The sequence below is a fragment of the Lytechinus pictus genome, chromosome 5 (genome assembly GCF_037042905.1).
Source record: "Lytechinus pictus isolate F3 Inbred chromosome 5, Lp3.0, whole genome shotgun sequence".
Lineage (NCBI taxonomy): Eukaryota > Metazoa > Echinodermata > Echinoidea > Temnopleuroida > Toxopneustidae > Lytechinus > Lytechinus pictus.
In genome coordinates, this window is record NC_087249.1 from 3,918,665 (window position 1) to 4,036,534 (window position 117,870).

General features: G+C 36.1%; 4 protein-coding genes across 7 annotated transcripts; 3 read left to right on the forward strand and 1 right to left on the reverse strand.

Moving 5' to 3' along the window:
- Window positions 1-7,169: 7,169 nt before the first annotated feature.
- LOC129262559 (tubulin beta chain-like) lies at window positions 7,170-12,591 on the forward strand. Its single transcript, XM_054900688.2, has 3 exons — window positions 7,170-7,555; window positions 10,031-10,366; window positions 11,070-12,591. The coding sequence occupies exons 1-3, from the start codon at window positions 7,499-7,501 to the stop codon at window positions 12,015-12,017; spliced, it is 1,341 nt and encodes a 446-aa protein (XP_054756663.1). The 5' UTR covers window positions 7,170-7,498; the 3' UTR covers window positions 12,018-12,591.
- A 6,388-nt stretch (window positions 12,592-18,979) lies between these two features.
- On the forward strand, window positions 18,980-27,194 carry LOC129262558 (metaxin-1-like). Of its 3 annotated transcripts, XM_064099645.1 has the most exons (9): window positions 18,980-19,047; window positions 19,244-19,458; window positions 20,625-20,694; window positions 22,203-22,372; window positions 22,964-23,143; window positions 23,534-23,610; window positions 24,115-24,272; window positions 25,309-25,571; window positions 26,282-27,194. In XM_064099645.1, exons 2-8 carry the CDS (start codon window positions 19,378-19,380, stop codon window positions 25,530-25,532), a joined length of 960 nt encoding a protein of 319 aa, XP_063955715.1. In that variant the 5' UTR covers window positions 18,980-19,047; window positions 19,244-19,377; the 3' UTR covers window positions 25,533-25,571; window positions 26,282-27,194. The 3 variants fall into 3 exon arrangements, with proteins under 3 accessions (XP_063955715.1, XP_054756662.2, XP_063955714.1); XM_054900687.2 differs by having other exon boundaries at window positions 25,309-27,194; XM_064099644.1 differs by having other exon boundaries at window positions 19,250-19,458; window positions 25,309-27,194.
- A 4,965-nt stretch (window positions 27,195-32,159) lies between these two features.
- LOC129262557 (dmX-like protein 1) lies at window positions 32,160-109,301 on the reverse strand. The gene is made up of 38 exons (XM_054900683.2): window positions 109,296-109,301; window positions 107,361-107,486; window positions 101,629-101,700; window positions 89,048-89,129; window positions 86,014-86,164; window positions 79,973-80,039; window positions 79,330-79,508; window positions 76,964-77,152; window positions 75,872-75,913; window positions 71,858-72,012; window positions 68,344-68,574; window positions 66,230-66,274; window positions 64,648-65,960; window positions 64,084-64,257; window positions 63,179-63,416; window positions 60,409-62,607; window positions 60,115-60,180; window positions 59,610-59,698; window positions 58,690-58,878; window positions 58,425-58,522; window positions 57,132-57,402; window positions 54,108-55,797; window positions 53,410-53,553; window positions 52,576-52,809; window positions 51,582-51,763; window positions 50,543-50,822; window positions 49,696-49,900; window positions 48,605-48,725; window positions 47,985-48,101; window positions 43,375-43,413; window positions 39,910-40,037; window positions 39,142-39,313; window positions 37,960-38,020; window positions 36,971-37,101; window positions 36,390-36,470; window positions 35,112-35,256; window positions 34,286-34,503; window positions 32,160-33,618 (listed from the first exon to the last, which is right to left on the reverse strand). The coding sequence occupies exons 1-38, from the start codon at window positions 109,299-109,301 to the stop codon at window positions 33,400-33,402; spliced, it is 10,149 nt and encodes a 3,382-aa protein (XP_054756658.2). The 3' UTR covers window positions 32,160-33,399.
- LOC129260593 (dermokine-like) lies at window positions 92,676-101,610 on the forward strand. 2 transcript variants are annotated; one of them, XM_054898556.2, is made up of 2 exons: window positions 92,676-96,612; window positions 98,921-101,601. In XM_054898556.2, the coding sequence occupies exons 1-2, from the start codon at window positions 96,561-96,563 to the stop codon at window positions 99,505-99,507; spliced, it is 639 nt and encodes a 212-aa protein (XP_054754531.2). In that variant the 5' UTR covers window positions 92,676-96,560; the 3' UTR covers window positions 99,508-101,601. The 2 variants fall into 2 exon arrangements, with proteins under 2 accessions (XP_054754531.2, XP_054754533.2); XM_054898558.2 differs by having other exon boundaries at window positions 94,006-94,256; window positions 98,921-101,610.
- Window positions 109,302-117,870: the final 8,569 nt, after the last annotated feature.

The following is a 117,870-nucleotide window of genomic DNA, read 5'->3' on the forward strand; positions in this document are numbered from 1 at the left end:
CTTTTGTGGAGATTTAAACAAAACTCAAGCTCAAAAGGTGAAATATTTATATCAGATTGATGGCAAAATGCTATAGAATCGGTTAGTACCACATTTAACTCACATTTTTGATGATTTCTGCTTGCAAAATGGTGATATCGTGATGCTTGTGATTTCTTCAAAACGGGCGCTAGCGGTGACAAATTTGCCGATCTTTTGCCAATATTTTCATGAATACTGAACGCATCCTAAAGAAATTTTCATTATACGGTAATTTTAGGTCGCTTTTCACGTTGATGATGTCAGAATTTAAGGATATTGGCTAGTTTTTGAGATAAGGACCGTCCGCGAAGTATGGACACGCGCGAAGTTTGGACACACTGCCATACTATTATTATTCACATCTGCCGTGCGCCTTGGAATTCCTTCGGTATATTTTACCCGCCCTGCTCTCACGCAATTTGTGTTAACACATACATTTTATGACGAGTGGCCTTAATACATTTCATTCTGCGCCTGAACTAGCAACTATTGTTCAGAGAACTGCCGGATCCTTGCCATCAAATTCTTCGCTGTCTAATTCTGAATCTTTTCAGAACCTTCAGTCAACTGAAGCATATCCTAACCCCCAAACTACTGAACTTAGTCTCGATTTCGAATCAACAACCGTAGAGGGTAACAACCCTTACTCTGACTACTTTTCTGAGCAAATGTTTTTCTCCAATTTAAATACACACAATGATAAAAATATAATACTTTTACAATATAACATTCGGAGTCTCAATAGAAACTTCGACCAATTAGAAGCATTTGCTAAACAACTAAAATATCAGTGGTCAGTGATCGGCATTGCAGAAACATGGCTCAAACACACTCCCTCCTCGCTTTATAATATAGAAGGATTTACCTTTGTCTCTAATAATAGAACTGAGAAACGAGGTGGCGGTGTGGGAATGTATATTCCCGACGGGTTTGATTTTACAATAAACGACGAACTAACCATTATATCAAATACTATAGAAACTATCTTTGTCGAATTACACTCTCCTCATAAAAAGAATATAATCATAGGTGAAATCTATAGACCCCCAAATACAAATCCTAAAGATTTTATTGAAACATTACAGACATTATTATCAGCACAAATACTGAATAATCAAACATGCATTATTATGGAAGACTTTAACTTTGACTTACTCCGATGTGACCAAAACACTGATAGTCATGACTTTCTTAACTTAATGCTATCTAAACATTTCTTTCCAGCGATTACCAAATCAACCAGGATAACCGATACATCAGCTACATTGATTGACAATATTTTTGTTGGAGGAACTTCAATTTTCAAGTCAGGAATTATAGTTAGTGATATCTCAGACCACTTCCCCATCTTTACATTGATACCTAATACTATTCTTAATCCAAAGCCTAAAACAAAAAACAATATAGGATCACGTGATCTGTCACTATACAACATCAACCGCTTAAAAAATGAACTCGATACAGTTGATTGGACTGCAATCTATCACTGCACTGATACTAACATCGCATTCGAACAATTCATAGAAATAATTATGCATCACTTTAACTCTTGTATCCCAATTCGAAAAAAACATTCAAATTATAAAAAACGCCCAAGGCGTCCATGGATATCCAAGGCTTTATTAAAGTGCATCAATAAAAAAAACAATCTATTTTATAAATATAAAAACAACCCTACTTCTTTGAATAAATCCAAGTATTCTTCTTACCGTAATATATTAACATCTTCGTTAAGGCTTGCTAAGAAGAACTTTTATTCGAAAGAATTCATTAAACACAAGGACGACATTAAAAGTACCTGGAATACAATAAACGATATTCTGAAAAGGAAAAAGATATCCAACCAAATACCAAAAATCTGCATAAATAACAATGACATTCTAAATCCCCTCGAAATTGTTGAGGAATTTAATAACTATTTCGTTAACATTGGCCCTAATCTTGCCCATAACATTCCCTCAACTGACATAGACTTTAAATACTTTTTAAAATCCCCGAATCCAAATTCTTTATTCTTTACCCCAATCTTAGAACATGAAGTTATCGACATTGTTAATAATCTAAAACAAAATAAAAGCCCAGGATATGATGGTATAACAAATCGTGTATTAAAAGAGATCATACCATACATTATTGCACCCCTGACACATATCTTGAATCTATCCATTACGAATGGTATCGTTCCACAGAAAATGAAAATCGCCAAAGTCATACCAATACTAAAGAAAGGTGCCTCTGATCATCTTGGTAATTATCGTCCTATTTCTCTTTTGACCTCCCTCTCTAAAATTCTCGAAAAACTAGTATATTCACGTACAATGAAATTTTTAATATATCATAATATCTTATCTAATAATCAATTTGGCTTCAGACAGAAACACTCCACAACTCATGCATTACTTGTTTTCTTAGATAAGATAGCCCATGCCATAGATAACATGTCTCACACTGTTGGAATTTTCCTTGACTTCTCCAAGGCCTTTGATACTATCAATCATAATATTTTACTGCATAAATTATCCCATTATGGGATTCGAGGAAAGGCCTTGGAGTGGTTTGGAAATTATCTTTCCGACAGAAAACAATTCGTTAGTATTAATGGACAGGACTCTTACCCGAGATTAGTATCATGTGGTGTTCCACAAGGTTCCTTATTAGGCCCCCTATTGTTTATTTTGTATATTAATGATTTTCAACATTCATCTGATAATTTGTCGTTTATTCTTTTTGCAGACGATTCTAATATTTTTTTCTCCCACCGTAACCCCACCAGCCTCCTTGAAATCCTGAACGAGGAATTGAAAATGGTCCAAGCCTGGATTAATGCAAATAAGCTATCTTTAAATGCTAACAAAACTCATTATATGTTGTTCAGTAATACTATCAAATCTTTACCCGGTGATATATTGATTGCTAACACAAATTTAACTAAAGTCGATTCCACAAAATTTCTTGGAATTTATATCGATAGCAAACTATCGTGGGAATCACATATTAATTATCTTTGTACATTAACGGCTAGAAACACAGGCATTTTAAACAAACTTAAACATGATCTACCCCAAAAAATTTTATTATCTCTTTACAATACTTTGATTTTGCCCTATCTCAATTACGGTATTCTTGCTTGGGGTAATAGCAATAAAACTCAACTACATAGGTTGTTTGTCATTCAAAAACGTGCGGTTAGAAACATAAACAATGCTGGTTTTCTTTCCCATACAAGTCGTTACTTTCATGGAAATCAACTTCTCAAAATCTCAGACTTATATAGATATAATTTAGGAATTTTTATGTTCCAGCTATCCACAAATGAATTACCAGCCATTGTCACCTTATTATTTGTTAAACGAAATGTAATTCATTCATACGCAACTCGACAAAGTACATTTTATCATTTACCACTGACTCGAACAACCTTTGCTCAGAAAACAATTACTTTCTCAGGACCGAAGTACTGGAACGGACTATCCAAAGACATTTCAGACTCCAATTCATTGTTTATATTCAAACGTAAACTTAAACATACTTTTTTGAATGATTATGCAGTTCAGGCAGCAGTAGATATCTAAACCTTTCAGCAGCTCCATTTTACCTTCATACCTCCCTTCAAAACATTACTTTCTTTCCAGGGCGTGCCACAGATGTGATTAAACCAATTGGTACATAAACTTTTGCTTTTCTTTTACCTTGTTATTTTTAATAGCTATATAGCCTTATGTCTTATCACCTCCTTCCATTGGGGCCTATAACTCACAAGCTCTGCTTTCAACTTAGGCCCCTCCATTTTTCACTGATTTAAATTCTTATTGCGTATAACTTCTGTCTCAATAACGATTTATTTCAACTCAATATAATTATGTTATACTCATGTCAAGCATGTTAATGTCTGTATATGAATAATGGAAATAAAAACTAAACTAAACTAAACAAAAATCTTAATGTGGCGTCATTTATATATCATTTGAACACCATGAATAGGCCCTACTTATGTTACATCTTTGGATATTTTTCATTCTTACTGTTCATATTTCAACCCTCTTTTTGCATTCTTTCCTTTCTTCAACACTTTAATAATCAGTCTGTTCAAAGTAGTATATTAACCAAATATAATCATGATCATTCCAAATGAACAAAAACCGTTTCCCATGTGAGAATGTGCATGGTGACATATTCCTCCTATAGAACATCAGACGGACTAACAGAAAAAATACGTTTACACTCATAAAACCAACACAATAAATTAGTTTGTTTTTAGCTGCACTGTACCGCCTGAATTATAGAAATTAGATTTTAAAAAATGTTTATAATTATCTATGTATCAAGATGTACAGAACTAATTGTAAACGTTGGAAATGGATAAGCGAGAGGAAATGGAAGAAATAATTAAAAAAATATATAATTTGATGATTATTTCCAGTTTTTGTACATGGTTACTGAAAGAGTGGGGAGGGTGGGGTGAAACCTTCGGCTCCCTAGCTCCACGGACCCTGAGATATTGGTTGAATAAAAAATGAACGTCAAAAATAATAAAGTTTCACTTATTAATATAGGCATACTATTGGAAGACGAACCTGGAATTAATACTCACAAAACCTGCAGAGTTATTTTCTTTTTTCGAAGTATACTTCTTCATTTGCATTCCTGCCAGTAAATTATAAAATAGATGAAAGTTGAATAAGAGAGAATAAACATTTCCTAGATTGATTGATTTAAATACTTTGGTTTATATTTAAAAGAGGGGTCTGAAATTTTATAATACACTTGAATACATAACCCTTATACTCAGATTTGTTTCGATGTAAGGGTTTTGATTGCACTGTTTTGTATTAGCTTCATGACTTTGTCTACAGACTCAGACTATTCAACATAAAAGTATTATTGTCTTGTTCTGTTAAAAAATGAGAGAGAAACCGAACGTGTGGTTGCTTGGATAGTATCCACCTGCATGCCTTCTATCACCTGGCTTGTTCATACTAGTCATGGGATGGTGATATAAGGGGGTAGAGGGTGGTTGCCCATAACCCCTTTGATTTTAGTAAGTGATCAAAAATTAAGTTCAAGAGAACGAAGAAACTGAAGAGGAAGAAAACAACGAATTTAACGATAGGAGATGATTTTGGTAACACCAGGGTATTCAAATACAATGTACCCATGTTTCATTTTTAAAGACGCAAATAAACTCATCTCTTTTTTTAAATTCTTTACCCCCTCCAGATATACCTGGCAGCGCCGAGCCCCTAACCCTTTACAAACAGTAATCTAATACGTCTCAGCGGTATGATGATGTTTATATTACATTTCATTCCGCTCTTTGAAATTCAAATAATCACTCTGTACACATTGTACAAAGGTGACGGCCAAGTTCTTTCCCATTGTGACGTTGTTTACCAAGGAAGAGAATAAACAACCCTCAACCGGGTCAATCTTTAGTCTACATTATACCGTATTAAAAAAAAACCCAACTAATTGAATACAGAAATCACATTGATATTCACATTAATTATTATACATTATACGTTAATTATTATACATTATACATTATTATACATTAATTATTAATTATTATACATTCATAGATACAAGAAACAAGTTAGTCTTATTGTTGCATGCGAGCATGCTGCATAAAATGTATACCCTCGATGGCTTTTAAAAAGAGAAAATGCCAACATACATCTTTTTACATGTGAAACAGAAAAAGTTGAGATACATTAATTTTTCTACAATCCAAAAATGTAGTGGTTGCTCTATTATGTTTAACTATAGTGTTTTGTTTGGATCATAAGTGTGTGTCTCATGATGTAACTCAATTTGTATTCTTAGAAATTGCCATGCTAGCCGCCCCCCCCCCCCGTCTCCCCATTTCGAACCAAACAAAATATCGAGGCGGGCATCGATGATTTCAGGGCAGAGGAGGATGAGGAATTGTAAGTGGATATTATATCTCGCCGTTCGTCCATGATGTTGGTATAATGATGTAGATTACTTTTATCTGACTCAAGATATAAAGGGTGTGCAATTTTTTTTCCTTCCACGTCTCCCAAACCACACATTAACCAATGACTGAGTGAGTCAGACATTGACATGAGTCACTGGAACTTATTTAAAGTCGCAATAGACTTTCGTTTGATGATTCCAGAAAGCGAGCTATGCGCAAGAGGGTTGAAACAGAAGAGTCGTATGAAGAATAGACTAGTTTTCTGCAGCTATAAGTATAACCATGATAACCCATTGTCATCATACATGCTTACATATTTTGAACAAAACTACTGATGATATCAATGATGATGATGACGATTGACGATGGTATGATGATGATGATGATTATAATGACGATGATGAGATCGATGATGATGATGGTGATGATTATGATGTTGATGATGGTGATGATGATGATGATGCTCGGTGATGATGATGATAATAATGATGGTGATGATGACGATAATGGCGATGGTGGTGTTCATATATCTAGGATCTTACGTAAAAGAAAATCACCACCCTCGTACACTATAGTTAAAAAACAAAATATTCGAATGTTCCTTTAAAGTTGACTGGTGAGTCAGTCCTGCATTAATGACTATACTACCCCATGTCTGCCTTACTGCCTTATCTTGACAATGGTCTGCCAATGAATTTCATTTCAACATTTATGACAATGATCTACGCATCTGGAGTGCTAATTAGACCTACTGATTGTATTCTCACTGCAATGTTTGATTGAAGTTTAATTCCTCTAACAATGATGAGGTGAGGTAGGGAGATTGAATTTTCCCTCTCACCTCTCTATTCCATCCGGATCCCACCCCTATCTTTCCGCCGCTTCTTATCTCTCCCAACTTCTCCATGATCTTAACCTACTGTTTGAATATCTCGAAGCACCTTCCATCTCTTTAAAAAGAATCAAGGAATTGGTGCTCAGTAACCAAGCAACCTTGCAACATCAGTCTTAATTTCCTCTCCTATATGGCGTCAAATCTTACCGACATCCAATGTAATATATCCATGGGTGGGGTACTGGACTAATCCAATCAAACACCTCCTACTATCAGTCACTCGCCGATGAGAGAGTCGAGGGTTTCCATTGGTGAATTTCTCCTGACTGGTGAAGGGATGTTCTAAGAACGTTGATCTTTTTTTTTTTTTAAACCAGAACAGAATTGATTTTGTGTCACGTACAAGACACCCCAAGAATCATAATACTTTCAGATGAATGTTAAATATAATCAAAAAGAAAAGTTTATTAGCAAATGGAAGCGACATCCGAAATCTGATAGCGCATGTGTAGTAAGTGATTCTGAGTTGATCCCTAATTATATGCAGCATACATTATTTCGTCTGGCGAGAACATTTCACTCTCCATCTGTCGACCGTCGTCTTCAGTGATCAGTACACCAGTGATCGCCTGCAAGCCGTACACGTGAAACCGGCCTGACTCCACTGCACATTTCTTGTCATTTTTAGACAAATATCTGTCAAAATGCGCGAAATTGTTCACCTTCAAGCCGGACAGTGCGGTAACCAGATCGGTGCAAAGGTAAGGAATTTATTTCATTTTCCTTTATGTAAACTAACTTTTTAGGCCTCTATAAATCAACGTGTACATATTTCTCATCATCCATATCCAATTTTCTTATCATGACTCACCTATGTGAATAATATATTGTACCCAAAGTAATCGACGTTTATTTTTTCCAGCACCGAATTATACAGTCAAATTTATCATGCAAGAAATATGTGAATCATCTTATCAATTAATGTATAAATGTTAAAACGCCAGATAAAATTATATTAGAAAAAAAAAACAGATACGGCGCGGCATTATCATGATTATTGCTATTTTTGTGAGATAACTCTTCCGGGCCACACTTTCAATGAACGTGTCTTCATTTTAATATATTTATCTTCGTTTTATATGATTTTGTTTCCCTGTGTATGTCGGCCTATATGTTAATTTGGTGATCCGAATGCTAGTGACTGTCCCCCTCACGTGACATAATATCTAGTATGATGACAACTTGCAATTTGTACCATTCAATATATTGATCGCGAAAGAAGCAGCTTTAAAATACTCCGAATGAAATCGAACAAGCAACCATGCCTGGCATGGCAACATGGCATGGCATCCCTCTAGCTGTCCTTTGTATTTTCTTTCTTTGCGGCTGATGATTTGAATTACGCCAAGACATGCATTACGATCTGATTTTGAAATTCGAACCAAACAATAACTGGAGCAATCCAATCCGAGGTCAAAAGGCCAATTGACCGTTAGAGGAGTGAGGGCTTGTATGGTCGTTGTAAGCATGCGCAGGCGGCTTTCTGAAAATGAGCGGGATGATATGAAATAATTTTACTGGTACAGACGAATGCATGTGGTGTCGTGTGGCGAAAATTATACTGGGCGTGAAATTCATGAAACTCTAGAACAACAGCGGTGAAGCAATTAGTGAAGAATATACTCGAAGGCCTGTGTAATTGAAATCAGAAACAAACTTGCATCATATATAATTATCTAGATATTTGTCGTAAATGTTTTATAAGAACAGATTCTTCCCTTATGGATCTTAACATTAAAGGCTCATGTACAAAAGATAATTTTCTATCATGCCATTGTTAAAAAATTTTTAGTACATTGAACTAAAGTAAAAAGCTGTGCCTGTGAACAACTGAACATAAGAGCCTAAAAGTTCTTGAGTTTGGGGAAACATGTGCAGTGCAGCTGCATTTCTATAATGTCACATGCACGATTAGATCTTTCTTTCTTGCTCCCCCTGATGGCTCGTGGGCTTAAAGAATCATTATGGCAGTGACCTCTTACCATTCTAATTTACCAAAACGACCTTTGATCTGAAAGCTGTGTGATCGAATGAATTTGCACATGGCCACATGACCGAGCTTCGTTTGCTCAATAACGTTTGTCCCTGGTAAAGTGAAGAGAGGAGAGACAGGGGGAGTGAGGGTGGGGGGGGGGGGGGAGAAATGAGGGATCTTGCACTCGTATGGGTACGCTGGTCGTATTCGACGCCACGAAATAAAAGATAATGAAGATTCTAATAACTGTTTAAATCTTAAATGAAATTTCCTCAGACCACCAACAATAAACTTTTAGTCAGGCTGATATTCCATTTTAATGGGAGAGTCATAAATGCCTATTTTACAAAGGCATTGTGAACTGTACCATTTTTGGCAATTATTGCGATATCCGGATTCCGGGGTATTTTTCGTTCATATCTGGCTAATACTGATACTAATACTGCCCCAGAGGCACACGCACTATTAGTTCTACCCTTTCCCACCATGAGTCATGGTATATTTTACCAAAATCGTTATTATATAGAATAAATTAGAAATATGTTGATCTTATTTTCCCGTACCAGAGGAGTCTTCTGATGTTCATTGATCATTCTTTTCGTCGGAACACGCCGCGTAAAACAAGTTCCAAAGCAAGAAAGCACAAGCATTAGCTGATCCGGTGCTTATCTATTAAATGCTTAATAATCGTATTTCCTCATCGCTTTGGCCATCTAACATTGCATCTCCATTACCTCGCATTGCATCACAAAGACCATTATCCATTTAAGTTTCGAAAATTCTATTCAGACTTTATGGCAAACTTTTAATTTAATGATGAAAGAATCCTGGTTGAATTGAGACGAAATACCTATTTTGCTCCATGGCATGTTTAGACGGTGATAATAATTATGTCAAGCTGAAGCCTCCCAAATCGATTTTCAATTTTAAGAAAGTGATTGGCACACTGTCATATTTGACGGACAACTCTTTGAACCTCCTCCATAATTATATTAACAGGGGACCATATGGATACCGTATTTGGCAGCGTCATAGATCATTCGATGTATTTCTACGTTTATTATACCACCCCATGTTATGACGAGTACATAGACTCACACCATTCGATATTTATATTTACAAAATCTGAACTTTAGAATACGGAATCTGTGCAACTGAAATAATGTGATCCTTTTGATATTGTTGCTGTCTTTTTTAATAGTTCTGGGAGGTAATTTCAGACGAGCACGGAATTGACCCTACCGGCACCTACCACGGCGATTCCGATCTCCAGCTCGAGCGCATCAACGTTTATTACAATGAGGCTACCGGTGGCAAGTACGTTCCACGAGCCGTGCTCGTCGACCTCGAGCCAGGCACCATGGACTCTGTCAGGTCGGGGCCATTCGGACAAATCTTCAGACCAGACAACTTTGTCTTCGGCCAGAGTGGAGCAGGGAACAACTGGGCCAAGGGACACTATACAGAGGGCGCTGAACTGGTAGATTCTGTACTCGATGTTGTCCGCAAGGAAGCCGAGAGCTGTGATTGCCTACAGGTAATTCATTTAGTCATAAACATGATGCATAATCATTATTGTAGGTACATGGAGTATACTATTGAAAGATTGTGTTTCCAGTACAATACGATGCAGTTTTGAGCAATAAGCCCTATATCAAGAGATAATATTTAAACAAACCATATGTTATTTTCATGATATCGACCTGTTGCATATTTGAATTATTTCACACTAAATATCAAGCATGCTCAGAGTGTGAGACGATGGTCGACAATGATGTCTACAATTTGGAAGTTATTATTTTTTTGCTATTTCCCCCTAAATCATATTCATACATACCCACTTTAAATTGATTCCGGCAATTAATTAAAATATGGAATATGTCTGAACTATGAACCTGCTTTCGTTTGCATATAAAAGCGCATATCGATCACTTCTGACAGGACAGCATTTCAGCGACTTGCCGAATCTTTGACGGGCTTCATAAAAGTAACGAGAACAAAGCCGAGTGTATGAATAAAATTGCGCAAACTGTTAAATCCTGTTTACGTCAAACTGATCGAAGCAATAAAGTAATCGATATCCCTTTTTTAATTGACGAGGATCTAGGCTAGCTCCTTCTTGAACATCTTTTTGGAAGAGAAGATTGTCGAAAAAAAATCCATAGGACAATATGTCATGTATATTTTGCTGACGGTAGACGTACATGGATTTACAAACGTTTCTTACTTCCAATTTCCAGGGCTTTCAACTGACACACTCCCTTGGTGGTGGTACTGGTTCCGGTATGGGAACCCTCCTCATCAGCAAGATCCGTGAAGAGTACCCAGACCGCATCATGAACACATTCAGCGTTGTGCCATCACCCAAAGTATCAGATACCGTTGTCGAGCCATACAACGCCACACTCTCAGTCCATCAGTTGGTTGAGAACACAGATGAGACATATTGCATTGACAATGAAGCTCTCTATGATATCTGTTTCCGCACCTTGAAGCTCACGACACCAACCTACGGTGACCTGAACCATCTGGTATCTGCTACTATGAGTGGTGTTACCACATGTCTGCGTTTCCCCGGACAGCTCAATGCCGATCTCCGAAAACTTGCCGTCAACATGGTTCCATTCCCCCGTCTCCATTTCTTCATGCCTGGCTTTGCTCCTCTCACTAGCCGCGGCAGTCAGCAATACCGGGCATTGACTGTTCCAGAGCTTACCCAGCAGATGTTTGATGCCAAGAACATGATGGCTGCCTGTGATCCTCGTCATGGTCGTTACCTCACCGTCGCGGCGGTCTTCCGTGGTCGCATGTCCATGAAGGAGGTCGACGAACAGATGCTCAATGTCCAGAACAAGAACAGCAGCTACTTCGTAGAATGGATCCCCAACAACGTCAAGACCGCCGTCTGTGACATCCCACCGCGTGGACTCAAGATGGCCGCCACCTTTATCGGCAACAGCACCGCCATCCAGGAGCTCTTCAAGCGTATCTCTGAGCAGTTCACCGCTATGTTCAGACGAAAGGCTTTCCTTCATTGGTACACTGGTGAGGGTATGGACGAGATGGAGTTCACTGAGGCTGAGAGCAACATGAATGACTTGGTGTCTGAGTACCAACAGTACCAGGATGCCACCGCTGAGGAAGAGGGAGAGTTTGACGAGGAGGAAGAGGAAGCTGATGAGGCCTAAGCATCTAAATCATTCCAACAAGCATGGCAGCGGCATTCTTTTACTCATCGAATCAATTAAAAATCAAACAATAAAATTTCTTATTATTCAGTCTAAAATAATCTCGAATAGTATATGATGAACATATTCATCCACATAGGTTTATGGAGCATACTCGGTTCCATTACCAAATACAAAGATTGTAACGACTCCTAATTTGTGTCTAAAAAACACAATTCATTATCAGCTGATGCTGAAAGAAAGACGAAAAAAACTTAAAAAAAAAACGTAACACGAACCAATAGCTATTCAAGTTTGTTCATTCAAATGTAATTTAAAACATTTTCGGGACCGGACAAACCAATATTTCATTTGCCAAAAGAACAACTCGACTTGTAAAGTTACTCAAACATAATTCAGACTCAAATAATGTACATGTATTTATATAATTTTCTATATTTTTTTTAAGTATCTTACTATTTGCTATATTCTGATCTATGATTCTAATTTCCGATGTGCATAAGTCATGTCAGTACTGATTCTTTTATTTTCTCACAAGAAGAAATAATACGAATTTACACAATGCAAACTTAAATCGCCTATTTTTTGTGCTCTTGGTTTCCTTGAAACAAAATGTGTCTAATTTGGTGTTCTCTTGTGAATCATTGATTTGCTTGCCTTTTGGAAAAGGGGTTAAGAATTGATAATCAATATGATTGTTGATGAGTAGTTGTGATGATTGAATTTGAAATGATGTCGATATTCGCGATTATTTTCGCCAGGCGCGGATCTAGGGGGAGGGGCAACCCATCTCCTCTTTTAACATGTTTAAGGACTTTTATTAAGCTTTTTTTCGACGGAAGGGACCTCCGATGGTGGTAACCTTTTATCCCCTCTTTTCTTACTCGTCAGATATTGTTTACCCTCTCCCATGTTGGTAAATTCTGGATCCGCCCCTGGGTTTCAGCGGAGTTGGTGTGGCGGCGACACTAGTGATATGAGACAGTTGATGTTGATAACGCTTATGATTATGATGATGGATGATTGGTAATGAATAGGATGGTTACGCTGATTGTTAGGTTGAATGATAATTGTAATGATCATGATGGTAGTGGTTATGAACATGGTGATAATGATAATGTTGCGATGAGAATTGCAATGACTGCATGATAACGACGATGATGATTTCAAGTAACAAAACGATGAGGACAGTGAATAATGGTGAAAGTATGAAGGACTAATGAAGTTCATGGTTGTGATGAATATAAAAATGGTAACCGCATGCGGGTGACGATGAATTTATTTATCACTATCGGACATAACACGACGCATCGCGACGTCGCCCTTTTGGCGAATAAACGAAAGAGAATGAAAAACAACGAAAAGGGAAGGAGAATGTAAGAGGACAATACAAAAAGAAGAAAGGGAAAGCAAACGGTGAACTTGCCGGACACAAATTAAGATAAAAAACATGTTAGCAGGAAAAGTAGCACTCATGCGCGGATCCATGGGAGGTCGAGGTGGCCTTGCCCCCCCCCCTCCACCCCCTCACCCCAACCAAAGAGATAGAGAGAAAGGGAAGGGTGAAAAGAAGAGAAAGAAAAAGAAAAAAAGAGAGAAAATGAATAAGAAAGGTAAGTGGGCATAAGGGAAAAAAGGTACGGAAAGTGAAAAGAAAGGGAAGGGAGGAAAAAGAGAAGGAAAATATGGTGTAGTGGAAAGAGAAAAAAGAAAGGAAGGAAATATGGAGAGAGAGGGGGAGAAAGGGAGAAGGTGGAACCGGAGAAGAAAAGAGGAGTAAAGAAATAAAGATAGTGGAAGACAGAGAAAGGGAAGCAAGAGAATTAAAGGTGAAGTTAAGTCTGACAAAAAGTTTGTTGTAAAAATAGCAAAAAAAATTACAGAAAATATTGGTGAAGCTTTGAGGAAACTCCATCAAAGATTAAGAAAATTATTAAAATTCTAATGTTTTGATTTGTAACTTTATAAGCGAGCAGTTTCCCCCATATCGTGTAGTAAAAAATTAATGAAATCTAATTTTCTCTCAAAATTAAAAAAGTAACTTCATGATATAAACAAACAAATTATTTCACACCCGCTCCTAAAAGAAAAAGAAAATTTAGTCATCACGAACCATTAAAGATTTGCTCGTATATGACGTCACAAATAAAGGACAACCTTTAAATTTCTCAATCTATGATTGATTTTCCTTAAACCTTCACCAATATTTTGTTGTTTTTTTTCTGTTATATTTTTACAACAAATGTTTCTTAAGGGTGAAATAAATAAATTAATGGAAACTGCAAAGTTAGAGAAGGGAACGGAAAGGGGGAAGAAAAGAAAATGGAAAAGGGAAAGTTAAGAAGGGATAGTCTCTGCACATTAGCTTAGGTTGATAGGGCATAGAAAATGTGGAAGGAAAATGGACAATTAAATCTCTATTTTATTATTCACTTCACCGACTATTATAATATCGTTACTCGGACCTAATTATGAAAACTTTCATGGCAACGGTGTAAATATTGAGATGCCATTCAATCACCTGATGTTTATCAAACGTTAGCGACCACCATGCAATCCCCAATCGTCTAAAATTTGCTCACTCGCGTCGATTGCTTACATAGGGCTTTCAGTTTCAGTTTAGTTTATTTCATTTCCATTTTCTGATAATAAACATAACAAACATATATATACATATGTATAAATGTACATAACAAAATAAGTGTTATAAGTATACTTCAATAATCAATTAACAAATTCGTAGGAAATAGATGAAATGTATACAATTTTTGTTCAAGATACATTTTGATGATTAGACAAATTATAGATTACAGTTAGCATGTGAAAATGAAAATGAGGGACTTATTAAAAAGCGAAGCTTGTAATTGTAAGCCCCTTAGGATAAATTTGTAGTAATCTTAATCGTATGTAATTAAAAGTAAAGTAAGACAATCTAGACCATATATGAAGAACGGCAAAATAGGTTTGAATAACAAGGAAAGAAAGGGGGGGGGGGGGGTAGTAACTACATATGTTAGAGGGATAAGGGAATATTAAATAACTGGGGGAAAAAAACAAAACAAAAAGAAACGATTATGTGCCCAGCAGAAAAGGAAAGGGGAGGAGAAAGAGAAATAGGGTCGAAGGCAAGTATCGTGGAAAAGATAAAGCAGTTCATGTGTTTCATACATTGTACTCATTAAGGAATGAGAGTTTTAGGTGTTTTTTGAAGGTGTTTATATTTCTATATTGTTTAAGGCTTTGGTGAATACCATTCCAGTATTTGGGACCTGTATAAATGATGGTTTTTTGTGCGAGTGTGGTTCTAGTCAGAGGGGGCTTTAACCCGGGGGGGGGGGGGGGGGGCTTTCCATTGACGAGTAGTGGATAAGTCACGCATGACCAAAGAAACACGCAAAAAGTAACGTTATAAGGGTGTCATAACGCTAAAATAATGAAAAAGGGTATATATCTCGCTAGGGAAAGCTACGTGTTTACAGCCCAATTTGCGAGGGTATAAAAAGACTAATTACTTTGCACCAACACTACGTGTTTAGGGTCCTGTGGGAGATAGGGAGGTCCTGGGAAACCTACTCATAAGTTGTTTGTTTAATTGCTTCTCTGATGTAATTGTAACTCGAATATGCATACTAGAAAAGTGATTTGCTGCTAATGCTGGGGCTAATAAACTATCGTTGTACTTGTTTATGGGGATCAAAGTAAGGGAATACTTGCCAATTAATTAAGGGTACCGATTTGTTTCCAATACTTGTAAAGGGTAGGGTTTCACACGCCAATACTTGTTCATGGGTGCATTTTCAGAACATGGAAAATACTTGTTTAGGGTGCTTTTCGAAACCCCATGGTGGCACGCGTGGTATCCACTCGTCAATTGAAGTGACCCTGCATGGCCATCAAGCCCAAGTGTAAGTTTGATCCCGATGCATTATGCAACATCAAAAGATGAATAATGAAACACAATTAACAGACTTAAAGGAGAATGAAACCCTTGATACCAGCTGAATCCATATCAAAGAAAAAAAAAAAAAAACATATTGTTGAAAGTTTGAGGAGATTGAATGAATAATAAGAAAGTTATGAGCATTTGAATGTCGAGATCACTAATGCCATATTGTAGATCCTCCCATTGGCAATGCAACCAAGATCTGTGATGTCACGCACGTACAACTCCCTCATTACTTAAGTACTTATTTCACCTATATTCTGACTTTTATTGAGTCTATCACAAGGTGAGGTGTTCTCTTTATGAGAGGACAAGTACAGAGGTTTCACAACATGATATCATTGATGAATCGTTTGTCATATGATTAGAATGAGCAAAAAGAGACGTTTTGGGGTATCTCAGTGTCCAAAAGGGGAGAGTTGTTCATCTGTGACATCATAGATCTTGGTCGCATTGCCAATGGGAAGATCTCCATAGCATTAGTGATCTCGACATTCAAATGCTCATAACTCTTCTATTGCTAGTCCTATTCTACTCAAACTTTTGTTGATCTTATTCTTTGATTTTTCTGCTTTCACAAAAGCTAACTTGCTCCAAGAGTTTCATTCTCCTTTAAAAACTCAGTAAATTTTCACCATAGAGAAGTTAAAAATAGAATATATCTCTCTGAATGTCACGACCAGTTTTACAGTAGGACTGTACCTGTACCCCAATTTGAGTAAGGTATTAAAATGTAGCGCTTAATACATAAATCAGCTACCATTAGCTATACAGTGCGTCCCAAAAAAACCTATACACTTTTGAAATGGCTGCTAAATAAAAAAAATATAGCATTTTGGGGTAAAAGACTTACATATATGGAAAGCCAATAAAGTCAACTTTCAAATGGCACCAGAAAGTTGGAAAACTGTTCATGCTTGAGCGAGCACTGCCCATTGAAACAAAGGGTATGAAAATTAGGGTGGGCTGGAATTAGCCTTCCAATTTATGTCAGTTTTTAAGAGGCAAATCCTTTCAAACTTGCAAAGTTAAGGGCGTTGTGATAAATTAATGATCAACCGTGACCAGTTTTGGTTGCTTATGCAAATTTTATAAATTATTAAATTGAACTTTATTGCACGAGTGAACACAAATCACACTTTTTGGGCAGCATTTCAACTTTGTCATTTGGATCTCTTTTTGGGCAGCATTTCAACTTTATCATGTGGATCTCAGCAATGTGTTCATGGGAGTCGGGAGAATAGGGGGTGAGATAGGACTTAAGTGGGAGAAGTAGGTTGATGGAATAAGGGTCAACAGAACATTCAGCCCCCGCCCCCTCCCTCCCCTCCTGTTGAGAGACTGATGGCTATTGACATGTACACGTGAAGTCCAGAGCGGAATGTTGATTTAATGATTAATTCTGAATCGGGGCATCAACTTTTCCCTATCAATCATTTCATCAACAATTTATCAGTGAATCAGCTCATTCAATGTGCAATGTGATCAATCACACATTCATTTTTTTTCAATAAATTATTTCATTGATCATCATAATCATTAAATTTCTTGGTAATCATTCAATAAAAAAGTGACCATCAGCCACCGGTCACTTGGCAGCTAAGTTTTGAATAGGCTACAATCCAGGAAGTGAGACAGAGAGGGGGGGGGGCTGGGAAATGGAGGTGGAGAGGGGAGGGTACATATGACTTTATAAGGAAAAGGACAAAAAGAAGAGGAATGCCCTTTTCACCAAGTCTTAGCATATCTCGCCCTCTTGCTTGTAACAGGTACCATCACATTACTCTGACTCTCACGAACACACTTGTGAGGTCCACAAGATGAATATGCTACACTAAAATTACCATTCCTGTTCACTCATGCATTAAATTTCAATTTAGTAACTCATGAAATTTGCCTAAGAAACCAAAACTTATCTCACTCATTAATTTAGCTTAGCAAGTTCCAAAGGACTAACCACTAAAAAAAAACTGTAAGGCTCATTCCTGCCCAGCCTAGCCGAGCTTAGTGTCTCAGGAGGAGAGAAGCGGGGGGGGGGGGGTTGAGATGGAGGGGTTGCTAAATGTTTTGTTGACCTTTATCCCATCAACGTACTTCACCTACCTAAGTCATATAACCCCCCTTCTCCTGACTTTCATTAACACATTGTTGAGATCCACATGATAAAGACAAAATGCTGCACTAAAAATTGCTATTCACGATCACTCATGCATTAAATTTCAATTCAATAAATTCAATTTAATAACGCATTAAATTTTCACAAACAGCAAACTGATCACAGCTGATCTTTAATTCACCAAATAACCCTCAACTTTGCAAGTACCAAACAAAAAACCCGGAAGAAATTGGAAGGCTAATTCCAGCCCACCCTAATTTTCATACCCTTTGTTTCAGTGGGCAGTGTTTGCTCAAGCATGAATAGTATTCCAATTTTTTGGTGTCACTTGAAAGTTGTCTTTATTGGCTTTCCATATCTATAAGTCTTTTACCCCAAAGTGCTATATTTTTTATTTGGCAGCCATTTCAAAAGTGTATAGTTATTTTTGGGACGCACTGTAGTGCCGACTCCTCCTTCGCATACCCCATGACCCGGGGTGACTGATCGTGATTCAGTATGTTTGATTATTTGTGTTTCTTTTTTAAAGACGTGTATCAAGATTATTTACGTCTGGGATCGACCTTTGACGTCACCATCAAATAGAAGTGACCAACTTGAAGGCTATAGAACCTCGATATCGAACCTCTGCATCAAATTGTAACTGGTTTTGGGACAGCCAATAAAGGGGAGGTGTGCATATATACCGGTATTCATATTCGGCAGTAATGTGTTGCCAGAGTATTTTTATTCACTAAGTCTAACGATCTATCTATCTATCTATGTATATATCTATCTATCTATCTATGTATCTATCTATCTATCTATACACATCCATCCATCTGTCCCCACTGATCTCTCCTCGAGCTTCCAATCCCTTTTCCGCTCTTTGCGCTTGCGTTGCACACTTGTTCGTGAATATTCATATTATTATGCAAATTAACTCGATTGAATCCCTGGCCAACACATGTATGTTCTGCTAGCTGCTTCTGGTAAGAATTACATTTTTGAAGGTTATTTAGATCTAAATCTATTTTCAGCGATTGTTAATCTGGAATTCCGCAATGAAGCCAAATTAAATATAATATCACTAACAATCTATTAAATAAAATTAGGCCTAATATGATCAAGATTTTTGCCCGCTGTTCTTTACATTGTCCCATATATCGGAATTTGTGTTGTAAAAAGTTACAGGTTGCTTGAAACTGATTACATCACCCTGCGCACAACGGACGGCGACAGAGAGCAGACTGAGCCAGATCAAGTGAGCGGCAGAGCTGAGCTAGTAACGTGAATACTCGGAGCTGATATTTAAAAAGAAAATGGCGGAATTAATGGAAATGGATTGTTGGAAAGGTGATTGGGGATTGCCCTCAATTGACAGGGATTGTCTTAAAGTTATGGTAAGAACTTAAAGTTATTTTTAATTTTAGTTTGATTTACTTCCACCTGTTAATGTAATCATTCATGCCATGGTTATTTTGTTTTCACAGAAAAAAAAGTTAATATCTGCATGCACAGAAATTACTTACAAATATAATTTTTGCATGACCATTGCATCAATTTTGTACTTCATATGCAAATTCTTTGTTCATGAAATTGAACTATAATCACTATCTCCCCCTCCCCTTTCTCCCTCTCATATCTTTCTCTCGAACTCCCTTTTTCTATCTGATTTCTCTTCCTTCGCACTTTTTTGACCTCCTTAACTCTTTCCATCTTCAAGTTCTTGATAATAATGATTATATAGTACTTAGTTATAAATACATGCACCTTACGTAATTTCCCTTGAAAACTGAAAAGTTAATTTTCTTTTTGCTATCTTTTTTATATATATTTGCACTTTTATTTTAACTTATAATTTTGTGTATGTACTTTCTCTCATCTTCTCGGCTGATATGCTTCCTTTTTATTTGACTAACTTTGAATTCTTCCTTTCCATCTCTTTTACTCTCCTCCAGTGTATCTATTCTACTAATCCTCTCTTCTTTCCCTTCTACTTCTCTCTATCCTTCGAACTTCCGCGACTCAATCCTCACATCCCTTCTCTATCCTCAAAGCCTTGCTTTTGTACAAAGCCCGAAGCTGGGGGGGGGGGGGGTCAATTGAACCCCCTAAATTTTCCAAAGCAAGAATAATAGGGGAGGCAAACAGTTTTCTCTTCCCCAACAATATTGACTGATTGCCTTTTTTTTGCTTGCCAAATTCTTTTTGGAGAAGAAAGGCCCATTAGTTTTGACCACTAAATCGAGGGAAGGAATCAACACTCCAATTGAAAACCCTGACTACGGGGCTGTTGTGTCATCATAATCTCTTTGCAAATTTGTTCTAAACGTATAATAAGTTAAAATTTTGAAATGTCTTTATAGTGTTTATTAACTACTTTTTACTTTTATTGTAATTAACTAGAATTGTCTTCCATAGAAAAACTCTTAGGGAGATTTGAGATGATAGGCTGCTGATATTGTATTCAAAGTGATCAAGCTATATATGCATTTGCAAGATGAATTCATGTGATGTAAATTGATTTACTTATTTCTGCATTTATTTATTATCCATCCATTTTTAGGCCTATGCCCAGTTTGCTGGAGCCCCAATCAAAGTTCACCGTGATAGAAGACTTTGGAGGAATATATCAGGTATAAATATTCTTTTATCATTGTTTTGTATCTTTTTGTAACAGAACAAGTGCAATAGAGTATGTTTCTTTATATAAAGGTTTGAATCTACTTTGTTTTCTAGCAGATGGTCTAATTCTCAGATTGTCTTTCACCATCATGGCTAAACCCATTTGGTCTATTCATCACTTTTCTCATTTTCACTTTGTCTGCTTATTATTTTGCACTCAAGTAAAGATTTGGTTTATTAACGGTTCATCATGTTATAGAGAAATAAATATTTGATGAAGTGGTTTTTCTAAAGCCTATTTGGAAATTAAACATTCATTTCCTTGCAGTTGGTGAAGTGTTTTGTTTCTTTGTCATTCATTGCTTTGACATAAGTTTTTATACAGTGTTTTTACATTGATAAATTTCCTAAATTAGATTTAATTGCCTCTGGTTATTTATAAGGTGATTATTGCATAATATGTTTGTTCTAAAAAAATATATAATAAATAGATGAATGAATGAATAAATAAATGAATGAATAGATAGATTATTAAGTAAATAAATAAATATTTAATTATTTATATATATATATATAAATAATATAAAAGATAAATGAATAAAATTTTAATTAGTTAATTAATAAGAATGAAATAATAGCAATATTTTTTTGTGGAATCACATAGTAGTGTGTATATCACATGATTGTTTTTTAAAGAATTTGTTATACTTAGGGTGTGTTTAATGTCGATTTTCTAATTTAAACAGCAACATGAATCATGATTGAAAACTCAATTCCAAAACACCGAACGCAAACACGATCAGCGGTGCACCATTCAGTTTCGAAATGTAAAGTTGTTTATATGTTGATCGTCTTTAAATTTCTCACTTTCGTTAGCGTAGCTTTAGTGCGCAGTTTGACCCATCACAAGAAAAGTTAGTTCTGGCACCTGTTTGTGTAGGCTTCCACTGCAAAAGCAAATTTAAAGACGTTTCAAAACTCAATTGTGTTCTATGTTGCATTCACGATGCTCAAGGTAATAAAATTTGAGGTGATCGCGTTTGCAAATGCATCTTTTTTTACGTTTAAATTTTCCTCGGAATCATGATTTGAAAGACGTTTACTTTTACAGCCGGGAATGGAGGTCATTGCACACTGACACATCCTTTGTTTCTCATTATATCTGTGTTTGGAATCATATTTTCAATCACGTTTCATGTTGCCGTTTGAATTTTGAAACCGACATTGAACACACACTTAGCATACTAAATGAGCAATTATTTTTTTGTACATTGCTAAGTTCAATTATATTTTTCATTAATGGTATGAGTATATGATAATAAATGCAATTTATTAGGTGCCAAATCCATCTCGTTATGGATGCTCAATGAACACAAGTGAAGGGGGAGGGGAGGAGCAAACAAAAATAACAAAGGAACACAGAAATCCTTGATAACAGGAGTTATAAATGTATAGGTAAGTTTTGACATTGATTTTTGTGTGATAAGTTTTCTATATGACATTTAAATACATTCTTTAGCACATTATCCAGTCTTCTATTCAAATGGGATGACACTGAAGACAGCAGACAGTATTATAGAGCATCTAAAACAGAATGAGTTCAATGCAGATTCAGAATTGAATGACCAGCAAAGGGCAGATATCCTTGCCTACTCTTCACTACTAGAAGAAAAGTTATTACCTGCATTGGTATGTATGACAACGATGATTATGTTATGCTTTTAAATTAGCACTTGCGAGCATTCCAGCAAGAGCTTGCAAGATCAAATTGGCTTTTGCTTTTTGCTGGGTACCCATTGAAAACTGTGTAGATTGATGTGTAATGTAGTATCAGCTTTTTCCCCTTAATAAAGTTTGATTGCTCCCTTTGAATCAGTGCACAGTCATCAATTTTCCTTCATTTAAATTTGTTGCAGAGAGATTTCAATAGTATGGTGCTTTAGTTGTATCTCTAGAATAACTTACAGAGAATCAGTCAAATCAAACTCAAAAGAACAAATGTGAGATTCCACCTCAAATTTTTGGCATCCTGAAATAGTCTTGATGGGGAAAGGAAATAAAGGGTTAATTACAGTCTGAAACATGTAGAATGATAATAATAATAGGGATAATAGAGATTTACAAGGTAGCACAGCCTGGTGATCAGTGTCAGCTACTGTTAAAAGTTACTGAAATTGTCTCATTTCATTGGTCATTAGGTAATTAGTCGACATTTAGCATTACTACTGTCTCATTTTGTGTTTCTAATGAGAACTCATTTTTCACTCTTATTCTTCTCAGCAATACACATGGTGGGTGGATGCTAAAAACTACACAGAGTTTTCCCGTCCTTGGTTTGCAAAGACTATCCATTTTCCTTTCAATTACTTCATACCGGGTCAGTTGCAAAGGATAGCAGAAAGCAGTTTAGAAGCCAAGAGAGGAGGTCTTCATTTATTAGATGGAGAACTTACTCAGAATGTAAGTAGGTAGTCTTTGACATAGATTCCAGGTGTGGTTGATTTGAACTAAAACCCAACATAATAACCATGCAAATGTTATGTCAAAAGGAAAGTTACATTGTAAATCATTTTTGTATGAAATGAGTAATTGTTCGGTATTATTCAGATTTGACTGAAATAAAGGTAAATTGCTTAGGAAAGTGAACAAATATGGTTGTCACAATACTGTATCCAATGGGATAGTATTCCATTCCATGTGACATGGTATGGTTGCTTTTATAGATTATCTGTTTAAACCAAAAACGGTACCCCCCTTCAATATGGGATACCTTGTATTTGAAACTCCATCAGCAATTGTTCATTTTTTTCTCAATTTAATGAATCTGCTTTTCTTTATTCCCTCTAAAAGGTGATGAAAGATGCCAAGTACTGCCTCAACATGTTGTCTGAAAGACTAGGACAGAAAGAATTCTTCTTTGGAGAAACGTAAGAAAGAACTTTCTTTTCTTTATGTATGTTTAATTTATTTATCATGTTTTATATTCTTTTCTCTTTAAGTCTCTCCTTTACTACCTGTATATTCATTATTATCATTTGTTGACATTTATTGATTGCTCTTCTACACTCAATTTTTATTGGCCAAATTAAGGTATTTTTTTATAGTGCCTTGCATGTGACAAAACTTGACATACAGTGATAAAATAAAGATATGTTTGGTAATTGGAGACAGGCCAAATAGTTATCATTCAATGATACAATGTTTTGATTTATGGGTGTTAGGAAATCGCAAGGATTGGTGGTTGGCAATATAGAATTTTGTAAATTAGCTTGAGATATATGTGCATTGTGCTATGTGGAGAGACAAACCATGAAGACAATAATTACGTTAGAAACATGCCTTTTGTTGTTGGTATTTATGATGTAAGTGAGCAAGAATACTAATCAGTAATATAATTTTGAATTGTCAATCCTCTTTTTTTCCCTTGGCAGTCCTACATCTTTAGATGCCCTTGTATTTAGCTACCTAGCTCCTCTTATACGAGTTCCATTTCCCAGCAACACTCTTCAAATCCACTGTAAGGCTTGTGATAATCTGGTTATGTTTTGCAGTCGTATCTTGCAACGCTATTTTCCTCAGGTCCCACAAGGTATGTACAAGACCATGGATTGAAATATATTGTTGTTTTCCCAAGGAACTGAATGATTTTTTGTATGCATTGTGTTATATCATTACCCAGGTTGTAGCTACCATTAAGCATGTAAGGTGTGAAAATATTCTGTAGAAATTAATTTTATCCTGGGGGCTGTTTCATAAAGCTGTTCGTAAGTAAAGGAGCGACTTTAAGAACGACTGGTGATCCTTTATTGTGGTAAATGATATATTTATTGGCGATGGTTACGCTCGTAACAAAGGTTCACCTGTCGTTCTTAAAGTCGCTCTTAACTTACGAACAGCTTTATGAAACACCCACCAGGGACCATTTCAAAAATCTGTTCGTAAATTACACGTGGCTTTACAAACGACTGGTGACCTGTTTTTGTTTTAATGATATGTACCTATGTATTTGAATTAGCACCTAAGAATATACTCCAGTCGTGCATAACAGTTTTATGAAACACCACCCAGGTAGCCATCTGCCCTTCTTTTTAAGCAGGTAAAGAGTCAGAGACAGAGTTGCCAATAAGTAGGTTTTTATCCTATTTAGTAGGATTTTTAAGGGGAAAGTGACACTAAATATGATTATTTCCCTTGATAAATAGGGTTTTTGAAACTTATATGTTTTTCAAAATTTTAAAGAAAAATATATTAGGCTTCAAAATAGGATAAAACAAAATAAAGAATAAGATTTTTTCACAAACACGGTCGGTAGAATTATGATATGAATAATTATCAACACATTTGAAATAACACAACTACAACAATAATCTAAATATATTTTGAAACGTCAGATGGTAACAGATATAATTTGAGGCCCAAATTTACTGATAAACTATAAACAGTTCAAGCCAACCATGTATAGAAATGAATATAAATTATCAATTTGTCATCAATTTACAATTTTGATGAAATCTTTGTGAATACTACATGTACACATCTCATCAAATGTACTGAATAAATGTACTTTAATGATAAGAGACATATTATTATCTGGTGTATCTGTCATTCAACATTTTTTCTATCAGGTTCAGAGAATACATCTAGAGAGTCTCGAGCCACAACTGAGGAGTCGTTTGATGATCCTCATAAGAGACGTAACCAGATCCTATCCGTGCTCTTTGCTGCTACTGCCATGGTTGGGTATGCCCTCTTCAGCGGGTTGGTACAGTTTGAGATCGTGGACGATGAGGAGATGGATGATCATGGGATGATGGACGATGAGGAAGATGATTATCAGAGCCAAGAATAGATGAGGGATCACAGTTTCTAGATCCAGATGTCAAGGCTGGTCTGTAACCACTTGGTCTAATTAATAATATTGATTCCATTAATAGTCCAACACCATTGTCTCTGATTTCATCTTAGTCAAATAACAACATTTGCTAATACTCAGTTTGGCTATCCCCATTACATCCAACATTAAAAAACAATTTTTGCTATGACGAAATGGAACTAGACCAAATGTATGGAGCAAGAGGATTTGGGCTGAATGAAGATAGCCCATATTGAAATTAGACAAAGAGGTTATAAACCAAACATGCTCAGACTGTTTCCGAGTCTTCCAAAGGTTCGTACTGCTGTGTTGTCTCAAAGGATAGTGTAAATCTGTCCAACCTTTCATCTACTTTTTAGAGAATATGGATTGCGTTATCAACTTTACCGGTGTTGCAGTATACTGTCATCATAGACAATTGAATATACTGGAAATAAACTGCAGGAAAATTTGGGCATTACATAGGAATTTGCGATGAATGGCTTAAAATATTTGTTATGATTCTATTAACTATCAATTCTTATAGAATGGATTTGTGTCAAGCAACAAGTCCTATTCAGTCTTTACCCATAATTTGTTTGTGTTATTTTCAATGAAATCGCAGTGTTACTCTTTTTATTTATTTATTTCTTTAAAAATAATAATTTTATTGATAATAATCACATGTCGAAATAATTACAAATGATATAAACATAACTCTGCAGAGATATATAATTGTTTTGCAGGCTCAATCTTATAACTTGTGGAATGTTTAGCCATTTTGAAGAGGACCAGCTGAAGATACCTACCGGTAAACTACTTATGTTCCCTGGGCCCAACAACACAAAGTTTAACGAGTATCGCTAAATGACATGGCCTATCAAGAGTAAGACCATCATTGCATGCTCATTTTGCTGCTATAGACTGTCTAGGAACCAATCAGAATTGTTCTTTTAAATGAACATTCAATGGCAAAACCTTTGTGTATCAGGGACTTGGATCCTTTCCTAGGATATCATGTAGTCTTATACATGTATGACCACTAAAATGATAATTATTTTCTACTTGTATTCTGTTACAACATTCACATCACAATATTTGCCAAGGAATGAATTGTTTACATTATCGTCCCAAGCAATACCCATTTTTTTTTAGTCGATACCAAAATACTAGAATGTATATTTCCAAAATAAAAATTCACAATATTTAAATATTGAAAATGGTTTATGTATCAAGACTATCCTAAAGCACATGGGCCTATTGCAGGAGATTCATCATGATTGTATGTTTGAGCTCAATGGAGTTAGTCTCCGTTTAAATGATGTTTATATGGATGGATACATGTTGTCATCCATACAAGGGTAATTTTTTAATAAAAACTTTCTATTGTGTCAACTTGGCCACTGTGTAACTTCCATTGATTCTTTCGATTTTTATTGTGTGCAGAGTCCTCCTACCATGTTAGAACCATAAAGACAATGTTACTCTTCATAACAGGAAGATCTAAGTCAATGGGACTTGGGTAGCCATATTACCAAAAATTGTGGCTATTCATTTTACACTGAATCAGCCTGGAGTATTTTTAGAATTAAAAGTACTGTGCATCCATTATCTTGGACATTTTGGATAATGGATGAAATTAAATTGATACTACATGTATATGCATAAATGTTTGTTCTTATACTGTTGTTTATGGAGATTATATTATATTATGGAGCTTAACTTCAAAATTGATGTACCAAATTATTTAGATGTTTATATGTTGTGATTTTAAAAAATGTGAGGTAAGACCTCAAACCTTGAAGATCAACATCTCACGTAGACCTGTTTATTTTCTTTCTCATTTTGTAATAACTGGCAATTTATGCATGTTCTGTTTCAGAGAAATGAGAAGAGGTGAATGTTACAGAAATCTAGTGAAGAGTTTGTTTCAATGCTTTGGGAGAGTGAAATGGAGGGGGGGGGATAGATGTCATCTTTTATTGCACATGTCTGATTTGTTATATACAAGGGTGACACATTTGCTTATGCTATTGCTTGAGGTATTGCTATGCTATAAATATGCAGCTTCAAGGATTGCAAGGCATAGCTATGTCATGGTAGCAGTTACACTATTGTGCATCCAGTTCGAAAGTAGTTTTCATACAAAGCAAATAGTTATCTAGATTGAAAAATTAATCCACTCAGAATTTGATATGTGGGGTTTTGCAGATAAAGTTGATTTATCCTTTGGAATAGATTATCAAGTTTTTACTAAAATATAGAAAGAGATATACACATAGATATCGAGAGATGGATGCATAGACAATGTGTCAGATGCATTTGCTTCAAGCTCGAGCAATTGCTAGCCAAGCGAAAGATCATTCCTTAGCAATTGCTTTATTTTGTATGCATAATCCTTTGCTTGCGTGAAGTCACTCTGATGCAAACACGACTCACAGAACAAAACCAGGACTCGAATGCAAAAGTGCGGCAGTGCAAAATACCGCTTCTCTCTTTGCACATCTTTTCCTTGGATGTGGTGCCGAACTGTTCCTTTAACTTGTTTCTAATTTATATTGTTGGCATTCAGTTTGCACTTACTAGGAAGAAAACATGTACATGTAGGCTACTATACACCTGGGGGTTCTCTCCCAGGTACATAGACATGATTAAAAAACGTGAACGCCCTGATCAAGCAAATGCTCAAGCTGCTCTGAGAGCTTGAAAAAACCCAAGCAAATGCTTAAACGCACAAGAAAAATGTTCGCTTTATGCATACGTTTTTAACAAAAGCTTTATCGTTTCGCAAACGCTAGCAGGCAGATAGCAAATGCTTTACCTTACTAGCAAAAGCTTTTGCTCGCTTATTTTTATAAAAGCCTACGGAATCAAGCAAAAGCCAAGCAAAGGCCTAGCAAAAGCAATTGCTTCTTTTTATGCATCTGACCCAACATAGAGAGAGATACAATGAGAAATTAGAGAATTAGATAAGAGAGAAAGTTAAGATGAATGTAAATGAAATAGATACTATACCTAGGGTAATAAATGAAGACACAAGATATTCGAGAGAGAGGGGGGGGGGGGGTGGAGGAGAAGGGAATGAGGGTAATTGTATGATTTTGGGGAGAGAAAAATTAATTTCATGTGGAAAAATCTTACTCTGAGTCTGATATGCAAACTGCAATAATTCACCAATTCTCCCCAAGGAATTTCAAATTCTTGTGAGACCTGATGATTAAGCCCTCTGGGAGGGGGGGGGGGGGTCAAAACAAACCACAATAAAAAGCAAATAAACAAAGCATCTTTGACATTGTGCAATATCATTTAATAATATTTTTGTACTGACACAGTAAAAGGGTACTGCAATGCTGCTTGCCATATAACTATCATTTTGGCATGAACATGTATATAACATATTGGTACAAAAGAAAAATGAATGTGGTAAGAGATGAATTCACTAAGAAAAATCATATTAACTTCTTTGAATGTACATATACACACATATTCATATACTTGTTTTTAGTATTCTATAAACGTCTCCAATGACAAACATATCAATTCTTTGTTGACCATATAACTCTCATACAAATACAACTTTCAATATCATAATAGAGATATCAATGGATAAAAATATTTGAAAAATGGCTTGGATGGGGTGCGATTGTCACAATTATATGCATGTGACTAAAAGCCATTATTTGAGTGATGAAATAACTTGTATGCTTAATGAGTGTTGTTTGACAGGTTAGTCTATGTATAGAACTCATGAAGGAAAGAAACAATTGCCCAAACTAAAGTAATAAATTGCCTTTTTGCAAAATGTGTCTTAAGCAAATCAATCCCAAATAATACATATTATTAACTTTACTTTAAAAGAAAATAAAAGCTAACTTCTGATTGAAGCAAGCTTTTATTGTAAAACAAGAGCCAACATCATCCATTAACCCCCCTGGTAAAGAATATATATACATGTATGGATGAATGAAGTATGCTTTACACTGTTGGATGAAGTATGTCAAAATGTTGTCTGAGCCACTATTTAAATGCAACTGTTTTTGACCTTACATGGTTAAATTCACCCTGACAAGGATGAATACTCCATTTTCATTGAAAAAAAAATACTGATTACTCCTGTAATTTTAGACAGTTTTGACATATCAGCTGAACTGAGTTATTGAACCAAATTTTCATTAATATGAACCAGTAATCAAATGATCTATTGAGATTGGCTGGGAATACTGTCCCATCACTCAAGGTTATGTTACTTCTAGAGATCCTGATCAAAATCCTGTCAACATATCTAAGGTTTGTAATTAAAGCAAAGGAGAGACATAACTACATATTATACATTCTGATAAATCATACATGTAAATAAAAACAAACAAACTTGTGTACACCGCGGTATACATGCATGTCATGTAATGACCACTATTTTAATTTCTTCATTTTTATTTGACTTATTAAATCAATTTTTTTTTAATGTGACAACATTTGTTTGTAAAATAAATAATAAACAACATATCTAAAACAGGGGGATGAAAGAAATATACTATCATTATGATATTGCTTATTATATGGATACCTTAAACTAGAGCAAAACCTGAAGCCAATTGTTGAAATTAAGTTTATATTTCAACTTTAGTCCATCAGAAAACCTTCAAGCTTTAACATGTCACTAATGTTGTATAACTAAAACATTTAATGAACATTACATATCTGACAATAAAAATACAGCAGTTAAAATAGCTTTGTACATTCTGGAGAGGAAGCAAATTTCTTGCTTTTGTTTCAAAACATCCAAGAGGACTCTATGCAGCAGGGCTATATAACTGAAAACCGAGTTGATAGGCCTAATGTCTAAGTAATACTTCAAATGGTTACAGAATATTAATAGAACATTGGCTTATAAAAACACGCATAGATTTCACTCATAAGATGAACACAAACAATGTCCTGAACCTTTCTGGAATCACAAATAAAAATTGCACAGAAAATAACCAAATAATCTCTCAATAATAGATATACAACATATTGAATATATTCCTCACATAGCTTTAATCATAGGAAATAATATATAATGAAAATGCACTTTACTCATGATCAGCTATGCATTACATAAAAGTAAGTTCAACAGGAATTGTATGACTTCAAACAAAATATAAGGTATATTCGGTCAATGAAACAAGCTCATGGCAAATAATCAGTCTAATCAGGTCTTGAGCTGACTTTATAATGGATACAAAATGACAATAAATCATCTGATATAGTACACCAACAGTAACATGGAAATGCTTTAATGAATGCATAATGAATTTCTATGGGAATGGCATGACAATTATCTTCCACTGACAAAACGGTACATTTTATAACAAAGAAGAATGATACACCATCAGAACAAATTGATCTAAAATGGCAGTAAATAAACACACACACAATAGATGAAGAACAATGAGCCTACATTGTAACGTACAAAAAGGAATGAGACAAATACATACTTGTAAATAACATGAATGTCTATTTGAATGTTTAGTTGATGAAAGACTGGACAATTTGACATTTAACTTCATTACATCAATTTCAGATATGGATCTTGGGGGGGGGGGGGGTCATTAGCTCAATATCATCAATATGCCTTTAGGAATGAGATACAAAGGTATAGATCAAATAAGGGTATATTCAGTATTCACCAAGAAGAAATCTCTTTTTAGGAATGAGATACAAAGGTATAGATCAAATAAGGGTATATTCAGTATTCACCAAGAAGAAATCTCTTTAAAAATAGCCTAAAATAGAGTGATTTATGATCATCCGTCATTTTTCGTCAAAAATAAAGAAACTTCTTTTAATGTAATTTGTATAATTGAATTTGTACATGTAGTACAAGAAAATCTATAACAAATTAGCAAATTTATCTTAGCTTTCTTACAATTGTGAATGGGTTACTAACATCCAGTTTAAAACACTGCTCTCTACATGGAATATACATGTATGTGAGTTATTACAAAAGACGAACTACTAGTATTGTCAGTACTTGACTATACTCTTACTTCCATTGCTATTATATGACATTCAGGATTACTGAACAATAGGGATAGTGTAGGGGGTCAACGGGGTTTAATACAAATATCACTCTAAATTTCAAATTTGTTCTTTGTACGCAGGAGGCCAAGACTTAAGACCCCATAACACAAAGGTTTTGGGTTAAAAGAAACATTGAAACAACCATTCTGATTGGTTACTGACAAGTCTCTGGAACAATGTTGCATGCAACAATGATTTTGATTGGCCAGTGCATGTTTTGCACTTGATCACTTTAATGTTACAGAGCTCTGACAATGTAAGTGATGCTTCATGGAAAATGCTATCCTACAGATACAAGTACATAATTTAGAAATAAAAAATATCACAAGTACACATGATCATTACTGTTTGTCTTCATAACTAAAAGAACAGATAGGTATTGCCAGGCAAATGCATAATAGTATATTACTTTGACCATATATTTCACATGTTAATATAGCTTTTGTCCAATTTCATTCACTTTCTCACAAATGCAGCAAATAATCCACAAACATGACAAAATGGAGATACAATGGTATATGGTACATTGACTTTGTATGATCCCTTTGGCATCATAAGCTATTTTTCATTACATTCTGACTGGCGATACAGTCAATCACAAAAATACTGATTACGTTTTTTATATAGAATTTAGGATATATTATCAGATATAGGCTATAAATATACACACCCCATTGTTTCATGGTGATATGTACATAAAATACACACAAACACATTTTAATATTATTATTTTGTAACATAAACAATCATTTTGCTTTGCATAGATTAGTACTATATCTTTTTGAACAGAACAATATTCCTCCACATATACATGTATATATAATACATATATATAACAATTTTATGTTTTCTATTTATGCAAACCTCTGACCCCTTGACAACAAACATTAATCGCTTAAAATTTATCTCCGTTTTGAATGCAATAAAATCTATGCATCCAAATGAGGATTTGTAATGTATATTTTATATCAAAGTAGTTCAATTTCACATTTTTCTTTTTTTCAAATTAGCAAAAAAATATAGCTAAAAAAAGCCCAAAGACTTTGAAGGGAGCCAGGGCCTCCTTCATTTCTGACAAATTATATTGTTGGAATACAAAACAAAGTTATTACAGGAAGTAAAATGAACAACATGCTTAATAAAGAAGTTTCAATTCTACTGGCCTTTTTTTTTCTTTATTTATTTATTTTTTATCATTTTAATTTGATTTAAGAGAAAACAGGAAATATCTTAAAAAGTTACAAATATCTAGTTGGAAGGTATTTTAATAATTTTATTCATTTTCATTACAGGTACACTAATGCCTCAGTATAAAGTGATCTCTACTAACATAGACTTTGGCTTGCATTTCTCATGGTACAATCGTTCAATAAAAGCACAGGCACAAGCATGATAAGCCTGTAATCTTCTGGGCAGGTATTACAGACATGATCATGATTACAGTTTCAGATAAAACAAATTGAAGTATGGGATGACAAACCTGCATATCTCCTTCAGTTGTTACCTATGCATTCTTCCCTCTTTGTGCAATGAAGAAAGCCAATATCAATGTCAGGAGCAGAATCTTGTAGGACTGGTTCTCACATAAAACTGTCATTATTCACTATTAATGCTACATATCGGCACCACTCCTGATTGAAACTGACCTTTTTGAAGTTTGAACTAGGATTGTACTTAACACCCCACAACATCATTGACACCTTCTAAGTATGGCAGAACATTCTTTTGTCCAGGACACCATACCCCCATCATGACCCTGGTCACATGTTGTTATCGTCAGAGAAGCAAAAAAAAAAATTACTCAAGCATGGAAGGATGAGGTACTTCTAGTTGATGTTGGATTATTTGATATGTTCAGGCTGCGCCATTTCATGGTGCCATCAGCACCGCAGGAGTACAGGTTGTTGGGTGGCAGGAGGGCCAGTTGAACCACGCCATTACCAGACTGGCGGAAGAAGTTACCCCTGGTGTGCTGGCCTGGGAAGTAGTGAAGGAGGCTATGAACTGACAGTGACCATACCTGAATAAAGAGATGAGCGTGAAAGAGAGTAGTATAAATTGTAAGTATAGAGGAGGAGGATTTAAGGAAATGCGAGGATGGATAAGAAAGAGGTACATATACACATATTCATGTAGTACAGTGAGGAAAAGGATGCAAGAGGGAGATGAAGAATACAATTTTTTTTTAATTCGGCAAGATGTCCTACTATAACTAAACTCTTCAACAAGGACCTTTGCAGTGCCATAGTGACAACCTGATGAGCAGCTAACAATTTTCTTTATATTCAACAGTTACCATGTTGTACTTGATTGATGAGAAGGTTTCAAAATAACCCAGAATGAAGTACATTCTGTAAGATATATAACCTGCACTACATGAAAGGTCTAAAATCATTAAACCCTAAAGTCTGAACCCTCTATCACAAATCAATTGTATGTAATAATGTTGATGACAAACTATAAAAACCAGATTGCTCTTTTTTGGGGTTAGTTTTTGTTTATATCTCTATTGTACAGAGCCCTTGACCTGCATAAGGTTTTTGCCTGAATGTTAGAATGTAATATCAGATTTGACCCAATCAACAATATCCTTCCATTCTCATAACCATCTGGCATATTAAAGGGCATGATCATTGCAAAGATTCTTTTTTTCATAAGAAAATAAGTCAACATTCCAAAACTCTAACCTTGATGTTGCCTTCTGCTGATCCCGTCACAAAGAACTCCTCCATAGGATCAACACAGAGTGTCTTGATGCTAGACTCATGAGCTTGGAAGGAGTGTCTTAGCTTCCTTTGCCTTATGTCAAAGATACTCACTTCTCCTTTCTTACTACCAGCGATGATGGTCTGCTGACGAGGGCAATACAACACTGATGGTACACCTCCTTCATGACATGAGAATCCTGAAATTGGGTGAGAATATAAACAGACTTGATTTGTTAGCCATACTTTAACTCTTTTTTTTTACAACATTTTTTTCCTCTTTTTTCTGTAATGCTTTTTGTATTAATCTTTTTTAATAATAATAATAATAAATTGGTACTTATAGAGCGCATTATCAATTAAAATTGCTCTATGCACTTTATAACAGTATTTTGCTTTGTACATGTAAAGTATTTTTATAAAATATGGGAACTGTAACCGGAAAAATACAATTGATTTTGCTATTAATAGTAATATCACGACTATGTTAAATCTTTACCAATAGTATTGATATATTTCTTCATATTACATGGTACTTAATAAGTTTTTTTTTCATACAGCAAAATGGTTAATATTTCGTTTTTTAATAAAGCTGATCGGAAGAATTTATGAATGATTGGAACATGTATCTTCAGTGCTCAGTCAGCTACACAGTGATCGACAGATCATAAGGAAGGGTCGCCAGTCGTATCGTTCATAAAGTCATTCGTAACTTACAAAACAGCTTCATGAAATGACCCCCAGGGTTCTTAACAATACACCGTAAAGGATGCTGTTGACTGTATTAGACCATGCTTGTGAAACTTACCATGTACCATACACTTTCTGAAAGGTAGCAGTGTATCCCAGAGACAAACATTCTTGCTGTCTGTAGAGACCCCTGATGTCACCAACAAACTTGATGATCCAAGGAAGGCAAAGTCATACGCTGTCTTGTTGTGACAGGCCATGCTCTGAATGGATGGAATAAAAAGATTCATAGAGATAGATGGAGGATAGTGGTTGGACAAGGGTTTTAGTACAATTCCCTGCCAAAAGACAAGCAGTCCTTGAAGGATTTGTCTTTTCGGTCAGGTGACACAGAAACACTTTGTTACAGGAAATCTCAACTTTCTAATTCTTTCCAGTCCACTCCGTTGAATATTTGGTAAAGCGATTTTTCCTTCCAATTAATTACAAAGTGCTTCCCAAATTGCCTCACTGGATATACATGCTGACCATTCAACAGAGGTAACATTTGACCAGTTGAACAATAAGAACAGTCAGAGAGTCATATTGAGTTAAAGAATATAAAAGTAAAAAGGTCCATTGTAAAGGATTGATCTCCGATGCCCTAAAAAAAAAAAATACCCCTAACATAACTTGGGTCGAAAAATTATGTATAGTCCCATACACACATTTCTGTCTGTAGCGCTTGTGACTCTCAGCAAAATATGCTTTATTCTGTTTATTTTGATCTCACAATCTTACGGCATCCATCAATTGTTGTGTACATTCCAATCATTACTCCCCGATTGTTTTTAGGACTTTTCTTCTCTAATCAAACCTCAGGACAAGAGCTTATCTTTCAGATGAAAATCACCAAATTAGAAAGACATGCTAACCTTCACTTTTCCCAACAGGGCCGTCTGCACCATCCCGAGTTTTCAAATTAGCGCGCTATTTCTGATACGGCAAATTATCCCGATCTGAACAATCTCGAGATCATTTGTAATGGAGACGCAATTATCGCGCTAGTTCGTAGGATTAATCTCGAGATTGCAATCCCAAGTCAGCTTGGGATTATTTCCAAATTAGCGCGCTAATTCACGAATTATCCCGCTAATTCGCAGGTGCAGACGCACTCAGGATTATGTATTCACGGCATCAGACCATAATGCATCGATGCCTCGCTCGAGCAGGAATCGCTCTCCTTGCGATGGTGGAGACGGGGTTTCTTGAATCTCGAGATTAATCGCGAAGAGGGCTGATTGGGCTAAAATCTCGAGATCGAGCAAACTCAGGCTGGTGCAGCACTGCCTAATTTCCCCCTTTACAGTAATCTCTCTACTTGTACAGTATAATAGTAGATGAGTTGTAATCTTACCCAGAATGGTTTGGTTGCTGCTGGTGAGTTCATTCCTACTTGCCAGAGAGCAAGCTGACCTCCATCATCACATACTCCAAACTGAATGAAAAAAAAAAACAGTTCATACAGTCTATTTACAATGGGCACAAGACTTACAAACAATTCAAACAGTCTAATTACAATGACATCAGAAATCAACAGAATTAAAAAATTCATATCTATTTTTACAAAGTTTATTAGCAAATATTAAATGAAATTAGGCAATCATTTTAATCAATTTAAGAAATAGATATGTTTACACTTCTACAATCATTTATTTTCTTAATTCAAGAGCTGCACAATTTTCTGATGAAAGAGAAGCTTGTACACTGAATAGTAGTATGTTCTTGAGTAAAATTTGAATACAAAATTCTGTTTCTTACAAATACAAATGTATGCTGAATATAATTATTTCAAAAAGCAGAATAAGGATTTACATAAGCATAACTAACACAACCATTCAACATCTAATACATCATTTTCATGCTGTGTTTTCAGAGTGTCTTCATGAAAATGAAAGAGGTTGTATAGTTTGTCCGATTCTTCTTAGAATGACTTACCTTGTTACCCTGGTCATTGAAATTAATCTGAGTGACCTTTGGGAACTGACCAGGAGTCCTGTGGGTGTAGAGCTTCTGAGAATGACCCCATTCCCACATGTGAACGCTACCATCATTAGACCCACTGAGATCTGGTAAAATAAAAAATATCATATGATTAAAATGGTACACATCACGGTAATCTTTTTTAAATTTTATTTTAGAATGGTTCTGAGAACCAATTTCATCAAAGTTAATAACACCTGACATTACGTTGACAATGCTAAATAATGATGAAAATAAAGGTTTCTATGGAAGTAGCCACCAAATAGCAAAGTTACCAAATGGGTGCAATAACTTCTATGCAACAAGGAAGCATTTCATGAAAGGACTCGTCAGACAAGTCCCTTTTTATCTGACAGTTACCATAGTGACAGTGCCTCTCAGCCAATCAAAAATCAAGGAAAGTTGTCAGATCTTTGCCGATCAAAAAAAGGCTGATGAAATGCAACCCCACCCCCTCCCTCCCCCACTCCCCCCGGTCCCAATCGTCGGACCAATGTTCCAGCAGAGTATTTCATGGAGCATCTTATCAATGATTTTCACTAACAAATATGCTTCCAGGAAATCAAATGAAATAGTTTCATTAGCAGTTGTGAGTGAAAGGATGGCTGACTAATTGCTTCATGAAATGTTCCGTGGAAATTTTGAATACCGCTAAACCACAAAACCTTGACACCAGAGAATATGAGAAATGAGTACCTTGATTTCAAGATAAAATACTTTTTTTTGTTACTTCAAAGAGAGAATGTTTCTGTTTAACATTTATAGAACAAACACTCTTTGAAAAGAAGATCAAACAGAAATCTTTTTCTCTCAAAACTGAAATAAACATTTCCTTTTTAAAGAAAGCTACAGTGCCTCATGAATAAAAGTCTGATAATATCAATATCTTATTCTTTAATGGATGTGGTACGGTTTTGAAATGAGCTCTTCAAAGATGTACTTACAGTATGGTAGATTGGGATGAGCTGAAAGCTTTCTGATGTGGTACAATGGACGATGTGTAATCTGTTATAGAGACAGAGATAATAGAACCATAACAGAATAACATTCAACATGCCACTCAATGCTTATAACAACAATCAATACATGTTTGCCTTGTACATCTTATGCGTCCACATTCATCACTATTAGATACTGCACAAAGAAGTATTACTAGCTATTGGGAACGCACAATAAATAAACTGCAATCACTGATAAAATTTAGTTTCTAACTTAATTACATTCCTATACTGCTAATAGGTGTGATTTGGAGATCAACCCACAGATATAAATATTGAACAAGAACCTTCTTTTCACAAAAAGAAGAATGTTGAAATATCATTGCTGCAGTGATAACTCAAATTTTGGGTGAAATATCATGTTTTTTCTATATGAATTACTCCACAATCTTTCAAGTAATGTTCTATTCAATTCCAGGCTCGCTATAATAAAGCATTATGCCATGTCAAAACAAAGTCGAACTCATTGGATACAGTGTTAGGACCTCCAGGTTTTTTTTTTCACTCTCCTGAACAATAAATTGTTTAATATGATACCTAGAAAGATCCTTGTCATTTGATTGGTTGGTCGACATTGATCATTCAGCCCATTTTACAATGACGTCATCAACCGTGCAATTTTAGATCCATTCATCGTGCAATTTTTGATCCATACCATTGCAGCGCGCATGTTGTATGTACGCGATAATCAACAGACCGAGCTTGCACTGCATGAGCATATTTTGCATCGAAATTCACAAATTTAATATGAAAAAGAATATATTTTTAGGTGTCATATAAACCAAATAATGAATGTTCTTTTCATTCGTGCAATGGACAGAATACTTCATTCAGTGAAAGATGAAATGAATGACCCATTCAACTTGGCTATGCCTCGTTGAATGGATCATGTCATCTTTCACCTCATGAAGTATTCTGTCCATTGCATGAATGAAAAGAACATTCATCATTTGTATGTTAAGATACAAGGATGTGTTGCACCCAGCGGTAATGCATCTTCCTCATATACACACATACATGTATCACTCTCAGCTATCTAAAATTATTCTCAGTTGTGTGGTTGAGAAAACCTTTATAGCTATCATAAGCTTTTACTTTGACATTGAGGGCAGCATTCATTTAACTCACCACATGTGTGCTTCTACCCGTCTGTGCTGGAGTAGAGTCTGATGGGAAGGCTGGGTTGAAACCACCGGAAGGGAGCTGGATAAATGGAACGGATGATGACTTGCTCAAGCGTGGAGATGGGATGCTGGTTGGCTGTATCATCAAGAATTCATCCTCCATCTGGGAATTCTTTCTGTTTTCCATATTTACCAAAGAGAAACATATCAAGAACTTCAATACAGGAAAATTAGCTCATTATTAGAAAACACTTTTACTTTAATACTTACATGTATGAAGTAATCCTCAGTTTGAGAATATCGTTCTTACTGTATGCCACACGAGAAAGAAATAAATTTGGTATTTACCTATCAAGGACAGAAAATAATTGTTTGAAAAAAGAATTGACCAAATGAAGATGAAGTGGCCATGCTGTGCCTTTGACTACAAATATAACAATCTAAGGTTTGATTTCCAGCACGGCACTTTATACATGTATGCTAAATAGCGAGGCATTTTATCTACATGACCCTTTTCATCTTCATCAAATAGATGAAATGCTACAGGCATCACTGTTAACAATGTGTGATATGTTTTTTGAAATAAATTCTTGATGAAGAAAGTTAAGAATCACAATTACTGAAGTAAAAAAACAATGCACCCCACCATCTTTTTGATGAACATTAGTTCACCCTATTCTGCAAGTCTGCCCCCTGTAAGTGGTGTTAGGCAGTATCTTAAAGTAAAGTACAGAGGAGATTAAAAAGTAAAGATGCACAATCCTAAACTGACCCTTTCATCTGTTGGTCACCACCATCTTCATCGTCCAGCCAATAGGAATTGTCCGGAGTAAGTAGGAGAGCGATGTCCAACTCTAGGAGACCTCGGTGAGTAGACACGACTACACTGGATGGATTAGACTGAATTGAGACAACAGGAAAAAGTGCATTACTCCTTGCAATAATTTATAATATTCACCCTTACTGGTCACGGTATCATTGGAGTCTAGAAATCGCAGACTACACCTGTACATGTAGCATGACTACCACATAACATTGTATGCATCTACAGTTGCTTTGATTGTAATTAGTAAGAAATTCATGTTAATATTGGTTTACACTGTACAAGTGAATAGATTGATTTGGACAAGTGCTTCACAAAGATGTATGGCTTCTATCATAAAGTAACACAGATAATGTGGCCTAATAATCACAAGTATTTGATGGTGTATACATTCAAGTATCAGGATCTTTTTAGAAGCGAGTGACCCTGTACATGTATAGGTCAATATTGGGATACAAAGTACATAAGATATCTTGATTTAGATTATAACTTTTGAATATTAAGTAATATTTTCAGAAAATAATTGTTTATCGAAATTGTAGTATCTGAAACTTTTTTTATTATAGAATAATTGCATCTTGTTTAAATAATATAGCAAATATTGTTTATCTTTATAAATTTAAGAGAAGAGCATGTGCGCTGCTCACTCATGCAAGCAAAATTGATACACTTGTTATTAATAATGTTAATAAGCTTACTATGCTTACTGGTTAGCAATTGACATTTTTCAAATAGCTACTGAATGTACATGTGCATCATATAGAGTATGATTCATAAATGTACATGTGCATTATATAGAGTATGATTCATATAAGTTTTATTTCTGAAAGTATGTACAATGAAGTGTTGAGTTAGTTTATGAAAGCTTGGGCAAGTTTAATGAAAATAATAATAATAATAATAATAATAGTAATATAACAGTTTTTGTATAGCGCATTACACCTTACAAAGGTCTCAATGCGCATTAGGAAAAAGAAGAAAAGATAAGGGAAAGCTGCTGGTAATGCTATGATGATATTATTATCAGTTAAATAAATATGATTTCATGGCAGATTTAAATTGCTCAATCATATCAACTTGCCATTAATTGTGTGGGATACTATTCCAGAGTTCCGGCGCTGCGTGCGCAAACCCCCGTTCACCATAAAACTTTGTCTTGACAAGGTATATTATATAAATCCTTATGAAGTGATCTAAGATTTTGAACAGGTTCATATTTTAGAAGTAACTCAGACACATAAGATCGAGCCATTTGACTAAGACACTGAAATGAGAGTAGAAAGATCTTGAACTTAATATGTGAACTGACCGGCAACCAATGCAAGGATCTTAACACAGATGATACAGATTCATGTCTTTTTGTTCTGGTAAAATCCTAGCAGCCAATTTTCTAACATTGATTGCATTCTTTTTCAAGTGTTATGGATAAGTAACTACTCTACACTAAACAGATCTGGCTTGTGGCTACTGCATAAATTGATCTCACCGAGAGAGCAATGACCATACTGGTAATATCAATGCATATGTAACACATTTGTTTCGCTTAGCTAGTTTACATGAAACGCTACAATGACAACATTTTGCATGAAATGTGCCAAAATTCCCGAATAATCTACAAATTTTACTATAATACTGGAGTGTAGATATTTATGTTAAAGGTGTTGATTCTTTGCATCAATGTTCTAATTTGTAATATTACATAAACCTAATCTACATGTATATTATGCTTATTCTAACAAATAAAATGCACTAGTTGGGTAGAGTTGTCAAACGTTTTACTCTCCATGCCACAATTTTTTTTAAGGAAAAGGATAATATTCTATAAAACACTTATCTACATAGTTCCAACTATTTAAAGGTCAAGTCCACCCTGACAAAATGTTGATTTGAATAAATAGAGGAAAATCAAACTAGCATAACGCTGAAAATTTCATCAATATCGGATGTAAAATAAGAAAGTTATGACATTTTAAAGTTTCGCTTATATTACACAAAACAGAAGAAAGTTATGACATTTTAAAGTTTCGCTTATATTTCACAAAACAGAAGAAAGTTATGACATTTTAAAGTTTCGCTTATTTTTCACAAAACAGTGATATGCTTAATTCAGTGACATGCAAATGAGACAGTCGATGATGTCCTTCACTCACTCTTTATGTTTTTTATTGTTTGAATTATACAATATTTTATTTTTTACAGATATGACAATAATAAGGTCCAACTTGACTTAACCATATAGTTTTAAACAATGCCAATTCCACAGGTTCAGCGAGGAATTATTTGTTTCTTTCTCTTGACAATGTGGAGAAAATAAGAATATTTCGTATTTCATATAATAAAATACAAAAGAAATAGTGAGTGGATGATGTCATCAGTCTCCTTATTTGCATACCTACCGGGATGTGCATATAACTGTTTTGTGAAATTAAGCAAAACTCTAAAATGTCATAACTTTCTTATTTTACAACCGATTTGATGAAATTTTCAGTGTTATGCTTGTTGGATTTTTCTCTTTTCATTAGAATGAATGTTTTGTTGGAGTGGAATTGTCCTTTAATTTGCAAGAAAATGGCTTCAATATCCCAGAGAAATAAATCAAATGGTAGACAAATCTTTTGTTTTTATTAAGCCATATAGTTAAAATGTATATGGATTAATTAACAAAAAAGGAAAACACATCGCCATACTACATGTACATGTAGCTAGTGATGTATCATTGCTTTGGCATCATACATATATACGTTTGGTTAGAATTAGAGTTGCTCATTAAATATGAAGGATGAAGAACACTGTAGTCTCATCTTCTAGAGGATGTATAATGAATCAGTCTTCTGCATCATTACCTATTGGAATGGAATATAATTGTACACATGCTGTATGTACCTTCAAACAAAACAAAAAATTGGGGACCAGTGATTTTCCATGATAAATGCAACTGTAACAAACAAATTTCCAGAATTTGAAATAAAGATGCATTTTCAGAAATGACCAAAGTCCACTTTTGATCCAAACAATTCTTAAAGCAGAAAAACTGTGAATTCAACCCCTTTTCAACTTTTGAAATTCTTTTGGACCGAATGAAAGTCATTCATGAATACTACAGAAGATGTAAAACTGTGATTTGGCCAAAATTACCATAAATGTCTCGGGAAACTGAAAATAGAAATTTTAACTTTTTTATTAACTCTTGGAAAATGGAGAATCACTGCCACCATATGAAATCATAGGAACAAAAATGAATGCTAAATTGAACATAACCATGCACAAAATAGATGATACACAAAACAAAGTTATTAAATATCTCGCACAGCCCTCCCATCACCAAAGGGGTTAACACATAGAGCTGTTGGCAAGTGTTCAGAGGTCAGCTAGAGGTTGGAGGTCAGTCATGCAAAACAAAAACATGCTACATACTTGGAACTCTCCATTCATAGAAATGTTCTTCCAGTCAGCCTGGTCAAGAAAAAGAGGGAGGAGGCGAGACCAAATAGGGGTAAAAACACAGCAAGTCACAAGACAGTACAAACAGGTTACTGCTAGACATGACTTTTAACATACATTTAGCTCCGCCAAAAAATAGAAACAAAAAATGTTTGGAATATCATATTTCATTCATTAATTTTTTATTCATTGAGAAAATAATGCATAAGCTTTATTCAAATGCATATCAACAAGAATTCCATCTTGAAAGACCCTCCGCATGAACATTCTGTAAAAAAAAACTCATTGCAAAATGCAGATAATGGAAAAGTGGGCAAAAAATTCAAAATAAAATAATATTTAATTTTCAACACAGATTGACCATACATGGGTAGGATATACAACCTGTAAATCAATAGTTCCATTTTAGTCAAATTTCAATCAATTCAAAGTTGCAGAAGGTATATCATTTCATTTGACTTTTTTCACTGTGCATTCCAGACTCATATTTTTACCAAATTGAATCCTACGTTGTACATGTAGGCTACTGTCAAGCTGTCTTGTGTCAACTTGATCATCAAAGAAAGCAACTTGTTGGGGAAAGAAAGCGACTTAACAAGCACATGCACAGACATATTTAGTCATTTAAAATCAAAATCAACTTCATAATCATGTATGATACACTTTGTAGAAAGGCAAAAAATCAGCCAGTTTACGATTCCTAAATCATGCAGGTAACACAAAAAAAGATGTCCTAAATTTTGAGTAATGATACAATATTAAATGAACAGGGGTTGGTACCGTGAAATTGTCATAACTCTCTAGTTTATTACATGTTCCACATACTGTCCCTCGGGTATAACGTATGACTATTCTCCCCCCCCCAAAAAAAAAAAAAATGATCTTAATGTTTGATTTAGGGGACAGGATCTACAGTGTATGTAATGACTTCATGAATTAGCCGTTTCTCTAACTAAATAGTGAATAAATATTTTGTACTACCCTGCCCCCCAAAAAAACAAAAGAAAGAAAGAAAAACAGCAAGAAGCTAATACAACTGACTGAACACAATATACATGTAGGTAAATACTCAGGTCCAAAATGAAAAGGAAGTTTGGTATAAAAATGTTGTCAAGATATCCAGAAACAAAAACATTTCTGCTGCACGAAACTTATGAGTGGTGCTGTATTCATTCTATACATGTACATGTACAGTGCATAAAGCTTGTATTGCAAAAAGTTTCAGAAAAAAGGGAAATAAAATGAGAAAAAAATATTCAGCTGAAAATTTTAAAAGAATAAAATTGTAACTTCAGAATTTCCCAAATTCATATTACAAAAAAAAATCATAGCAATAATTGGTTTTCTGAAAAAAAAAATATATAATTGGGAAAATTAGTATAAATAATCATATATTGCTTATTTGTAAGCAGGTTTTATTCATAAATATATCACTCTCCAATGCAAATTAGCCAATTAGTCTGAGAGTAGAGAGTTTCTCTGATTTATAACAGGGATGAGACATAAAAACTAACCAATGAAATTATGAAACAAACCAATATGTGACATATATTATTCATGGCATCGTTCAAGTAGTATACAAGTAACTGTTCATTGATAGTGATAAGGAGATTCTTTGAATAGCGCATCATGAAGAGATAATCAGCCTCTGCTAACCTTTCATAATATTTGAAAACATACATATGTAATGATTCATTGTATAATTTGTGAGTAGAAACTAGTGCATCTTTGTTAAGTATATCATATTTTCTATTATTATAATTATTTTTCTATTATTATTATAGATGGGTCATGCCATGGGAAAATAACCATAACATACTTTTTAAATTGTGAATAGAAATTAAACAAAATGAAGAAGAGAATACCCCAATACGAATGAAATGTTATTTTGTGGTGGAAGCTCAAAATATACAAATGTGAGAAAGAGAAACTTGAATATCTTTCAACAAAACATTCACAAGACGAAGAAAGTGTTAAACAAAATTCGAGAAAATAGATACATAATAATGTGTATTTTGTAAACTCCGTAAAAAAATAATTCTTGCAAATATATTTCTTGCAGAAAGAATTGAATTAAGTATTGACAATAATCTAAATAAAATGCCCTAAATTGATGTGATGTTATAATCCTACAATGTTTCATAACTGAACTCCAAACATCTGATTCAAAACTCTCATAACTTTATTGTATAAACTGTCAAATTTATCTTGATTTCTAAAACATGCATTAATTAATCATTCAAATTCACTTTAATTATGCAAGACACAAACCTGCACTGCAAATAAATATAAAGGTAAAAATGAATGAAGGTGCTTAAGATAAAACCACTGCAATTGCAAGCTAAAGTGATGGACTAAAAGAGCAAATCATGAAAAATATAATTGCGACATAAAAAAATATATATATAATCTTTGTTCATAAGGAAATCAAAATCAAATAAACATGGAGGTTCTGAGCAAATAAAGTGTAATTCCTCACAAGCTTATTGGGATTGTAACCTCACACAATGTATGAATATGTTAATATTTAAATGGAAATTTGGTTTCAAGAATAATTGAGAGCATTACTGGCTCAATTACAGAGCAATCACTTTTCAAAACTCATTAGGCCTTAATAAAAACAAGTTTTGGACAAAGCATAACAAAAATTTAATTTTTTTTTTCTTTTTTTATAAGAATATATGTACATTCAGTAAGTGTCACTTTACCAGTATGCTACAGGAAGAATAAATACAGGTAATATTTTTTTTCTCCAAATTTGAAATTATTATTCCTATTCTCTATACCAGTAATTGTACAAACACAAGCCCACACTGAGCTACGGCTGACCTGTACTCATCTTTTTGCCTGATACATGTAGCTGAAATCTATATATATTTTCAGAGTACAGAAATCAGCATGTACAGTACATGTACATGTTCAGGTAGTCTAATATCAATTTCTATATAATAGATTTTGTTTCAAAGTCACACTGCTATGAAAGTGAATTCTTTCTATCAGCCTGTATTGGTTACAATCCCTCTGAAGCTCAGAGTAACTTACAGGACTGTGTCTTCGAGAAGAAAGCAGTTCCTGTTATTGATCAGCATGGCACAAGAATGGGAATAATACATATCACTTCAGTGGGTTCACATACGAACACTGCATTGGGTTTCTGGGGTCACAGTATTTCAAGGTTAGTAATAACGTCAAAAGCAGAAACTTATGAAATTTTCCAGGCCTACTTCTCAGATACCCAGAGATTCAATTTCCAATGTCTAAAATCTGAAGAAAATCCCAACATTGGTTTGTATGCATATCATCATCAGATTTTAGTATATTAAAAATGTACAACCACTACCACGCTGTAAAGCTACGCATCAACTCAAAAAGTAACATATTCTTCATGCTATAAAACAGGATTTCAGTACAAGTTGCATAAACAATAGAAATGGTTATTCTTAATACTTCTATCTGAAAAAAAAAATGATTTTTTTCATCAACTTGCGTATAGTAGATTTCAATGTTTTCTTTTGATGACACAATAGATGACATTACACAAGAACCCTGTTTTAAATACACAGTCCCCACCCATTAATCAAACTAGCAGCACCAATATTTGCATTCTTTTTCATGCTCTTTGCAACAAGCAGTAACCCAACATGCATCAAAGAAATAGCATTTTGCTCTGTTAAAAAAACCCCAGCAAACACACTGCATCCAAACCAAATTTTCATGCATCCTACAATGCAAACATTTGTCTTAATTGTATTGAACACAACTTCTCTTCCTCTAGATCTGATGATGAATAATTTATAGAGCCTTAATTGTAACATCACATCTCTTTCTTTTGCTTAGGATGTAGCCTGGATTCATAGCTTGATATTTATTCAACTGAGACCATGTTAGTAATTTTGTTTATTCTTAGCTTTCTAAATACATATATTTGTTTTTAAATCAACAATTGCTGATAGCAAGGTTAATGCATCTAGCATACAATAATTGTTACCAGACTCTTGTAGAGGTGTGCAATATTATAAACTCTTGGCTCAAAATCTTACTAAGAATCTACCAGCTTTACGGTCAAAGTAGACTTAAGTGTGCAAGGGCTCCACCAACTTGAAATACTGAAATACAATTTTTTTTCAGAGATAAAAGCATGATTGTATTGAGGACTGGTAAGGGGTGCAAGGATGCACCCATTGCCTACAGACTCAAACAACTAAAGAATAAAGCTTGCACAGCTTCACAACTTTTTTCAAAAGTGAACATGGTTTTAATGGGGTGCAAGGTTGTACCCCTTGGTTTGCTATCTCTACTATATTTTGGGGAAAAGCTTGCACAGATCAACAACATCTATAAGGGTCAAATATGCACCCCGTAGTCTACCAACTCTATCAACTTGGGAACAAAAGCTTGCACAGATCCAAACCAAAACTAGGTAGGGTAATGTTAAGAAGGGCAAGGATGCACTCCTTTTTTTCGCATCTCCACTAAGTAGGGGGAACAAAACTATTAATGATGTATCTTAAAGATCATGCTGACAAATTCTAAGGGGTGTCACAATGCACCCCTTGGCCCCTGATAAAGAGGTGTTTGGTTACCTGGTTGAAGCAGAAAGCTGATATCTTCTCCTGTTCTTTATGGATGAGCTTGGCTTGGGATGCTGCCTGAGGGAGAGAACTGGTGCTTCTGCTAGGGCTTCTCATGGAGGAGTCAGGCTGGTGTGAAGAGACGGAATGAATCACAAGATGATAATGATACCAGTAATAGACATTCATGTAGAAATATTACAATCTTAGGTGCACAATTATTACCAAGCCTTGAACCCAGCTGCTGATTCCAGTGCTCACTTCAATTAACCAACTGAATATCAGTTTATGCAATTCCGATAACGGACCATCCAGGTTACTGGCTACCCATTCACCTCATCAGGGTGAAGAGCGGCAATGTGGAATCATGTACATAATGTGACAAAACATATGGATGGCAGCATTCCATTCTGCTGTAACACAGATCAAAAATTGATAAAACATCTATAAGCAATTTCTAAAACATCTTTAAAATCACAGAATACCATCATAGGCAGCATTGAAGACCAGGAGACATCTTGAGTTCAAATTTACAATTACATTTAAAGTATATCTGACAACTTCATTTATAAATATGTAAAATAACCATCATATGGATATTATTGGAGATATCAAGATAGGCTGGTTAATACCATATCTTCCATGACATTGCCCTTCTTGAAGATAAACTGGATGAAGATATCCTGGATGATCTCCTGCCTCACCAGGAAGTTCCACAGCCTCTTCGCAGGAAGTGTTGCTTTGGAGTCACTCCTAAAGAAAAACATACATGACAATTACTGTATAGATTTTGTAATGGTTACAAAATGATTTCCTAAACTAGTTTGAAGAGTCTAACAAAAAGCGTGACCGAGTTTATGTATTTGGGTCATTACCCCCCCATCAACTTGTACATGTATGTATATCCGACCAGCATTTTCCCTCCATTTTCTTTACTTCAAGAACTACTACAACTGTGATAGTTTGAGCGCATTACACCACATACAATACACAAAGGGGAGACAAATAATTTCAGTTAAGTCCAGCATATACATGTAGGAGGTTGTCGGATGTGCACACTCTATAGAATTGTGCAGTGATAATGATGGGAAATTGTCAGATAGGTCTTTGTCTAGAATATAATTAACACACATGCCCACATAATAATTAATAATAATAATTGGCATTTATATAGCGCTTTATCAATCTACAACTGTTCAAAGCGCTTCACAATTATTATTACCCGGTCACTGGATTCATAGCATTTCAAGCAGCCTGTTAGGCGCACACTTGCTACACCAACCACAATGACGGTTGTTTCCTACCGGTACCCAATTAGCACCTGGGTGAGAGTGGCAATTTGTGGATTGACGCCTTGCCAAAGGGCGCTAGGCCATGGTGGGATTCGAACACACGACCCTCTGATTACAAGGCGAGAGTCAGAACCGCTACACCACGGCGCTTCCAACATGTGATTATCTGTGTCAGGGATTTTTAGCATAGTTATTCAGTGAGCTAATTTTTTATTATTTCACGTTTGACTTGCTGAGATTATCGCAGGAGTCACTTTCAGGTAATCCACCTGAATTGGTGTATTTACAGAATCTAACGGTGAGCTACATGTAAGAACTTGAATACTACTCTCAACACTTCTCCCCATTTTATTCTCAACCCCAAATCCCTACATTATCAAAAAAATGAAGACATGAATTATTGTTGCAGGAGCACAAGATGGGTAACCCACCTGAAAGGAGTGTTTGCAGGATCTAGCAGCCCTTTGTATCTGAGTATGGCCGGTCCACTCAGGCCAGTCATGCTGCTACCGCTGGTCTCTGAGATAAAATCAGGAGGCGGTCTGGCAAACAAGTCTAGCTTGCGCACACTGGCCTGCTGCCATTGCTCCATGAGCTTGAGAACAGAATGCAAGATGGCCGATGCCACAGGAAGCTCTGAATAAGGAGGATAAAGATAAAAAACAAAATGCCATACAATTAAAATATGTCTATCAGGCCATCTGAGAGGCATTTCATTATCATTTGTTGTCTGACAAGTTGAGAGATCACGGCCCCATGGCATAAAAGTAACTTTTGCCATCCGATACTATTCAGCAAATCAGAATCAAATATTTCAAGGAAGTTACCATTGGATGGCAAAGTTGCTATAATAGTAACTTTTATGCAACGGGGGACTGAGAAGATTCCTTGGTTTGAATTGGCTGAGAAAGCTATGTGTCCAACTGTTACTATTGTAATGGTCATATAATGACAACCTATCAGTGCTGATTGACTTTCAGGAAACAATCCCTTTTTTCAACTTTCAGAAAAAGGGATTGTTTCCTGAAAGTCATCGGCAATCCAAGGATTCAGCTATATTTATCAGAGTCAACTATTAAATCTGTGCATGCATTTACATGAAATAATGCATTATTTGAAAATACCTTTACTTCACAGCTCTGATCTTGTTGGATGTCTTTTCATTTCCATTTCACAAAAAAAACTTGATTGAAAATCTGATGATTAGCATCAATGTGATAATTGTAAAATAAATAACTGACTTTGGCAAACTAAGATTAGATTTGAATATATATATACCTGCTAATTCAATACCAGCAATTGGAAGGAATGATTGAATTTTACTGATGACTAGCTTAATCACAGCATAACGCATCAGGCACCAGCTGTAAGAATTTGCATCAGAATGTTCTGTTTCTCCTGGCAAAGGAACGTTTCTTTTCCTTCGGGATGCACGAGATGAGAATGGACCGGTGTCATCATAATCATCATCCATGTAGGCATCAAGGTCTTCATCATCCGAACTGTCGCTGGCGTTGGAGTCGTAATCAGTTCCTGCCTGGCTGGGTGGAATGTAAGGCTGAACAAAATGGGTAGATGAGAAAAAGAAAGTCATTTACTAACATAGTAGACTACAATTTCATTGTTTATTAACATGAAGGCAATTGGCGTTGAACTCAGAAAACTCTCATGATACAGTCACATCGGTGAAAATGACAACAAAAAGCTATGATGTTATTAGCAATGACATGAATCGATCAGTTTGATATTACTGTAGCATTGATACCAAGATGTGGGCCCTGTTACTTAAAGCTTAGTGATTGATTATGAGGCTGATTTCTACGACTGATTGCATTGATTATTGTATATGATCAATCGTAGAAATCAACCTCATGATCAATAGTTCTGCTTTGTGTTACAGTACTCTGTACTTTTTTCAAACTAAAATAGACAAAGAAGAGCAAGAAATACAAAGGGGAATAGAAGAGAAAGGGAAAGTGTGGGGATGAAGAAATAATGAAAAACAATAATTCATAGAAGTATAATTCCATAAAATAATAATATATTTGGCACATCTGACCCGCAGTTCCCCATTCTTACTTTACCTAATGACCGGCTCAAGTTAGAATCATTTGAGTGCATTATAATATACCAAAACAGCTAGAAATCAAATACACATAAAGGGTGGTCAGAAATTCATATTTTGTGGAATTGTCCTGAAGAAAGAAGAGAAGATTAAGATGAATGAGAAAAAGTAAGAGGAAGATATAGATGAGGAAAAAGAGAAACAAGAGGGAGAGAAGATGGAAGAATCAGAAGAAAACTGAAAAAGGCCAACCTTCACTAGAAAATAGTCCCTCAGACTTGTTTCAGGAGGTACGAAGAGTTCCCTTAGGACTGGTTTGTCATCAGTAGCTGCAGCTGATTTACCTCCTCTGCTGGCTTTTCCCATCAGTCTTAGGGCTAGTCTATCCCTTTGCTTGGCCAGGGCCTCGTCACCACTTGATGAGCTGTGTGATGCTACAGGATAGCAAGACCAGAACAAATCGTGAATTTCTACAATATGTGCATGAATGGAGACATTCAAACTGAACTCAATGAACTGTTTATATTTGTGGATGTGACCTTCTTTAACAAAATAACCCAAAACTAAAATATTGTTTGTCATATTCCTCAACACAGCTTTGAATAACTAGCAAATTGGGTTGATTATTAGGCTTTCAAACTTCACAGAATGAAAGGTTTTTACATGTTCAAAAGATTTTGGTAAATTTCATCTTCATCCAATAATCACTTCAGCAGAACAGTTGATAGGATGTTGATCTGTTTTTAATTGTGCTGCAGACATCCAAAACTGGTCTAAATGCTTGAGTTAGTCAACTGAGACATGTTTTCTCCCATATACTTGAAACCTATCTGTCTGACTTCCATACATTTCTAGTTCCATATTAAAGAGATTTCTTCATCAAGATATAGAGAGACATCTACTGTTATTCAGATACAAGAAAAGTCAAATTTTGTATTCATTGGTCATTTCACAGTGAAAGTCACAACATAGGTTTGCATGATGAATTAAATAAAAATGACTGTCTTCTTGAAAGGATAAACGACAGTATACCTCAAAATATCAACAAATATTAGAGAGTAGAAATTTCTTCATTCAAAACAACAAAGATTACAAGTTAACATTACAGGGAGCAATAAGGATCAAGATCATGTGATATTGACTATTGATAATAAGAGATAATAAACATATGATATCAAAGTATAAACTTAATTTGAAAAAAATGCATGAGCTTATAACCAAGATGAAAAAAAAGAAGGATGCCTACCTAGGAGTTTAGCTTGGGCGACCACCTTAGCCCCGCCCCCAAAAACGGAAGCCCATGTCTTTCCGTTGAGATCATGAGCAACCAGCCTGAAGAGCTCATTTGCATTGTTGTTGGAGAGTGCATGGAGAAGAAGGCTCATGTAGACAGCAATAAGACCCTCACAGAGTTGGATGTTCGGGCTAGGTATGTCATCATCTCTCTCACTGGCAAGAAGTGCTTGGTAAGTTGCTACGCCTAATGAGGGAAGTGAAACAAAATTTTTAAAACATAACAGGATATGATTTTTTTCTGCTGTAGAGGGTAACATCTCTGACACAAACCTATAGTGTATGGTGTAATTGCCCTTCTGGCATAAGACCGATGATGCACATAATTTACATGATATGACAAGCATGAAATTGCTATTTTTAACAGTTCTTCTGTAAAAAAAAAAGAACGATACTGCATGGAAAAACAAAATCAAGACAATTTTGTTTTCTTTGTATACTAAACCCAACATCAATTTTGCTGGAAATACAGTTCACATCTAATAATACTTTATTCCAGACAGAACAAAATATAGTCTGCGGATCAGAACCCACATAATGCATAGAAAATACCAATCAACAAAATATGGGTGCATTTTTTTTTCAAATGACAAAAAAAATGGTTTTAAGCTTTTAAGTACATTCTGATCAATGCCCAACAATAATCAAAATCGAACTACATGTATATGATTAATTCAGTTCAAAAGTCAGATGGTTTTTGTATCCAACTATCAGACTTTCTAATAACTTTGTTTATAGCTACTTTGAGGAAAGGGGTGGGAACTTTCACTCATTGTCAGTCTTATACCTGGCCATTTTCCTGGAGGTGAAGTGATACTTAGATTATTTTGCTCCTGACTCTGATGTCGACTACGTTTCCTACCAACGCTGACCAGGTGACCAACTCTGAACATCACATGACTCCTACTACCAGGGGTGTATGCATCCATTCCTGTTTTTAAGCAATGAGGGGTATTAAGAGCTGTATGTAGTTTTGATGTTGATTAGCATAACATATCTGAAGTATACTTTTCCTCAAAATTAGTACATCTACTCCATATTAAATACATGAAGCTTGATACACTTAACTGAAATTTGATGTAAAAAAACATTCAAATGTAGCTCCAAAGAATGTAAAAATGAGATTAGACTCATTAGGAAAAAATATCTACTTATTATGATAATAATAAGAATTTATATAGAATTTGGTAATACAATTTCTTATATAAAAAAAAATCAAATAATGATCTATGGTACAACAATAGATTCATTAGGCAGATCCATTCTATAAAAACTAAAAGATATAAATGTAAAGCAAAAATTGAGCATAAAACATTTTTTCCATTGTATACAAGCCGACATGCATATTGATGGTAAGTGTACTTATTTGCTTGTTTAATTTAAGTCTTTAAGGTTCAAATTGACTTGTACATGTATTTTGAGTTGGACTTGGCCTATGATAATGTTCACTGTGGAAGATCTATAAAGTAATATAGTTTTTCTCACCTGTGACCTTTGATTTTCCAATGGATGCACTAAATGAATCACTGTCACACAGACTCTGATAGATGCAGGCAGAGAGAGCTGCACTGAGTGCATGTACTACCGATATGATAGGGGAGTGATGGTTGGGCGAGGGTGGAGCTGTAAAGTCCAAGATAGTTCGAAGGACACTATGGATATGAAGTCTAAGGTAAAGAATGGGATCGGTCACAACCGTTTTGCAGTTTGCGATGCTAGCAGACATCAGAGGGAGTGTTGTTGGAATAGGCAAGGGAGATGACAGCTGCTGGACAATGCGCTCCTGCTGGAGCTCCTGGACGAGGAGAACTAATTCCATGGCAACGGATGCCAGCCCACCTCCATTGGCACCATACAACATGGTGTAACTGACAAGTGTCCGCAAGAGGTGATGATTGTCACGCAGCCATCGTTTCCGCCGGACGGCCCTCTGCCTCTTTTCTTCCAGATCTAACCGCTTTGCCTGCAGCTGTTCATAGAGGGTTCCTTGACCACCATCTGTCTCACCACCGTCCTGCTCATCCATATCATCATCTTCAACAATGTTCTTGGTTGTGACAGGACTGCCATAATTACACAGTTGCTGTAGCGTCTCTACCTGCTGCTCTAACCAGATGTAGAGCTGGTAGCGAAGCTGACCACCATCTACCTCAAAGCCAGTGGCAAGTGTCCTTAGCTCCTCCATCATGATCTTCAGACAGCAGATGAACTTGAGCTGCTGAGCTATGATGTCAATTCCACTTTCATTATCATCACTGACCACTGAACTCTCATTCTTACTACTTGTACTATCATCGGTACCATTCATTAGAGTGCCATTGTTAGTATCATCAGAGGAACTTGATTTCTTCTGCTCCAGTTTTTTGTCCTTCTCATCTCCTTCATCATCATCGTCATCTCCACCCCAATCGAGAGTGAGATCTTCCTCTTCTAACCTACCCCCTACTGGTGCACCCCAGTCCATTTCTAACCCTGAATCACTCTTATGTCCATTGGTCAATTGACTACTGACCGGTGCACCCCAGTCCATACCCATCCCACTGTCCTTTGAGGAGGAACCGGTATAGCTGGCACTTGAGAACCCTGTATCGATGGTTCCTGTTGATATCATGTTGCTACTTGGAAGGCTATCTACACTCTTGCTCTCAACCATCTTATTATCGTCTTCTTTTGTTTTAGTCCTGACTTTAGGGATCTTTGCTAAGACATCTAATGCTAACAGAGGACACCCTGCGGAAAGGTGAGCATGAGCTGTGGTGAAGAACAATGTCCTCTCCTCTGGAGTGATCTCATCCTTGACCAGTTGGTCACCTCCTGCAGTCTTTCCAAACCCACCAACGCTTGCACCAGAAATCAACAACCCTGCTCCTTGGCTTCCTTTGCTAGCATCTGCTAGCTGCCGGCGCAACAGGAGAGGATGTGTCCTCAGATAGTTGTAGAAATTGAAGACATCTGGATTGGCCCTCTCTCCTTTATGATCTTCATGATCCTCTGTAGCTTGACCATTGGGTAGGTTGTTCTTAGGACCATTCTTCTCCTGAGTGGAAGACTGCAACAAGGTCTTCAAAGAGGCAGGATAGTCCTTGAGCATCCAGAAGGCTATGCTCCTCAAGAAAGGATCAGGATGAGGTTGATTTTGGACCAGCTTTTCACCCTTCTCATCTTGAGCAAGTATCTATTAGGAAAAAAAATACAAGTGAGTGTATTTACGGAACCTTCTCAAAAACTACAATTAGGTCATACAAAGACAGGCTTACATTGAAAATTGATCATACAAAGAAAATTACATGTGAGATTAATAACAGGAAATTAAATTGCTGAATAAATGTACATACAAAAATAAATGGAAATCCGAAACATACATCATTGAATCAGATACATTAGTATGAATTTGAATAGGCATATTACATTATGAGTAGCAACTCTATAGTCCGGCAGCCCAGGAGGTTTATTCAACCGAAAGCCGGACAAGCAAATGACCCCATAGCTGGATGGCATGGACCCTGAAGTTTACAAAAATGCATTGCTGCCGGGTTCTATCCGTGGTCTTCCCTCCGAAATGACGTAATATATGACGTCACTACAAAATGGCCCTATTTCACCATTTTTTTGACATTCTACACATAGCATGAAGTCAAGGGGAAATATCTCAGCCAAACCATGCTTGTTTTGTATGAAACTTTCAAAATATATTGTTCAAATAGTGCACAAGAAATATGCAAAATTTCACGAACAGAAACTATTGTTTACATATGCAAATTACGTAATAAAATTTGCATATCATTAGTTTGGGAGATTTCTTGCTTCAAAAATTGTCGAAAATCGATTCAGAAATTTATTTTCTTTATTAGTGTACTTTATTTGATATATTTCCTCTCAAGCATAATATCATTCTCTTCATCTATATCTCTACTTTTAGAAAATATATGCCAGTAATTGGAAATGACATTATAGACTGTGATTTCAGCCCCCTTTTCAATATGATGCGCACATAGAAATCGTGCGTTTTGGGCCTATTTTCACCATATAGCTGAGGTGTGCGAACAATATGCCTACTGTATTGATGTTTCCTGCATTTTGCATGATATTAAATCTTCCAAACAACATATTTTCATCTTCATTATGTCTCTGCTGATAAATAAATTATTTCAGCAAAGATTGATTGCCCACTGGGCAGTCTATAGGCTTCGTTTTCAGCCTAGTTTTCAACAATGAACCTATACCATGTATGACTGCGTTATATAGACGAGTCGGCAATGGGAGTTCCTTTGCACCATCATACTATGCATTTTTGTAAACTTCAGGGTCCATGCCATCCAGCTATGGGGTCATTTGCTTGTCCGGCTTTCGGTTGAATAAACCTCCTGGGCTGCCGGACTACTAGGTAGTGCTAAGGAATATTTGGACATCACTGATCAAGTATAATATGAAAGTACAAGAAATAAAACGGAAAAAGACTGGACCAGGTCCCCCAAAAGGAAAACAAATTTTTGTCATAAACAACTTTACTTTGTATCTGAGTATCTCCTTCTGCTTGGCTGGCATCTCTTCATCCTCATATAGCCTGGTAACCACCATGGCCAACTGCACATCCTCAAGGTTGTTCATACAGACCTCTACAGCATCCTTGAGGGACCCGGCAAGGAGGAAGAAGGCCGCTGCATGCTCAAAACGCTGTCGACCAAGCAGGGCAAAGGCATTCTTCAGGGCTGCCTTGCGCCAGCGATCAGTGTTGAAGTCATTTCGGAAGAACGTTGTCATACGTTGATCTTTGATGGACCTAAAGAATGGGAAAACAATAATTTAAAGTTTAAACTACTAGTATTACAGACAGCGATCATTGGCACACCTGTAAAAGGAGAAAATGTCATAAATATATTTCATATTAAAAGTTAAAGATGTTTCTTATAAAAAAATCTTTAGAAATTAAAAGAATTTAGAAACGATAAAACATCACTCTGTACATCTATGTCCCAAAGTATTTTGCGATGGGTAATCATGGAACTGCATCAAATCCTATTTCATAATCCAAGTAAGTAGTTGTATAATGTCCTTAGCTGAGATACTGGTCATTCTGTATCTATTCCATTCACTAATCCCAAGCAAGTTGAATATGGCTGCAGTTAGACCAATTAACACCTCTCCTAATCCTATTCTCTTATCCCAAGAAAGTGAGTGAATATTGCCACAGTTAGACCAATTAACACCTCTCCTAATCCTATTCACTAATCCCAAGCAAGTGAGAGACTAAGGCCTCAGTTTGACCAATTAACAGCTCTCCTAATCCTATTCACTAATCCCAAGAAAGAGAGTGAATATGGCCACAGTTGAACCTATTAACACCTCTCTTTAACCTATTCATTAATCCCAAGCAAGTGAGTTAATATGGCCACAGTTGGACCATTCTATGCCTCTCCTAATCACATATACTAATCCCAGTGTGTGGATGAAAGAGATCAGGATCCGTCTGATTAAAAACGGTCATAATCTCATTCAATTATCCCATGCAAGTGTGTGAATGTGCCTGAGCTGGGTACATTAAGCAACCTCCTAATTCAAAAATCATAACACCAAGTAAAAAATAGTTGCTGATTGAAACACCTCTGCTTAGCAGACTTTTCAATCAAACACTAGTCAGATAATTTGTTGGTAAAATTCAGTCCAATACTTCACAATAAGCAAGTTAGACAAGAGATTGAATCACTCAATCTTCTGAATTTCCAATTGAAGAGCAGTGATAATATGGAGCACTTTTCCTTTGCTCAATGTATTTGAGTTACGAACAGGGACTTCATTGCTCACCTGAATAATCCCCAGAGAACATTCTTCTTCTTCATGGCTAAGTAGAAGAGCGCTGAATCCAATGGATTCTTCTCTGCCTGAAACTGTGACTTGGCAACCTGTATGATGATAATATGATGAGTTAAATTGCATTTCAAAAGCCTAACACTGTGTTTATAGCCATTTAATGTAGCAGTGACATGCCCATTAGGTTAAAAGGGAATCCAACCTTTGAAACAAACTGAATGGAAAAAGTTTGAAAGAAATTTGATATGGGCAGTCATACCTTTTCTATGCATCTTCTGAGCGTGGTGTTGTTTCTGACCCACCAGCCTACGCCCACTGATCGAAGCTCCGTCCATGTAGGTTTACCCTTCTGAATACCTGGGATGAGGGACAGGAGTTCTTCTTCTGCCTCTGAGTGAAATGCCCATGCAAAGTGACAGCTCCCAATACCCTGGTGTTTCAGTTGTACCTAGAAATTTAAGATATAAAATAATAATTTACATTGGTTATCAAGTTATCCTCATGTACACCAGCAAATAAAGGTCATGAGGATTAGTGGATAACAGGACTTTGAACCACTAGGTCCATGGTTCAAATATCACCGCAATACCCCTGTTATAAGTGTTTTTCTACCGTAGGTTCTCTTCACCCAGGTATAGAAGAAAAATGTATCTTATGAAGATTTCTATAAAGAAGAAGAGTGTAGTGGTTTGATGGTAAACCATGTATTCGTTTGTGCGCATATGGAAGAGCCGTGGTGTAGTGGTTCTGACTCTCGCCTTGTAAACAGAGGGTTGTGTGTTCGAATCCCACTGCGGTCTAGCATCCTTTGGCAAGGGATTAATCCACACTTTGCCATTCTCGACCCAGGCGCTAAATGGGTACCCGGTAGGGTGCGAAAGATTTTGTATGTTTGATTTAGCCAGCGCCATAATGAGGCTGCGATGAATGCAAGGAATGCCCCCCAGGGAGTGGAAATTGTGCACTTTTCGTGCGGGATTGAAATGAATCCATGACCGGGGTAATAATATGCTGTAACGCGCTTTGAGCCATTCTGGGTAAAGCGCTTTATAAAAATTGGCTATTATTATTATTATTATATGTACTAGATTACCAGATTAGTAACTGGCAAGAAGAAATTCAATGTAGGCTCAAGTGCCTAATCGGGGTAGACATGTGTGTCTGTATAAATCAACTCACCTGTTGATGTCTTGGGAGAGATTTGGTGAGACAGATGTGGAACCTCATTGCAAGCAAGAATCTAAGTCCACATTCATCTAGAGTTTCACCTACAGAGAGTCAGACAAAAACATTTTTGTTTGTATATTCATCTCGTCAAGTGCATTCATCCTTCTTTTCGCATTATCCATCACATTCACAAGCTGTTATCACAACAAATTTGGCTAAGCTTTCATGAAATGGCCATGAGAATCAATCTTGTCTTTGTAGAATCAGGATATTATTAAAATTCAAACCCTCACAAACATTTCAGTGTACTTACTTTTACGATGCATTTTTGCCAACTTATGTGACAGCCAGGGTTTTCAATTCTTTGTTACTTTGAATAAGATGACCTAAATACATGTACATTGCATTACGATCAAAACAATGGTGATGATGATATTCATCATTTCCCATCAGAATTGTTAATAGTTGCAATTCATTGCAAACTTTAAAGTTAAGGAGTCCAGATTAAACAACTAACCTGCATGAGATGAATCTGAATCATCAACTGTTGCATAACCCGCTCCTTCTCTGGCTATCACAGTACCTGGAACATGAAAGGAAATAGAACAATGGGTTTGCTGAAAAAAATTGTACATGTGTAGCATACTGATTTACAAATGATACTTCAATATCTACTTATTGAACCATAAATATCTGTATAAAAATATATTTATTGGTGAAAAACTTGTACTATGATCATATTACAAATATTTGCAGCATGTACGCATGGATACACTGAGGTATCTGATAATTGTAAAGCTATTTTTCTCACCTGCACTTCCTCCACTATGTGGTGTAATCTCTGTCTTGGTAGAAGCAATAGTATCAGCAAGAGCTAGAAGATGCATCTGATCCAGAGAGGATAAACCTGGTAGATGCATATGAGTCAGATAGTTGGTAAGTAGCTGGGCTTGTCCTACAGTGAAGTATGTAGGGTCTTTGAGTTTACTGGCCAATGATGCTGCACCATCTTGAGGTGATCTAAGTTCACCTTCTGCATCAAGAGAAGATGGAAATGCCTCTAAGCTGGTCGAAAAGAGCTGGGTGTAGTCCTGAGCATCTACTGTAGTGATTTCATCTGGTGGACTAAGAATGCTGGTTGTTCGAGTTGCCCTATTGACAGCAGGAGCGGTTGTGACGGTGACAGGTGTGTCTGCTGATGTGAGACGGTAGAGTGGAAGAGGTGGTACTGATACAAGTTCTATGTAGTCTAGCTTGGGACCACTGTCATCAAGGACAGAGGATTCAACTGGACTGTGTGCCACTGAAAGTGTTCGCAAGCTACGTCGAAACTTTGCTTCCTCATCATCCTGGTCTCTGTCTTGTGTGACACTAGCCAGGAGGGACTGCTTGACTGCATCCTCTCCAGCGATGCAGTTAACCAGATGAACCAGGATGGCCTTGACTCTTCGAATCTTCCCACTGCTCATCAAACCCATGAGTTGTTTAGGATGGTACTGTGGAAGAACAGGACATGTGGAGTACGATATTTCAAAGAGTCCAAAGTCTTGCTTGATATCATCTTTGTCATCCTCCTGCTCTTGGATAGAAGACATCATTGCTGACTCTCGGAGGAGCTCAGACATGTCATTGTAAGATTTCTCTCTGTCTGTTCTTGACATAGGGATTGTCTGGAGATTAACAGACAAACTGGAATTTGTGCTCTTCTGAGAGACAAGTGTGTCTGTTGTGCTTGGAACTGGTCTTCTATACTTTCGTCTCCTGGATCTCCAATTTTCCTCTCTCCACTGACTATACACATGCATCTCATTCTGCAAGCCGACGACAAGAATTCCTGCTCTCACCCAAGAGAGCATCTTGGAATGTGGTGCAATTCCATCAACTGAACTCAAGTTGACTGTTCTAAGTGGTAGCCACCTTAAGCTGGTGGTTTCCCCCATGGTTGCCACTCGTTGGAGACCTGTTTGCTGTGTTATGATATCATCAGGTATGCCATTAGCTCCTGCTTCTACAAATTCTGTTGAAACAGGAGCAAAGACAACAACTTTGGACCCCATGCCAACAGTGAGAATATGAGTGCCATCCTCTTTGGATACCCAAGAGAGCTGTACTGGGAGTCCAGCATCATCATACTGTGACTGTTTGGCTTTGAGGATGCTGCGCTTGCGTTGCGTCAGGACAGCTGGTAGGTTCTCAGGAGATGGGGGACTGCCACAACTTGAGTTTGGAGATGGTGAGATGTGGAGGAAGTCATTCACCTTTGAGCTTCGCTTCATTGTCTTGTAGTTGATCACCTCTGATTCTGGAACTTCATCATCTTCCTGTCGCATCCAAGCTTTGAGGTCGAGCATCCCAAGGTCAATCGCTTCTTCAATCATCCATTCTGATCCTCCAGTAGACTCACACTCATATATAGCCAACTTCAACGGAATCAGGTCCGTATTGTGGTGTTCATGGTGTGGATTTGTCCTGAAAATGCAAGCAATGCGTCCATTGTAGGCAGAGCTCAGTGCAACTGGTAAACCTGCAACACCAAGAGAACTATCGGTCTCAACCTGTACAAGCAGCTTCCACTCCTCCCAACTATAATCAGCTCTTGTGAAATCATCTTCTTTGGACGGATCAATTTCCCCTGGCAAATCCTCACCGTGATCAAAACTGCTTTGGGAACCATCACCTGATGACATATTGCACGTCCAGAAGCGCAGTTTGCCATCTGAACAAGCTGTTGCAAAGAGGTAGGGTGCAACACAAGCTGGGTAAATGCTGGAGGAACTAAGATGACCTGCTGCTGGAGTCGCACTGACAACTTCAACCCCAACAGGAAGATCTAGCTTCTGACTGCACACCTTCCGGGAGAATGTTTTTATCTTGCTGGAAACTTGATTGGTACTCTTCTCAGAGTCATACTGATTGGATGCTTCTCCATCTGAGAAATCACTGGAAGAATCATCTGGAATATCATCATCTAGCTGGGATTCCTCATCAGACTCTAGGCCATCACATGGAACTGGAGGAAACAGAAATAATACACCAATGATTACGTGTACTTGCAAAATTTAAAAACATTTCGAGGACATATTCATCTCTTCATCGAAAGACAAAATGAACAGGGAACCACTGACAATGATCAGTTGTGATAGATCCAGAGTCCATTCATGTATTTCAAGGTGGGACATGGTATGTCGTATTATAAGATTTCTGGCAATCAACTGCAGTTGCCTTATAATTTCTTTTTATGTATCATGTATCAATACTGTATATAATTTACTTGAAATTAAACATATTGTCAACTAAACCTTGGACATGACCACTTATTCATGACATTTCATGAAAGCAAGGAGACAGCTACATGTATGTATAACAAATATTTTATTCATATGAACTGGATAAGGGTACAGAACAAATCTGTAGAAGGCAAATTCAAAATAAAGTCCCCTCTTGGATCTGCTGTGTCTTCAGAAGAATGGGGGAAATAATGAAGGTGAAAGGAGGGGGGGGGGGGGGGGGGGAGGAATCCCAATATGTAACTTGCCTCTGACTTTTCTAAGGTTAACACACTCCTCAGAGAGCAGACTCACCTCCACCCTTGGACACGTCCCTCTCCAGCCGAACGTACCACATATGTACCATGGACTCCCCTGTCAGTTTCCTCTCCACAACCACCAGGAAGAAGCGCTCCTCAAAGAGACTGGTGTGTAGAGGTGAGGAGCTGGTACTGCCTAGTCGGTGACTGGACCGTGACTGATGGATCTTGCTGTCTGGACCTGAGATGAACTGCTGCTGGTAAACATGCATCAACTGTACATTCTGCCAATTCTGTGGAGGGGGGAAGAACCAAGGTATAATAAACAGGAAACTGTGCAATACGAAAATGAAAGTATTGCATGAAATGATGCATGACTTAAAAGTACAGTGCCCAGTACCTTAGAAAAAAATCAATGCTACATGCGCATTTGGTTCAAAATACTGACCAGGAACCAATAAGAAGTGTTCTTTCATACTTGCTATTCATTGCTAAGCTTTGTGTTACAGAACTCTGAACTGATAAGGGGGGAGCATCTAGTTGAATCCATGTCTAGAGATCATATGTAGCAAATATTCAGTCAGTGATTTTTAAAGACAACTCTTATAAGCCACTGAAATCCTTACATCATACTGGCATAGAGTAAATTAATCAGTAAACCACTGAAACAAGTGGAGCGGCTCTGGCAGTCTCGACCGCATTACGCAATTCAATATAGCAGCAGTGCTTACTCTGAAAACTACTATTAAACTAGGGCAGGATGTAATACTTGTTTAGCCTTATGTCGAAGTTTCATGAACTAGGTCTGTATACTTTCTAAGTTTATGCTGTCATTTCAAAAACTTAACCTTCGGTTAAGATATGATGTTGACGCCGCCTATAGTCTCGCTCTGCTATGCAGGCGATACAAAAACTATTTGTAAAATGAATGCTCTGCACATTATTGGTTTAGAATCCTACCTGTTTGGCATCATTGAGTGTGTCCAGCTCAATGATACATCCTGGTCTAGATGTAGACTGAAGACTGATGACCTGAGGACACTTCTGACCTTTCTTCTCGTCATCGTCTTCACTGTTTTCATCTGTGTTCTGGAGCAGGAATGCTGTGACTGGAGAGCTACTACTCAGATATCCCTGGAAAGGAAATGCAATAAATGTGAAAGAAAACCTTGTGAATTGCAAAAATTTATTCATAAACTTTGTTACAATTTTGTGCAAATCTTACATATCAAGTTATCCCTTGTTTAATGTGCTGCAAATGAATTGAAAATAAAAACATGATTGCAAAATCTTCACTTATCATTAATTTTTCTACAATAAGAAAATTATTGGTTTAGAAAATGTACAAAGTCAAAAGAAATTTTGAAATGAAATGATGGTGTAATCATTGGCTCTGTCCAAGTTGCAAAGATACCTGTAGGTTCTAATGCTACATGTATAATCACACCAACCATTCTGTATGTTATTGGAAATTAAGTTGGTCTGGACTCAGTTTTGCAGATGTGAGTGTGGCATGACACTAACCTCAAGTTGATTGCTGCTAGGAGTTATTTCATTAAGCAGTGAGCGAGCATCGATGACTGCCTGGAACAACCGAAGACTGTAACCATCGGATGCTATGAAGCATGCACTGGGAGAGTTGGAGATGGGTCCCAAGCAAGAGCTTGGTAGAAGGCTGGGCATCCAAGCAACGTGGGAGAAGGCAGACACAAAGGGAGAGTTGATCCGTGCCAGCTCCATCACACCACCACCTTTCCCAAGAGGGCCAACATTGAAGACCCTCCAAAGGATAAGCTCGCTGCAGAGTCCTGTTGGAGCGCTCATGTCAGGCCAGTTGAGTTCTGCATTGACCTGCTCCATGAGTTCGTCTGGGAGAATAATATCATCCTTTTCATTGAAATCCTGAGTTGATCCTTCGACGGTTGAGTTGTACAGTGTCATCAGCCGGTTGTGCTCACTCTCAGAGAGAATGTTTTTGCCAAAGAGGTTTATTGCACCAGGTGTGACAGGGTTCTGCCCAGTGGCTTCTATTACCATACTGGCGCGTTTCACAATAGAGGCTCTTCGTGATATCATGGAAGTCCTTCGGCTGCGGCTAGTGGCCACATCAAAGTCCACTTCAACCTTTGGGATGTTATGGTGGGAAGTGGTAAGGAGAAGAGGCAAGATTGGATGGCATGCGAGATGATTGAGGCTGAAGCGATGACCACATGAGCGCGCAACATGGCTGACATTCAGGACAGTCTGGAACTTAGACCCCTCCTGAAAACTGATCTCCCACTGATTCAATGAACCATTGGCATGCTTTGAGAGCATGGATACCTTTGGTGTAAATGCAAAGATATCCACACCAGAAGGCACCTGGCTCAGGTACCTGGCAAAACTGTAACTTGGGGTCATGCCACTGGCATCAACAGGAGACAAGGGGTCTGCTAATCGCTTGCTGGCTCGAGGGTCCATGGTTAGATTGCTCCGATAAAGCACAAGGTTGTTGCACAGAGTGGTGGCATCAAACGTAGGGAAAGCATGTGGAATACGGCAGGAGAAGCTGACCTGGGGTTGCCGATGGACACCAGGGATGTGCTCATCCATCCAGTCTACCAACCAAAGTAGAAAGGATCCATCGATTGGGTGGATACTGTAAAGCATATCTGGACTGCAATGCCACTCCTTGATCAGTCCCTGGAATTTCTTCTCGATGGCACGCTTCTCTTCAATGTCCAGCATGTCTGTGTTGGGAAGAGTACTGCTAGGTGGTGAGAATGGGCTGGTGTTCAAGCTATCAGGACGTGCTGGTGGGATACGAGGGCTACCACTATTGGTTTCTTTGGTAAGGTCTGTAACAAATAACATAATCAAGAAATATAATGAGATGGCCAAAGCATTGCTAACAGAAACCAAAAAAAATAGTAATAGGATTATTGCTAAATAATTTCTAAAACTAAAGTTTACATTTCTAGGGCTTTAAATTTTTGTGGATTGTACTCCTAATAGAGAATGATGAATATCATGAGCGAAATAACAAATTAGTCAAAAAAGAATAAAAAAAAAACCAAGTAAATTGTTCTGGAGTCAATGAAGATGTAAATTATGAATCTTTACATACCTGGAGAGGAGTTTTCAACATGTATTTTCACTGTTGGAATGTCATCTGTAATTCAAACATATAAAAAGAAAAACAAAAAATACAGTCACAATTGTTGTTATTTCCAATTATGTAAGAAAACATATAGGGGCAGATATGAAAGGATTCAACATTTTCTTAGAATGATATAATTTCATGTAGAATGTTGTGGCCCAGTGAATTAGTCTCCAGACTGAAAAAAGTGTCATGGGTTCGAATTCACGCCAGGGTGTAATTTCCTTCAGCAATTAATTGATCAACAATATGCTGCAATCAAGCCAGGTGAGGTAAATGGGTACTGACAGGAAGTAATTCCTCAAGAAGCTGGGAGCACCAGAATCAGTAGGCTGGCATATAGCCGCTGTAATATAGGAGTGCCTTGAGCACCTAACAAGGTGGACATGTGCGCTATACATTCAAAATCAATTTTTCAGACCACATTCTACAAAACATATCCTATTTAAAAATCCTAATTCAAAAGTTTTCCTGACATGCATAAATTTATGTTATCTAAGATTCCACTCTATGAATCGAAGTTACCCAATATTTTAACCCAAAATATTGATGTACAGTGTAGGAGTAGTTTGCAGGAATAATTTGCTCTTTTCTGTTCCAGTGTAAATATGTTATCAAGATAAAGAGTGTTTTGGAATATATGTATCTCTGATCAAAATTAAGCTTTCGTCGAGTATTGATACCAAAGAATCAGCATGTAGAGGCACTGGGTCATGTTGCAAAAAGTTAATAATTGTGGTAACTTTGTGATTCATGATAACCTCCATCATGATGATGGAATCCTTGACTTTGATTGGCTGTTGAGCATCATTATGATGAAAGCTACCATTGGATGACAGCAGAGATAACGTAAAAGTTACTTTTGTGCAACTGGACCAAGAACATGCATGAAACAGATACATCACACTTTAAATCATAATACATGTAAGCGCTCAATGACACAGAATCATTTGGCATAATTTTAGTTGTGAATAAACAAAAGAAATAAAAGCTATATTCAAAGAGCTTTACTTTGAATTGGAAGGATTCCAGCACATCTCTCTAGCTAAATATTTGCCAAACACCATGGATAAATCTGAATAATCAGTTGTTAATCTAGAGTGTGAATCATTGATCAAACAAGGTTTAAACTACATTTATGCTGACAATAGAGCTCCAAACTTTGGCCTTGTCACCAATCCATCACTAATTCCTGGCATATCAGATTTAAAGAATTCAAACTACTACCAACTATCACTTGCAGGGCACGTAAACCACTCCAGAGTTGGGCTTTAGCTTCATAAAAAGTTTAGAATGGGTCAACTAACAAAAGTTCAAAGAGATCTAATGGATTATCACAACTAATTCCATCTGATGACAAAGCATTAAAAATCAAGTTGCAACATGTCATCACTGAATATTTCATCTTCAAATATGCATGTAATAGAATAAAAGTAACAAATTTACAAATGTACTAGATACTCATTCCTTGCATTTCTTTCATTTGACTAGATTATATCTCACATCTCTCTTCTTCAAGGCTTCTCTCTTTTTGTTTATCATTTCACTGAAAAAGGGGTAAATGAAGAGTGTTTTGCATTGAGCTCTTGCTGAAATACTCCCCAGGGAGTAGAGCTAATGACCAGGATTTTGAATGATGTACAAGGGGGGGGGGGGGGAGTGTTTCATAAAGCTGTTCGTAAGTTAAGAGTGACTTTAAGAATGACTGGTGAACCTTTCTTACATGTATGTTAAACCACCACCAATGAACATCTTGGTGTATACCATTTACCACAAGAAAGGATCACCAGTCGTTCTTAAAGTCGCTCTTAACTTACCAACAGCTTTATGAAACACCCGCCTGTATCAATATAAAAGTACTAAGATTTCACACTGTTTCAATTTCAAATATGCTGTTTGAATTTGCCACTCTAACAACTAATGTTTAAAGTTTAAACAACTTGTTTCAGAGCCACATGCTTGAACAACATGCTTTTTTTTACAGTGTACATAAAAGCAGAATATCAACTATCATAACATACAACTTTCCTGTATATGTTATCAAAGTTAAAACTCATATAAATTTTTTTTTGAAGACCCACCATCATCTGAGGTTGTGCCCTGATCAAGAGAAGTGTCACCGTCTACCTCCTCCTCCTCTTCCTCTGCTGGTGCAGGGATGGTGGAGGTGCTGTTCCGAGACTCTTGACCAGTCTGGAGAAGGGTCTCCGCCGCCAGGGTGAACTGGAGCTCTTTGTTGTTTAGCCAGTTGACCACAAAGTTGGGGGCACTACCCTTGGTCATGGTACCAATGGCAGGCAAGAGTGGAATGTCTGCATAAAAAGAAGATTACTGTTTACAGTACATGTATGTCTTGCTCACCATCAATGTTCTTAAACTATATTATAAAAACAAAACACAACCCCTAAACAATAGAGAAACTGTCAAATTTTGAATTCAAGGGTGTGTTCATTGACTGCTCATTTTCTTATTTGCCAATGTATTCTAATATTGATTTCAAAATTGATAAAACATACACCAGGACCACAATTATTACTGATAACTTATTGTTTTGTATTGTGCATGTTTAGAATAGCCTAATATACCATAACTATCAGACAATTTTCATGTACGTCATGGCGAACATCATATTTGTAATCCACTTTACATTGGTAGATCAAGGAAAATTGGATATAAGTCTACTTAATATATTCAAGACAACTAAAGACACTATGAAATCTACTGATTTTGTATCTTATATGATTTGATGCTTCCCTTATAAAACCAAATACATTTGATTCAGGAGTAATTTATTGCATGAAATATGAAGACAAAAACATAATGTTCCAAATATGCAAAGTTTTTATCAATTTTTGGATCACAGTGTGTGACAGTATAATGCGACAGCATTTCAAATTATATATATCAATAGGGGTAAAATATACATTGAATAAAGAAAAAATTACAATTAAATTATAAATCAAAAAATTTCAAATTTTATCTTGTGCATTTGATAAAGGATTGAGGACCATATTTGGCTTGCAATAATCAAGATGTTCGTATCAAGATGCTTCATTTTCAGAGCAGCTGTCTGAAACAGCCCCAATATGCGAATGTTACGTATGTACTACATGTACATGTACAGAAATGTTTGGCAGACAATCCTTGACATTTACAGGTTAAAAAACTGAACATGTAACAAGATTATGAATGCATCCTAGCATCTCCAGACAGACACTGAAACATGCATGCATATTTCAAAAATCGAATTAAACCAGATGGAAATGCATCTGCTTCGAAATGGTGAGGCATGTTCAACTTGAAATTACAAGTACATTAAATAGAGCATACATAAAACATATCAACTTATGTACAGTACAGTCTGAAATATATCTTTAGGCTACTGGTATCTAACATCTATGACAGAGCCTACATGTATCTATTCATTGCAATATCATAACCATAATTTCTAGGATTTTTACCACACAAAAATTTATAAAAAGACTTACAAATGTTTGAGCACTCATCTGTGTATGTAATTGTTTTCATTTTCATTCACCTCTAATACTCATAAGGACACATCATGCATACTTCAGTTCTTGAGTTGAATTGTTTTATAACCATTTGCGTTCCTTTCTTCCTCTACAGCCTACATGTATGTATGAGCCTGCCTTTTCCATACACATATCTCTCACAATGGTACAGTTTATTATACTTTTAATATTTAAACATCATATTTTGATAAATACATGCACATTGTAATTACCGATTTTCTTAACCACCTGTCTCTTTCTCTCTCCCTCTCTCTCCAACTTATCATCCATTGCATTCTATACTCTCTTCTCTAATCACTTGAACTGCAGGGAATATACATGTATCACTTAGCTTCTTCTTTTTTTCAATACAATTGTAATGTTCAGTCATTTTAATATCAATCAAGGACCTAGTAGATTAATATACTTTGCAGCACTAAGCCAACTATCATTCTCAAATTGCCGTCAATCATGTGACACAGGAAGCCAAAGTGTCAGGTGACATAGCTTTGAAGTCTCCCATAAATCCTCTCTTCTCTCCTTACCATTCTTCAATTACCCTCCTCTCAAATACCCTCAATTTCTCAATTGAGGTATCATTTCTTTGTATTTAAAGAAAGAATAATCTTCAAGTTGATATCATACACAAATATGACTGTTTCTTTTCATGCCCATGTACATGTACAAGTAGGCAAGTGTGTATTCTAATATTTGATGTCACAATCAAATGAGTTTATTGTGATGATTCTATAAAGGGTGATAGCCAGGTCACTACAAGATAATCATACACATGGAAATGCATGCACAATTAGTTGATTAAACTCAATAAAGTGTAGTTCACATAAGTTTGTGAGGTATTTGTTCACCTTCTATAAAGAATAGAGAAATATTTCTATGAATGTGAATTTACAGGATTTAACTTTCAAAGTTTCATACATTATCTGCTTGAAGATTGTCGAATTTTTATACCAACTTTTATCTGAATCACACCCATTTAAACTCCCCCAGCTCTTTCTTTCTTTCCCTCCCTGTCCACCTTCTCTCTCTTTCCTTTCCTCCTTCTTGCAAGGAGACAAAGAGAAATTTTCCCATCCCCCATTATACGTAAGTTACCCCCAAACCCAGAAAAGGGTTACTACTGAGTTGAATAATGAACTTAATTTGACATGTGCCATGATTTATGTAGTATAAAATGCAATATATTTATTTTCCGTGCACCCATCTGCCCTTTTCCCGGTACTTATCTCACTCACTCCTCCCCTCAAATTTTGCTCTGATCTCCTTCACCTCCCCTTTTTCTTTCTCTTCCTCTAATTACACTATTAAACTGTTTGACTTTTATTTAATTCCTTATTTCCATTCAGTCATTTTTTTTATAATCAAACTGAATTTAGTTGAAGATCATATTCAGTCAAGTGACTATCATGGGATTAGTCAGAATTCCTTACCAAGTGACAAATTAAACAATACTCTCCAATGCTAATCCAGTGCTAACTAGTTCTAAAATAGTCCAATACTAATAACAGGATGTTAGGAATTGCTGTAATAGAGTACTTCAATTAGTAATCGTATCTGCTTTCAAAATCCAAGCAAATACAAGCCTATAATTAGTAACTGGATTAGCTGGGATGGATCATAAATGGTGATAGCATTCTTATTGTTTTTATCTCATTAGCATGATATTTATAAGCATTTATTCTGATTGAGCAAAAGATACGAATTAAAAATACATTTAGAAAAGGAATAAAAATAAATCTTTTTACAAAGATATTTCTCAATCTCCTCTCACCTTGTATAAAATCATTTTCGATCAAACAATTGCATTATGAAGTATATTTCAAAGGTTAATTTTTTTGAACAAGGATGATCAAAAATAAGAGAAGGTAAAGTAAAAATGAGGAAAATAAGTTAAGGATGAGAAAAAGAAGGGATCTACATGTACATGTAGGTGAAAATGAAAGAATGCAAAAAAAGGGTAAGACATGCCTCATCCCCATCCCCCGGAAAAAAAGGAGACAGACAGACAGACAAAAAGAAGAAATAGAAAAAAGGGGTTTAAAAGTACACAGTATTTTCATCTTACCTGTATTAGGGTTTATGGTAGCTGCAATGTGAAAATGTAGGGGATTCCCCCCTAATCCATTCCTCTGTACTTTGCCATGATAGTACCTATGTAGCTCATGTTCTTTCTTCTGGCTTGGCAAGGGAATGGCATGCTCAACTTGCTTTTTCTTTTTTCTTAACAAAAATCAAAATAAGAAAAATGTGTTAAAACTTAAAACTAACAATCACTTTAAAAGACATTTCTAGTTCGATTCCTCGATACTCCCTTATCACAAGCTTTTCATGTTTATCATGAAATTCTTTCATAAAATTGGAAATTATTTTGTCTGAAAAAAATATGCCTGGATAAAATTTTCCAGGAAACACAATTTATGGGCTGCAAAACATGTAGAGAGCAGAGTACACATTTCAATTTGCATGAAGAACCTCAAAATCAAATAAAGCAAAATAATTTGTTTCTTTTTCATTAATAATTGTTATTTGAGTGCTTTCTGCTATTGTTTGTCAAATTTTATCAACATGCATACTTCAATTACAAGAAATAATAAAGTGATAGAATATGCATTGCATTGCGGTGAGTACATGTAGGATCATGTTTAAAATGCAAGACATGCATATATTTTTACAGTTTAAAAATGAAATATCAATAAAAAGACAAAAGATTGAAAGCACCTTTCTATTATCTAGTTGTTATTTTTAAATTTCATAGCTTAATTTGCATGTACATGTATGTGACTGAATTCCTGGGGGAATTTTATCTACTAAATTGATTTTAAGATTTGATTAAATACCTGCAAAAGGGATAAAAACATCTTTTAAATCATTTTAGAAATTTTGAACATAATAAAATACACACAATTTAATGGGGACTTGGCAGTAATGGTCCTCAAAGGTCTTTTATCAACAAATTTCAATTTTCAAACTCATTTGCATAATTGGTGACCCCTATCCTGATATTTAAAAACAGGAGAGTAGTCATATAAGTTTGGTTGGTGAAATAAAGTCAAATTGTCCTTCAGCATTAATCTGTTCATCACCCCAGTAAAGATAAATAAAACATCAAATAACAAAGACAGAAATAATGATAATCCAGCTTTAAAAGGATTAAACAAATAATAAAACATGCTAAGATAATAAGTGTGCATGACTTGTACAGTGTAACTGTGCCTGATTGCCAATTATAGAAATAATCTATTCCAGGTACATGTAGAAGATCATCATTAACCCTGACTTTGTTCAAAATGTACATTTGAGTACAGTAGATGTACAGAAATTTATGATTGTGCAAACTTTCCCTACAATTACCATTGTATACTGTATTATATGAAAGTAAAACATAATAGCAAAACATGAAAATAAATACTACCAACTATCAAATCTCTGTAAATAATGAACTGTAAAGATTGTTATCAAGCAAAAAAATATATATTCAGCTTTCACTGAAAAGGGTTTTTGTTAAAACTCTAAATGCAATATCCTCTAACACTACACAAGCAAATTTTAAAGGGAAAACAAGTAAATATACAACATTATCAATCCCTCACTGGTCAAAGAATAACAAATTAGCATAAAAAAGAAGAGAGTTATAAACAAATATATGTTACAAGAAAAAAATAGGGCAAAAGAGGAAAGAGCCACTCCAAGTTACTCTGAGAAAATTAAAATCTCTATCCCACAGGTTTAATCAGGGTGTTTTAAGTGTCTGTTTTAAAATTTAAACGGCAATATGAATCATGATTATAAAATGCAGATATGAGAAACAAAGGGTGTGTTCAATGTCCTCCATTCCCAGTCGTTAAAGTGAACGTCTCTCAAATCACAATACGGAGGAATATGAATAAAAAAAGATGCATTTGCAAATGCGGTCACCTCAGATTTCATGACCTTCAGCATCGCGAATTGAACACGATTGAGTTTTGAAACGTTTGCTCTCGCAGTGGAAGCAGAGACACAAGCAGGTGCCAAATTGACCTTCCTTGTGATGGGTCAAACTGCCCAGAAAGCTGCGCTAATGAAAGCGGGATATTTAAAGACAATCAACATATATACATGTATAGCAGCTTTATATTTTTGACACTGAACAGTGCACCACTGATCGTGTTTGTGTTTTGTCAATACTGAGTTTACAATCATGATTCATGTTGCTGTTTAAAATTGAAACTCAACATTGAACACACCCTCTGTCATTAGAAAGAAGGTGTATTTTGAAAAGTTATCTGGTTGCTAATGTACATGCACTAGTAAGAGGCCTAAAGAATAATTTAAACAAACCAAATAGACTTGTCTTGTTTAGGGTTTACATGCAACATTTCAATACTAAAGATTACCAAAACCACATGAAGGTTGGAGAGTGAATATATTGTAGATTTAAAACTTGTGGAGACCTATTGGTAGATCATGAATCACCATTTTTTTTTTTTGGGGGGGGGGAGGCATGGGCATATAGACTGCTAGGCAATATTTCAGTACTATCAAAATTTCATGCGATATTGAAAAATTATTGAATATTCGATACTGGTTTTATGAACGTGACAATGTGATATGAGCAAAATATTATCAATTACAAAAAGTTTATCACTATTTACTGACCAAAATGCTGCTCTGTATTGCTTTAAACCAACTCAGAACTTCCTAAGTTGGTACACAAACGCCAGCTTGTCATAGACAAGCATCAATGAAAGCCTTTACTTTCATTTCCCCCTTCCCTGTTCGATTGCAGAATTGAAGCTCAAAATGAACATGTATAATGAACTTTCAGACTCGGCGATATATTGTGCTATCTACCACATTTTCCTGGCGATAATCAACTAACATTGAAATCAAACATCGACCAGAACTATGACCTACATAATTTAAGTAGGGGATGATGAAACTAGACGTACACATTGTATTTCAACCTTCTGAGTAATATTAAAGTTCATCCCGCATCTCTATAAAAAATAGTTGTTTTGCATTCAATGATTTTTTCAAAAGGAATTAATCATGCACTCTGTACTAGTGATGCCATATGGTGTAGATTGTGAGTCTTTAATGTATCAAAGTGTATCAAAGTGATGCAAAGTAGGTAAAAAATCCATGCATCAAACATTATTTGATCTAGTTGATAGACATTTATTCTACATTAGATACATGTAGCTAGCTATACCTGTCTATTCACTTTTAGCAATATGATTTAAAATTCATTTAAATAAATTATTTCTTTATTTTGCTTGCTCTTCATTATTTTTTTGTTTATTCTATTTTATTTGAGAGGGGCAGAAAGCAGGTTTTCATTTACTTTAGGATTAGATTCTAGTACATTCAAAAGAAAAAAAGGCACTTTTCAATATCATTCAACCTATACAGATCAACCATAATGCTGTTAGACAATTCATGGTCAGCGCAAAATGCTTCAAAGATCAAACAAGACCATTCTGGTAAGTCAATAACACATACTGTACATCAAGAGGCCTCTTTCAGGGCAAGAATTAAGTAATCACAGTTTACATATCAGGGTGTTTCACAAAATTGTTACATGTATTAAAAGGTATGTAAGGCTGTTCTTGATGTACAGTCTCTTTGATAGACCCAGCGATATTTGCCCCTGAGCATGACAATCCAATGCCATTCAACCAACTCTAAAGTGTTTTATACCAGATGTAAGTGTAACCAACTTGTTGTGAAAAGCCTCCATAAGGGCTGTTTCATAAAGCTGTTCATAAAACTGCATGAATTTTTCATTGATGGATTGATTGGCAATAAAAACTTGATTGTTGTTTCAAGCTGTTGAAATGAAGTTTCGATGAAAACGCACTGTCTGTCATCTATAGGGGGCAAAACTGTTGTTTTGAAAAAGATGAGGAAAAAGGTAACATATTTTTTTAACTCGGCACATCTTTACAAAAAGCTTTATGAAACATCCCTGAATAGTTATGAAAACCCAAGGAATCATTCCATCTCCCAGAGATCTAGTCTACAGTGCATTCCTGTGCATTCAGAATGAGGTAAAATTTTGTTAGCAAGACACTCGTTTCTCTTCTACTGAAGAACTTACTGAAATGAAGTGCTTTCACTATCATGTCCATCAATCTCATCCCTGTTCATAAGATAATGGTACATTATAGGCTCTAATGAAATATTATTCTCCAACATGAGACAACACATCCAGTTGTAGTGCTTCTTTAAGTTTTTATGGAATGTACAAATGTAATTCTATATGATTTTCTGGCAAAATTTACACTAAAATAAAAATTTACTTGAATGTGTAATCCATACAAATCTCCAGTAAGAATAACTTGTCTAAACTTACATGTATCAGCAAAATAATTGTCTAATATCATACTAAATGTAAACTTATGTTTGTTAGTCAATGAATAAAGGGTACTTCCTCTTTCAACTCTTTCATCCTCACCAATTGTTTTCTTAAGACATATCAATTAATTTGTTTGTTACTGTTTTGCTGTTGGTATAAAATGAATCTATCATAAAAACTGTTCCACTTTTATAATGAGAACGCTCGAACAATTTGAAAGATTATAGCCATCATACTCATATAAAGAGTCCACTTTAAAAGCTTGTGATTTTTTTCCCCAAGACTACAATATTTGAAGTTTAGCTGAGGTGATACATAGTGCGCCATTGAATAGCCAACCAGACCAATTTCTGTAAACAATAACATCATGGGAGAGTTTCATCAACATTTTGTCTGACAAATTATCAGACCTGACATCTTTCCTAGATTCTGATTGGCTATTAGAGGCACTGTTTCTATGGTAACTGTTAGATAAAATGGGACATGTTGGATGAAACGTCCGACAAGTCCCTCATGAAATGCTCCCCAGGAACTTGACTTTTCAAAAAATGAATTAAATTATGGAAAAATAGAATGGCAGAAAAGGAAAACAATAAAGTATAATTGCCCTCATTCTTAACTGCCAGAGAAATTGAAGCTCGGTGAGATTTATTTGTATCTGTGGAGCCAGTTTTGGGATTTTGACAGATCAGGATTTTATTCAAATGTTAGGAGGAAAAAAGATGTTGAATTATCAACATTTCTTGAATACAGTTCAGTGTTCATTTACTTCTCACAATTCTAGCCTCAAAGAATACAAAACAAACTATAGAAGGATCATAAAGAGAAACATACCTAGGTTTGATGTTGAGACTGAAATTTGGTCTCTTGGTGGCAGTGGTAGTATGTTCCTTGGTGTTTCCAACATGTTTGCTGTATTTAGACGTTCCCTTTGATGATGTGGTATCAGGGAGAAGTGTCTCACACCACAATCTACAGATGTTGTCACGACATGATGTCACCAGGACGTTGGCAACCGCACCACTGAAACAGAGCATTGAGTTTAATTATTAGTTCGTTAATATGTACAGTAGGTAGACTGGGAGATGATCATTGTCTCAAGGCATACCTGCCAACCTTTGATAATAAAAAATCAGTATCAAAGTCACGAGGGCGCCGAGCGGGTCGCGCGCGAGATGGTTTCCCCCTCCCATGGTAGGGACTCTGCATTTTCTGCATGTAAAAGTAGCATTTCCCTACCCTTTTTAAAGCAAATTTACCCTCTTAACCATACCACAGGATGACCTACATGTAACGTTAGTCTACTTATATGTAATATAATATCATTTATCAATCAAACATTAAAACAAGGGTCTTTAAGATATCACGTTTGTGACAAAAAAATACACCCAGTTTCATTCAGGTGTGATTTGTTTTCATTGAAATCTATATAGATTTAGGAATAATTTGATTTTGAGCATATTTTTGTAAGGCCCTCTATTGTTGGAAAGTTTCTGGAAAGATTCTCTTTTTAATCAGAAAAAAACTAATTTCAAGAATTCAATTGAGTTTTGGGCCAAGGGATATTTTGTATCATTAATTCAGATTCAAGTTGGCCTAGCCTACTGTATTAAAAACTGAGTGCAAAAAAATCTAACAAGTGATGGAATCACTTGAGTGACGCTGTCATCAACTCAACATCGACAAGCTCATTCAAGAAGGCCATTGACAGAGCTCTCTAATCCTCACCCCGCCCTCTCTCACCCCATGCGTTTATGCCCAGGAGGGCCCTGCATCGTATACATCCAGATCCAGAACATTTATTTATCATTTATAATTATATCAAGTCTATCATATGCATCAAAATAAGCCAAACATTGTCATCTTATTCATGTTTATATTTCACCACACAGGAGTAGTGACTGAGGACAAGGTTATATCATAACCTTTATTAGATAAGTGCTTGTTGGCATAAGAAAGCATATTTTCAGCCATGACAAAAACGGAGCCGAAGTAATACGGCGGAATACGCCCGACCCGCACCCACCACTGCACTTGCGGTGCGCCGATGAGACTGGGAGGCTGAGGCGCTGCAACTCGGGCGCCGGGAGTTTAGGCAAGCGAAGCAAGTAGATTTGGCGTTCGGCTCCGATGGATCAACTTGACTCGAAAGTTGATAATTGCCGCTTTCTTTCTCACAAATTTGACAATTATTCGAAAAAATAAAGTACAGATCAATTTAACATTGCGTAGGGATAAACTTGAGTAACTGCGGCAGAGCCTCCCGATGTGCACGGCGCGGCCGATCGGCCGGGTAAGCAGGCGCCGGTAAGCAGACTCATCAATGATATTACCAACACACTCTAGACACCAGTACACGACTCATTCACTAACTCATTCCACAATACAAAATCATCCGGCGAAAAGAGCAAAACCTCGAATAAAAAGTAAAATTATCTTACTAAATCACCATATTTCGCGTCAAAAATATCACCATCCTTAATTCTATACATCGTAGTTAGGAAACAAGGGGTCTAAAAAAGTGAATTTTTCACGGTTTTTCCGATGTTCGTGGATTTTGAAAACGTGTCCTCACTGAAAACTGGCACTTTCGCGAGCCGCTGTGGCCGCTGCTCGTAATTTTCACATGCAATTGCAATGGAACTGTGCACTTAGCACTTAGCCGTGCGCCCCAGTTGTTTATGCGTTAGTCGTATGTTACAGCCGCTTATGCGTTAGTCGCATCATACAGCCGTTTCAATAATTTCAACACTATATTGATTGACCTAAAAATCGGAATTTTGGTTTTAAAATTCGGAATTCGGAATGGAGGCTAAAAAATCGGTATAATTCCGCCAAAATCGGAATGGTTGGCAGGTATGTCAAGGTAAACTATACACGAACAGGATAGTGTAATATATGCAAGAATGAATAAGTGAATTAGAGGACAAGAAATAAGTACTGAGGAAAAAGGAACTCCTGGACAGTTCAAGATTATTCAAGATTATTGTTATTGTAAATATAGTTTATATTGTAATTTGTTTTTCCTGCAAGTAACTTTTGTGGCCCAGCATGTAATTTAATAGTTTATGATTTCCTTTTTATCATGTATACACCTACATGTATGTTCCTGTCTTTGATTTTGAATATTGAATAAAGAGATTAAGAGTGAGAGAATAACCAATATAAAAGGGGCAAAAGAGAAAAGACATCAGACATACCTTGGCATGTACTTGCTTGTTTTCCTCCAAGAGAATCCAGTAACAGCCCTGGGATGTGCGATGTAGATGAAACTGTAGCTATCACTCTTGTTGGAGTCATCATGGACCTGATCCTTTGTGGTACCAGAACCAATACTGGGGTGTCTATTCTGGTACCATATCTTCACTAACCTATCAGCCTGGGTGAATGAGATAGAGAAAATCATTTTTACCAAAAGGGGCATTCAAAATACACTGATTTTAATCCACACAAGTGAAGTATTTTTCTACAGGTAATTGATTGTTCTTCTAAAGTCCAGATTCCTGTAGCGATTTATTCTCTTCTGACTTGAAAACCATAGATTTCACATAGATTGATCTTACATTCTCCATGTTGTATAAATAGATTATCTTCAAACTTTCTAATAGTAACTGATGGCCATTAATTTATCCCTATAAGTAGTCTATTTTCTTCTCCTTTTTTTAGTATATATTTTAAGGAACAATACTGGACCATAGCAAGGTATTTCAATTGTCATTTACTATAACTATCCCTTAAAATCCATCAGTATTGGGTACTACTATCTGGTCAACGTGACATTTTATAGAGGAAGGAATTTCATAAAATTCCCTTCTAGCAGTATGCAAATGACTGTGGTCTCACCTTTCCAGCGGAAGCAAAGAATTGACCATCAGCAGAAAACTTGAGGTGGTATATAGCAGTAGCAGTTCTGAGGAAAAAAAATAGAGAAAAGAGAAGGAAGGAAATCAAAGCAATGGACAAGCTAGCAAACATTTGTAAACATCAGTTAAAAGTTATTGATAAAATGGAATAAATATGAACTACATGGTCTTTTATATATGATGTAAAAATAAAGTCATGAAAAAAAATCTCAAAAGCCTCATCTATTCAAGAATTTCAACAGAAATTATATTCTCCCAAAGACCAATACAGGTACCCTAGACTGTCCTCTCTAATATGGTTTTGTATATCTTGATACCTTTTCTGACATTTCAAAACTTTCCCATTCCTCTGGCTATTCAACCATTCTTGTGAAAATTGGAATCCAGAAATCATCTCCAACTTTTGATCAATAAATTGCATAACATTGAAAAATAGTAGGCTGATATCACTTTTCACAACAAAAAACGCGTACTCTGCATTTTTTAGCAATATTCTTGAAATGAATTTGACTATTATTGCCTGCAGAAATACACCAGATTCTGAAAGCCACAAATGCTAATACAGCAAAAATAGCTACTCATGTAAAAAGCATGAAACAGCCTTTATTCAACATATAGTACTAAAAAATCTTTACATTGTACATATATCTATTTTTTTAGAGGAATTTATGACTGGATGTAGGAAAATAGTTAAAATCTAGAACTGAATGTTAAAGAGCAATTCTAGAAAAAATGTTGGGTCAGTAATGCAAACCAGGCATGACATTCCCCTCCGAAAAAGAAATCTGAAAAATAACCAAGGGTCACTATTAAAGTCACAACCGAATTCCGAGGCGCCCCAGTCGGGATTACAAGCTCTTGCATCTTAAAAGTAAGGAATTGAAAGTGATTTTCAAGATGAGTCTGCATGATAGTTTTATCAATTGACTTTAAAAGCAGTAAAAAGAGCATGAGAGTGTTCTTGGGCAAAGGATTTCAATTATAAAAAAAAAACTGATTTAAAAAAAAAATCTGAATGAAGATTTTAGTCGGGAGAATATCATACCTGATGCAAACTCTATTACATTTTGATAACTAGTCCAATCTGATGCCTTTTTAATACAGAAATTATCTTTTGTGCACAATTTAAGAGTAATCCCCCGGGGGGGGGGGGGGGGGGCATTCAAATATATTGCTGTACACACGCGTGACCAAAAAACGCGTTTAAAGGGGTGTTTTTTCAGTTTTGGACGTGGTACGCGCGTGGACTCGTTAAGGGTATCAAAAACACCAATATTTAGGAAAAAGGGTGGTTTTGAAAGACTGGTCAATGGTAAATGGCGGGATCAAACGTATTTAGGGTATGTTTTTTCCCCCAAAGCTTTTTTTTTAAAGACTAGCCAAACGTGTTTAGGGTATGTTTTTTCTCCCAAGCTTTTTCCCCGAGGTCATGTTTTGGCGACAACTTGTTTAGGGGCCAAAATGTGTAATAAAGCCCGCGAAAAACTTATTTAGGGGGTTATTTTGCACACAGAAAACAACTCATTTAGGGGGTGTTTGGTAATTCCTTGGTCACGCGTGTGTACAGAAATATATTTGACTGCCCCCCCCCCCCCGGAGTAATCCCAAGTCTTGGAGCAGTCTTATACCCCTTTCATAAACCCAATAAAACACAATTATGCGGCTAATAGCAGCATAATTTGGTCGTAAAATCAGAGGAGGACAAGAGTTATCCGCATTATTCTGATGCTGCTATTATCCGCATAATAGCGGCATCGGGACAAGATTTTGAGTTTATGAACGTATTTCCAAATAATGCGGATAATTGCCATGGTGCGGTCACAAGGTCACCCTTTTCCAACACAACCGCATTGGAGGGGGCGTGTCCAGTTGTCATGACGATTATCCGCCTTTTTCAGGACGGGCGCTCGTAAAAATAATTTATGGAGTTTGTGAACGCAATTTTTATTGAATTATCCGCATTACTCTTAGGCGGCTAATTGGAGGATATGTTTTATTGGGTTTATGAAAGGGGTATAACAAGACATTAGCCTCTATTTAGAGAAAATGGGGAATCAACAATAGGCCCATGGTAAAAAGGGCTCTGCAGGCAATCTCAGTCAATGTTTCTACAGTACCAATAATGGCAAAGATTTTATTATTCTTGAAGGCAAAGCAAAGTGAATTTTCAATCTTTTCCAATGCCTCTTTATATTGACCTTGTATATTTTTATATTTTTAGTGGCAAAACCACTTTTAATGGCACATTTCTACACTACAGTGCAAATGGGAAAAATAAAAAAAAGGGCATGACAAATCCCCAAGGCCAATGAGTAGGGCATCAAGGGCAGGTCAACAGGGCATCAATGATCACGGCCTTCAATGACCTGAGAATTAATTTAAGTTGAAACAGCTACATGCATCTGTGTAGTAAATATCAATTGGGAGTATTTTACAGAGCTCTCCTAATGTACGTATAAACTAGACTTCTCTCCAATATTAAAGATATTTTTTCTTTCTTTCAATAATTGCTCAATTTTTTAAATTGGCCTACATGTATATCATGGCCCTTTTTGTTCACAGTTTATCAATTTACCTTACTCAAAATTGGTTATTACACACTGCAAAAACTCTGGTGTTCATTTAACACCAGCCTGGAATCTATATATATGTCCACACCAGAAAAGTGTTAAACAACACCAGTTTGGTTTTGGTCTAACACCAGATAGGAGCATCGGTTTGATTCCAAACTGGTGTTGTTTCAATACTTCTCTGGTGTGGACATATATAGATTCCGGTCTGGTGTTAAATCAACACCGGAGTTTTTGCAGTGCATGAAGGTTCTCATCTTTATGTCATTGCGAAGACAAAACAGCTGCCATCAAGGGATCTATCCGTGACCTTTTCATGCACTATTAATGTTCTATTAGGAAGTTTGAATCAGCTGATGAAATTATTCCCAAAATACATAGCAACACAAGCCTGTTATCTCAGTCTCTCTACTTGTGTTTCTTTCATTTTTTTAATCCTCCATCGCTTTCTCTTCCTCTCTTCTGCTTTATTATTTTTTGAAAATCTCTCCCTCCCACTTTCCATCTCCATACTCCTCTCTGCCGCTCGTTCCCTTCCTTCATTGCCCCCCCCCCCCACGGATAAATAATCAAGAGAAAATGATTTAAGAATATAGTCAGATTTGAAGAGATTACTGTATCAAAGGGAATCTCCTCTAGCCCCTTTCTAATCCATTTTTATAAAATACTTTCATTTGCCTCTATTACAGTTTTGTTGTTATGTTGTTAACCTCTTCTTTGTTTTATTTTTGGTTATTCATTCCTTTAAGAAAGGTCAAATGCAGCTCTCTCAATCCTGAAATGGATCTCAAGAGTGCAATAGAAAGGAGATTCCCTCTTATAGCATTTCTTAACCTATAGTTATGAAATAGGAAACAGCGCAATTAACTAATGATTCTCAAGTTATTCCCGGGATAAAATGATCTGCATGGGGATTCATACATGCTGGAGAAAAGTTTATATATGAGCATCAAATAAATAAAAACTGACAAATTGATTTTCTAGCAAATAAAAATAATTTTTCTCAAATGAAAGCATAAAGATACTGTTCATGATGGGTTTAATTCTTCTTCTATCAATGAAAATCAAACCTAGATATGAGTTCTATTCAAATGAATGACTAAAACACTTAGTCCAATCATGAAGATCCACTAATTATCACAATTTGTTTGAACATCTACAAATAATTTTAAAATGGATTGTGAAGGATGATATTCCAGCACCCCTTCCCTATTAATGACAGTCACACAAGCAGAACAGTGTCGGATCTACGGTGGTGGGGGGTAGGATGCATTTCACTGCTGCTCATTGTTATTGGGTCAAACTGACTTGTCACCCCCTCCCCCCTTAACAAAAAGCTAGATCCGCCACTGACAGTAAAACTGTTCAAAGATCTTGATCCATGATTACATCAAGACCATGAAAAATAACAGCGACATCTGCATGTCTTGAGCACGAAAGCAATTATACAGTGGGTTGATTGCACCATTGGACAGTAATTGAGATTTCTGTAATTGCATCAGGATTGTTGCTTGATACCTCCATTGTCCATCATTGACACCATGCTGAGGTCATTAGTGGACGATTCAATAAACCTGTTCATACTCACAAGCCAAAAAACATACTGCACTTTATAAAGCCCTTTCATGGTTCATATTCAAAGCAGAATTTTATACAACAGTACATATAACTGGTGCATATTAGCACTGTGGTTTGGATTCCTCAGGATGCTGTTTGCACTATACACTGTATGCCTACATGTGTACATGGCTCAGATAAAGGTGACTAGAGCACTGGTAAAGAGAGGAATTTCAAAATTTGCATTTCAAAAAAATTAGTGAACTGGTATAATGTACAGGTTTTGCGCAAGAGTCATGTTATTTTCACATTGAATCAGGAAGTGTGAATTTCTCACATTTTATTTCTTATGAGTACATATGTTTAATTATACCAATTATTATTTGACATTAGACAAATAAATCAATGACATCCTTCTTCACATCACTGTCATTTTTGCAGGTCCATGAAACTAAAAGGGGAGGGGGCTCAGCTACCCTTCCCAGTAAGACTACAATTATATCCCCCCTGGACTCCTTCACTGAATATGAAAGGGGTAGGGGAAGGCGGGGTATGTTGTGACATTTTTGCATTTCGCATGTTAGAATTGATATGATTAATGATATTGTAGAAATAGGAACCTTTCCTTTAAATTTGATTCTTGGGAAATATTTTTCACCTATATATAACTTTCTACCCCCACACTGAAATTCATTGTGACCTTTGAAAAAACCGATGTCAAATGGCTCAACTTGCCCCATCTGTGGGGTAAGATGTGCCTCCTTGTGGGGTAAGTTGAGCCACAAAAACTATGTACAAAATGTATGTGGGAAGAACCAGCATGTCAATTTTTTATTTCAAGTCTTTTCACTTGCTAATTCTCTATAAATACTAACATCCTCTAAAAGTAAAATAACTGTCATGTACATTTGCACCTTTCTGCCTGCATATCAATGGCTATTCAAGGTTTGTATATTTTTTTTATCATACATTACCATACGAATTACCATGGCTCAACTTGCCCCATGTTGGCTGGCTCAAAGTACTCCAGTCCTTACTTAATGCGATATTTTGACATCCACACATTTCTTATGCATCCATCATGTAAAAGACTATGACAAGAATGAAGATCCATACCTGGACTAACAATATTGTTCTTATTTCTTTATTATATTTAAAGACGTGTGAGGGTAAAAAACACTGATCTATTTTACACCTTTTTTACTTTTTTGGCTAAAATTTGTATTTTTCCATCTAAAAAGTACTTTTTGTTTCAAAGTCGAAAACAATGTGGTGGGGTAAATGGTTATGTAATGGGTCATCAATACATGACACCACGACAATGTCTGACTCATTCATTTATTGGCCTGGGGGTGGTGGATCAACTTGCCCCTATGCTCAACTTACACCGCCTTCCCCTACTGTCTCTTACAGGCTGGAATATCATCTCTGTGAATCTAGACTAATTTATCCACTAATATGAATGGACATCCACTGTCTGCTTGCTGTCAGATAGGATGATTATATCCTAGCACATTAAACAGTAATTTAGACTCACTAAAAGCAAAACTGAAGTAGCAATTATTTTCAGTAAAGTCTTAAAATCAGGGTGAATCATCATTATATAAATCATCGTAGTATAGCATCGTGAAAATAACGGTGACACAACATTTTCTACGGTCTTAATAGAAGGCAGGGGTTAGAGTTAGAATTGTATTAGAGTTTTTTGTTCAGAATAATGTAAGGATAAGGATTAGAGTATATTAGTTTTGTTGGTTAGATTATGTTTGGCTTTATCGTGCAGATTTTCCGTCGTAGCAATTTTTGCAGAGCAAATGTCATGGAACCGAAATAACAATTTACAAACAAAAGAAACTCTGACGTACAAAAATGAGCAATATTTAGGATTTCTTACTTGCACTGCCATGAGCATTGCCAGGTATATCCTGGGATAGGTTTGTCGACTGGTTGAGTAGTCTCTTCTCCAGCATCACTCACTTCTATTGTTACCACCTTCTCACATGCCCATAGCTGGATGGCATTGCTACCAGTCAAAAGTTTGGTTCCTGTAACAATAGAATATTGAATATACTCAACACTGGGAGCATCTACAAAACTTAATCTTGGCATTTTAAGATTTCAATGTCGCCATCATCATCGCAACTGCCCTCCGAATAGCTGCATTTCTTCTGCTATGCAGGCAAGACTAAAATATGCAATAAATGAACTGCATGTAACTACACCAATTACTGATGTATACAGCTTTACATACCAAAATGCTTTCTATTTCCAATAATTTCAAAGTACTGCAGTATAATATGCTATTTGCATGTAAATTTAGCACAGCCAATAAAGTGCCCAACTACATCTTAACACACTGTGCATTTTTAGATGATGATAGTCTAGTATAATCATGGTTAAAAATAAAGTGTTGGTAGTCCCTGAAAATGAGCAAAGATTAAAATAGATATATCAAATTAATATCAATACATTACACATTTCTAAAAAGACGTTTCATATTCATATGTGCTCGTCTTGCTCCTACATGTATCACAAGGTACTGATCACAAACATACCGGCGGAATGGGTTAAACCACCTAACGAGGACATAACAATTTGGTGCCTAATCGCCTTCACATCCATTTCCGTGGTGTATGTCTGAAATTGATCGATCGGTGATTCTGTTACCGTCCAGAGGCTGCCACAATTGTTGGGATGGGAAAGGGCAACGTCATCAAAAATTCATGAAACCACCATCATTATCTCTGTATCCTCAGGTTTATATCTCTCTGGTGGCATGCCGTATATTGAGGTTTTTCTTTTCCTTAGCATGAAAATTAGAGATTTTATACCGGTATCTCCTTTTCTATGAGTATGCTTTGCCCTTGTATACTTCCATCAGTATTCCATGCAGCTTTTGAAATCATTAATTTGATTTCCATTCTCATGAGAAAATGCTTACAAAGATTTCATCCATACAGTTCTTCCTTTTTTCTTCTTTTTATGGAAGGGGGTACTACTGAAATTTTCAATGTTACAAATTAATGTAATACAGTAGATGTGGTTAATTTGTTTTCAAAACTTGTCACAGGGACAATATTAAAGGCTTTACAATTATTTTTATGGTGGATCACTTCTTTATCTTAAATAAGATAACCAAGTATTAATAAACCTGTTTAAACCCAGCTCTAAACACGTGTTAAAAAGTTTTCTGAAATTTTCATTTTATGCTAAGCTTGATAAGTGGTCTCATACTATTCCCCCTAAAAAAAATCAGAGGCCTAACTTTTTTTTTACATTTTTAATTGTAAGGTCTACCCATAGCTATCAGATGTTTTCAGCACACATTTCATACAAAACTTGATAATCACAGACAATGATTTTCAGATTGATCCAAACAATAATGCAGGATAAGCCAGTACTACATCATGTTCAAGAAAAGACTATCTCAAAGTGTTATTTTGGCAGTACTTTTGTTTCCTCTTTCCTTAAATTGTATTTTTTTTCAATTAGAAGTTTTTGTCACCCAAACAAGAGGAGCTCTGATGCTCAATGAAGACATCTTTTTAATTTGGATTAGTTTCTTGTTCAGGGCTAAATCAAACTTATTACTTGCCCAAATATTCAAAACCCTCCTTCTCAGGCTTTCAGCAAACATGTGCAAATATTTGCTCTTAATTCTACTACTACAGTACCTGTATAATTATGGAGATGGGTACACATATCGATCTGATCTTGAAATGTATACTTAGCATTATCAAGCACACAATCTATGGGTGTATAATCCTCCATAAAAGAGTGATGCACATCTTATTGTAAATTGGAATTATTTGTGAAACTTTACACAGACTTATATTAAGCTGTAAAAAACTTTGAACCATCAGTCATTGTTTCATAAAAATTTGAAATATGATCGATGCATTTGTTATTGCTCACAAATTTTATGAAAGGGCCAACGCATCAAATACCTACATGTATGTAGAACATAAAAAGGTAACAAACCTGTCATACTGACCTACATTCTCACATTACAAATTTAAAATTAAGAATATTATTACTCAGAATCACAAATTAATCTGATTCATGAATTTATCAAAAATAACCCATTATCAGAAGAAGATCAGCTCATTTGAAAGACAATATTCTGTAATCTCGCATCACATCTTTGCTTGTTGTAAGACTGCTTCAAAATGTTTATCAGGTATTTCCTATTTTATGCTTTGAAATAGTATTAATCAGCAAAGATGTCTCTATTATTAGTGAGTATCACGAATAAGTGTCAGATCAAAATAAAAATAAAAAAAATAAATAAAAAATGAAAAGCAATGATGAATAATCCTAATAAAACTTTTAAATTGCTTAAAGCTTTATCCTCTTTAGCATCTGTTCAGTTTCTTCAGAAGGCATATTAAACTTGGACATAATTTTATGTTTTTTTTTAATTGGGGGAGGGGAGTGGCAGTTCATTGCCATTTGCTGTCTTCCCATCCCAGTACTCTATTCCTTGGGCTGATGAAGCTAGAAATGACATCCATGCAATAGACCTTCTTTTTGCATAAAGAATAACATGTATACATTTATGAAAACACATAGATCGATTTCTTTATGCATGCTGAACACCATATACGGCACTGCTCCAGTAAAATGGTTTGTACATAACTATAAACTGAATATGCTGATTATTTCATAGCTATTGTTCATAAAGATCATGACCATCTTGGTCCCTGAAATGGGAAAACTGAAACAGTTATAATGCAGTCTCATGAGCGATTAAGACTGTTTGAGACAAGGTCCAGTATTAACACAGGGCATTAAACTGATCATAGGGCTAGTTATCACCAATTATTGCACAGGTTATTGTGTGCGATCAATCATACAACTGAAGTTCATTATTTGTGCTTTGTGTCACTGGGCCCCGGTTTGGTGTGATATTAGGGATTTAATCTTACCATCCTGGTTCCATGACAGGTTGCTAACCAGAGAGTCAATCTTAAAACTTCCAGTCTCTTCCCACTGATACTCAAGTTTATGCTGCATTCAAAGAAAAATGGAAACAAAATTAAAGAATTGAATGATTCAAATGGCAAAGAAGGTAGAAGTTAGAAAGATATAAGCAGTGGAATAAACAGGTACATGTCAACCGCGTAGCCAGGATTTTATTTTGGAGGGGGCGGTAAATGCACGCGAAGCGTGCCAACACTTACAGAGCGCGCGAAGCGCGCTCCCTAGGGGGTGGGTGCAGGGAGGGGGAGTTTCCCCCTCCCGCGCGAAGCTTTTGGTGTTTCATAAATTAAAATGAAAAGGAGCCGTCTCTCTTGTCTCTAGTACCTATATCAGCTCCAATACAGTTGACTATATTGTGATTTTGAACCTTGTTTTCATGAACCTTGTTTTCAAAAGTGATTGTGAACGCACAAAAAAGGAATACAATGGAGAAAATTAATATAATAAGAACCCCGCCATGAAAAGGGTCCCGAGAAAAGGGTATTCTCAATGATGTATTGAATACTTCCCTTGGAAAGATCAGATTTGATTACAAACAATTTAGCGACAGTGCATATCTTTAAGTCGCAAAACAGAGGAAAAGAAGTGTATATGCCGGGAGGAAGATATTCCTCCCCGCGCAGAGCAATGTAACTCTGAAATTTCAAAGAGCGGACGTTTCATCATATGCAGATATCTCTACTACCCCATCGGCTCTAATTCAATTGATTTTCTAAGATTATTGAACTTCATTACAAGGAAAATAGTGCGCAAAAAGTTGAAACTTCTGTGATTTATTGAAATTACATAAAACAGGATGCCTAATTTCTTTGACTTATCCTGAAGCGCTTCATTTTGAATTATAAAGAAACTTTAGTGTCATTCAAAATTTCAAACTGAGGGCGCAAAACAGGACAGGAGATGAATGTGCAGGGAAATGACATGAATTTGATAAAAAATATTGTACTTTTTTATTTAATACGACACAAATTTTATACCTTCCTCTTTTAAAATTAGGAACCTGTTTGCCCCCAAATTATGGTTGTTTAGAAATGAGCTGAAAAGCGGGAGAAGTTGACTTAATGGAGGTGACGGCATAAATTGATATAAAGATTTTACCCGCCCGGAGCCGAACCGACCAGAAGTTGCGCGATCAATAAAAAAAAAAGATAACTTCATATACTTCGGCCTAACCTTACTCTAATTCCATGCCCCAATTTATACATTTGAACTTTAACTGGCAAGAAACACATATATACATGTAGCTGAGGTGGAAAAACAGGGTTGGGAAACAATGGAGAACTTCAGTATTGTCATTTAACCGCGCGCAGCACGGAAGCAAAATTCACATATAAATTTAGAGCAAGAGTGAAGGAGTTTCTCTTTTGAGAAAAAAAATAAAGAATAAAAAGAAAAAAAAAACACAAAGCTACCTTTCTTCCCTTTCCTCCCTTCCCTTTTCCTTTCCTCCTCTCTTTTTTCCCTTCCTTTTTTTCTTTTTGGGGACGTTTTGGGGGGGGCGGCCGCCCCCACCGCCCCCCCCCTGGCTACGCACCTGTATATCAATATGAGGTTGTATGAAAAAAGATAGAAAGAGGGAGAGACATAGAGATAGAAAGATATAAAGCAAAATGAGAGAAGAGGAGAGACATATAAATCAGTTTACAGAGAAACTTGTGCATGTAGAGAAGGGGAAAGTAAAGAAGAGACAGAGAAAGATTCAAGAGAAAGAGTAAAAATTTAACAAATTTTCTCAGGATTTCAGCTGTTATCGTAATCAATAATTTAAAGGTCAAGTTCACCCCAGGTCCGGGAATATGTTGAATTAAATAAATAAAGAAAAATCAAATAAGCATAATGCTGAAAATTTCATCAAAATCGGATGTAAAATAAGAAAGTTATGAGGTTTTAAACTTATTTTCATTTTTTTCACAAAACAATGAGACCCTATATGCACAACTCAGTGACATACAAATGAGACAGACGAGAATGTGGCTGACTCACTATTTTCTTTTTTTACTTTGAATTATACAATATTTCATTTTTTTTTTTACAGATTTGACAATAAGGGCCATTTTGACTGAACCATAATTGTATTAATGTAATTCCACATGTTCAGGTGGGCCAACGAGGAGAAAATAAGAATATTTCACATTTCAATATTTCATATGATAAAATAAAAAAGAAATAATGAGTGGATGATGTCATTAGTCTCATTTACATGCCGACCAGGATGTGCATATAATTGTTTTGTGAAATAAGCAAAACTTTAAAATGTCAGCACTTTCTTATTTTACATGGGATTTTGATGAAATTTTCAGTGTTATGCTTGTTGGATTTTTTCTTTTTATTCAAATCAACGTTTCATTGGGGTAGACTTGTCCTTTAACAATAATCAGGGATTACTACATACATGTACATGGCTTCAACGTGAGATGCAATAAAACCATGGCGATTCATAGAAAATTTTAGTCATATTCGGTTTATTGTACATTGATTGCTTGTAAAGTACATGGATTTTTCTTGCGAAGTATGGCTATAAAAATGAAGAAAAAAAAAAGATCTGATGTAGCCAGACATCTGGCTTTATGGCAATCGCTTCAACAACATCATAAGGTGGTTTCAGACTGCCTCGTAGTTCGTCAGTTCCAGGTATTTTCTGATCGGGAAATTTACCCGATCAGAAAATACCAGGTAATATTGGCAATGTGAAAGCAAATTACGCGTAATATCCCCGAAAGAAAATACCCACTAAATAGAAGGTACTTGGCAAAATTACGAGAACTTTCGCGGGGATTTTTCCAAGGTCGCAGGTATTTTGGCAATGTGAAAGCAATTTACGGGAACTTTTAGCCCAGCGTGTAGTTGGGCGCGGGCGCCGTGGGTGGCTGCTGAGCTAGTGGTTTTGAATCTCGCGCCTTGCCTGCTTATCAGACCATACTGCCCATGCTCCTAACTTCAGGAATGATATCCCGAAGGGTATGTTTCGGGGCAGTGTGAATGCAGGAATAATTAATGGGTATTTTATAGCCTGAAAAAGTTCCCGTAATTTAACGGGGATTCTTATGATCGAGGCGGTTTGAAACCACCTATAGAGACCATTTTCCTGAAAGGCTGAAACCTTATTCATAATTCAAGTATGTGGCATTTTCACAAATCAGGCAGTCTTCAGAGAAAACAGCCAATCTTCAATTTTGCTCTAAAATATACCACAATCAATTTCTAAACCACCGCAGAGTCATTCTATTTCAAATGTCACTTTAAATCTGGAAAAAAAATATTCACGATCAGTTTATGTGACTTGTTTCTCAACTTTCTCTAATAACATAGTTCAATATGATAGTGCCATTCACAAAAGGATTCAAAACCAAAAATATTGAAAGCAAATGTCACATAAAAAATGACAGGCTAAGCAAGTAGGGGTAAAAAAGTAAGTTTAATTGTATTATGAACATCGAGTAGCTTCATGAAAATAACTTAGAGATTGAAGAAAAAAAATCATACACCAAAGAAAAGTATGAAAAGGTTTAACCCAATTTATTGTGCTATAATACTTTTTTTTTCAAACAGTGATACTTTTTTTTTTTTGGGGGGGGGCTAGAACAAGATCTAAAAAAAGGTGATTTTTATGGATAATGGTTGTACATACATGTACTATGCTTTATGATATATAAAAAATTTGAGCTAGCTAGTAAACTATATAGCATCTTCTCACTTGTACTGTACATTCTAAATTGAATAGGTTTTTGGAAAAACAAATTTTATACATGTACATGTATGTACATAAACTATGTGCGTTCATAAAGATAGGAATACCTACAAATGCATGTAAATGTCTACCCACATATAATGTTGCAAGAAAATGTCCAGTTGAAAAATGCATGAGTATTGATTTTGATCCCAAACACCAAATTGTCTGTCTGCCTACGCTTAAAGGGAGATAGCCTAGCCTCCGCTTTGATGGATGTCGTTAACGTTAATACTGTTATCACATAGCAGATTAATGAGTTGTATTGACTTTATTGCGGATGAGCATTACATAGTGAGCTCTAATTTTTGTACAAGGCTGACAGATGGAAACAGGATCCTGATTCATAATTTACAAGTTGAAAGTTTTTGCTGCAATATTCTCAAATTTTACCAATTGATTTTGCCAACAACAAATGAGTTCCATACCTCTAGCATTTAAAAAAAAATTATTTTCAAGAAAAAGTGCCATTGTCTGCTCTGTATTACAAAGACCCCCTACATGAGTATCTTATTACAACATCGCAAAATAAAATGTCTCTTTTTGGGGTTCGGTTTTAATCAGATAATTGCCTATTAAACAATTTATAATTAATTTAGAAGGCCATGAAGAGGAATGAGTAATGAAAGGAAGTCATTGAGCATAAATTAGTTATCATAAGAAAGTTCCAACGACCCCACAATGTATGCATCACTATGAAAAACTGTTGCACAGATACCCCTCTCCCAAACTCTACCATTTGGGACAGCCTGCAAGTTGGCTGTATATGTATCCGGACTGTACATTGCAGTTTTAGGCATTTTGCATCATATCAATGTGCAACTTTTCTTTCCAAATATACCTGTAGACCTAACTGATGATAGACCAAACCATCATATCTAGACTCATAGAAATATGAGGAGAGAGAGGGAGAGTACAGCAAGAAACAGAAAGCAAAGCAGAAAATTTCAAGGGGATGAGGGAGGGAGAGAGAGAGAGAGAGAGCAAAACAGAGAGAGAGAAACAGACAGAATGAACGTCAAATTATACATATTTGTGGGCAGGCCAAAGATCTAGGTAGCATCCCCCATCCAGGCATCGGTCTAAACTCTTGGCCAATCAAAAGCCACCTGTAGTGTGAAACTTCCCCCCTCTGCAAATCCTGGGTTTTAAAAGTTTGGGGAAGGGGAATTACATGGCTTACTTTTCCTTAAAAAGTGGAACACATACTTACCTCACCTACCATATTTACTATATCGATATTAAATCTCGGAAGATAGCAGACCAGTTTATTGGTGGATTTGAGCCAAGCTAGGCAATAGTGAAAACCTTCTTATAAAGGAAAACTAGGACTTGAATTGATTTTTTTCGGAAAAGCAAGAGGAATTATTTACTTGACAACATGAACATGCAACTGCTAACCGTTTGTCTTTTTATGCCAATTTTGGGTGAGTACAAAATACACAAAAAGTTTTGTTCGCATGTCAGTGATTAGAGTGATACAAACTATCACTATTTCATTCCTATTGTGTATTTGAATCCGAAATGAAAATCTGAAATTATGAAAGCATGAATATGAATGGCAATGTTTCAATCTCTAATTGCAGTGTATATACAATACTCTAGATTTTTGTTATTCAAATCCTAGTTCTTTCAAGCATTAAATTAAAAAAATACAGAATCCAGATTTTGAATAGACTTCAATTCAATAGCAGACTCGGTGACAATCATAAAAAAAACACCTTCTGGGTACATGTAGTATTACCGAGTATGAAATTTTCTATTGAATTCTCTGCGATGACGAACATCTTCAGAATTATGAAATTTTTTGTAATACAAAACTCTGAAGAGTCACACATGGATTCAGATTATTTTAAATAAAGAAAAGCACTGAGAAAAATTTTCTTTAAAATACCAAGGAAGCATGAAATTAGATTGTACTATATGTGCAGAGGGTGTAAACTGCCTTAAAATAAATAAGTATGTCTTAAAGGCTTTTTTCCCTGTAACAATGGTGCACCATGACCCAATTCTGTGCTTTGGCAGGGCCTCTAATGTCTCATCAAATCTCCACTGATACTGATCAATCAGAAGGTGTGGAAATGTAAACTGGAAATATACATGTAAAGTACATTTTTTCTCTTTTCAAATGCACACTTTCTCTAGGGAAATCTATGTCATTTATCTATGATTGCTACGCAGATTGATAAGTGAGACATGAGAGGCTCTTACATAAACATCCTAAAGTCAGGAGAAACTGGGGTAATCCAACTCCAAGCATTCAATCAGGGGGTTATTTTTTCTAGCATTTTGCGATAGTCAGGATAGCGTGATCGTTTATGATAGTTCAACAGTACGCATAATCTTCCATGACACAAAAAGATTGGTATCATAATTTTATAATCATTTCACTTGCAAAGCGTATTTCATGATTTACTTTCAATGCTCACAATGTTCATGCCAAATCTATCAAGTTCTACAATTGGTAAAAAACTGAGATGTCATTTGAGGATGTTTTTCATTTTCAGTGACTTTAATTTTATACATGCTGACAGACAAATGGATCTTTCTTTTTATCATGACTGCCAATAATGCTATTAAACTGTAAGACATTATGAACCAGTGTAATACATGTTTTCAATTTTTTTTTTCTCAATACCATTTTCTGTTTACCACAAAACATTGTCACATTAAACCAACAAGGCAAAATGCATTCTAACTACTTCTTCCTCCTGTGTATTTTCTTCGCTGGTGGGTGTGCGCAATTCTCTAATCGGATTCCAATATTATAAATGATACGCCCGCCCAACAAATTACTGCCAGACACGATCAGCTAAGGGGAATCCCCAGGGTTTATTTGGTATTTCAGGCTTGTAAATTTCCTCTGCTCCATCTTCCATAACGATACATCAAAACTCTCAGGCGAAGCACATCAAAGTCAACAACTAGAATGTCAACCCTTTGAAGTTTGGTATTGCATGTAAATATGAAGCAGTTCAAATGTCCGCCCCTAAACCTGAGTACAATCAATTGTACACATACTGTACATGTAGATGTTTTGACAGAAACAAAAGACTTGTTCATACATTATACATGTATGTCCCAATTGACCTTTCATATCAACAATGGATATCTGATTAATTGACCTAGGCTCGAACTGTTGCATAACAACCAATAAAAACACACATCCTTGTCTCATATGCAAAGCCAATTTGAGCTCTCGCTTCTAAATAGTAAATGGCTGTAGGGCCGTCTGCACCAGCCCCAGTTTTCAAATAATCGCACTACAGGTATATCTGAGCCGGCAAATTATCCCGATCTGAACAATCTTGAGATTATTTGTAATGGAGACACCATCATCGCGATAGTTCACCGGATTAATCTCAATATTGCAATCCTAAGTCAACTTTAATAGGATTATTTGCAAAATAGTGCGTTATTTACGAATTATCCCTTATTTATTCACGGTGTCACACCATAATGCATTAATGCCTCACTCAAGCACGAATTGCTCTTCTTGGGCTGGTGGAGACAGGGTTACTTGAATCTTGAGATTAATCGCAAAGAGGGCCGATCAGGCTAAAATCTTGAGATTGAGCAAACTATGGCTATAGTGCAGCACCGCCTAATGTGTGTCCAAAGGATGTAGTATCATTTCTTGCCTGAGCACGAAAGAGAAGAAGTGGTCTCTACTATATTGGAAGGAAATCAAAACACCTGATGCACACTCATGATGAGAAGTTCATGATAAAATGCTTTTGACTGGTGGTGCAACAGCCATGAAAGGTCACTTGATAATTAAAGGTAAAGATACTGGAAAGTACAAAAGGTATGAGTAGATCATGTGACCCAGAAATCTCATTCTATTTTTGAGAGTCACCTTCCCTCCTCTTTCTATAGATTTCTATACATCTCTATCCATCTCTCTTTTATTCCTCTCTCTCTCTGCCTCCTTCTCTCTCTTTTCTTTCTGCCACTCACTTGTTCCCTTTCTCATCCTCTCATTCTTTAGCTCCGTCTACATGTATGAATAACTGTGTGTCATAATTGAATCATCATCATCTCTGCATTTGGCAGTGACGTTACCTCAGGCATGACTAGTTCTATTCAAGGGCCTCACTCCTGCGAAGTGAAATTAGAAATTTAGGTGAAATGGAAATTGATAATCAAATTGGTCTCTTACTCAAAGGCAGAAAAACGAAATGGTTTTGGAATGTAGAGAGAGAGGGTATAAGAGTTTGGTATTATTTAAAGAGACCATATAGCCATGTGACAAATGTTACAGTCAAGTGTATACTCCAAAGGACAAAAAAGGCACAGTACATTGGATCAGTACAGTACCTTTATATCATGACCTTGTGTACTTGGACTGAAAAAGGGGGTACTTTTCTCATACTATCATGAATATACATGTACATTATTTATTAAAAAAACCTTTAAATGCAAAATTTATGATAGTGCGCCATTTTCATGGAACATCATAAATCCTGAAGGCTTCAACAAATGCTTTTTGTACACATGTATGTACTGTATGTACATGTAGCTCAGCAGGGCAACTCCATAAAATACCTTTTTGTACGTCCAACCCCATTTTTCTCATGTTTTACTTCACTTCATAAACTGACCCAAGTCATGGTCCTTTGAGAACATTATAGACTGTCAAAAGAACAAGAAATCAGAAACATAAATTTCTTAAAGGCCCTATATATAGGGGGTGGGATGTACCTATTTTATGGAATTTCCTAGCAAAATAATAATGTTCAGTAGTAGTGTAGACTATATACATGTAGATGATCATGACATGTAGGTATGTACATGGATGAATGAATGCTAATTATGGAACCCTGTTTGCTATTTTATACTGGCTGCTATGTCTGGCCATCCTCTGACAAATTTTACGGTTTTCAGTGACAATATATGTTTTATACATGTAGGGACCTATACATGTATGGGGAATAAAAGAAAATGTGTACATTATATACAGCATACTCAAGAAAAACAATAACTTGTGGAATTGGATAAATCTGAATAAAGAGGCTGATTTTCACAACTACCGGTACCATGTTTACAGAATGTCAGAAATCTGTCTGAGTGTTTGCCATCCCACATCATTAGCTCATCAAATTCTTGTACGCACTTAACGGTTATTGGTAAATGGACTAAAAAAGGCAGAATTGACACTTGTAATAAGACCTTTTGAGTCACTTCACTCTGATGGATGACTTCATCATGTGGTTCTGATACACAGTGGTATTCAACCACTGAAACTTGAACTGTTATTATTTATGAGCCTATCCATGTTTAGGGGATTTACAGGATCATATACACCTAATCTGTTGATTCCTTGGACTCATCAGGTTCCAGTCCTGACACAGAAAACTCATGTCACAGTGGCAAAACTCTGTTTTGAAAAGTTATTCACCAACCAATGGTATGCAACCAATTTCATTCCAAATTTAGAATCGTCAAATGTTTGCTGTCTCATATTAAAAAAACCCAGTTCACAATAGGTCGATTATGAATTGATATGGTCTGCTCAAATATCACATCTAATGAATGGTCCTACTTTCAGATAAAAAACCATACACTGTACAAAGTCATTTTCAGAAGCCTTTTTTGTAGTGGTGATTAAACATGTTTACAAATAATGTGTTTACAATGTACTTAGTACATATGACTCCAAGATTGGGAATAAATATGTACATCAATCAGATAAAACAAATATGTACAGGTGCATGTGAGCATGCTACTAGTACTGTACATGTTCATATTTTCATTGTCATGTATATTGTACATGTAACATGAACATATTCATATTTCATATTTTCATCATATAAGGACTAAATGGTTTCTGAAAATTTCCAATACTATACATGTATACAATACCCAAGATTTATTATTAAAAATACATGTATGTTTTGCATACATTATGCATGTGAATACCAAATATTTTCTGAATTTGTTTGAGCATTTGCGTACACAATAAAAGCAATGAACCACTACACTGTACTCTCCATTGAATCTATGTATACACAACATTTGTCAATGGAAATACTTTTCCCTAGTACTTCACAATCTAAGAGTTGTTTTCTAATTTTTCTTGTCCCAACAGCATGTTCCGCCCAGTTTGACTGGTTGATGAACTACAGACAACTCAACGCAGGAGCACCGCAAAGACAGACAGACTTTGGTTTCATGAAACCAAGTACCACTCCTAAACCTCTGGGTGCATTACCAAAGAAACGCAGAGATGGCACTGCCTTTGGATTAGGGGCCGCAAACGAATTCGCTGGGGGCAGCAGTAGCTACACGAACCAGGACACCGCTCCTGTTGATGCTGGCATAGGTGACACTTCTGGGGGCAACGCGCAAGGTAGCGACTGGGACATCAATGCAGCTGGCACTGACTACGGCGGAAACAGCAATGGTGGTGATTATGGTGGCACTGGTGGTGTCTCAGGAGGCAATGGTGGTGGATTTGGAGGAGGTAGCAATGGTGAAGGAGGCTCCTTTGCAGAAGGTGGCAATCTTAACCCAGGTTATGATGACAGCATGCAGAACCTTGCTAATGCATCTGCTGGTAGCATTGCTGGTATTGTCATTGGTGTCATCATTCTATTGTGTGTCTTGGCTGGAGTGTCCTTCTTTGTCATGAGGCAAGTCCATCGAAAGGTGCAGGTGAATGCAACACGAGCATAATCATCTTTGAAAAACTTCAACTATAAGACTGTATTAACGCTGCTATTAAAGTTATATTCAAAACATATTGACAATGGAATCTACAGTGTTTTTTTTTTCTTGATAAACTGAATGATAATTCCAATCTAATGAATATCTAAATGTGTGAATGTCATTAAAACCAACCATGGAATTGTGGTGTCTATGAAAAATCAATCAGTGTCTACTTTAAATATTCTTCCAAAGTCATGAGCAGAAATGTACACGTACATGAAATCTAGTTTGATTTTCAAGTCTTCAATCCCATCCCTCAAGTGATCTGTTTTCACTAAAGAGATACTAGTTTACTATCTACTGTAGATTTCAATTACCTTTCAACAATCATTTGATTCATCAATTCTTTCTGAACTCCCTACTCCATTCATATATTTTTTCTGATTTCCCACCACCCACCCTCTCTCTGTCTCTGTCTTTCCTGCTGATCACACACACACACAATACTTTATTCCAGTGTCTCACTTTTGTTCTCCCTTTTCAATTTCTCATATCTTAAATTTTCATTGTAGTCCCGTAATAAAGTCTTTTGCATACCTCAAGATCTACTTTTTGCTTGATTAGCATTAATAATCTTCTTCCTGGTCATATATCCCAATATTTCAAGTGCTTTTCTACACTAGACATTTTGTTGTTACATTTTAAATGAATACATGCTCGTTAATGTCAATGCCAGTGAAATATAATGTTGTATCTTGTATAATAAACTGTGAAGTACAGTGTACATAACATATTCAATGGTCCACAGGTGTATGTTTCCTATGTCCAATGTAAAATTGGTTTCATACATGTATGGTAAGGCCCCCCGAAGTGTGTGAAGTCCCTGTTGTCTGCGCACACGCGTATCTGCGTGATTCTAGTAAGAAAATGTACCCAACAACCACAAACTTTACACATGCAATACATAGAATGATATTCATTATAAAAAAAATCCAACTCCAAATGGTGGAAAATAATGAATTTTGGGGCATTTCATGTGACGGCCTCAAAATGCAGCCTTTCTCATCAAAATCCTGAATCATGTATGAATGGGTAATGTACAAAGACATGGGGGATCATTTTTTGTTAAATCTGAAAATGACTGGCCAAGGTTTTTTTTTTCAAGAAAATCATATATTTCTTTCAAATTTTTATGAGATTTTTGGTACACTTTAATACTCATAAGAATATATTAAAGGAACATTATCAACTGAAAATTTTTCTGAAATAAACAGAAATTCATGTTAAAATATTCAATAGTTACACACGTATGTATGTGCACAGACATGGGGGCCCCTTCATAAAGTAGTGTACATGATAGAAATAATAAATGATAGATGATGGTCAGGACTATATACATTGGATAATCATAGTCGGATATGTCTGTCAAATAGGACCCTCCTGGTGCCTGATACTCCACAACTTTATCAGACAACCATCCGGGTAAACTTTTATTTCCTGAACATTTAGTTTAATAAACCATCTTTGCTTTAATAGCCTGAAACTGCACTCTCATGTTACTTTACCTACATGTAATACTGGACTTATTCTTGTATGTCAAGGACCTAAATACAATGTTTTATCCAACAAAGTCTGTTTTTCTTGACAGTTGCTATAGTCAGATGAGTTTCTTAGCCAATCAAAACTGTCAGGACTGCCAGAAAACGAGAGCTTTTCATCAACATTTTTCATCTGACAACTTTCCTTGATTTTTAATTGGCTGAGTAGCACAGTTCTTAAAGGTAACTGTCAGATTGGACACGTCAGATACATGTAACACATTGTACATACATGTACATGTACAAGGGCAGATGAGTCCTTAATGGAATGGTCAAGAAAAGAAAGCTACATGTATGACTGCATTCATTATCCATATATACTCACTATGCAGACAGTTTTCATGAGGGTCACAAAATAATTGCTGATGATAATATTCTGCAATTGCTTCTCATTTGACCAACAATAGGTTTAATGCTTCTGCTTTGTTGGCAGAAACAAAGTTAAAAAATCCCCTTTATAATATTACTTTATCAATGGTTAATAAATATCATAAATGAATTATTAAAAAACTTCTCGAACTTTTCAACATGGATAGCTCTTTCTACTTACATTTGAGTTCTTCTTTTGAGCAACTGGTGAAGGTTCAAATATATAGACCTGATTTGCATATGATGCAGCAATCTGCAATGAAAAACAAAATGGAAACAATATTATTTGGTTAAAGCAGGTTCAATAAATGTTAAATTGTTAGAGAAAGCATGTACACCCACTAGTACAATGCATGTTAAACAGGAGGTTCCATGACAATTATTCCACCCTAAATTACACACACTAATCGAATGACCAACTTCAACCCTGGGTTTACGTGTACCCAACCCTAAACCTAACCCTAAACCTAACATGAAACCCTATTGCAACCCTAACCCTACATCATAGCAGAAATAGGCCAGAGCAATTGTTGCAGGAGCAAATGTCCCCAAACAGCATTATCTCCAAATTATAGTAACTATGTACAGTCGTCAGAGACATACATGTACTGTACATGTGCGATACCCACACTTTATAAAATAAAATCAAATCAAATTGGGAGACATGACATTTGCTCTGGCGACAATCGCTCCGAACGTTATTTCGTCTACATGTAGATATAGGGTAAGGGTTAGGGTTGCTATAGGGTTTTTATAGTGTAGGGTAAGGATAAGGTATAGTGTTAAATCCAGGTTTGATTCGTAATTTCATTAATGTGTGGAATCTGCAGCGGAGCAATTGTTGCCGGTGCGAATGTCCTGGAACCTCAAATTGACACTTTGATTGTATATTAAAGCAAAAATAACCTGGCAAATTTTTTTTTGTTATCCCCAGAAGCTATCGCGATATTTCCTACATATGTATTATTAATGTACAGTACTTCCATTTAATTTCTGAAGTGTGCGATCAAAATACAGAACATTCTTGAAGTCATATAGTGGAAATACAATGTAGAAACTGACATGATATTTAACAGCTTTTTTTTTACCCAGTATGTCTTTGATTACACATGATCTACATGTACCAGATGCAACAAAACCGATTTATGTCTGTACTGCAGTACTTGTGTACATGTAGCATGGGGGGGGGGGGGGGGCTATAGTGTACATGTACATCAAAAGAACATAATTATATCTACAATGTATAATGTTGGCCCTACAGTGTACATGTACATGTACACCTGTAGTTATAAAACATGTATCACCTACATGTACATGCACATGTGTTGGCCTACTGGTAAACACCCCCTTATTCTGATTTAAACATTTTCTTCAGTATTCCATTACATTTTTTATTCATTCCATTATTTTATTGTTCATGTGTAGAAAAATGTATTACAGATGTAAAAGTGTACCAGCAGATGCATATTACCCCCCCCCCCAAAAAAAAAAAGACTGCATGTACATTGTATGTACATGTACACAGATTTATAGCCAAGACCCCAATGTGAAATTCCATACATGTACACATAGTAGCCACGCTATTGAAGAGTACATACATGTAGACAGCCATACATGTATATGCCACGACCTACACTCTATCGGCACAAAGTGGGGGCACTATCTCCGTTCATTCATTCATTCGTTCACTCATTCATTGATCAAGAGTATTCCGAAATGTGAAACCTACTGTACATTCCGAATTGTAAAACCTACTTTACAAGGGGGGAAATGCACATTCACAAGTATGTTGGTACCTGTACATGCATGCATGTGAGCACAAACCCTACAACATATTTTCCACTTGGAGCCACCTGTGTGTCTCAAGTACAGTCTTGGCATGCAGTGGGTTTTCTCTTTTCCTCTATTCAAGGGATGCTACGGGCTGAAAATATTAAATTCTTCATACATGTACATAGAGGAAAATTCACAGAGCACAATGCCAAAAATTTCATTAAAAAAACAATTATGTCCAACAGTACAGTCAAGGTACACACATTCATGTACATGTACATAAAACTCTAGGATCCCCAAGGTTGTAAAACAGAAATTTTGAAGAAAAAATGTGATCATATATATTTGGGCTGGCTACACTACTAAAGAGTGCCGTATCATGCAAAAACTGAAAGTACTGTATTTATAAAAAAGCTATAAAATGCAAGTCTTGGAAGAATGTGTACACTCATATTTGATGAGTCCCACTTTCTGCATTAGGAGGCGCGATAGCTCAGTCGGTAGAGCGGGGGATTCGTATTCCGGTGACCCAGGTTCAATTCCCAGTTGGTGCGCTAGTGCCCTTTAGTAAGGCATTAATCCTCAATACCAGGTCCTTCGGAGCGGACCTTAAGCCGTCGGTCCTCTGGTTGCTTACTTACAAGCATTCATGCTTTCTTAATACCAATCAGGTAAAACAATCCCAATAAATCAATCAAAAAATTAAGCAGTTTATTTTGTTTTAGTCATCCTGAGCGGTTATCAAGCAAGAAGACTATTTGTAGCTCCTCGAGTAAAATGGGAGAACTATGTGGTTCATCATACTGGATCCTCAGTGGGTGATATTAAATTGGACATGGAGCTCATTCCATGCAATTATACCACGGTGGAGACAGAGTGTAGAATAATATTACCGGTAACCTCAAGAATATCATTCAAATCTGTTTCTCTCTTTCTTTCTCTATATGTAGATGTCTCTATCTTCTTGCGATTTCTTCTTTAGACGTACAGGTACATGTATCGTATTCTCCCCCTCTCTCTCTTCCTCTTTTTGATTTTTTTCTTCTTAGTCCTCTTCTTCTTTTGCTCCTTTCTCTCACCTTCTGTTTTATTTTAAATCTTCTTGTTGTTTTTCTTTCCCCCCTTCTTCTTCTTCTCACTCCCTTTTTTCTGTCTTCCTTTCTTTCGTTTTCTTCTACTCCTGCTCCTCCTTCCTCCTCCTTTTTTCTTCTTATTCTTATTTTCTCAAAAATTAAAATGTACATGTACATGTATTGTTTTTGTTAGAACTATATTCTTTGTCAATGCCCCTCCCCCCCTAGTGCTCTCTTTCTGGAGGTTTTCACTCCCTCTCTCCTTTCTTCTATTATGAAGAGGCCTATCTCTCAATATTCCCTCTTTCCACAATCAAATAACAAATGTGTCCATGAAAAGGCAGGCATTAAATGTCTGCAAACATTGTTCATGTTCCTCAAATTACCAAGCGCATCTTCTATTTGTAACCACAGTGTCTGGAGGACACCTCTTCAGAAAAAAAACCTATGTACTTTTCTTTGCAATTTCACCATGTACTGTAGAATGAGATACTATCCTGTATAGATTTTAATTTAATCACATGTACATGTAATGTAATGTACATGCACCGTTCCTTCTGGTTTAAAAACATTTACTATGAAGGCTCATATTATCTGCTGCTGATGTGGACATACTGTACATGTACATGTACTATCATAAAGATTTAAAATTGTGCATGGCATCATACTATGATTTTTTAGAAATCATTTATGTGTACATGTACAATGTATGTACATGTACATGTACATGTACATGTATGTAGTTATTTCATGATTATCTTTCATACATGTACATGTATAATGTACATGTTTACATACAGCATGCATGCACAACTTCATTTCTGACAAATTTTGACATACACTGTATGGTATGGTAGTTCTAAATTCTTACTTTATCTTTATCCAATCCCAACCATTATCTCTTTATTGGACATCTCTTGAAGAGTTTGATGTAAACAAATCCCCTGAGTGATATTCAACATTTAATACAAAGTATGTATAATAGTGTAGACCTGCCCTTCAAGGATCATTGATATTCATTGAAGACAATCATCGGTTTTAATGAGAAGCTTTACCTGGTGATTTGGTTTATTTTTAGTCTCCATATTACAGTCTGAAAGAGTATCATCATAAACAGCACTACGTAATCACATAAATGATTAATGCATCTTTCTTGTACCAGACAAGAATGCATTTTGTAAAGCACTCAGTATGACGAAAAGTACATCGTGGTACAATACATCAACAGGCCTACATGTATTTGGTTGATTACTGTTTATTAAAGGGGAATCCAACCCAAATAAAAACTTGTTTTTATACGGGAAAAGGAAAATCAGAGAAGTTGATAGGTGAAAGTTTGAACAATATTGGACAAACAACAAGAAAGTTATGAATTTTCAAGAGTTGTAAATATTGGTAATCACTATACTCATGGAGGCTGTTCACACCGCAAGGGGGGACCGTGGGCAAACCGTGGATCGCGCTATCGTAGCGCGATCCACGGTCCGCCCATTGGCATTCGCCAGATTCACACCGCAGTGAGATAGCGCGGTCTATCGTAGCACCCCCTTTTTTGAGAGGTCCTGTTGCCATGACGCGTGACGTCATGAGGTCAGAGCGGTCAAAGATTTCGCGCGCTATTACGAACCCGTACTAGTTAGTTGAGAGCTCGATATCGCCGTGCCTATTATGCTAGCCGGCCTACGTTTATTTCATGGCGTTGTATACATTGTGCATGTATTTCTAATTTGATTAATCTAGATTCTAGACTCTTGTATTTTAACTGTGTTTGTGGACATGATCCCGCGTGTAGAACGATGACTTCCGGCGTGCTATCGTAGCTCGGGTTCACACCGGCAGAGATAGCGCGATCTAGCGCGCGCTAGATCGCGCTATCTCTCGTGGACCACCCCCAAGAGGTGCTCCAGTGGCACGCCGTTTTGGCTCGCCGTGGCTCGCTGTTGGGCGGACCGAAACGACGTTGTACCTTCCACACCGCAGAGATAGCGCGATCTAGCGCGCGCTAGATCGCGCTATCTCTGCCGGTCTGAACAGGCTCATGGAGACTTCAAATTGGCCGCATATGGGATGTCATAGTGATGTAAGGCAAGGACAACTCTTTCATGTACTCCAATACATATTTTGGCTAAAATGTCATTTTTCACAAAAGTTTTATTTCAAATTATATTTTTCTTTCATAAAACAATATACTACCTGGGTTATATTTAGATTACTTCCCCAGGGGAATGGGTACTAGAAAACCACAAATTCCTGATAATAAAGTACATGGCCTATGGGAAAGTTGTCCTTGCCCCTTGTCATAATTTACTTACCCAGTTGCCAATTTGAAATCTACATAGTATTAGTGATCTCAATTTTAAAGCAGCTATAACTTTCTTATTGATTTTCCGATTTCTTTCAAACTTTCACCATTCTGTTTAGTTTATTTTCCTCCTTCCCAACACAACATTTTATGGCCAAGGCTGTATTCCCCTTTAAGTGTTAAATGCAGAATTCTCTACTTCCTAATCCCATAGACTTTACAAAGGGAACACTTGTTTCTCGCAGGTAACATCTCACATGAAAATATGTTTGTAATTTATAGACCTACAAGTATGTACAGTAATAGCATTTCTGGTTTTCAACTCATTGCTTTCCAACATGTGACATTGTACGTCATTTCTCTTAAATCTTGGATTTAAATAATACAGCATCAATAGAGAATATGTGTTCCAATACAGTCAGCCACTGATTCAGGATTTTATGAATTGGGAGAAAAGAGAAAAGAGAAAAAACAAGAAGAGAAGGATGTATTTCATGGGGGACTTCTCATGAAAGGAAATTCTAACTGTACAATGTAGGCCTACTGCCAAGGCAGCGGATAAGAACCTGTTCCAGTCTTTACAGGTATCTGTCTGCATTAAACCTTGAATTATATTTAAAAAAAAAACAAATTTCACAGCTAATCTTTTCCATACAAGGATTTAATGGTTCACTCAGGTATATTTTAGCATTCTAGGCCGTAAGATGTACTTGATTTTAATATTCATAATACTTGTCTCCATTTAATATTAGAGCATCTTCTTACCTTTCCATTTTCTGATGAGCAGTCAATACAACCTACTTGGATGTTGCCATGTTTCTCACCCGGGATGATCTGAGTCCGCTGGAAATCACAAGCCAAGATTACTATATCACATCCCGAGGCATAAGCCTGTATTAAAAGAAAGAGTTCATATACATGTAAAATCAAAGCAATAATTCACACACAAAAATTACTGATAAGATAAGACATATAAGAGCGATATGTGACAATCCCTTTCAAAAAAAAATTAGAGAGTATTAAAAGCAAGGTACATTTGAGTATTGATCACTATTAAATACATGTAGTTTATTCAGGTTACCTGATTCATAAATTTTGTTCTCATAAAAATAGAGAATCACAATAAAAACCACTGAAATTGCAAATTTAATTGGCTGATATTTGGTGTCTTTATGAAACACTACGGGTCCAAAACTGGTCAAAGGTCGCAGGAAATGCATTTTCATTATTAAAGACAATCCAAAACTGATTTGTTTTGAAAAATGACATGATTGTTCTTATCATCAACTGTGTACATGTACTGAACAAGCATGAATGCATTTCAGGCAATTTGATTTTTGTATCAGGGCAATTCCAAGCAAAAGTGGACATTTTCCAAAATTTTATATTGGCTCTATTTCAAATCTGGATAAAATTTTTCTATTAAAACTCATATGGGATTTCATAAATTATACAAAAGGGGAAAAGAATTAGCCACAATTTGTTTTTCTTATGCATCACCTTATAGGGGAATCCAAACCATACAAAAAATAATATACATGGGACTACATATATTGTTTTTTACTTAATTTCAATTTAACAGAAAACTATTGCTTGTTTTGTAAAATTTTCTTTTGGATAATCTAAAGGTCATCATTTTACATCATATCAAAAGAAAATTTTGAAATATAAGTTCATTTTATGTTGTCTGTGTGTGAATATTTCAGATGTCACTCCGTAACCGGGTATGGGTTTATGTTTTAAGTTGTATTTAATGAAAAAAATTTAAGGTTCACAGAGTTTGAGCAATGTTTTCTCCTCAAATAATGCATGTCCATATTTACGTCACTCCGTAACCATGATTATGAATATTCATATCTCATTAATTCAGTGGATCAAAATAACAAATGTGTTTCAGCAACTACTTTCAGGTACCATTTCTTTGCAGATAACTATTTAAATATGGGTTATATCTTTGTTTGAATGCTAAAAACTTGTTTCTGAATGTCACTCCGTAACCGTGGAACTGCCCATCACTACAAGGTACAACTTCACCAAAAAATGGGGTGGGGTATCATTGGGAAGGTGTTATTCATGGAAACACACACATCTATGGGGAGACTTGCACCTTGGAAAAGCTCTCTCCCAGGAAGCTCTGTCACTGAAAAATGGGAATCATACACATCTATCTGGGGATTTGTCTCACTAGAGACTTAGAGACTCGACTCTGCAACTCCCATTGCCAACTCATGTCAGTCTTCTCTCATCTCTCCCAATACTCAAACCTCTCACCTTTTATAGTTTAAATTCGTTTTTATAAGGACTACATGTACAGTCACTACACCCATTTCAGAAAATAACAATCTAACTTTCAATCAAGTTCCACTTCTTGCATCTCCATTTCCTTCTCTCTATCCACTTTTCTTAGTCTTTCTAAATTGTACATGTACATGTAGGTCTCACCACATGGTATACCATAAACCATTGCTGCAAAGTTTAATTTGATTTATATAAACCAAAATTCTCCCGTGAAGAAAAGCTCTCCCTCAGGGAATATGTTGCTGGCAGCCATGTGTTGGCTCAGTTGGTAGAGCGTCCGCCTCACAACTAGGAGGTCGGGAGTTCAAGCCTTGGCCACATCAGATCAAAAGACGATGCAAGTTGCTGCTCCCCTGTTTGGATCTAACTATCTAACAAGTGGAATGCCTCTGGCGGTCTCACCTGCATCATGCGATTCAATATAGCAGCAGTGCTGACTTTGAAAACTACTATAACTCGCAGTGATACTTGGTTACTCTTATGTCCACGTTTTATGAACTAGACCAATAAACTTAGAGATATGATGGTAATTCAGCAAATACCCCCAACATGGCCAAAGTTCATTGACCTTACATGACCTTTGACCTTGAACACGTGACCTAAAACTCGCACAGGATGTTCAGTGATACTTGATTACTCTTATGTCCAAGTTTCATGAGTCAGATCCATAAACTTTCAAAGTTATGATGGTAATTCAACAGATACCCCCCATTATGGCCAAAGTTCATTGACCTTTTACCTTGGTCATGTGACCTGAAATGTGCACAGGATGTTCAGTGATACTTGATTACTCTTATGTCCAAGTTTTATGAACTACATGTAGACCAATATACTTTCAAAGTTATGATGGTAATTCAACAAATACCCCCAATTTGGCCAAAGTTCATTGACCCTAAATGACCTTTGACCTTGGTCATGTGACCTGAAACTTGCACAGGATGTTTAGTGATACTTGATTATTATTATGTCTAAGTTTCATGAATCAGATCCATAAACTTTCAAAGTTATGATGGTAATTCAACAGATACCCCCATTCGGCCAAAGTTCATTGACCCTAAATGACCTTTGACCTTGGACATGTGACGTGAAACTCATGCAGGATGTTCAGTAATACTTGATTAACCTTATGGCCAAGTTTCATGAACTAGGTCCATATACTTTAGTTTCTAAGTTATGATGACATTTCAAAAACTTAACCTTAGGTTAATAAGATTTTGATGTTGATTCCCCCAACATGGTCTAAGTTCATTGACCCTAAATGACCTTTGACCTTGGTCATGTGACATGAAACTCAGGCAGGATGTTTAGTAATACTTGATTAACCTTATGGCCAAGTTTCATGAACTAGGTCCATATACTTTAGTTTCTAAGTTATGTTGTCATTTCAAAAACTTAACCTTCGGTTAAGATTTGGTGTTGACGCCGCCGCCGCCATTGCCGTCGGAAAAGCGGCGCCTATAGTATCACTCTGCTATGCAGGTGAGACAAAAACCAAAGTTTTCCTTTCAGAATATACCAAGTCAGTTTACAATGTATGTACATGTACCTTCATGGATCTGTTTACACAATTCCTACTTCATACCATGAACCTATCTCTCTTCACAACAAACCAATCAATTTTCATTTATTGGTGCATTCTTCACCTCATACTTGATGAATGGTTTGGAAAAAAGATGTCCAGTTTAAGCACAATTACATTTCATCATACTCCAACCGGATACAACTACTACATGTACATGAACTGTAGTCTCTGTTTGAAGTCCTTCAAATGAAATCAAGAAATCAATTGCATTCTGTTCATTTCCTGTTTATGGATTAAAGTAAAATATACTGACTCTGTAGGATGATTAAAAAATGGAAGTGGAAAAACAATAGGCCTACAGTACATCATCCCCCCACACACGTTAGGTGGTTTCAGACTACCTCAATGTTCATCAGGATTTTTCCAAGGTTGCAGGCATTTTGACAGTGTGTAAGAAAATTACGGTAACGTTCTTACTCCAGCGCATAGTTGGGCGTGGGCGCCGTGGGTGGCTCCTGAACGTGCGACATTGAATTCGCGCCTTGTCAAGAACTTTCCCGAAGGGTGTGTTTCTGGATGGTGTGAATGTGGGAATAATTATTGAGTATTTTTTAGCCTGAGAAAGTTCTCGTACATGTAATTCAATGGGGATTCTTGAGATCGAAGCGGGTTGAAACCACCTGCATACATGTATTATAGAGGTAACTTGCTGCAAGTTTTCACACTTTATCGTGTTAGTTATCGTGTTAGAGTACACAACACGCACATTAGAGGGGACAGGGTTACAATAAGTAGAATACAGTACAATGTAGGTTTATTCAGAGGGGATATAAAACAAGTGGAATGCCTCTGGCTGTCTCACCTGCATCACGCGATTCAATATAGCAGCAGTGGTGACTTTGAAAACTATAAAATAATTATTCACAAAAAACACCATTCATATAATGATACAATACTACGTTCATTGACATTTGACCTTGATCATGTGACCTAAAACTTGTCAGTGATACTTGATTACCCCTATATCCACATTTTATACACTATATCTATAAACTTTGAAAGTTATGACAGCAATCTAATAATTACCTCTAAAATGACCAAAGTTCAATGACCTTAAATGACCTTTGACTTTGGTCATGTGACCTGAAACTCGCATGAGATGTTCAGTGATCAATACTTGATGACTCTTATGTCCAAGTTTTATGAAGTAGACCAATATACTTACAGAGTTATGATGGTAATTCAACAAATACCCCCAACATGGCCAAAGTCCATTGACCTTTGACCGTGGTCATGTGACCTGAAACTCGCACAAGATGTTCAGTGATACTTGGTTAATATGTAAACGTTTAATGAACTAGACCAATACACTTGTAAACAGAGATATGATGGTAATTGAACAAATACCCCCAACATGGCTAAAGTTCATTGACCTTAAATGACCTTAGACCTTGGTTATGTGACCTGAAACTCGGACGAAATGTTCAGAGATACTTGATTATTCTTATGTCCAAATTTCATGAATCAGATCTATAAACTTTCAAAGTTATGATGGTAATTCAACACCCCATTATGGCCAAAGTTCATTGACCTTTGACCTCGGTCATGTGACCTGAAATGCGCACAGGATGTTTAGTGATACTTGATTACTCTTATATCCAAGTTTTATGAACTAGACCAATAAACTTTCAAAGTTATGATGGTAATTCAACAAATACCCTCAATTTGGCCAAAGTTCATTGACCCTAAATGACCTTTGACCTTAATCATGTGACGTGAAACTTACACAGGATGTTCAGTGATACTTGATTACTATTATGTCCAAGTTTCATGAACTAGGTCCATATATTTTCTAAGTTATGATGACATTTAAAAAACTTAACCTTAGGTTAAGATTTTGATGTTGATTCCCCCAACATGGTCTAAGTTCATTGACCCTAAATGATGTTTGACCTTAGTCATGTGACCTGAAACTCAGGCAGAATGTTCAGTAATACTTGATTAACCTTATGACTGAGTTTCATGAACTAGGTCCATATACTTATATTATGCTGTCATTTCAAAAACTTAACCTTCGGTCAAGATTTGGTGTTGATGCCGCCGCCGCCGTCGGAAAAGCGGCGCCTATAGTCTCACTCTGCTACGCAGGTGAGAAAAAAAATTGTGTAATTTTTGTGATGTGTACAGTATGTAAAAGGTGTTTTGTACCAGTATTCAGAATCAGATTTACAAGACTGCAAAGTGCCACCTCCCTCCCCCCCCCTCCTCCTGAAATGAAACACTAACAATATTCCTGATCATAAAAAGTAAAAATATCTGCATTGAATTTGTCTTACAAAATCTTTCAATAGGTAGATGAAAATAAGACTAATAGGTCCGGTCAAGTGAGCACTGAAAAAGCTCTACGAGGGCCTAAAATACATGTACATGTTAAGTCCAGTATACATGTTGTGCAGTCTTAGATGGTATGCAAAATTTCTTGGTACCAGTAGAATTTGTTAATGCCTTCTCCTATGTGTACATGCATGATCTGTTTTGGGTCATTCTACGTCAATTCACCCAACGAGTTAAATAGCACTGTCTCAGAATTTGTTCATTTTTGGTATATAGGGAGTTTGACATGGCCCATGCCAATATGATATTTTCAGCGCAATCGGATGCAAGGTTTTCCCGTTATGACACGCCCAAGTGTTAAGCAATCATAGCTTAGTATTACTGATGGACCAAAATCAGTAAAAATGGTATCATTGGATAGGAAATGTGTTATTTTTGTGGCCATTTTTTTTTTTTTTTTTTTTTTTTTGGGGGGGGGGTGATTTGACATGGAATGACCCTACTCCCAAGGCCATAGAGGTCAACAAATCTTCATCAAGGAATTTTATTCCAATTTATCTGTTTGGTCAGTGCTCAAACAAACCTTTCCTCTGATATGGTATAATATATAAAGATCAAGAAAAAAATAAATTTTCATTTGGCCAAAGGACTGAGTCATTGAGAAACAGAAACAAAACCAAATCAAGTTGTTAAACTACAAGGAGGGCACAGGATGTGACAGGATTCTGTATAGAATTGGAAATCATGTGATATAAACAAGTGATATCAAATCTATGACATGCGTAAAGATTATCATGAACATGGAAACATACATGTACACACTGTACAAATACCTACATGTACTACATACATGTAGTATGTATGAAGGTTCACTAGCCTCAGTAGCACTTGCCTGATATTTTTATTCAATTTATTTTTTTTAATTTTAATTTTTATCTTATTATTATTATTTTTTAAAATAATAATTATTATTATTATATTTTTTTTATATATTGGTCACAAAATAACAAGTGGGGATATGAAGACATGCCTACATGTAGAACTGTTTCACCTTAACATGCAATTCTTTAACATTCCAGAACTTCGTTATACATTCCTTGTCCGATTTTGATCAAATTTTTAGTGTTTTGTTTGTCTGATTTGTCTTTATCTGTTGAAATCATATTATGTGCAGCCTGGAGTACCCATTTAATAGTTTTGTTTAATATCACAGACCATGTATAAACAGAGTTTTGGTCCCGGGGGGCCAGTCAAATATACTGCTGTACACATGCCTGACCCAAAAAACGTGTTTAAAGGGGTGGTTTTTTTTCAGTTTCAAACGCGGGCCGCACATGTTCTCGTTAAGGGTATCAAAAACACAGATTTTCAAGAAAAAGGGTGTTTTTTTTAAAGACTGGTCAATCGCAGAGTCAAGCGTATTTACCGTATATTTTTTTCCAAAGATTTTTTTAAAGACTAGCCAAATGTGTTTAGGGTATGTATTTTCCCCAAGCTTTTCCCCGGGGGTCATACTCTGTTCAACTTGTTCAACTTTATACCCAAATTCATGATACAAAGTACAAACATTCTGGATCTGGGACATGTTCTGTAAACCCCTGGTATGTACGTGTGTTGTGTGTTGCATAGACTCAACAAAGACAGTGCGGTTGCATCCAAACTGCTGATGCCATGGGTGCTGAGGAGGCTGCAAAGAAGCGTGTAAAAATAGAAAGCGCACATTACAAGCGAAAGATCATAGAGGTGGCCACTATCTCTAGTTTTTCTACACTCCCCCTTTTCATGTGAACATACTGTACAGATGTACATATTTTATTAGGGGAGGTCTTTGGACCAGGGCTGAGTTGCTTCTGAGCAACTTCTGAGTACATCAAAGAATCTAGATAAAATTCAAGATCTGAAAATTGGGGGTTGTCAAAGTCAATGTACAATGTTAGATCTATAGATCTACATGAAGAACAATACTACTCTGACCAGACACAATACGGAGCACGACACCTGAAGCCAATCTCCATCCGAACTAACAAAAAAAAACCCACAGTGATCATGCCCTGTTCAGTACATGAGAAATGCTCATGACTACTAACATCCATTATACATGTACTTCTGTGGTGGTGTTTGAATGCAGAAATAACAGCGCTTCCTCTACCGGGTCAACGTTGCATATTTTCCTGGGACAAAATCCGTGAAGAGTTCCAAATCCAAGTTTATCATAATTTTTCTGCAATTCACCATATTCCGTATTCCTATTTTGGTAGTTTTGATGTATAAAGGTACTGTACATGAAGGTCTTTTGGTAAGAATTATCGACATGGATTAAAATCCATGCTTGACTTTTCACACAGTATCACGGAGCAGAGGATTAGTCAGCATGAAATGATTGTGAAGCAACAGTATTCTTCATCAGCTGAGAAGCTGGTCCAAAAATTAGGACTGTCCCAGAAAATATAAAGGAAACCTCAGTAAACTGAATTAATAAATCATGTATTGATATCAGGTTGTCCTTGTTTATGGGACCAAAAAATTATTTTCATTTCCTCTTGCAGGACACACACAGCAATTACAAGCAGGGGCGGGTCCAGGATTTTCCAAAAGGGGGAGGCTCATTTTTCTGAGGAAAAATTTGACAAGCAAAGAAGAAAAGAAAAGGTGTTAACCAAAAATTAAAGGACAAGTCCACCCCAACAAAATGTTGATTTGAATAAAAAGAGAAAAATCCAACAAGCAAAACACTGAAAATTTCATCAAAATCGGATGTAAAATAAGAAAGTTATGACATTTTAAAGTTTCGCTTAATTTCACAAAACATTTATATGCACATCCTGGTCGGTATGCAAATGAAGGGACTGATGACACCACTCACTCACTATTTCTTTTGTATTTTATCATATGAAATATGGAATATTCTAATTTTCTCCTCGTTGTCCTGTTAAACAAAGTTTTATTCCTCCCTGAACATGTGGCATTACCATTGTTACATTTTATGGTTCAGTTATAAAGTTGGTCCTTGATGTCAGATTGGTAAAAATTGAAATATTGTATAATTCAAACAATAAAAAACAAAAGAAATAGTGAGTGATGGACATCATCGACTCTGCCATTTGCATACCACTGAGTTGTGTATCTAACTGTTTTGTGAAAAATAAGCGAAACTTTAAAATGTCATAACTTTCTTATTTTACATCCGATTTTGATCAAATTTTCAGCATTATGCGTGTCTGATTTTTCTCTATTTATTCAAATCAACATTTTTCTGGGTTGGACTTGACCTTTAAGGATGTTGCGATGATCATGATACCACTTGCTCACTGCCTGTGGGGAATCTACAGGTAGGACTATGGTACATGTATGCCAATTGATGCAGTACACAACACAAACTTTAAAAATCATTAAATTAACACTTTTGTGACCAAAAAATACTCATTTCCATACAGTTGCAATTTATTTTTCATTAGTAACTTGGGAATACCGTAAGTAACGGTGTATTAACCGCACCCGTGTATAAACCGCACCCCCAACTTTGGACTAAAAAAAAAAAAAAAAAAAAAAAAAAAAAAAAAAAAAAAAAAAAAAAAAATCCTCACATTTACATGCATATTTGAGGTACAATGTACGAAGAAACAAAAACTAAGTTAAAGATTTCAAAGTATTCAAAGAGATTACCAGTATGCAGAAATCTGCTGTTCTTGATCAATTCATCTACAAATGTTAGCAAGAAAGAAAGGTCCCGCCAATATTGGCAATTTACACACTCACTCACCTCACAGTCACAGTGTACACACACACAGCACTGCCTTTCTTGTACATGTACATTTCAAACTTCGATACGGTACCACTACCAGTACATCTTATCAAATTGTGATCTGTGTCTTTCACATTTCTTGCATCACAACCTCACAATCACTTTCAGAATTTGTCTAGCATTCAATGTCTTAGCATGAATTTTGGATACGGGATTACAGGAAGGTTCAAGAAACAAAGAAATTTGTATTTTTTCCAGTTGTTTGACGGCTTCGTGCCGTCTCTATCGTGCGTGGTGCACGGTGTTCATGGTATCTTATGAAAAGCAAACGGGAAAGAAAAAAATAAGCTGGCGCGAAACGGGACTTTGAGGGGTTAAATTAAATGAATAGCGCCAGCTTAAGTCGCACTAAAACCAAAATACAACGCAAGCTAGCTCTTGGCTCTCGCTCAGCTGTGACAAATTATTACCGAGAATGCTTGGCGTCTCTATGAACTTAGCCAGGGAACTTCGCTGCTTTGAATCGAGAATAAAGTCGAAATTAGTGTCATGAAGGTGGGTGCATTTGTTACGACAGTATTTGATCATAAGATCATAATAATCGCTACCCATTACCCGCGGCTCATACCCCTCTAAACGACATTGCACTGGGCGGCTACGGCCGGCCACTCGATGTGTTGTGAACTGGCAGACTTCTTACATGTTCGGGAGTGGCTACGCGGGCGGGCTCAGACCCGTCACCGTGTATAAACCGCACCCCCGACTTTTGCTTATATCCCGCCGAGAAAAAGGTGCGGTTAATACACCGTTACTTACGGTACGTCTTGTATTCACAAGAGCGCTCAACAATTTTGGGCAAATTTTTATGTAAGCCCTCTATTGGTGGAAAGTGATATGGCAAGAAAATTTTCATTTCTCAATCTCTATTTTAATTATATTTTTTTAAGAAAAAATAATTACAAGAATCAAATTTACTTAAGAGCCAAGTTATATGATGAATTGATGATTAGCTATAATGGAATCTGACAGTGTCAAACAGTCAAGCATTTGTTCCAAATAAAAAGAGAAAATAAACCAAACATTGCAAACCTTATTTTGCCACCCATGGAGTACTAAACCTTGTTCATTGAATGAGTGTATTATACCAAGTATCAAAGCGCAGTTGAGTATATATGCACATAGTAACTGCGCTATATATATGGAGTTAATGGCCATGAGATTTATTTCGTCAGTGATGATTCTGACGAAATAAATTTACAAAGCGAATTATGAAATTCAGGAGGATTTCATAGCCGTTTCCCATTTTGAAGAGTAGATATAGACAGATTGCTAATGAGATTTATTTCGTCGGTTGTTTTTTGTTTGTTTTTATTTCCATG

Bases quoted from the DNA above. Each gene is read 5' to 3' on its own strand.
- LOC129262559 (XM_054900688.2), top strand. From the start codon at position 7,499: ATGCGCGAAATTGTTCACCTTCAAGCCGGACAGTGCGGTAACCAGATC. The intron at 7,556-10,030 runs GTAAGGAATTTA...CTTTTTTAATAG, and splicing joins GTAACCAGATCGGTGCAAAG to TTCTGGGAGGTAATTTCAGA. The intron at 10,367-11,069 runs GTAATTCATTTA...TCCAATTTCCAG, and splicing joins AGAGCTGTGATTGCCTACAG to GGCTTTCAACTGACACACTC.
- LOC129262558 (XM_054900687.2), top strand. From the start codon at position 19,378: ATGGCGGAATTAATGGAAATGGATTGTTGGAAAGGTGATTGGGGATTG. The intron at 19,459-20,624 runs GTAAGAACTTAA...ATCCATTTTTAG, and splicing joins GGGATTGTCTTAAAGTTATG to GCCTATGCCCAGTTTGCTGG. The intron at 20,695-22,202 runs GTATAAATATTC...TACATTCTTTAG, and splicing joins ACTTTGGAGGAATATATCAG to CACATTATCCAGTCTTCTAT.
- LOC129260593 (XM_054898556.2), top strand. From the start codon at position 96,561: ATGCTTTTGACTGGTGGTGCAACAGCCATGAAAGGTCACTTGATAATT. The intron at 96,613-98,920 runs GTAAAGATACTG...TTGTCCCAACAG, and splicing joins AGGTCACTTGATAATTAAAG to CATGTTCCGCCCAGTTTGAC.
- LOC129262557 (XM_054900683.2), bottom strand. The intron at 77,153-79,329 runs GTATGTCTGATG...GCTCTGTTTCAG, and splicing joins ACAAGCAAGTACATGCCAAG to TGGTGCGGTTGCCAACGTCC. The intron at 37,102-37,959 runs GTAAGTACATCT...TTATTTTACCAG, and splicing joins TCATCCCAATCTACCATACT to ATCTCAGTGGGTCTAATGAT.